Source organism: Beta vulgaris, chromosome 5, assembly GCF_026745355.1.
Source record: "Beta vulgaris subsp. vulgaris cultivar EL10 chromosome 5, EL10.2, whole genome shotgun sequence".
Classification (NCBI taxonomy): domain Eukaryota; kingdom Viridiplantae; phylum Streptophyta; class Magnoliopsida; order Caryophyllales; family Amaranthaceae; genus Beta; species Beta vulgaris.
In genome coordinates this window covers 66,344,922-66,485,077 of record NC_079206.1, presented here as the reverse complement: position 1 = coordinate 66,485,077, position 140,156 = coordinate 66,344,922, and the positions used below count along the sequence as shown (strand labels likewise).

Here is a 140,156-nt window from a genome sequence, read left to right as displayed (position 1 = left end):
ATGTGTGGGATTCAGTCAAATAATTTCAAAGTGGAGACTGGAGATTATAACCCATTGACGACTGTACCAAATAAAAAAGAAATCTTCATGGAGAAAAAGAAGAAATATATCAAAATTTCGAAATCACGGGGAAAGAAGAAGTAATAATAATTACTCGAGTTGCTGACACTCAAACTTAAAACGTACAACTGGAAACAACAACTGAAAGAAGAAAGCCAACAAATAAACAAATATACAACACAGATCATAAAACTTACAAGCTCTTCATGTGCAACGCTTGGCTCTAACTTTGACATGATAACATGAGACTTGAACCAACCAAACACAGCAAAATCGCCTTCCTTCCTAGTCTCTATCTTCTTCGAAACAGTATCTATCTAAAAAAACTATCCGATGAGCAAACATTACAAGATCACAATATTTTAAGCACACTAATAGGATTAACATATAGTGCCTAAAGAAAGGAAAATTTCAGTAGAAACTTTTACAATATAGATAAAAAAAAAGGTCTCTACTTTCTTGCTTTCTAAATGACAACATCAATGACAAATCACAAAAATTAGAAGCACTTTATTGCAGAAGTAGATAATATAACCTGATGTATATAGTCTTCAAGAAACATCACTGCATGATCATCTTGCCCTGTAGTTAATTTGAAAACCCGCAAGACTTTATCCCTCTTCAACACCTTCAAAAAAGAGTAATTAAAACATCAATAGAAAAAGATAACTTGCTTTTAAACAATGACTTCATTTTAACTAGCACACATATTGACAAGAAAGACCAAATGCAACTCGATGTAAATGTGGTCCTACATCCAGCTCCAGACAAAACAAATCGTGTAGGAAGTACGTAAAACCACTAGTGTATCAAGATAGCAGTCAGATAATTATGGAACACTGTCCTCGCATTTTTTTTATATAGTAAAGGTGTATTATTATTAATAAGGCGCCAAATGGCACTTACAGTGACACTCTCCCCTTATACACATCAAGTTTAGATTACCATAAATTTTCAAATCCTAATCTAACAATGGCACACACCTTTTTAAAACTGTCCAAATTTTAAAAAATACTCCCTCCATTTTTTTCAGTTATTCCGCTTGTTCCATCTTGACTTTCGCCCTATTTCCCTTTTACCTTATTTTTTTCCTAATCTACAAAAAATAATGTTATTATATAAGATGTTTTGAATTTGTCTTAAAGTATGGTTTCATAATATCAACTTTTTATAATATTTACTAATTGGTAATTAGATAGTAGATACATAGGTGGTCACGAACTCACAATTGGGCATTGGCAAATGTGAAAGCCATGGTGGAATAGAAAAATAGAGGGAGAATACAAATTCTTATAACAAACCTTCAATCCTGAAAAAAACTCCAACCTCTAAGTTTAAATGACATCCGGCAAGAGATACCATAACATCTGAGACTACCAGCCACCTACCATACAGAAATGAAATGGCACACATGCTGCTTGCATAAATAATATTCCATAATGTAAGTAACAATGTACTGTCACTAAATTTTTACTCCACTTGTCCAATTTAAATTAGTTTGGTTCACAAATCACAAGAAGTCGTATTAGTTTACCCGGCTATAATATACCTCCCATAAGAAATATCAATAATCAGTAGGGGCTAGGTAAACAACTTCCTTCACGTCAGAAGTAGGTTTGTCAACTACATAACTTTCCAACTATTCAAGGAACCTGCTCTCAATCTCAGAGGCAAAGAGAACCAAAGGACCAATGTCAAGCAAAGAGCATATCAGCAGATAGGCCTACTCGAGTTATGTTGCATAAGTTCTTTCTTCACAAGGATGATGGATCAAAGTAATTATGTCGCCTCAGGTAGCAAATCACGGCCATCACCGAAATTCAGATTTACGACGCTGCCGCCAATAACATTGTATCAAATTATGGTATTCCCATTAAACTTCTTGCAACTCTAACAGCTGTCACAACAAACAAGTCCAAAATCCTCAGCACTCCACAAAAACCAGCACATAACAGCTATCTAACAATTAGCCTATATACCTCCATCATCATTTATCATTGTGCTATTTTTAGGTTTCCTTGCTCTGCCAATTAAAAAGGTAGTTCTTACATCCTATCATCCCTCACCATAGCTACTACTGCTATGGTACATGGGCAAGTCATCGCCTTTCATAAAGGCAAGTGATTCTCTTTAATGCTTAGAGTGTCAAACATCGCCCAGGCACTCATAGCAAGTTATCAGCTCAATTCAGGTGGATGGAAAAGCAAAGACTTGATATAGGTGAATGCGAGGAATAAGTGTCCCAAAACGGCCTAGAGCTGTGAATGAGCATAGTTAAGAATAAACAAGAATTAAAACAGAGCTATCTGCACATGCAGCTATATGAAACTTGTCGCCAAAGGAATCCCTTTCTCAGTCTTGCTCAAGGACTATTTCTAAAGATATTACTGATCTCTATATCGAGATTCGAGAATACACACAGTGACCCAAAGAAATTTCCACAACCACCAATATCTTCCTGATAAATTTCCCCACTCCTTCCTTTTATCCCAACAACACAGCTCATGAAGTTCATTTATTTCACATTTTGCTTATAAGCCTGATAATCAAAAAAAATTGAAACTAAAATTTCAAGGGACCCAACTAGCAGTTTCCATGGCTAGAATTAATTATAGAAATAAACAATCCTTTTCAATCAAAGAAAAACATCTTTGACAAAGTAATGCTTAACAAAGCTAACAAACACCCCCAGTCACAACAAATAAACAATTGATAAACAGAAACTAGCCGTCGAGTTTAATTACCACTCCTATGCTTACCATCTGTAAGGATCTATCTTAATTTTTAGTGTAGTGCTTCAGTTAAGAACGTCTTTGACCTGCCAATCCTGTCCACCAAAGTTTTGAAATGCCAGAAGGTCCAGAATGGTAACAGAAACAAGTGCCAAATGATCCTTTCTAAACCAACATTAATTATCTTTAAAAAAAATAAAAATAAAAAGCTCCTTCCTCGCAATAGAATACATGCCAAAACTCCAATGTCAATCTCTCTAGTACCTACATATCAAATCTCTCAATGATTAAACTTTCTTCTCCTACGACTCACGCCAATTAATCAAGATGTAAAAATTTGCAAGGACGTTTTACCTATAATCTAAGAATCTTTAGCATACAGCTTTGTCTGATTCAGTCTTCTGCAGTTTAATTATTGTTCTAAATTCTCTGACATATAGCTATTTCATATCTTTTAAGTGACTATTCAGGAACATACTTTCTAATGGTTTGGCAATTTAGTGATACAGTACCTACAAGCTTTGCAAATCCCTTCTCTACAAGTTTTATACAAGAATGTTAGCGTTGTTCTATATATCTGAACAAGGAAACAAAGTTGCTTTTGAATCTATTAGAAAGGTTGCATAAAGCACCACGTGTTTCAGAATCCATGAGAGACATTGATAATGACAGGTTAAGTAATAAGCTTAATATAATCAATGAGCCAGACCTCTAATTCACGGTCAACCTGAGTTCTATCCTTTATGCTGCTATATAGTTGTGAACGTAAGATGAAGGGTTTGACTGAAACCTGAAATATATGAAAACACAAGGTCAGCCACTAAGGAGAGAAAAGGATGATCTTAGAAATAAGATACTGCGCTAGCCTGAGAAGTATAAACCATTTTACTATGAAATGCATCCACTGTCCAATATTTTTTCCAATTTAAGGGATGAAGCATGCCAAACAGATCTACATATAATCCCCTCGACACAAATTCCATCAAGTCCTCTATAAAGAGATATAATACGCTCCAAGCAAAGATCGAGACGATATTGTAGAAAAGAGCTCATGCAATTTGCTTCCCTGGCTAAAAAATAAATATAAAGACGAAAGAATCACTTGAAAATCTTTCCTCTCAAATTTCAATAATAAACTGAAATTTTGCAACAATCCTACATATTTCACTACAAAAATTTCCAAGCTTTACATTAAAGAATGCAAAATCACTTCAAGATTACATAGTACGCATGCAGGTTCCATATTGTGAACGCCAACTAGAACCATATTATAGTTGATATTGATCCTATTTAGCACAAAAGGCATCAGCATTCTAAGCAATCAAAGAAACCATTCAGAAAGAAAAACTTTTATCATCTCTTAAACACATAATGCATTCAAATAGCAATTAACCTACCAAAACATTCAAATATGAAATATCCACATGAAAATTTTCTACAACTAACACAAACAACAATAGATTAAGCCAATTCAAATAAAAAACCATCAGCAGCATAAAAACAAAATAAGGAAAATCCGACTTGAAGTCATAGAATTAGAAAATTAGATGTCAAACCTTCTCAAGCTTTGGAAATTGAGCACATCATCATCCAAAGAGCAACTAACGTACAGCTAAAAGTAAGACTCTTCTCTAATTAGAAACATATTAGTTGATATTTATCCAATTTATCACAAAAGACATCAGCATTTTAAGCAATGAAACAAATCATTCAGAAAGAGAAACATTTATTATCTCTCAATCACATAACGCATTCAAATAGCAATTAACCTACCAAAACCTTCAAATATGAAATATCCACACAAAAAAACCTCTACAATTAACACAAACAACAATACATTAAGCCAATTCAAATGCAGAAAAATAAAAAATAAAAAAATCAATAAATTAGACGTCAAACCTTCTCAAGCTTTGGAAATTGAGCACGCATCATCCGAAGAGCAACTAACGTATCGCTAAAAGTAAGACTCTTCTCTGCAAAACATTGAAATTCCTCTCAGAAATCATAATTACAGAAAAATTAGGGTTTAAATTAACTCAAATGCAACAAAATCATGAAAAATTGAATTCAAAAAGAAAGATGAATATGAAATTGCGATTACAAAATTCGACAGTAAGTGAAAATAAGTGGAGATTCAGATGAAGTGAAATTGCCTAGAGAGAGAATTTCTTCGTCGTTAAATGAGTCGACATTGTCGATTTGCGAATTGAAATCGGAGTCTGCAACTCGTTTTCGCTTCTTGTCGGCGGAAGAAGAGCGCGAAGAAGATCCTTGTTTATCCGCCATTGTAGGAAGTATTTTGTTTTGCTCGTTCTCTCTTCGCTCGCTTTTCTTTCACCAAGATGTTTATGTTTTTCTTACTTTAAGATTTAAGAAAGGACGTACTTATATTATAGTTGGACTTGTAACCCTTTCTTTTAATTTAAAACTAGATACTAGATAGCGATCCAAACTCAATATTAACGTCCGATTTAGCACTAGTGTTTTAGGTAGCGGCTGAGTACGTAGTGGTTGAACAAATCAAAACGTTACTTAAGAAGATTGTAAGTGTTTGGTAAAGTAGTGGTTGTAGTAGCATATAGCGTTTGTAGAAGATTATGGATAGCGATTGTAGAACATTACTACGAATAACGTCTGAGATTTAGGGCATGTTTGGCAAAACTAGCGGTTAATTGTTGAAGTAGATTTAGTTGTCCGGGGTAGCTACTAGCTATTTACTAGTAGCTATTAGCGATAAGCGATTAAAGTAGTTGTTTAATTAAAAGGGTTTGGCAAAACTAGTTGTTAAAATTAGAAAAAAAAAACATTAAATGACAGTTATTCAAAATCAAATGAACTACAATAATTTTATATGTTCGTTCAATAAATTCAATATTTATTTTTTCAAATATCTTATATTAAAAGAAATATACGACTTTTTATCTAATCAAAGATATGTATAAATTCAAGATAATATTCAACCCTCGTCAAAAAATTTATATTACCTATTTTAACTAAAATGCTGGTGGAATGAGGAGTATAAAAAATTGTAAAATATTAATTATATCATATCTTTAAAATAAGTATTGAAATCACATCCATGCTATTGTAAATAAAAAATAAAAATTACCATAAAATAAAGTAATTAATAAACAGAAAAGAAAAAAAAAAGAAAAAACATTGATTAATAATTCACATTAATAATTCACATTGCAAGATTTGTTTGACGATCGTAGTTTTTATGAAGGAAATTTTTGTTTGATTCAACTTATGTATTTGTTTGATTCGATTGCTTATGTAGATGTCGTATGACTTTTTATTAATGAATTAATTGTACTATTAAAAAAATATATATATATAGGTAGCGATCTAACAATCATAATAATAATAATATTTTATTTTTTTGACGGGGAATAATAATAATAAAAAAAATAATAATAATAAAAAAAAAAAAATAAAAAAAATAATAATAATAATAATAATGAATGGGGATGATGACAAAGGAGTAACGAACTCAACAAGAAACACTCTGAAGTAGACACCTTACTTCTCCACACTCGAGTCTTCCGCTCCATTCTCCTTCTTCCTTTTTCCTTGCTCATTTCTCTATTATTTTTACATCATCATCTCCCTCACATTTTTCTTCTTTTTTTTTCTTCTTTTTACTTTTCACTTTCCTATGTAATCCCAATTTCTTCAAAAAAAAATCAAAGTTCAAATATTTTTTGGGTTCTCAAATCTAAACCAAGGTAATATGATTAATCTTCTTCATTAATAATCTTATTCAATCTCCCAATATCTCATCTTTCATTTTATTTTTTTTCATGACTTTAAAGTTCAAACTCTTGTTTAAGCTACTTATTGTTATGTTCAATTTACAATATAATGAGATTTTTGGGCTAACATTTCTTGAAATGATTATGTAAGAACATGTATGAAAAATTATTCACAAAGTTTATTGTATTTTTTGTTTTATTTTCCATATTCTAAAACCAATAAATTAGAAATATTGTAAATGTTTTTGTTAATTGATTTGTATAATACTAAAAGAGGGTGAATTTATGTTTTATTAGTTGAGGTTATAACGAGGTTTACAGTTTTTGGTGTCATCCTTTTTTCCTTATGTAATAATTTATATGTTCTTTTTCTATTGCAACAATTACCACTTCGGGTGATTTCACATCTATTATTATAACATTTTCAATTTTTGTAAAAAGTAATTGATGATATTGTCCGTATTTTATATTATTAAAATCATTATTAATTATACACTTTGCCTCATAAAATTACTTTTACATCATTAAGGTTTACTTTCTCTCTTTCTCTAATTAATTAGAAGACACCTTTATGCTAAACTATCAACTTTTTTCAATTCATTGAGTACCATGTCCAAACCTATTATTGCAATAGAAAAAGAACCTACTATTGAAATAGAAAAAGAATGGATGTGGTAGAAATAAAATATGATTTTCCCCATCTTTTAATTACGCACATTGTGCATCATGACACGTTTTGTAGACAGTAGACGCAACTTTAGCTACGTTTGTGATTCATATAATAGGATAAACTTTTGTTACCTAGGATTGTATTAAATTTGTCACAATATATATTTGTCATGCAGGAAAAATATATATTGATAATTAAGATAATAAGTGTTCAGTCAAAGTTTTGTAGTGTCAAATATGTTTTCTTTTGGTGTTGATAATCAGATAATGAGAAAGTTCTCAACTTCCATAGCTAAGGTCTTATGGTAATGTAAACTTCTTCTTTTTTCGTGTTAGTAATTGTTTCACTATATATTTTGTTTGTTATTATACTACAACATTTTTAAAGGTTTGGAAGTACAATCACAAATTTTTGAATTTTCATACTAATTTGCATCTTCTTGTTTATTAGTGATCCCTTATAAGATGTCAGTTTTGCATTTGAATGAATTCGATATAGAAAAAAGCTAAATGGAGAACACTAAGTAAATTTACCAAATTATCTGCTTACAAGTTCACTCGTGAAGTATATGATCTCTCCTTCTCTAGTAACTTCAATATTATGTAAATGAGTAAATCCATGTTTGTGGACAGTGGTGACTAGAGTTGGTTGGTCTTGTTGGTAGAATCCTACCTAGTACCTACTACCTACTACCCAGAGACTTTGGGGTCACAAGTTCGACTGGTACCAACTGAAGTTTCTAGGAGAGAGTGATCTCTTATCGTGCCCCGCCCTCAACTCTCAAAGGCATTAGGCATGGCCTCCAAGTTTGGGCTAAGCTAACCTACTCGACGTCCAGTTACATAGGGTCTTTCATCTTACCATTCCCAAAAAAAGGAAAACAAAAAATCATGTCAATTTTGTTGTTACTGTCATTGAACAATTATTCATCTACTTTAGAATTGAAGACTCCAAAGTACATACAACATAGATCCTTACCTATTAAGACTTAGGAGCTTTGGTGTGTTTCTAGACTTCTAATCTTGTAAAAATGTGATAGTTATTATAATTTTGTATTGAAATTTGTGTGTTGAAATTTTTGTATATAGCCCAAGTTGACAAGAAATTTGGCACCGAAATAATGCCTTCAGTGTGCTCTACAAAGTAAGATCAGTTTCTCTATTTGAGGAGTCAAACTTTAGCAAGCTGCAACTAAGAAACAAGAGGTGGAGCTGTCTTGAATCTCTTTAGAAACGATGAGGGGAAGGGTGGAAGGTGGGCAAAAGGGGAGGCTAGTCCCTATCATACTAGTTATAGTCATTGTTGGTCTGATATACCTCTATTCACGAAGTCATGGCAAGTCTGCGGTAGAGTTGGGCAGCAAATCACTAAAAAGGTTGGGAACTTCACTTAGTGGTGAAGAGGAAGCGGATTCTTCTTCGCTTATTGAGGAGGAAGAGAACAGTTTTGTGCTGAAGAGTATTCCTGTGAGTATTGTGTTTATGATCTCTATCATGAGTTATGAAAAAGGCTTTATATTTAACCTTTACGTACCTTCATGTAAAAAAGAATTTGATTCCTCTACTTGATTTTTCTAACTTCCAAAGGTTTGTGATGATCGACATTCCGAGCTTATTCCTTGCCTAGATAGGCATTTTATTTATCAAACAAGGTTGAAGCTCGATTTGACATTGATGGAGCACTATGAACGACATTGCCCTCCTCCTGAAAAACGTTACAATTGCTTAATTCCTCCACCACGAGGCTACAAGGTACTTGTTCCTAGAATAAGGTTTGGTATTGATAACTCTATGTAGTATAATATTTATGTAACTTTGTTTTTGTTGAAAACCACCCAGTAATGCAAAGTCTACCAGACTCCAACTAATACAGATTCGAGTTGGGAGAGGCCCGATAGGCGATAGGGGCAAAGCTCTCCATATAAGTGTTGTTATTCCAAGGGCTGTGACCTGAGATCTCTAGTGAAGCCAGGACAACCCCCCTACTAGCTGATCCAAATACATGTTGGTTCCATGTATACGTTTTGATTAGTCATTTAGTCTGAATGTCATGGATGCAGGTACCTATTAAATGGCCAAGAAGTAGAGATGAAGTATGGAAAGCTAACATCCCTCACACTCATCTTGCAACAGAGAAATCTGACCAGAATTGGATGGTTGTCAGAGGAGAAAAGATTGCATTCCCTGGAGGAGGAACCCACTTCCATTATGGTGCTGATAAGTACATCAGGGCAATGGCTAATGTGAGTATATACATATCCGTTCTCTCCACCTATTCGCATCCTTTGATCTTTTTATATGTTCCATGCATCATATGCAATGAAATTCCACAACTTCATAAATCAACTCGTTCATATTTCTCATTATAGATGCTTGAATTCCCGAATGATATTATAAACAACGAAGGAAAGTTACGGACAGTGTTAGATGTTGGCTGCGGGGTTGCAAGTTTTGGCGGGTACCTACTGAAGTATGATGTCATTACAATGTCATTAGCTCCAAATGATGTGCACGAGAACCAGATTCAATTTGCTTTGGAAAGAGGGCTTCCGGCTTTTCTTGGTGTCTTAGGAACAAAAAGACTTCCTTACCCCAGTAGATCTTTCGAGCTTGCACATTGCTCCCGTTGTAGAATTGACTGGCTTCAGAGAAATGGCATCCTGCTTCTCGAGTTGGATAGGGTGCTTAGACCAGGAGGGTATTTTGCTTACTCATCCCCTGAAGCTTATGCACAAGATGAAGAGGATCTTAGAATATGGAGAGAAATGAGTGCCTTTGTCGAGAAGATGTGCTGGAAAATAGCTGCTAAGAAGAACCAAACTGTTGTTTGGGTAAAGCCTCTAACAAATGATTGCTACATGGAAAGAAATCCTGGTACTCAGCCTCCTCTCTGCAGAACAGACGATGATCCAGACGTCACTTGGGGTGTTCCCATGGAAGCTTGCATTACACTTTACTCTGAACGTAAGTGACTCTTAACTAGATGTTTCTAACTTTTTGGCTGGGTTGCTATGTTGGGTTCAGGTTGGTCAATCTCATTTTCGAGTTCTAAGTACCTTATTGAAATATCTTTAGATGGATTTTCAAGTTAGTATTAATCAGGTTCTGGGTCGAGACAGTTTTTGACAGGTCTATCTTTTAACTCATATATATTGTAATACTCAATGGACAATAATCACTCTACAACACCACATTAGGCTAGTTTGTACATAAAGTGAAATTTTTTTTTCTGATTTTTAGTCTATAATTTGTTGAAATGAAACAATTCTTTCGTTCCTTTAACCCCCTGATTCTCAGAATTTTTGGATTTTCATGTCTGCAACAATAACTTATTACCACGTTTTGCTGCATTAGATGATCATAAAGCAAGTGGAAGTGAATTGGCTGCTTGGCCAAATCGAGTGAATGCTCCATCACCTCGTTTGGCTGACTTGGGATTGTCCCCTGAATTGTTTGAGAAGGACACGGTAATCTGTAATGAAATAAAGTTGATAATTTCTCCTCGATTTTTTGCTTGTGGTTTGAGTTTAATTGTAAACACAGTACCTCTCTGTTAGAGATATGAGACATAGGATTTTAATTAGTGTTATACTCATGTTTCGCCGCAATGATTTGTATATATGCAGGACATCTGGCGTAGAAGAGTTCAAGGTTACTGGAACTTGTTGGGTCCAAAAATCAGGCCTGATACATTGAGAAATGTAATGGACATGAAAGCAAACCTAGGTTCTTTTGCAGCTGCTCTTAAGGATAAACCTTTGTGGGTGATGAATGTAGTCGGCGAAGACGGGCCTAACACCCTAAAGATAGTTTTTGATCGAGGCTTGATAGGTGCATATCACAGTTGGTAAGCTAGACCCTCGTACATTACATTTACCTATTCAGACTAAGCAGCTAATGGCAATTCCTTGTAAACGATGGTCAGATTTCTTAAATGAGTTAAACAAAAAGCACTAGTTACAAGAACTAGGTGAAGACTTAAACAGAGAAATTAGTTACCAAAAATCCAAAGTGGCGCAGTTACAAAAACCAAACTCAAAATTTCAAAACAGAACAAAGTTAACTGGTGTGACCAAAAACTGTTTGGTGACAGAAGACCAGCTAGCAAAACATACTATGTGTAATTTCAGCCAGATATATAAACGACAAAAATAAAATACTATTGGGTGCTCCTAGATCAAGAAAATATTGACTCATATCGATGACATTAAACATTATTAGTAATTTTTGTTTAGCTTGAATATGTTCCTCATTTCTGGTTTACTATAACTTGAACAGGTGTGAATCTTTCTCAACTTATCCTCGAACTTATGATCTACTACACGCTTGGACCGTCATTTCCGATGTTGAAAAGAAAGGTTGTAGTATTGAGGATCTACTAATTGAGATGGACCGTATCGTCAGGCCCCAAGGTTTTATCATTGTCCGAGATAAGAGGTCCTTGGTCGAGTACATCATGAAGCATCTACCAGCATTGCACTGGGAGTCTGTTGGAACAGGTGGTTCTGTCCCAGACTCGGATGAAGAAGAGGCCATGACAGTCCTGGTTATCCAAAAAAAGCTTTGGCATACGACTGAGAGTGTTGGAGATTCAGATTAAATCCCACTGGTTAGATTGATCTCTTGAGTCAACTGAGATGTCAAGATATAACAGGAGCATATATTGTTCAGTTTTCCCAATTTGTTCAAAGTATGATTCATGTTGAACGATAAATATTAGTATTCTTTTGCCATATTTCTCCTATTGAAATCAGTAGGAAATAGGAATGGTAGAGTTGTTATTTTCTTCTTACTGAAAAACCATGAGCAGTAGAGAAACAATAGATTCATGATCCACACAAATGCACGATATGTCTACTAATAACAGCATCATAAAGCAGATTTAAACCCAATATTAGTAGTTTGAGGTTTCAGTAATGCAGGTTTTCTCACATGATTTAATCATGTACTCGTCCAAATATACTAGTTATTTATATACGTCCAAAGTCGAGACGGATATGCTCTCCTTGCTTCTAAGCATTCGTGACTGACGAAGTGCTTCTGCTGCCCTCTGTGCGACTCAGGAAGCTTCTTCCTCGAGTCTCAATTTTTCTTCATCCTTGGCATTCATGATTGCATCATGGTCTACAACATTCTGCAAGAGGAACAAATGAAGTTAGGAAGAGGATGCTATTATGAAACATATGGAAGCCAAACAGAAGCAGCGAGAGAGGCAACTGGCAAGGCACTGACAGAAACAGAAGATTTAAAATCATCATAATGCTCATTCCAAAAACAAAAAGAAGTTACCATCATAATACAGTTGTGAGTCACAGGTCAAATCAAGGTCAACTTTTTCGAAGATATGAGTATTACTCCCTTCGTCCGAAAAAAGTTGAAACACTGTATTTTTTCATAGTAACTAAGTATTATACATTAAATCAATTTAATTTTTCTGAAAACTCGAATAAGTTTTGTGAAATCAGATTGTTGCTGATTAATTTTAATGAACGACTGAACTCGAAAATAGATTGGGTCATAGAAGTAGACAGATTATGCCATAAAAATATGTTTTTATTTTTCTGTCATGTTGTAGACCCTTAAAGGTCGTTAATGCATATAAATTTCAATATGTCTTTAGTTTTTAGTCTTATACTCCCACTTGTATTTTCGTTTAATATACAATTTTGATATTTGTATATTGTAGAACTGCATAATGAATCGGAGTAATAAAATGATAAATTTAATTTTACCCCTATTGTTTTTTGTTCTGAATAAGTTTAGATTAGTTCATAATATTTTATTAAAAATAGTGCAAAACAAATCAATAAAAAAGAACAGACCTGAATAAGTTTAGATAATATTCAGTTAGATTTTTCAAATAGAGAGAAAGAGAAAGAGAGAAGAGAGTGAGAAAAAAAAATGGAGAAATGTCCCGCTAATGTTGCTCTGCATAAATTTCTCTCTCACTCTCTCTCTTTCTCTTTCTAACCTAATTTCTCATTAGTACTACTCCGGCGCTTGCTGCGGCGTCTCCTCCGGCGCTTGCTGCGGCGTCTCCTCCGGCGCTTGCTGCGGCGTCTCCTCCGATGTCTCCTCCGGCGTTTACTAGGTATTTTTTCTCTTTCTCTCTTTTATCTAAACCTTACCCTAACTTCTCTCTTCTATCTATTGTTCAGCCATGCTATAGTAGTGGTTGATACTCCTCCGCCGCCGCCTTCACCTCCTGCGTCTTCGGTGAGCAGATGGAACTATACCTTTCCACTCTCAGCCGGCGCTAAAGCAGAAATTTCATATCATTTACACCTATACTGTGAAGATCCGTACATGTGGGATAAGGAGTTGTGGGATTTATACTATACTTTGTTCTGAATAAGTTTAGATTAGTTCATAATATTTTATTAAAAATAGTGCAAAGCAAATTAATAAAAAAGAACAGACCCTTAATCCGTAATTTTTTTTAATAAAATTTTGATATTATCTAATATAAATTTTATTATTTTTTATCACTTTATTTCGGTCCAGGTTAAATTTTTCCGCCTTTGGTCCTTCTATAACGATGGTTGTAACTTTATTTATTAATAATTTAATTGTGCATATTTTCAATTTTTTTTTTTTGGTTTTTTGATTGACATATTAAATGATCAAGTACTTACATTCTTATTTTAACGTCTCTTTAAAAAAAATTGGACCAAAAAATTGTTTATTTTTCGGTATAGACCGAAAAATAAAACATTAAAAAAAACTTGAACTTAATCAGGGCCCTAATATGTAGGCTCGCCCTTGAGCCTCCAAAATCTCAGAAACGGGGATGGATTCATTGAATGATTAAACGGGGCTGGATTCATTGAATGATGAAGACAAAAGGGTGACAGAATAAAGAAATTGCATCTTATATACTTCATGGTGCACATAAGTTCTTGCATTTCTCATATAAGCTATAGTTATATCTCGTTCTTCCATAGTGATCAGATGCTCAAAACAGGACAAGAAATAGGGAGAGCATTTTATGAAGAGATCATATTGTGTCGGACTCGTCCGACACAATATTCTCGTCGGACGACTTCACTTGAGTTTCAGGTAGTCTTCATTTTTTTTCAGGTAGTCTTCATTTTTTTTCAGTTAGTCCATTATTTCTTTCAGTTGGCCCATTATTTCTTTCAGTTGGACTTTGTTTTGTTTCAGTTGGTCCATTCTTTCTTTCAGTTGGACTTTGTTTTGTTTCAGTTGGTCCATTCTTTGTTTCAGTTGGTCCATTATTTGTTTCAGTTGGTATACATATTACGAAACAAAGTCCAACTGAAACAAAACAAAGTCCAACTGAAACAAAAACAATAACCAACTGAAAGAAAAGAACTAACGGAAAAAATAAAAAAATCAACTGAAAGCTATTTAGAACTTACACGACTTTCTTATTTTTCCGGCGCCGGAATCCGGCGACAATTCCTCCTCTTGAGATAGTCTCTTGTAGAAATTGTCTTCTTCTAGCCGCCTTAGGAGAGAAAGATACCGCTTATTTCTGGGTTCTCAAAACTCTAAATAGCTTTCAAGAAAAGCTTGTGTTCTGTGGTACAAAGGTGGGGAAATCCTTTTTCTGTGGCGAATTTACATGTTCCTTTCTTGCTACTTTTTCATGGCATGACTTGAGGTGAGTGGAAAAGCGTAGACTTGTGGACTGTGGTGTTACGATGTCAATGTCTCATTACAGTATAAAATATTAAAGATGTCTTTCCAGTAAACCAAAGGAAAAATTTAGGATTGAAGAAGATGAAAAAGTGGGGATTTTTGGGTTTTAAATTTGTTTCAACAAATACAGAGTACGGGGATTAACCCGTCTGACAATATGTATTGGGCCAGACGGTCTGACCCAATACTTTCACTTTTATGAAATAATGCAGTTAAATCAAATGCAGGATAGAACTAATTTCTTCATCAACAACCAAACGCACTCCAAGCCTCCCCTTCCTTAATTTTTAATATTTTATCCTTTAACATTCCACACCACTTCACATTTCATATTTTCTAATATATTTTAATCAAATGCCTATAGATACCGGAACGCGAGGGAATCAATTCAAGATTCAGTTAGATTTTTCAAATAGAGAGAGAAAGAGAAAGAGTGAAGAGAGTGAGAAAAAAAATGGAGAAATCTCCCGCTAATGTTGCTCTGCATAAATTTCTCTCTCACTCTCTCTCTCTTTCTCTTTCTAACCTAATTTCTCATTAGTACTAATCCGACGCTTGCTGCGGCGTCTCCTCCGGCGCTTGCTGCGGCGTCTCTTCCGACGTCTACTCCGGTGTCTCCTCCGGCGTTTACTAGGTATTTTTCTCTTTCTCTCCTTTATCTAAACCTAACCCTAACTTCTCTCTTCTATCTATTGTTCAGCCATACTATAGTAGTGGTTGATACTCCTCCGCCGCCGCCTTCACCTCCTACGAGCAGATGGAACTATACCTTTCCACTCTCAGCCGGCGCTAAAGCAGAAATTTCATATTATTTCCACCTATACTGTGAAGATCCGTACATGTGGGATAAGAAGTTGTGGGATTTATACTATACTTATGTTTATCCTGAGAATGCTGAGGAGGATGCTGAGAGGTAGAGGATGCTGAAGAGGATGATGAGGAGGTGGAGAATGATGATGCTTGATGTATAGCCCTAGTTATAGGTTACGGAGGAAGGTGATGCTTTATAACACTTATACGTTACTCACGTACGTAAGTCTAAATAAAATGGAAATTTTTCAATGTTATTTCTCATCAGTTTAGTTTGTCTTCATAATAATACATATGTTGAAAATAATGTTGCTTACATATGATTTCAAATTTTATCTTCTGCAAATCAATAAAAAAAAAAGTAGTGAATTATATCAGTTGCTTTTTTTTTCCCCTTTTTTCCAATTGAGTTAAAATAAAAGTTCATCTTAGAAAATCTCCCTAAAGTCAGATTGGTTGAAAATTGCAACTATAAGCCGTTTATTCGAAAGTTGAAAAAATTGGTGAATTTCCCAAACGGTCTCCGACAATTGTATTTTCAAAATTTTGTCATGTAGAAAGCTTTTACTTTATGTATTCGATCTATTCAAATTGCTGATAGTCACATTATTTCAACCTCTTAGTATTCAAATTTTAATGTTTCGAGACAAACATTACTGTTAATTGTTAATTGTAACTAATGTGACCTTCAATTGATTATCATACATCTCTAATTTTGTCCTTTGACGTAGAGATCATCATAATTTTGCCAGATTGATCAACGGTGATATATCGTGGGCAGTGAGTATTTTAGTTTAAATATAGTGTAGAGATCATCATAATTTTGCCTATGATTGAGAATATACTTAAGACTGTGATTTATATGTGATCCACACAAATGCACAATCTGCCTACTAATCATTTTGTTGGCATGGTAACATCATCATTCAGCAGATTTGAACCCAATATTAGTAGTGTAATGTTAGGTTTTCTCACATTTGCTAATCAATGTACTCACTCATCCAAATATGCTAGTCATATACTATTTTAAGATATGCAGACGAATTAGTGAAGGTTTGTGATTTAGTTTTTCCAACAACCCTTACTAAATTTGAGCAAAGAAATAGTCCAACTATAAATCCTTAAATAGTAAGAGGTTGAAATAATGTGACTATCAGCAATTTGAATAAATCGAATACATAAAGTAAAAGCTTTCCAGATGACAAAATTTTGATACACGAGTAATTAAGTTCCTATCAAATCCATAATCACTGAAATCATGCTAATTTATACTACCGCTCAGTAAAGCAGAAAAGAGTTGAACCACAAAATCAATAGAAAATAAAACTCGCAATATTAGAAAAAACTCACTGTCAACAATACATCCTTAAAAAGTCTACATCTTAATGCACATCTGCAATTTAACACCACAAACGAGAAAAAAGCTAGAGCAAATTCCATTTCTATATTACACCAAATCAACTAGCACTACCTAATGCTCCCCGACACTAGTAAGTTTGGCACATACGGGGCAAGTTTTCCATTCTCAGTACTTCTGGGGTGGTTGTTGGGTGGGCAGCAGTCCGAATCGCTTCTTCAACAGGAATCTCTGCCTCGAATATTTGTCGTCAGGGGAGAAACGAGCTGCAGAGTCAGTAACCACAATAGTCAGAGACGCACCAAGAAATGTAGAAGATAGTCCTAGCTAAAGCATCCGGACAACTACAGATACTTCCTCTGTTTCTACATACTTACAAATAAATTACCCTCTTGGCATCTTCCACGTTCTAATCATGACTAATTTAGTAGGCTTTCTTTGTCTTCCTTAATTTAATTGTTGTTCTATTTGATTGAATCTATTTAGAGACAGGGGAAGTATAATGTAGTTTCACAAACATCAACTAAAAAAAAAAATCATAATCCACATTTTCACATTGATAAAGAGTTTATCTTTATGCTGTGTTGGTTGGCAGGAAAAACACTATAACCGAAAAATTAGTTTTTACCAATTCGGATTAAAAATATTTCACATGTCTCCCACATTTTCCTACATATTGTTCCTTAACTTCCTCTTTTTCTCCCACTTTCATTCCCTCCCTCCTTTTCCTTTCCTCTCCAAAACTTCCATCAAGGAACCAAGCAAAGGAAAAATGAAGATCAAAACCTAATTTTCATTAAAATATACTACCGATCTATACTAATATATTAAAAGGCGTGCGTAAACGAGGAACGGTGCCACGTGGCGCTCTCCCTAGGGAGTTTAAGTTCATGTAATCCATGTACAATAAAAAAAATTAGAAATTACATAGTATAAGCTTTGATCCCATGACCTCAAGTTCATGTACTAAAGTTTTAACCACTAGACCAAGTTTTATTTAGTGTTATCACTTATCATATCAAAGTACAATATTAAAAAATGAAAATTTTTCTTACCCGGGGCATAGCCCGGGCCTAATAACTAGTTGAAAACAAAAATCCGAGCTCAAAACTTTGAATCAAACACAACCTGGATTCTACGAGTTTTAGACCTACATACTACTGGACCAGCTGCTAAAACCAGTCATGTTAACATGTCGATCAATACGCAGTGAAATAATTACAACAGATTGAGCACCATAGAATCAAAACAACTATAATAAACATTGGATTCGATCACAGTTGAAAAAACCAACCAAATAATTAAGCAAAACAATCATATTACTCATCAAACTATACAAAATCTAGGATGTGGGAACTGGGAACACCAGTTTCAACAAAAAAATGATCAACTTCAAGTTTATGGTTCATCAATTAGGTCTTCTGAGAGTTGCCACCACAAATTTCTTCTAAAACATTGTTCATGTAATAAAGAACATATGTGGTCTTTCTACAAAGCAGCAATTTTACCTGGATGAGCTGATTGTGTTGCTTTGCCAAGAGGGGATTCCTTCTGCATTCATACATGAAGTAAAACAAAAGCTTCAATTAAAGATGCCCAAAACAAAAACAAAAACAAAACTTATACAAAAATAATCAGAAACATCAATATCATAAAACTCAATACAGAAAAAGGATGCCTGGTATGACCAAAGTAGCCCATTTTTATATTAGATCAAATTTCACATATAATCAGGCAAATTCACTTATTAGAGTATCAATATTAATTTCACAACCAACCCACAAAATTATATGCAAATTCACAGCCACTAAAATCTTCAAATTATAATAAATTAACTCAAAAACCCACATCATCTTTTTTTTTTTTTTTTGGGGGAAAAACACATCTTTTTTTTATCATACAAATTCGTGCACCCACAAAAAAAACAACACAATAAACAAAAAAAATCAAGTCATTAAAAAAATTGAGCAACAAAAAGAGAGAAAGGAGGTACCTTGGTAGTGTAGACTTTGTCACCATTGTCATTGATGTAAAATTGCAGATACATTTTTTTTTCTCTTTTTTACAACTATTTTCAACAAAAAAAATCCCACAAAAATATCAGTAATTAAGCATGTAAAAAACTTGAATATTAATCGTATGAAGTAGAAGAAATCAGCTACAAAAATAATTACAAGAAAAAAATTAAGGGCATAGAAGAAAGAACTCACCAAAAAAGTGTATGTCGAGTTTTGTTTTTCTGCAGTTCTACACAACAAAAACGAAGCCCTAAAAATGGTTGGTAAAGTTGGTATTTATATGAGTAGTGAAGATTTGTTTTCTACGCGGGCCTTTTCTTTACTTGGGCTCTTAATGATTCATGTGTAGCTCTAATTTGTGAATATTTGTTTCAATTCTTTTCCCAATTTTTGGGGGAGTATTGGATAAATTAATTTTTTTTAAGGTATGTCATTTGGTAATTCGAGTCTACTAGATTTCGACTAATTCGAATTTGAGTTGTTGTTGGATTTTGTATTTGTATTGTAGGATTTGAATTAGATACTTATGACTAAGTTAGAACAACTCCTTACCAACTGATTCAAGCACTTGTAGTTTAGAGGAATTTTATTCATGTAGTTTGAATTTCTCAATCTTAATACTGAACCTTTTTTTTTAAATTTTTTTTGAAGAGCTTCATATTGAACGATAAAGGACTTATTTTATAGTATTTGTGAAGTTAGGTTATTAATAATTGACCCATACAATTGTCGGAGAGAGTTTGGGCATTTCGCCGACTTTTTCAGCTTTCGAACAAATAGCTTATAGTTGCATTTTCCTATCAATGTTACTTACGGGATATTTTGTAAGATGAATTTTTATTTTCACTCAATGGAAAAGAGGGGAAAAAAGCAACTGATATAATTCACAACTTTTTTTTATTGATTTGCAAAAGATAAAATATGAAATCATATGCAGGCAATATTATTTTCAACATATGTATTATGAATGTTATAAGAAATTAACAGTGTGAAGTAATTGTCATTTTTCCCCCTAACACTAAAACATAAGAGTAGTTACAATCCTTTTGGTAAAAGTCATATACTTCCTCTGTTTTTTAACACCCGCGACATTAAGATGTGCACAAGAACCATAGAGAGGAGAGGGTTAGAGAGAGAGATATATATAAATAAATAAAAACCTGGATTAGAAGAGAAAAAGAGAGAATGTATTATCAAAAATATCAATGTTGCAAGTATTAAAAAACAAACCCCCTCCGAGAGAAAAAGATATAGGCAAGCATCTCACAAAAATCTTGCCAATATGCACTTCATGTCTCATCTTATCATAAAAAATTTAGTTTAATGACACAACACAACCTCCTGACTTCACTTTGCAAGCAAGATCATGCCTTTTTAGATGTCTCTTTAGTCTCTAGAGACATTTTGCAAGCAAGATCATGCCTTTTTGCTTCAAAATTAAGCTTACAGTTCCCCTTACACCCAATATGAAATAACAAGACATAATACTGAAATTTTCTTTTGAGATTTATCAGGAAATATTCTTATATACAATCTTATTTACAATGGATACATCCCTAAAACTTTGACTCAAAGAATACGCTCCTAGTCTATTCTAAACTTCCCTGCTTATAGCCAAAATCGTAAACGCAACAGGGTAGTTCTCTATTGATAGCTCGAACCAAAAAAATATTTTGAAGCTCAAAACTTGTGTCAATTGGAAAAAGATCAACAGCTGATGCAGCTCAAGAACGTGATGTCTGATATTCTGGCTTTAGAACCCAGACCGAACCATTTGGATGTTTCTCTAATAAAGCAATTTCTTTCAAAAGATTTTTGAACAAAGGCAAGTCTTTCGAAGGAATTCTATCTTTAAAATGCTCCACTATAATGGTAGAACTGGTGCTCCCACCTCTATTTTGAATAAATGTGCAGATATTCCTGATAATAACTTCAGGCTGCGCGCCACTGAGATTCCGAGATGGCCGAGAAGGCCCAGCATCATTGGAACTTGTCCTGTTAGAAGAGCTCGAAGACAAACCAAACTGATGTTCAAGCCCATCACCGACGGCGCTAGCCTGGTTCCCTCGAATTTTGGCCAGCAACTCAGCCGAAGATAATGCCTTCCCAGAAGCAGCTCCTGCTGAAAATCCATTTATACCATTTCTCGGTACCTCGTCTTCTGATCGGGACTTGGTTACCAACTGAGAGTTCACTGATGAGCCAAATTTTCGGGGAACAGATGAAGGTGCACCGGCAGCCCCCGACTTTCCTGTCCAAGTCGGGACGGATATGCTCTCTTTGCTTCTAAGCATTCGTGACTGACGAAGTGCTTCTGCCGCCCTCTGTGCGACTCGGGAAGCTTCCTCCTCAAGTCTCAGTTTTTCTTCATCATGGGCATTCATGATTGCATCATGGTCTACCGCACTCTGCAAGAGGAACAAATGAAGGAAGCGTATGCTATTATGAAACATATGAAAACAAACAGAAGCAGGGAGAGAGGCAACTGGCTAGGCACTGGCAGAAAAAGATGATCTAATATCATCATAATGCTCATTCCAAAAAAAAAAAAAAAAGTTTAACATCATAATAAAGTTGTGAGACACAGGCCAAATCAAGGTCAACTTTTTTGAAGATATGAGTACTACTCCCTTCGTCCGAAAAAAGATGAAACATTACCCCCATCAAGATTAAGCATACGACATGAGTTTAAAAAAGAACACTTATATTGAGAAATCTAGTTATAAACCATTAGTCTTATTACCATATAAGGAAAGGTGACAAATTTCCCAGGTACCCTATATATTTGTAAACATTAAATATTGAATGGAGAGGTAAAATTTGAAGAGATACACTTCACAGATTTGGACAAGAAACTTTAGTATAGCATCACGAAGCAGCAAAACACAGATTGATGGAAAAGACTTAGGAATGCTTCAATATTTCATAACATGTGTATCCCCAAAATTATAATATACTCTCTAATGCACAAATTTCGCAAGGCAATAAACACAGAATAAACAGGCTGTAACAGGTTTTTTAAAATCTTACATGTATTCCTTGTGCCTCGAAAAGGTTCTTCAAAAAGTTTGTTTCTTCATCCGCTTTTCCACCATCTTCATCACCTTCTTTCTCTTCGTTTCCAGAATTATCTTGTGGCAAACCACTTTCTCCATCCAATACTCTACCATTTGCATATCCAGCTCCTTCTCTAGAGCTATTACTTTTCCGCTCATCATCTTTTTCAGTGCCAATCAAATTCACTTGCTCTGACAACTGACCGAATATATTTGAAGTCTCAGTTGACCCAGCATGTTCTTCATCGGTTAGAGTGAAAAGATCCTTTAAATCTCTAGCTTTAAAGAACCTTCGCTGCTGCGGGTTCTTCAATATCTTATTAGTCAAAAAATGTTTGTAGATCTGCCTATGATAAACTTTCTCTTCTATAGTTCCACGTGTGATTAATCTGAAAACAGTTACATCCCGTGTCTGACCAATACGCCAAGCACGTTCCCTGGCCTGTTAACATAGTCAGATATCATGGTCAACGGTGTTGAAAACAAACGACTTCCAAAATGAATAAGCATAAGAAGTACTTAATACAATGACAAGAGCGAGAAAAATACAACAGTTTATTGGAAAATATATGAGAAAGATCCTTTAACTGGCAAGTGCAAAGAACACCTATATAATAAATTGTACTAACCTGCATATCTGTTGATGGGTTCCAATCTGGGTCAAATATTATCACCCTGTTTGCCCCAGTTAGATTTGTCCCTAAACCGCCAACTTTGGTTGTTAGTATGAAGATAAATACATCAGTTGAATTATTAAATTCATCTATCAAGGCCATCCTCTGTTTAACTGCTGTAAGACCATCCATTCTCCTGTAGCTATACTTGTTAGCAATCAGAAAATTTTCAAGGATATCAAGCATCTGCTGAGTTTGTGAGAAAAGAAGAACACGATGACCCTGCTCTTTCCATGTCTTGAGTATTTGAATAACCACTTTCATTTTCCCACTGCGTTCAGGATTACCATAGTCTGGATTATATTGAGAGTGCTCTCTCTCAAGGAGATCAGGATGGTTACATATCTTACGCATCACATCAATACCATACAGAGAATTTCTACTCCCATCAAAAATCTGCTCCACCTCAGAGCTAGCAAGGAAAGCTCTATAGATTGATCGTTGCTCAGGAGTTAGACTACAGAACAGGACATGCTCAGTCTTCTTCGGAAGCTGCGCATTCACATCAGCTTTCATACGACGCAGCAGGTAAGGCATAATTAGATCACGCAAGACAACGGCACACCTGATCCATGAGAAAACCAGGACTTATAATGTTATACATACAGCCAAAGGACAATTGATCATTAAAATTCTTTCATTTCTCAACTCTGAACATCAACTCTTTAAAAACCTAACCCATTTGATACATCGTAATTTGATAGTTCATATATTCCTACAATAGATAGTACCATGAGTAAAAGGTGAGACGCGAGGATATTAATGAGTGCTCCATTAAATTAAGTCAACTAGAGACAAAAACAATTGCAGTGCTTCAAATTTCAAAGAAATAAGTCACATAAACAGGCAACCAAACATACCTGTAAGCTGTGGAGACTTGCAATGGAGAAGCATTAGCATAACCCCCAACCTGTATGGGCACAGCAAACTCTGCCTCAAATACTGGCAGGACACCTAATTTTCCAGGGAAGACAAAATCAAACAAAGACCACAATTCAGACAACCTGTTCTGAATTGGTGCACCGGTCATTATGATACGGTGAACTGTCTGCAGCTGCTTGCACACAATAGTAACTTCTGCATTTGGGTTTCTGATACGGTGACCTTCATCAAGAACAGCATAACCCCATTCAATGTCCAGTAGCTTCTCCCCAAGAATACGAAGTTGTTCATACGTTGTGATAAGCAATCCAGACTCCAATCTCAACACCCGTTTTATCATGGAATCCCACTTCTTTGCGCTTCTTGAAGGAAGAACACTTTCCCGATCACTTTCAAATGACCCTTCACTTTCAGAATCACTCTCACCAGGTCCTGATTGCTTCTTTTTCCGCACACTGTCAACACCAGAATCATGAAGTATCTCAACATGAAAGCCAGGGTACCATTTGTGGGCTTCCCTCTTCCATTGCCTAAGCAGTGTGACAGGGCAGACAATAATGCTTGGTTTGTACATATTACTAAAATGCAATGATCCAAGAAATGCAAGGACCTGAATGGTCTTACCAAGACCCATCTCATCCCCAATGATCCCTCCAGCTCTTTGGCAATGCAGCTCCCACATCCATTGAACCCCGACTTTCTGATAATCAAAAAGGTTGTTAAATATGGTTTTAGGGATCTTTAATCCACCTTCAAGTGTTACAGAAAGAAGCTCTTCACCCTCGACATCCTGGGTTTCTGTCACTAAGTCATCGTGTAAATCTGCATTTAATGAAAAGAAATTATTTCGCAAAAGTTCTCAAAGCTTAAGAGCTACAAAATATCCTAACCAAGAAATCAAACCCGCATTGTTGGGTACAGAGTTAAAGAATGATCATTACATGTAAAGTTAAGAAATCAGTAATGTGTTTCCTCAGGGGAAAAAAAAAAAGGTCAGTAATGGATGAAGAGCAAAAGAGGTAACAAGAACATAGGTTGTGTGATAAAAGAAAATATCTAAAATTCGAAACAGTGAAGTATAGAGTGAAAACACAGATGAGTTCATGCTTTCAATCCAATCTCACGACAGCGTGCTTTGAATGTGAAGTAACTGAGCATAAATTTTGTTAACTATTGCTTTCCGATGAGTCGATATTAGTCTATTATTTAGATGATTAAGTCTCATTAAAATTAGTTTAGAGTATTTTTGGCTAATTTTGCATTCATTTGATTCTATTTATTTCCAAGTCACTTCAAGAGTTGTTTTCTTGTTTTTTAATGGTTTTTCAGGATAATGCGATATCCTCAATTTCTTGTGGGCTTTTGGAATCTTGATTTATTGGCTGGAGCAATGAAACACGACTGTGCTTCATGTAACAAGGTCGTATCAGAAAACGACACAAACGAGTTGACCTATAATCACATAAAATGCTGAAAAACTATGCTTCTGCCTTGAATAAAATAGGAAACACCGACGTGTTAACCTGCGACATAAAAAAAAAAACTCGCTGAAACTGAACTCTACGCCTCCTGGAACACGGCATGACACCAAATGACATGGTCGTATTGTTCTGACTTCTTTATTCCAGTAGCTACTGATTTGTGTCAACAGAAGTAACACCGGGAGGGGGGGGGGGATTAGAGCCACCACGAGGCCACCCAAGGTGGCTAGTTCAGTTCCAAAGATCAAAATGAAAAACTTGAAATTTAGATGTCATAGTAGCAAAGCTACCTGCAAAGACTAAAAGTGGGCAACAAAATCAAGATTAGATCGATGGAGGGACTGAATAACATACCTAATAGTTGAATCGAGTAGAAAATATCTGATGTTTGGTATAGCTTGTCTCTGGGGATTACCGGTTGTATAGTTATTAGGTTAGTTAGGATTTATTTTTGTTAGGTGCACAACACGCCTATCACTTTCTCTTTCAAAGTTTCAACAAAGGATTCTTTGTTTCTTGCCTAAAAAGAAGCACACAGAGGAGCCACATGCTCACAAGATGAGATAATTGCAATTATATGTCAAAATCATGCATGTATGTTCCATGAGACTCCAGCAAAGAAAATATTATGGAACATTTCAAGCTGCCAAAGGCTCAAAACACAAACTCAATGGTCTCTATATGCTAATTAAAATAAAGCAGAAATATTGCCAGTTTCACCGCGGAAATGTTGAAATTCTAGGATGAAAAAAAGACATTTGAAAAGAGGCTTGACAAAAGAGAAATACTCCAACAGAACCTGGAATTACAAAGAAAAATGAACAATATAAACCAGCGAAAGCACGAGAACTTAAAATCACAACAATTTAAAATGTCTAAAAAAAGAGATTTAGTCCAAAAACAAAGCAAAACTAAATAATACTTACATACCAGATTCCTCTGCAGCAATCTCCTCCTTAGCAATGCGTTTCCGCCATCTTCTACCAGGCAACGGCCTCCTCTTTTTCCTATTTGTGTCATTACTCTTCTCTCCATCACTGTCTAAACTTTTAGGAATCTTAAAGGGCCTTTTTAATCTGTTAAAAGTGTGAGATGGTGCATCAAGTCTTGGCAGATCTTTTGGTTCAAGCAGCCTAGTTGTTGGACGAGCTTGTGAAGCCTCTGAGAGCGACCGAGCCATTCTGGCAACACTTTCAGAAGCACGATCAACTATGACATTTTCATTTTCCTGCAGGCCTGATGGCTCTGGTTTCTGTATGCGGCGTTCAAAGCCTTTCAGTTTATGAAAAGGTGTCAAGATTCCTTTACGTACGAGTTCGTCCCTTTCCTGAGACGTAAGGGTATTTAGCAACCAGTAAACCATAGCTTTGCAAAAGTTAAAAGGTGAGTCACTAAGAACTAATTAAAACTAACATGAGACAATAGAGTGAGATCAACAGACGCAACTTCCAATACCCACACCCAGCCCAAAAGAACAATCATGTATGTTCTATTTCAATTTTTCAACTCACCGTTTCAACGAATCCTCCGGAAGCAGCATTTAGCACAGCATCGAATTCGTCATCCTCCTGGTATGAGACTGTCTTCTTCTGTTTTTTGGACTCTTTTTTCACATCCTTTACCTCTTTCAACTTCCGCTTTGATTTAACCTCTTCCCTTACCATATACTTCAACAACCTGTCCTCAAGCTCATCAGCTTTGCCGTCGTTACATATGTTGGAAAGCTCTTTACGGAATTCAGCCCTCGTCTTTTTCAGGCTTCTTAGTCGATCAGCAGCCAAAGCATGCTGAAGGGTAGAATCATTAGGCATAGCCTCCTCAATTCCCTGATCATCCTCATCCTTCCCACCATAGCTCTCATTGTCAAGCTCTTCCCTCGTTATCCCACTTTTTGATTGCTCAACAGCAGAGGTCACAGCATCTATCTCAACGTCTATGGCCTTTAACTTCTTCAACAATTCCACTTGGCTAGAAGACAGATGTTGGGTTTCCGTGACATCAGTACAAACTTCTTCTTCCGTTGTTCCCCTCCCAGCATGAGAACTGCTTTCAGCATTATTTCTAGCCTGCACATTAACATAAGAAAACCAAAGCTTTCCCCAAAATTAGCTGTTATAACAAATAACACATGTCTTCACTCCCACACTTCATCAATCCATGAGAATAGATCCCTAAATTCAAGGAAAAACTCCCAGAACATCACATACAATCTTAAGTATCTTCTCAATCATACACAAACTTATGATGATCTCTACACTACATTTAAACTTAAAATACTAACGCTACCCACGATATATCACCCTTGATCAATCATAGGCAAAATTATGATGATCTCTTCCGTCAAAAGACAAATTACAGCTGTATGATAATCAATTAAAGGTCACATTAATTACAATTAACATTTACCAGCAACATTTGCCTCAAAACATTAATTTTGTTTCAGTAATCGTCTTCTCCAAACCGTTGATTTCTTAGTGCAAAATTTCAATTAAACATTCACTAAACCTCACATCGTAGCATCAAAACACAGCTCCAATGAAGTAATTAAACCAAATTCAACATGAAAAAATGAGATTAATTAATAAAATGAGTAGCAAAATTCAGAAATCGTTACCTTCTCTAAGATATCTCTTTCGATGTCCTCAGGATTAGCAGAGGTGACCCCTAAACTGTTGAGAAAAAACGCGTCTTCTTCTTCCTCCATGATATTCAATTTAATTATAAAAATTCCAGTTTGAAATTCAAACAAATTTCAAGCCAATTTGGGGAAAAATTGAATCGACAAAAGTTATCGGGAGAGATGAACCCTAATTTTCTCTCTCTAACCGTGCGCGGGAGTATTTGAGGGTGCAACTAATTTTACCACTCCAAGAGTTGTAAAATTCGTTAACCAACTTCCCTAAAGTATTGTACTTCATTGCTAATTTCCCTAACGAGTAAGGAATAAGGATGTGTATCGTTTGGTTACCGCCCATCTTTTATGTACTAGTTTTATATGCACGGGCGAAGATATGTAGAAAATTAATTTTTTTTTAGGGGATGTAGAAAATTAAATTAATTGTAAATTATATCTAATAAATTAGGAATATTTGAATTGTTGATGGTTTTCCTTTTAGTCTTTTTTATTTTTTAAATTAATTGGGTAATTTTTTTTAATTTTTAATTTTTTAATTAAAGTAAGTAGTTAGAATAAAGATATAATGAGGGTAAAATGGAGTTTCTAATATTTTGGTGTCCTACCCCTCTTCCCATATAGAATAGAGATATAGGGAGTAAACATGTATTTATAGTTCGCTAAAGTTGATCCGAGCATAATGACACGAATCGGATACGATAAATCGAGTTAGTTTTGAGGTTTTATGACTTGCTTATCTAAGCAAGTTGGCATGAGTTTAAGATAATAAGGGACAGTCTAGTGGTTAGAGATTCCCTCTTAGTTTTAAAAGGTTTTGGGATCGATTCTCGCCTATTGGAGTTAGAGGAGGGAGATGAAACGAAGGTTTTTATTTAGAGGTAAATGAAAAGTTTGTCAATGTTTGTTAAGCGATAGGAATAAATTGGAGGAATATGTTACCAATTACCATAATGTAAAGGAAACAATTATCAACTTTATGTAACCAGATAATAGATATCGAACTTCAATTGAATTTTGTATAACCGTTGCCTTTTGCAAAAACAAAACACACGTAATGACGCTAAATTATAATAACCTAATAGGTATTGGACAACTTCTCCAATACCTAAACTTATAAATAGTAATATCAAACTATTAAAACATCTTAATAATCTATCACTAGAAAAAAATTTGAATTTTCATTTCAAAAACTACTAAATGTAACCTTAGTGTTATCTTTTAGTATTAAACTCACTTCAAAAGTTTTTTTATTTTGTTGCAAACTTGATTCCAAAACTAATATGTATAATTATTAATGTTAACATATGATTTTGTCATAATCTCAACCCAATTAATACCACTTTGGAAATTAATGATTCCTTACCTTGAATATTATCAATTTCAAAACACTATTTATTCCATATGTCCATCTACTTATCAAATAATGTACATCCAATAATTGTGTATGACTCAAAAAATATAGGAGTATGAAAATTCAAGTACTTGAAGGCTATATTAAAAATTATGTAATGTCTCCTAAAAAAACCGTAAAACATATATTTTAGGAAAAATTGATAAGAATAATCCCACCTTTACCCGGTCTTCCACCACTGGTACCACCTTCAATTAATCCAGCAATAATCCCACCTTTTACCCCTATATTCTCTCATTGGTACAGGTGACCTGTGACTTGTTTGACCGGCATAAATTACTGTTGACTTTTTTTTTTAAAAAAAAATCAAGTTAAAAAAAAGCCCTCCCCCCTCCTTAAACTAACCCCTGCTCCCCACACCCTTCCCCTGCTGTCACCTACATCATGTTCTATCAGCACCACCACCCTCTGCTTGTCCTCCAAAAATCGGTTTAGTACCCAAATTGAATTCATTCCACCCAAAAATCCATTCCGGACCACCCAGATCTGTTCGTTTTCAATTAATTTCCGAAATGTTGGTGGTTTGTTACGATGGATATGATGGTTATGAGTTTTCGAACGGTGGGTTTCGAAAGGAGATATTGATGGGGGTCGTTGGTTGTCGAATGGTGGGTTTTCAAAGGAGATAATGATAGTGGGTGTTGGTTGTTGCAATAGAGATGGTGGTTGTGGGTTGTTTCAATGGAGAATGGTGGTGGTTACGAAGGTGGAAGTGGTGGTGATTTTGGTGGTGTTGTGTGCTGGGGTTTGCATACGTTGGTTGCGGTGCTTGTGGGTTCGGGTTGGGCGATGGTGGTGACGGCGGTTGGTGGTGGCAGTAATTAGTGGTGTTGCTTTAATTAGGAACCATGAAGGGGGTAATGGTGGGGGTGACAACAGGGGGTGGGCGTGGGGATGGGGTGGGGGAGGGATGGTTTTAGGGGAGAAGGTGATGTTTTCGGGGGTGGGGGAGGGGTGTCAGAGGTGTGGCAGCGGTGGGGAAGGGGAGGTGGCAGCAGTGGGGGAAGGGGAGGTGGCAGCAATGGGGGAAGGGGAGGTGGCAGTAGTGGGGGAAGGGGAGGGGGATTTTATTTTTAAAGTAATTTTTTAATATATAAATTTGAATTAAGATTTTAATTAAAAATTTAAGGTTAAATTATATTTAATTAGTTGTTAATAACGTAATTAGGGAAGATTACCTATAATTGTAGGTCACCAACAGATGATGGCCCAATGAGAGAATATGGGGGTAAAAGGTGGGATTATTGCTGGATTAATTGTAGGTGGTACCAGTGATGGAAGACCGGGCAAAGGTGGGATTATTCTTATCAATTTTTCCTATATTTTAACTAGTCAAATTAGGTTCTAATCAAATTAGGTAAGCGAAAAAACGCACTATTTATAGAATTTCTGGAAAAAAAAATTGGTGGTTCATTTAACTCATGTCGCGTAATTTTGAACTGAAGTGGCTATAAGGTACAGTTTCTTACCAATGCAATGCAAATTTTCTTTATTTATCAAATTAAAATTGAGTCCTACATCTTTAAGCATATTAATTTTTTAGCATTGCACCATGTTAATAGAACACATACAATGATGAACTTCCAAAGAAACCCAAGAATAGCACTATTGATTCCTAGTGTATTCTGCAAAACTTAGACAAATAAGTTTCATGAAAGATAACTTCATATTAGTTAGAAAGATAGGTTTTGATAAGTTCATGTTAGTTCCATTTGAGCAAATAAAAGGGAAAGTAAACGCACCATAAAAGGAAACTTGAAAACACAACCAATATTCCTACAACTAGCTAATATTTTAACTGGTGCCATTAGACATACAAAATAGCCATGTGGAAAGAGTGCTTCACATGTATCAGTGCCATATAATAGCCATTGAGATGAACGAGGATCACTGTTGTTTATAAACATATATATTGATGTATTATTGCAAAGAACTTGGTAAAAATTCAATAACTCAAGAAACAACCTCCCGGTTGTAAGTCTCTCCCTCTCGCGCGCGCGCACATGTGTCGGCGCGCTGCTCTCTCGTCTTGTAAACAACAATCTAATAGTACAAATGTAGGACACTAATGGGGTACAATCAAAATGCAGCCCATCCTGCAGCACTGCTGTTGGTTGTCCCAGATCCGGCTTTAGAAGGGAGATTTCTCTGCAGATTGCATCATGTAAAAGGGAGAATAAGCACAATGAAGCAGCAACATGTTCTTTCCAATACGGTAAACAAGTATGATTCGGTCATACAAGGTAAGAAAAGATATGGGAACCGAAAAAGATCAGCATACTTTCTCATAAGATGTAACTATCAAGGGTTAAAATTATATAGAACAAAAAGTTTTCATGCAACCTTAGGAAACACATCCATGGAGTCAAAAGATGGCCTAACCTAAGAAAAGAATGACTACCAGTAAGGAGGGGATTTGCCCCTCTTTTGCACCAAAAAAAAAAAACACTCTTAACACCAAATTTTCTACAATGGCAACCTGGCAATAAGATCAAGGTCCTCTTTTGGTGTACAAAATCGAAAGAAATTGATGTTTCATTGTTTGCATTAAAACCTTCAGCAATAACAAATTGCGTTCAAGGAAAAATTTCCATTTAGTACCATTACATGTGACATAATAGTTAATACTATAGAAAAGACCATGTGTTATCAATACTTCCAAAAATGTACCATGAATTTCGGAAATTAGGTTCACTTAGATACCATCAACATCTGAAGGAGCTATCAACAAAAATAACCTAAAGTATCAAGATATCTTATCAACTAAGCAAAGCTTGGTCTAGTTGTGAGCTTGCATCTCACAACCGATTTAATCAAATGCCCCTAGAGGCACCTCTCCTTACCAAATAGCAACCCACCCACCCCCACCCAACCGGAAAAAAAATGTCTTATTAACTCTTATCTATGTCATTGTAACTCAGTGAAAATTTTCCTCTTATTAGCAATACTAAATGTGAGTTTCTCCGTCACCCAAATAAGAAAAAGTAGAATAACATCAAACAGAGAGGTAGTACTAACAAAACAAGGTAACTATATCTAAAATATGGCATATATCATGGTACCTAAATGAAAAAATTTCCTTCTACAATAGTGTCGAATGTGTGCTACCACCACAAAAGGAATTAATCAGTAGGTAGATGCTTTCAGCAGAGGACAATATCAAGCAGAGAGGTATTATATCTGGTTTTAGTATGAAAGTAAAACACTACAACATGTACTTTAAACAAGTTTTTGTGAAGCAAGTGTAATTATTTAAAAGGCAAAGTCCAATACACTTTGGCTCAACATGAGAGATATACCTCAAGTTGTGAAAAGTCAGACAAAGGATCGACAGCATGTCTTGCACTTTCCTTTGAGCCTTTAAGAGTGGTAATCGTCCTAGTAGCAGCAGGATCATTTGGTGGCGGTGGGAGTGGTGAACGAATCTTCCCAGACCCACTTGGAGGTGGAGCAAGGCTCAAGGGTTTTGGACTGCCAGCGCCTGAAAGCCCTGCAGGCTTCCCAGAAGAGAGCATACCTGTCCCACTTGCTATTTTGTGCTTCACATTTATCCGGATGGTTTCACCTTCCTGCAATAATGTTCACTCAGGACAAAAAAAGACTTTGGGGCTTTGTTGCAAAGCAAACTTATTTTTAAGTTACTGTTACATAGCAAACACCCACCAGCATCATTAACTGCGAATTTCAAACTTATTACTAATCATTGTGCCAGACACCCAGGTTCCTAGGTACAAGTTGTCTTTGTAAACTAATAGGTTTTAAAGGACCAGCTTGCCAAACTAAGAAAGCAAAGCATAATGGTCGAAAGATGTATGCAAGATTGCACCAAATATTGCTGTTTAACAGAGGTAACAGAGTCTTTGAATGAAGAAGAGGAAAGAAGTTTGAAGTTCTACAGACTTTGATTTATAATTATAACCTCCTTAAATTGTAGTAAAACTACATATAACCTGATCTGGTTCCACTGACCATTATGTCATGCCACTTTGTTGATTTAGTGATGAGGTTCTCAAGCTAGAAGCTACTATTCACTCTCATATAGTAAGTAATCAATTCACAAGTCATCTATTTGGATGCACAATCAGTTAAGTAACAACGCATAGTTACATGCATGCATACACAACATGACCAGCAAGTGAGAAGCGGACTGACAAACACATCCTGAGCTAATTTATCATTTCATCCCTGAGACAAGCGCAAGTTTCAATACATAATCCTCCAGCAAATCACCAGATAACCACCCTTCATATAGTTCAGTTTTATCAGAGAATATCCACTCTACACACTATTAAGACTAAACTTTATCCTAGCTAATTAGTAAACCACCGAACATGAAAATGAGGCCACCAAGTTAGTGAGCTATCCAATTAGCCCTAATCTTAGCTTCAATGATGAATATTCCTCTTGCCTCAAACTATTCCTATGCTTTACAAATTGCAAACCAAGAATTGCTAGCCTAGCACAATCTACCACATTCAGATCATTGTTAAAATACCGCCTAAGAGCAGCAGGAAGAGATCTCTAACAGCCTACATTCACTGAATCACAATTGTAATTAACCTGCTCGGCTACTGCCTAAAATTCACAGGAGTTTCATCTCAAAATGCCAATTGCACAATACATATATATATGACTAAGCATACTTCAGATTCGACTTTAATAAAATAAAACAATAAAACGTTTCTCAGGCCTTTCTTTTATATCTCTATTTTTACATTAAACATTGTCCTTTTTACATAATCAGAAGTCGAGCTTTAATATTGCTTCCCATCTCCGTGTCCCCAATACTCAATATTTATAATTGCATCTTAAGACTCCATAAAACTTCATCAGAATTCAGATCTCCAATAGAGTCAAGTCTCAACTAAAAAGTTGTCCTAACGCCTACCACTAGTAGCCTTACTTGAGACTTTCCTTCACAAAGTACCAATTTACCTTATACATCCAAATCTGCTAGTTGCTAACTGAATGTCATACATAAACGACCAGACCTCCCCTCCTTTCCCAAACCAGTTGAGCCATGAGCATCCTCAGGCAATCAGACCTCACTCTCACTTTCCGAATTTCCAAGTGTGTATCAACACATCATACATTATCCATTAGAAGCCAATCAAAAACCTAATAGATCAAGTCACTTTCCGAATTTCCAAGCGTGCATCAGACTATCAGTACATCATACATTTTCCATTAGAAGCCAATCAAAAACCTAACAGATCAAAGTCACTTTCCGAATTTCCAAGTGTGTATCAGTTAATTCCATTAGAAGCCAATCAAAAACCTAATAGATCAAAGTCACTTTCCGAATCTCCAAGCTATCTACACATCATACGTTTTCCATTAGAAGCCAATCAAAAACCTAATAGATCAAAATGAAGATCAGATCTTTGCTCGAGTGCACTCGTAAGCAGCTCAATTTACTATCACCTCATGATTTCTACTTCAAAGATACTTCTTCACGTTATGATTTTATTAAAAAGAATGTGATCAAGCTAACATCATAGCTTCCAGTAGATTCATTTCCCTAAACAATGCTCAAAAGCTTGCCACATAAACGAATTACAGATTTACGGAATCAAGACAAACAAAGCCAATCAAAAACCTAATAGATCAAAGTGAAGGTCAGATCTTTCCTCGATTGCACTCGTAAACAACAGAATTTACTATCACCTCATGATTTCTACTTCAAAAATACTCCTTCACGTTATGATTCTATTAAAAAGAATGTGATCAAGCTAACATCATAGCATCCAGTAGATTCATCTCCCTAAACAATGCTCAAAAGCTTGCCACACAAACGAATTACAGATTTGCAGAGCACAAACAATAACGTATCAATAAATACTAAGCTCAAACTTTTGCAAAATGAAATAATGATATAAAATACCTTTAATCTATGATTAACAGCAGGATGAATATCAATAGAATTCTCATCACCTTCACTAGCAGAAGCAGCAACCTCCTTCTCACTCTCTCTCTTAACATGCTTCTCATGATCAGACAACGCAACATTGAAATCAAAAGCTTCATTTCTCTCGGCAAACCCTAACCCTATGAAAGCATGTTTACCTGTTCCATCTTCGATCTTAAGCAAGAAATAACGACTAGAATCGAGCGCAGGTTCAACAGATTGATCGCGAAGTCCAGGATAAACGAAACAAGCAGCGAAAAGATCGCCAGAAATGGGATCTTCGAGGCGAATTTCAGCGCGAGATTTGCAGGAAACGACGCGAAGACGACCAGACCAGATCCTATCGGATTGAAGCCATTCACCGCATTTGAAACCTCCGGAGGTTGAGCGAGGGGGGATCTTGTAGACGGCGACTTCGCGGACAACGAGGAGAGTGTGTTCGAAGGAGTCGTCGTCGAAATCGTCGAAAGATGAGGAAGTGGAGGAAGAAGAAGGAGAAGACGCCATTGATGAGTGAGGTGAGAGAATAATGGAGGTTTTTTGAGTTTTCAGTGTGTAAGTCTGTAAGAAAATGGTGGAGGGAGAGTGGTGTGTGGGAAGAGAGAGAGATGAAATGGAGGTTGGTGTGAGTGTGGAGAAAACGTGGGTTGTAAGCGAGTTATTGTTGTTTGTTGTTATTAAAATTTGGTCAAAATGTCAGGTGATGGATTGGATTTCGCATCTAAATTAGGGAGTACTCCACACTACCAATCTACTACTAGTAGGAGTGGGAGGAACTCACAAGTCTCACAGCTGATCGTGGTCGCAAAATTACTTAAAATCGTTCTGCGTTTATTTTTAATAGACAATTTTACTCTTTTCTCTTTCGCACCACCCATCACCTACTATCACCTGCCATCACCTACCTCTCCCGTCACCACCCGCCACCTCCTCCACCACCCACCTTGTAAAAAATCAAAAAAAATTTAGGGACCATGGGGGCTAACATTCCACCCATGGTCCGCCAAAAAAAAATTGGTTTTATGCCCGATTGCCACCACGACAGAGTACCGGCGCAGGTTGAGTTCCGGCAACATCCATCAAGCTTGCAGGGTCCATCTCTGGGCGTTAGCATCAAGCGAGAGGAGAGAAATAGGGGGTTGGGTTTGTGGGGGACTGTTCGTGTGGCTTGCAGGGGGTGGGGGATGCTAGTGGGTTTGGGGTGGCTGTGTTAGATACATGGTGGTGGCAGGAGGTGGATGGTGGTGGAGTGAGGAGAGAGAAATAGTGTGTTGGAGTTATAAATGTAATTTCAACGTTTTTTAGAGGATTTCAAAGTAATTTTGAGACGATGAATAAAAGTTCAACGCGCGAATCATGCCCATCCGATTAGAGAATTGGGTGAGTTTGCATAGTTGTGTTCAAAAAAATTGAAAACTTATACGGGACAAAGCCATCCATTACTATTAATGGACGGTAGCAACAATAAAATATACCTAGACAAGTCAGACTTGTTCGTTAAATTTTTAGAGCATGTCTATTGAATAATGATCCAAAATTTTGGATCATCAATAATTTCATACTACTCTCTCTTCCTTCTCATTCATTGATCTACTATCACTTTTTATGACTTCTTCAGTGCTAATGGATGATCTACCACCACCCATCAGGGCTCGATGTAGCTTTAGGGCCTTATACAAAAACAATATAACGTAAAACATAAAGTCTAAGTGACAAAATAACTAAAGTACTTCCTTGTTTCTTTTTAAGTGCAATACTGTGACATTTTCTACTATTTGCATACTACACTTTGACTGTTTTCATTTACTAATATAAAATCTATATCTATACTAATATATTACAAGGTGTTCCTCAACAAATAATTGTGCCATATGGCGCTATCGCTTAAGGTATTGACTTAATATACTCCACATACAATTAAAAAAAATAAAAAATGCATGATATGAGATTTGATCGCATGACCTCAAGCTTGCATACTAAAATTTTTAACCACTAATCAAGTAATGTTTGTTGTTATTATTTCAAATTGAAATACTGTTAAATGAAAATTATGATTACCCGGAGCAAAGCATGTACCTACAAACTAGTGATGCTTAGAATATTGGAAATTTTGTTAATAATTACTCCCTCTATTTTATTTATCCTTCTCATTTTCATGTGTGCGTCTCCCAATGTACATCTCATAACTTAAATATCATTCACTATATATCAGTAAAAATTATAACGATTGAATATTAATAAAATACTAACTGAGACAAAATAAACAAGACCCCATGACTATATTTTTTCTTATAAATTGAAAAAATTTGGAGAGATTATCTCTAAGTATGAATAATGTCAAGATTCCAAGTAAGAAAAAAAAAAAGGAGTACCACACTTTGAGCACTTTTTTGAAACAAATACCTACTTCTGAAGTTTTATATAAATTCCAACTTTCTGCCATTTCTTTTGGAATCATTACCTAAATTTCGAAAAACCGTTAGTTTTGCTCCGTTAGTGGCATATGAAATTACCTTTTTACCTTCCACCACCATCACCATCAAGACATCACGAAACTGACTATTCTTGCGATCCCTTCTTTCTCCTAACCATCATTACGAGATGGTGATGGTTTCGTAGGTGGTTAATATTGTGGTGTGGGTCATTTTTTGGCTGATGGAGGTGGTGATGGTTTCGTAGTTGGTTAGGGAGGTGGGGTGGGATGGATTTTGAGTGTGTGGAGGTGGTGGTGACTTTGTTGTTGCTTGTGGTTGTGGGTGGTTGATTTTTGGGTGGGTGGGGATGGTGGTGGCGGCAACGGTGGCAAGCATGATTGTTGCATGTGCTAGGGATGGTGGTGGTGGATCTTAATTTCAGGTGCCACCAACCGAGCAAAACTATGTTTTTTTTGCAAGATTCCGTTAAGTCGTAGTTCCAAATAATTTGGTCAACCTTGGTATTTATATATAATTTCAGATAACTTAGATATTTATTTAAAAAAAGTGCCCAAAAATAGATTTATTGACAAATTTTCGTAAAATATTATTGAATTTGTTTTAATAAATATTTTCATAAAATTGGCTTTATGTAATATTTACTAATTCATAAGTTAATATATCAAAAGTTAATAAAGTTATGAATTGACAAACATAAAAGTTAATTTGTTGAACCATATTTAATTAGAAAACAAATAAAGTGTATGACAACGAAAAACATATCATTTAAATTTTCGTTAAAACTAGTTTTGCGTCTTGTACAATCATGTTGTTGATCATGTCAAATGAATTAAAAAAAAAAGAGAAGAATATAAATGGACACATTAAAAAATGACTTTTAGATAATAAAAAATTGGAGGGTGGATTAGTTATCCACTTTTACCAATGGCATACACCTTTTCTTTTAATTACTAAATTTACATTTTTTTATTATTATTCTCACTTAGAATCTTGACACTATACATATTTAGAGAGAATCTTTTTTTCCAATGTATAAGAAAAAAATATAGTCATGTTGGATCTTGTTTGATTCGTCTCAATTTGTACATTATTAATATTCAATCGTTATAATTTTTACCAATATATAATGAAAGATATTTAAGTTCAAAGATGTGTATTGGGAGATCTGCACAAGAAAGTGAGAACGATAAAAAAAACAGAGGGAGTATCTCATTATTTTCTCCAATAGTTCCACTCATATATTATCGTCCATTTCAAAATCAAGGTTGACCTAATTAGTTGAATATGTTCCTTCTGGCCTTGTGATAAGGGTTAATTTGATTATTCCCCTTCTTCCAGAATCTTCATCTAACCAAAAAAAAAAAAGTTTATTATTACTAATAATAATTTTGCTGTAATACAAACATGAAAGAGAGTAAACTTAAAAGAGCGAAGTTGGAATGAAGAATCGAACTCATAACATCTACTTGACTTGAATTCTAAAAGAATTAACTTTAACTTAAATTTTATAAAACTAAAGTAAAAAGACCTGAAAAGTTTGTATAGACTCTACTCTCATAGTATTTTGATCTAACTTTTACAAGTCAGTATCAGATAAAAATAGGCCTGACATTGGGTCAGGTTCGCGTTTGGATCAATAATAAATGAGTCAAAAAACCTCAACCTAAACGTAAACCATTTAATAAACATATTGACAAATTCAACCCTGACCGGACATATTTAATAACCGATTTATCCGTATAACCACTTAATCATAATTATTATTATATTAAAAAATAAGTATTTTCTTAAAAAGCTAAATGATTAAGTTCATTATTCAAAGTATGCATGTTCAGAGTTTTATAGAATAATTATGACCTACGTTCACGAGATTTTACTTTTTCTAACCAAATTTCAGATTTTTCAATATATTTTTTAATTTTTTTTTTCTATATGTTAAGTTAATAAGGTCAAAACATGTTTTTTGGTCGAAAATGTCAACATGAACTTAACCAATTTAATTAATTGGGTTAATCGTATTAATCCATTTACTTAAATGGGTTAAGAATCCCAACCCTAACGATTTATTTTGAGTTAAATCCGAAGTCGAATTGGGTCAACTTTCGCCAACCATAATTAAAAGTCTTGTCAAGTAACCAAGTACTACGACACGTTTCGGGCCTTTTATATTAAAAATCTTTACCCATCCTAGGAGAGAAAGGCTTGGTAACCAACTGTTTGAGTCCGAAAAAGACTCAAACACCAGAAAAAAAAAACACAATGGTACCATTATAATCTGACATTGGTATCAAATTGTTATCAGGACTGGTACCAAGGTATCAATATTTTCGGAGAATGGTACCAATATAACCTAGCATTGGTACCAAGCAAATGTTAGCCACATGCGCGTGAAATCTTCCAATGCATAAAATGACCAAATTACCCCGTTTTAGTCCCTAAGAGACTCTAACGGTTGGAAACTTGGAACTTGGAAGCCAACACAAGCTCCATCCTAGGATGTACACATAAAATCAAACCACTTAAACATCGGTATTATCGAAGCTCCATGGGGTTTCTTCTTCGATATCATCGATTTCATAAACAACAAACAACCACCAAATCACTAACTACACAAAAAACACCCACTTCCCTATTTCTTTCCTTTTTCCCTTCTCTCTAAATTCAATTACTTTGATTTAATTTACAAGAATTAGAGAAGAATCCCAACCCAAAAATGGCGATCTCATTGCCAAATTCTTCATCTTCTGCTGTTTCTGAAACACCCACCTGCAGTTTTCTCCCTATTCAACAAAACCATCATCATTCCATTTCTAAAATCTCCTTCTCTTATACTCCCAAGCTCAAATTTGGCCTCTTTTCCCAGGTTTATTCATTTCTATCTCTTCTTTTTATTAATCAATTAATGAATTATAGAAATTTTCAAGCTTTAAAGTGATAGTATCTGTTAATTAAGCTCAATTTTTAGTTTCTGGGTAGCATTATTGGCATTGTTTTAATTTTTTGAGCTTTAATTTTTGTGGGTTTTATTTGGTTTATGTGCTTTAAGTTTTCTTTTTACTGCTCTAATTTGTTGCCAATTTGCTGTTTGGATGAATTGTAATATAAAAAGTGAGAAAGTAAAGAATGATGCTTTTCAATGAAAGCAAAGTTATGAATTTGTTAGTTACTAGTTGAAGTTTTAATCATAATGCTAGTATGCTACTATGTGTTTAATTCATTGTAATTAAGGATTGTAAATTTGTTTATATTGATTGAAGAGGTGTCATGTGCTCTTTTAGGCAACCTAATGCTGAATAAAGGATATCTAGGTGGTTGTATTACATATATATAGCCTTACATGCACGCAATGCGTGTGATAGCGTGTGATAGCATGTGAAGTAGAAAATGAAATTAATTGGGTAGAAAAACTGTCTTTACATCTTGTTTTCTCAAAAAACTGATGTTTGGTTTAAATGTCCTACTTTCCCCTTTTTTCATTCAAAATGAAATAGTTAGTTATCTCCCTATTTTTTTTTTCTTTCATTCCTTTTTCTATTTTTTGGTGTCCTCCATGTGTTGTTTTATATAATAGAGATGATTATGGAGATCTTGAGCTTCAGAATGATTCTGGACCAACATATTTTATTCTAGAACCATGTATGACCAATAGTCTTTCCTTGGTCATGTTTAAAAATTTCAATGATGAACATTTGATATCTGGTTTTGAGTTGCGTGGTGAGCGGCCTTATTTAGTAGTGTGGTTGATGATAATGGTGTAAAAAAAATAAAAATCCACTAAATCGGCATGCTTACTTGATTTTTTTGCTACATCTTCACCTATTGAAGACAATGTTAAAGCGGAGATAGAAGGGCACAAGCATATGCTTTTATATATTGTAGTCGATATCGCCTTATAACTAAACTAAGGTGTCTTATTCTTGATAGTCGGGAATTATGTGCACTGAAACGAGTCATACCTAGGAGAGGATGGCGAACATAGAGAGATAAACAGTTTGAAAGATTGGAATTGGTAAAAGACTATAAGAGTGTTTTCTTTTTTACTACTTTGCTGTTGCTTGTTGTTAGTGGATCCTTATTGTTATACTATTGGACTAATTGGTTTTCTATTGTGAATTATGTAGACTACTTCAAGCCGCATTGTCGCCGTGAAGGCTCAACTAAACAAGGTGAGTCTCCTTTTTGTCAGATTGGGTTTATGATCTCTTATATAGGTGAGAAGCTCATATATAACCAATTTCTTTTGGCCTTCAAGGTTGCCTTAGATAATTCTAATAATGCTCCACCTACTCCACAAGCAAAACCTGCACCACCGGCTGAAGAAACGACAAACAATGAGGTGTCAGGAGGATCTTCCCCTACAGTGTCGGCTTCAGAAGAATCAATCTCTGAATTTGTGAGCCAAGTTGCCAGTCTTGTCAAGTATATACACTTCTTACCTTCTTTCTCACTTACACTAGTGATAGAGATATGAGAAGACATTAGAAAGGTTAGGGAAACAAGGGAATATGATGAAATAGTTGGGAAAGATGGATGAACAAGAAGAAAAGAAAGTAAACATCGAGATAATAAAATATTCAAAGTGTAACATTATTTTTTTAGGAGAAAACGAAGCAGAAAATATTGAGATACAGAAACTGTTTTTGTGATATTATTATTGTCATGAAGAGAGGATAAGGGATTTGAATATCAGGAGGAAGAATAAGAATTAGAAGGAAGGAAATCAGTTTTCTCTATTTTCAATATTATCAACTAGATTTCTGAAGTTATGTTAACAATCTATGTTTCGTGCTCCAGGCTTGTGGATTCAAGAGACATTGTAGAATTGAAATTAAAACAACTTGACTGTGAGATATTGATTCGCAAGAAAGAAGCTGTTCAACAAACACATATTCCCAATCCTGCACATGTAATTACAATGCAATCACCTCCTACAGTAGCACCTTCCCAAGCTCCTCAGTCTTCACCACCTACTTCTGCTCCGCCATTACCGGCCCTGGCGCCTGTTGCCAAGCCAGCTAAGCCATCACTTCCACCTTTCAACAGCCCTATGTCAGGCACATTCTATCGCAGTCCGGCTCCTGGTGAGCCACCATTTGTTAAGGTGGGTGTATACCTCATTCTTTTGGGTGTTTATTTCTATGATTTATATATCCCTTTGCCTTCTATAAAGTTAAGGTTTAATTTGTACTTTCCTTAGGTTGGAGATAAAGTTCAGAAAGGCCAAGTCATATGCATTATTGAGGCCATGAAGTTGATGAATGAAATTGAGGTATGCCATAGCTTCTTCAAACATGATAAAGTTGGGATTTTGAGCATTGTGATTATTATAATCGATATAATACTTGAAAGAACTAAATGATTTGGACTCATGTCTCCTTCCCAATATTGCACAAATATATCCTTACCGATCAATAGATATATCCTCGAAAATTTCCGAAGATATGTTGTTATAACCTATTGCATTTCCTTATACATATGTCAATGCTTCTATATAGGCTGATCAATCTGGAACCGTAATCGATATTCTTGCTCAAGATGGGAAACCCATCAGCATCGAATCGGTAAGCTTACTCGTCAAGTGAAGTAGATTGTTGCCATTCTTTGCTCACTTTATCTTGTTTTGACTTCATTGGTGCATCTTTTGCAGCCTCTACTTGTAATCCAGCCTTAAACAGACAGTGGTTGCTGAAGCTGCATCAATTGACATTATAATGACAGTTGAACATCAACTATGTTAAGATGTATTAGTATTGTTTGATGGTTATAGTCTTTTACTAATCTTTTATTCTATTTGCTAGGAAGTGGGAGTAAGGTTGTGAAGCCTTGCAAGTATTTCTTCTATGTATTTTATGATATTATCTGTTGTGAAATAATGTTCCTGATGCTATTTTTTTCTTTTAGGTAATTTTTCCTTTTTTTACATCTAAGTTCTGGAAGTTGTGATTTAAGATGTTGTGGTGAAATATTTTCGCATTGGTTTAGCTATTTATCGTACATTTCACAATATATACACCATCTTTTTTTTTTTGGATGTTTCACAATACATGCATCATTTTCTCTTTTGGATGTTTCAGAGTACATCTCTTCCTTTAGGGTTTAAAATGCAGTCAAAACAATCTCTCGTCTCATCCTTGATATGTGTGTCATAGAAACGGTGCATGTGTTGTGAAACAGATGTCGTATGAAATAACACATTAGGGATATATCTTCATCCTCAATGTCTTTTTGTTCTCGGCGCGCCCACAATCAAAGCTCAACTTTGCAGCAAAACTAACACCTGGTCTTAATTGTGATTCGCCTATAAATCAATGTCGAATGCTTATGAAAACATCGGATTAGGTGGTTGCTTCTGTGCATGGTTGTCGAGAAGTTAATAATGTAAAAAACTGTCTCTCTAACATGAGAGTGAAGCATGCTAACAAAATCAGACCATTTTACAAGGTGTGGCTCCGAAAGATTCGAAAGATTTTAGAATAGGCCATTAATGGCGTGCTTTTGGAAAGAATTTCCTTGTCCGTCTTTTCCATTGTCATACTCTTTTCAGGGGGAGAATCATATGGGAGCCTAATGGTTGGAGCTCCCACCTCCCAACCTCATAGTCGGGAGTTCGACTCTCATCAACCTCATATTTGCCTATTTGGGGTGTTTGTGTGGATATTTGCTTCTAATTTTAGTTTGAAACTTAGGGATACCCCGTACATTTTGAAAACTTAGGGTGTATAAAGTGAATTTTCTGAAAATTCGGAAGTATTTGGTGAAAAAATCTTAAACTTTACTAATATCAAGTTTCAACACCATACTCCAATACCGGCCATTCTTATAATGCATAAAGCACAATATTTCATATGCTATTAGAATTATGTCAAAATTGAGACATCCCAGCGTAAAAGCACTATGACAATCAAAAATATAATATATAGTTAAAGTGATTAACTTATTATCAAGTTAAGGGGCCAACACTCTAAAGATATATTATGTTTTTCTATGGAACACCTCTCGCATATATTATCGAATTACAATTTTTCCAAAAAGATTGTCTGTTGATTTGTTGTAGTCGCAAGGATTTTTCTTAATTGAAAAATTAACCACAACTGTGATCCCACATTAGTATTATTTTTTCAATGTATCAATTTTTCAGTAATCCAATAGATCTACGACCTTAAATTTATTTACAGATAAAAGACTAAGAAAAGTCTATGACTCTCTCTGTCTCAAAATATAGTTTTCATCCATTTCGGGTGTCCCAAAATATAGTTCTCATTTTCATATTTAGTTCTACATTTTTGCGTAATTTGTCTGGACAAACCGTGTCCCATCATTTATTTGCTTATTGATTTTTTTTTTTGTTTATTCAACCAAAATGTTATAATTAATAGTTTTCCACCAATTATTCTCTTTTCTCTCTCCTAAAAGCATATTTTCCCATTCAATATTTATTTAAATAAATACAAAATTTTATTATATCTCTTAGATTTTTTATTTTGGATCCATATTAAATACGAAGGCGATACAAAATACATATCTCTATTATATAAGCCAAGGGAGGAGGTGTAACGTCCTCTTTTGAAGTGACTAAAATACCCTTAATGATTTAATTAATGGAATGAAAAAAATTACAAAAGCAAATCATTTAAAAATTCTCATTCCAACTTGCCATTTAAAAGAAGTTTGAAATGGTATATGCATCAAATACTTCAATCAAAAATTAAATGGTCAAAATATTTATACCTTATAAAAAAAGATGGCATACATAACGTGCACATGAAAAGTCTGAACATTCACTACCTTTGATACTCTTTAATTCAGTTAAACCAACTCATTATTTTTGTTCTTTCTGTTCAATATTCATTCACAAAAAATTAATGTTAACAATCACTCACAACCTTTTTTATTTTTTTACATTAGCGAATTAATATATCTAAATTCATCTAAGTGTTGAATCTTTCACATTTAAGTTTAATCATAAATAAAGTACGAATGGAGTATCTAATAGAATAAGAAATTTTGAAATTAACGCACGCATCGCGTACATATGAAGGCTAGTGGGAACTATATTATGGGACAGAGGAAGTATGTGCAGTGTTACCAATGTTTTTACTTTGAGTTAAGTGAGCTCTTCGGCCCTTTGGCTCTTTTATTTCTCTTCCCTTTTCTCAACTCTCAAGGTCAGTTTACTCTTATTTATCCTTTTTTTTTTTTTTTTTTATTGATGTTCATCTTCAAATTCTTCGATTATTTCAATTATTTTCTTCAGAATTGTCCTTTGGCTCGATAATTCTGTTTGATAATTCCACAATTACGCGGTTGTTAATTAATTAGGGTGATGTTTGGGTTAAATTTTGAGAAATTTAGGGCTAATTTTTTTAACAAATCGATTGAGTTTTGATAATTAGGGTTTTCATTTCATTATAAATGCAGCCGCACAATTATTAGTTGCTTAAACTCAATCTGATTCAACTAGTTGATTATTGTGGAAGCAGATTTATCAGATAATTGGAGAAACTTTGATGTTTACATTTACGTACTTTGAGTTTGGTACAATAATTTTGTCAATATGTCGAAGATGATTTATTAATTTGTTAATTACTTGGATTTTTGTAGGTAAATGCACCCTAATTAGGTTATTATTCGTCAATTTGTTACTTTCAGTTCCATTATAGGGTGTGATTTTGATTTGTTGTTGGTCCGAGTTGTAACAGAAGTTTTGGTTCTTTAGTGAAGGGTGGAAAGATAGGTGTAATTTGTGTGTGGCAAGATGCTTCAAATCCGTCTTAATAAAGGCGCGTCTTTAGACGGAGGCAATGGAGCAACGTCGTTGCCAGGGGAGACTGTCACTGTGGCATGCCCTGATCATCTTGTTCTTGCTGACCTTCCAGTTGCCAAGGGTCTTGGTTCGGCAACTGCTGCTTCGTTTGTGAAGATTGTTGGTCGTAGATCCCGAAGACAGCTTGCTGAGCGAGTCCATTTTTGTGTCCGTTGTGATTTCCCTATTGCAATTTATGGCCGCCTGGTATGCTCTTAGTAAATGCAACTTTTGCTCATGCTGTAATGTGTTATAAGATTGTATAAAATATATTGATCTAGTGTCATCGAAATGTGCATAAACTTGGACAATAAGCATATTTTTGTCCATATAAACGAGACAAAAGATATTAATGGGTAGAACAAGGCTATTCTGTCCTACAAAGATATAGGAATAATTAAGGAATAGCTCATTTCCCTACTTGCAGTTTGGTAGCATGAAGATTCATTATTGTTGAAACCAAATATTGGTTGCTTGTCATTTTCTTCTTTAATTCCATTTTAACTAAGCAGCTGCGAATTTTATGGTTTCTCGTTTCTTTTCTCTTGTTGGAGCAAACCAGGTCTTTCTTGTCAAATGTACTCGAATCTTAAGTGTTTATTGTGGTATATCGTTATGTCAAATGTTAATTGTATCAGATTTAGCTAAATTCCCTAGGCATCAACCAATGGCCTTTTATCTATGTAGGATGTGTAGGTATAGTGAAGTCTTTGTATGAATAGCTTTATAAAAGTCAATTTGGCTCTTTCTCCCTCATCTAAAAACTAGTTTAGGTGTAAGAATTGTATAGTTGGATCTCTTTTCGACTGAGGTTAGCCATAGGAAATGTTTATCTTTGAGGTATATTTATAAAGATGAGTACTTAGCTAAGGATGCCTTTTCATGTCACTATCTTTGCTAGAGGACTGATTTGTTGAGATCGTATCGTCTGAAATCCACATAAAGGCCGTAGTTAAAGCCAGTAATCCTGTTCCTATTTGTCTAGTGATACATGTGCTCACGTTCGGTTCTCTTGGAGACATTCAGGGCTATGTGGGTTGCTGATGAATAACGATGTTGTCTTAAGTGGTTGAATTGGAAACCAAACTATCTTAGGTTATTGCTAGAATTTTTTTGGGAGGGGAGGGTTTGGCTTTATAAACAGATATGAAATTCCTTAAGCATCAAACTTTTATATCATAAAACTAGGTGATAAGTTATATCAGAGCTCCTATGGCAATTGAGTGATATTATAGAAAGTTATTAGCAAGCTCTGTAGTCAATATATGCTTTTCTCAGCATCCTTGATACATGATAGAGATATAGGTTAGACTTTGTGGTTGGAGGATGAAAATTTTAGATGATTTAGGTCAAGTGTAATGTGAATTAGCCAGCTGGTTCACTTAAAGACTTTTTGGCAATTATTGCATCATGAAGGACAATGCCTACTCACCGTTCTAGTATGTGTCCTGCATTCATTTGTTTAATAATTGGATATTGTGTGATTTTTGCAGAGTCCGTGTGAGCATGCTTTCTGTCTTGATTGCGCTAGGAGTGATTCAATCTGTTATCTGTAAGTGCTTAAAGCATTTGAAATGATAGTTGGGTTAGTACTTTAGATATATGACAAACTCTTTAAATGTTCAGGTGTTTAATGATATGAATATATGATGCCTCATTATGATAACTTATGAAACCAATTCTGTTTGTTCCTCTATCCCCCCCCCCCCCCCCTTACCTAAAAGATTATTGGGAAATTCTTTATGATACACCTGTAATTTTTTGATGCTTTTATTTGGTAGACTAAGAAATGTTTAGATCCATACGGTACCCTTTGATTTGAATGCATATTACACTCTAATGTTCTGTTTAAATTATTTTATTTTCTTAGCCGATGACATGTTGTAATTATAAAAATACACTTATTATAAAAGAAAATAAACTCATGCCTGTCCCTTCTCCCATCAATTCCCCTTCTGCCATGGCCATTAGTCACCATCACATTCCATTTTTTCCTCAGTGTAACTATTTCCTGAATGTTTTTGGTTTCTCTCTTTTCACTTAGTTTATTGTGTGCTCTTTATCTGATGTATTTTGTTGAGGTGGTATAATGGTGATGGGATAAGTATTAGTGGATGAGGATTTTTTTGGAGTTACTGCTGAATTGGAATGATGGAGGCAAGCATTAGAATATCGAGGGTTTAGGCTGAATGAGAACAAGATGGAGTACGTGAAATGTATATTAGTGATGGGAGGGAGACAATTGGGGATGCAGTAAGTGGTAACGCTGGATGGAAAGGAGTTGCACATCAGAGAGTGTTTTATGTACTTTGGGTCAATCTTACACCGATGAAGTTGTTAATTAAGACATGATTCTGGATTTGGCTTACATAGAGAGGGGAAATTTGGATTTTGCGCCATCATAGTGTACCTCTGAGGTTGAAAGGAAAATATTAATAGGATAACTGATAACTGTTAGACCAACTTTGTTACATGTGTCTAAATGTTGGGTTTTTATGAAAAATTATATTAAGAAGCAGGGATACGCAAGTTGCGACTGATGCGTGGGGATATATCAACACAATAAGAGAGAGAATTCCGGGTGAGAATATTCGAATGAGAGTTGGAATTGTACACATTGAGGGTAAGATAAGGGAAAATTGGTTAAAGTTAATTGGGAATGTGAGACATTGTCTAAAAATGCAGCGGCTAGGGTAGTGGAAGGCTGAGATTAAGGAGATTGCAGGAGATATCAAGGTTGACCAAATAGGACTTGGATGGAGGGCGCTAGGAACGATGTCGTTTGTAGCCTTGTAGGAAGCGAGGAGCATGTAGCACACTAGCACTTGTGATAGGAAAGAATGGAGGCAAAAGAACCATGTAAACAACTGGAGATCAAAATCTTGACTCATGTGGTGGACCCTTTTTAATGGGATTAAGGCTTTGATATTGTTGTAGTTGCTGTTATGGTTATTGCTGTTGCAGTATTTTACTCTTACGAGAAATCTATCAAGTGGACTTGAAGAACTTATATATTGTATCCATGAGTTGTTCAAGGTGTGATACTTACCTGCAATATTTGCTCTTCAAGGCAACTCATCTCTGTTTTCTTTAAAAAAAAACTTTGACCCTTTTTGAACTACGAGAAGATGAGAGGGGGGGGGGGGCATGCTGAATGGAGAGCAGTAAAAACTCAACAAAGTAGGGCTGAATTTTTTACTTAAACGACAAAATTTTATATGGCAGGAAATGAAGTTGCAAAACCCTTGAAAACCTAATGAGCAGTATTATCTACCTAATGAAATAAACTGTAAAAGCTATGTATGCAAATTCTTCATTTCTTTTCAAGTGCCTGATTAAATTCTCGACGGCCAAATCTTCATTTGGCAGCAAAATTAGGGAATTTTTTTTATATAGGCTGAGTCTAACACCTAGAAACTAGTTATGTGTCGGGCACTAGAAGTCTAACACTTAACTCTTGAATTTTTTTACTATGTTTTTTTTCCCTATTAATAGAATTGGACTATGCATTATAAAGAATTATGTATAAGCTACTGGGTACCCAGTTAATTGGTTTTATTTCAACAACTGCTTTCAAGCCAAATTTCATTAGTTCAACATGTCATACTAGATTTCATCACATCACATATAATTGTTTAGAATTCTTTATCCATGTATGTGATTTATCAATGATACTGTCGTATACTTAAACTTGAGTGCTATTTTGTGTTAACACAAGTTCACCAGGTCCTTAGAACCTAAGATATCAGTCATTGTTCTGCACTATACTAAATAGTATTTTATCTTTTTGTCGTATTTCTTACTCACCCTTTTCAAATATAGTTCGAGTGCTGTCATTTGGCACGTCAGTTTGTCTTCCTGCATATTTTTCCTTTTCTTTATTTTTAGTTTTGGTGTTTTCAATTTTCTGAGTGGACGGACTCATCAGAGAAAGTATAAATTGGAACACTTTTTTTGTGTCAGATGTGATGATCGGATCCAGAAGATACAAACTATCAAAATGATGGAGGGAATCTTCGTTTGTGCTGCTCCCCACTGCCTCAAGTCGTTTTTGAAAAAGTCTGAATTTGAGTCTCACATACATGAAAGCCATGCTGACTTACTTCAGCCAAATATGAAGAAGGAGGATATGAATGAATCGGAGGGATCAGGACTAAAGCAATCTTCAAATTTAGATACAACTCTTCGAGGTCCATCAAGGTCAGGTTTCTCTCCTAGCTCAAATCATCAGGTTAATGAACGTGAAGATAAAACTCGACGTCAGCAATCTAGAGACCAACCTCCACTCCGACCGCTTATGCAACCAAAACCACCCTCGTTTTATGGACAATCCCACCCTTCTGATGGGCAACCCGACAACCGGCAAATGAGCCTTGATGGGTCAGGTCAAAGTCGGATGCAGCAGCAAAATGTTGATGCACAGAGCGGATCGCAGCAGGACTTTAGCCAGTTTTCAGACAAACAGCAGCAAGGAATTCTGCCTGATCCACATCGAGATTACCCACCAATGTACCCGCAGCAGCCACCTAATTTTTCGATGCCTGCTAATGCAAACCCGATGATGATGGGCCCGCCTCCATTTGGCTTTCCTCCATTCCCATCTGACGGAGCTCCACCCTTTTACGGTGCACCAATTCCCTATGAGATAGCACGATCAGACTCCACCGGAGAAGGTGGATCCGAGCAAGGGTCAGTATTGGGTTTTACACCGGGACCTGGTGGGCCTGTTAGTTTCTCAGAAGGTTATCCTCGTCCTTGGAATGGAGGATCCTCAAATGTTCCTTTTGAAGCTGTCCAGGGTGGCCAAGGCATGATGGCAGCACAACAAGGCATGCCGCCGCCGCCACCTCCACCAGGGCCACCTCCTCCTCATTTGATGCAGCATAAACATGGGTACTTTTCAGGTGATGTGAGTAATGATGGTAAGAACTATGGATGGCAATCAGAGCGGCGCGATGGTTTTGGAAGTAGCCAGGACTAGTGCAACTTTCTCTGGTTATAATGTTTTGTGTTATATCTTTTTCACATTTTCTCAAATGTCATACAACCATATCGGACAAGTTTCCAAGTAGTAATAGTTGATCCTTTAATTTGGTTCATTTTCTGTTGAATACTTTGGCCTTGATATTGCGCTGTTTTCTTATCCACATTGATGATAGATTTACAATGATGCAAGTCTAACCTTTACTCTGGATAAAATATATTAGGCTAACTGAGATTTTCGTAGAAGCAATTCATCTTAAAAAATATAAAGTCTGTACAGTTCTTAGGTTGCTAATATAATAAACAAGAGAAAATTACCCCAATTAAGCAACAATTAATTAGCTTGAAATTATTACCACCCCAAGAAAAAGCTCGATATTCAGTTCTTGGGGAAATATAATTTATAAAACAGTTGTTGTACTCGGACCTCATTTTGTCTTTATGAGGACATGAACGAACTACATTAGAGACTCGATTGTTCGGAATCATAATTATTCACTACTGGCAAAATCTATTATATGTTCGCACTTTTTTTTTTTTTAAGATGGTAAGATGAAAGACTTTACTGTCAGACATCTTGGACTTTGGAAGGAGGGGGAATGGTAAAGGAAATCTCACTCTAAAGAGCTTCTAGTGAGACCAAATATTTACCACTAGGTCAAGCCTTGCATAAACATTTAACATTATACATTTGCACTTGGATATATATATAGCTAAAAGAAAGGTAAATCTTTGCAGTGCGGATGATATGTATTCTACGCGTTTTCACGTACACTAACAAAGACACCCATTATTGCATGACAAATTTAATTAAGAAAATACTCTACTCCTATTATTTAATAAATGTCAACTAGTTAAACTTGATTAAATCTCTGAGATTGTCTACTATTAGACTATTAGTGAGTAATAATCAATATTCAACTGATTGACACCAGTAACAAGGGACAGCAGATAATCTAAGGATTTGCAGAGGTATTGAGCAAGTTGCATGTTTCTCTATAGATGACAAATCATTTCCATTTGGTATATTTTACTATCATTATATTAAACATCATGATTAATTAATCAGCCAGATTATGAATCTTATCAGGATTTGATATTATATGGGCATATTATTTTCTGGGATTTCAAAATTAAAAAAAAAAAACCTGGCATTCTAAGATGTAAATGGTTCACATGGGTTGATATATGATAAAACATGTACTATCTGACTATTTGTAGCCAAAATTGAGTCAACCCACATGTATAAAACGAGTGATGCTAGGCAACATAACCATTGTGGTCTGGCAACTGTTTGTAATATTAGGAACATATCCTCATTCATTGCAGTTTTAAGCACATGAAGCAATCAAATGTCAATTCAATAAGAGAAGGAAAGAGGGACTTGTAAAGAGGTAGGAAAATGTGTTATGTCTAATAGTTTTTCTAAGGGTCTGTTCTCTTCGGTATAAAACAACTAAAATGAACTGAAATGAATAGTGATATTTTTTTTGATAATTATGAAATGAATAGTGATATGTGAGAGTAAAAATATTGTCCAGAGCTGAACTGAAAATAAGTTGGGGAGAACAGACCCTAAGTTTGGTCATTGAGTTTTTTTTTTTTTTACTTTAATCACATTAAAAAAATCGACTTTTTTCAGATAACTACCTTATTAACACTTTCTTATAAATAACCACACGATTGTTTTATTTTAAATTACCATCATTTGACCTACTTTGTTGAATACATCGTCAATTTTCACATGGAATATTCTGTTTTTTTCTCGTAGAACTTATCAATCTAATAGAATCTGAATGTGACAAAGTTTTATTTTTTTCTCATATAAAGTGGTTTTTTTAAAAAAAAAAACGGTTATAAGAAGAAAAAAAAACGACTTCTGATAGTTTAAGAAAATTAACCCTTTAAATAAAAACTGTCACATTTCAATTCTATCAAATTGATTATCTTTATATAATATCAGACATTTTATCAAATTTCTCATTTGAACATGCATATTCCGGCGTTATATTACTTATATAGTACTATTATGCTAGTTATTTTAGATTTAGTAAATTCTAATTGAACATTTTCAGGAAGTACCATCCTAGGACCTAGTTGAATGCCGTTATTAGTTTTTTTTTTTTAATGAAACACAACATCGTTACTGTGGAGATATAAACCATTATAAAGTAGAACATAATAGAAGTGATTGTCTGATTAAAATATTAGTATTACTTAAGATTGAGCACAAATCAAATGTACAGTAAGTAACTTATCGAGCGAAAGATTAATAGTATGAAGACAAAACTACTAATATATTAGATTAATAAATAATGTGATATTTAAGAATATTTTATGGTCTCTATTCTTTGAAATTGTAAAACGAGCAAAAGTTTCTGGTAGAAGTAATGTCATAAATTTAAGTTGTTTTAATTAATTAAATTTTTTAAAAGATGGTGGCTAAACAATATGTTTCATAGTTTTTTGTACCTTTACTTTTCTGATTTTCTAGGGGATGAACTTTTGATTTTAGAATACATCATGGTTTCTTTTCGACAGAGAGATTGAAAAGGAGAATTTTTTTTATCGATTCAGTGGATCAACAACTCACTACAAATAGAAATAAACAAATAGAGTAGTTTTTTAATTTTATTTCTATTACAGGTAGATATAACATTTCCCTTGAAAAGGATATACTGACTTTCAAGATTAAGAGAAGGAAAAATCTTTAAGTAGTTGTCTGATCTCCTCATAAATGATACTACATAAATGGGCATCATGGGCCAGAACTCATTCACTAGACATTACTCATTACCATTCATGCTTACATACTGTTGTACTGAGAAAGGCTTGGTAACCAACGGTTTGAGTCCAAAAAAGACTCAAACACCCAAAATAAAACACAATGGTACCATTATAACCTGACATTGGTATCAAAATGTTATCAGGACTGGTACCAAGGTATCAATATTTTCGGAGAATGGTACCTTTATAACCTAGCATTGGTACCAAGCAAATGTCAGCCACACGCGCGTGAAATCTTCGAACACATAAAATGACCAAATTACCCCCGTTTGAGTCCCCTAAGAGACTCAAACGGTTGGTTACCAAGACAAGCTCCTGTTGTACTATTGAGAAGAGTGGTGCAAACATTTTTTTTCATTCTATTTTTGCCCTTGAACTAGTCAATATCATTACAAACATTATTCACACATTTTTCAGCAAAAATATTGACATAAAAGGTTTCAAACTCTTAATAAATATGATCGTGAACTAATCTAATTTTTTAACCTGGTACTCAAGATCAGATGCAACATTCGTAAAATTATTGTTTTATGGGGTAATAGAACCTTGTCAAAATGAAACTATTGAAGTGAATAAATTTTGGGAATTCAAATTACTTGAAACAATTTGATGATTTTACATTGTATGTATTTCACATAAACTATATATACAACAATTGTAACAAAAATTGATTCACTTTAGTCTATTCTCTCTATTCCTTGAATATTTTGCTTGTTATTGTAACCCACCAAATCAAGGAATTGAAGGATGTGATATAGGTGGTGAAAATTGAGATTACAAAAGAAAAACCAAAAGAAAAACCGAAATACTTCTTAGGTTGGATATAGATTATTATATTGTTTTAATCATATGAATTTACTAATTTATTTATACCCACACTTACCATTCTATTAATAGCTTCTGTATAAAAAAGTTTTTTTTTTTACGCAAACAAAAAAGTAACCATTAGAAAATAATATTTATTCAATGTTAGATATTTTTATGATGACTCATCAAATATCAGGTATACCACCTGACTATCTGATGAATTCTAAATTCATTACCCAAAGTTCCAAAGGCACAAAAGGACAACATTACAATTACTCCAAGAAGACAAATGAGCAAATGTCCAAACTTTTATCCACCAGGTTAGATATTTTTATGATGACTCATTAAATATCAGGTATACCACCTGACTATCTGATGAATTCTAAATTCATTACCCAAAATTCCAAAGGCACAAAAGGACAACATTACAATTACTCCAAGAAGACAAATGAGCAAATGTCCAAACTTGCAAAAGCATCAACCGAGAGCCGAAGAGAATAAAACCATAGAAAAAAACAAAAAAAATCACATTAAACTTTATACATTTCTATTGAAAGCCTCAAATATAACCATTGGTCCAATTAATTTTTTTACTCCCTTCTCTTTTCTCTTTTCTCTTTGTTCTTTTTTCTTTGAGTAAAGAAAGTAATTAATAACACTCTACTTAAAAGTGAAAAAAAAAAAACTAGTCCCTAGCTAATAAAGTACTACTAAGATCTTGCTAAACTAAATTAAAGCAAGTTGAGAAAGAAATAAAGAATAAAGTAATGATAGATTCTTAGCATTTGGCTTGGATTCATTCACCAAGTTGAGGAGTATGTATGTGATATTGTTAAAAGCCAAGCCAAACATGCCCTTAGATGATTAACTCACTTACCTTCTTAGAAGGTTCCCACAAATCATTTTCTAAGTGGGATTCCCAAATCTTCGAATCTCCCACATATGGTGCATTGTCCTAATAAATAGTCGACCAAATTTATAAATCAATCAATTTTTCTTCATAATAATTTTCCACATTGGCCAAGGTAACATGTGTCCACAAGATTTAAAAGACAAAGGAGACTTTTTTTGTTTCATTATTTGATAATTTCATAAAGATAACTTAAAATATAGATTTTAATTGTTTAGTTCTATAATAATTTCGTAACTTTTAGGATTGCATAAACTACATTTAATATTATTTATTAGTTATTTTCTGGACAGATGACAATATCGAGGATCCTTAAATGTATCATTATGACATTAATAAATGTCCTTATATTTACTATTATGACATTAATAAGGTTCTATATGGATGACATCAATATTAAACCTTGGAAAAATAACTCGATCGAGGGTATTTACATGTATTATTTTGACATTAATACGGTTTTATTTGAATAATGTCAGTGTTCAAGGAACAAATAAGTGTTTATGTAAATTTTGTAATGTAAAAAAGAATAATATTATATAGCTCAATGGATATAAGTCTTCTACTTCATCCATGTGGTTTTAGGTTCAAGCCTAGTATATTACATTAGCAAAAAAAAAATCTAATGACATATAGGCGCAAAACTCTAATTGCAAACTTAGGTATATGCTTGCCCAACGACACTTGCGTGTAATTTCTGATAACGAAAAATTAATTCTAATGTTCCAACCTTTGGCAGACTCGCATAATTTAATTCCTCCTATAATAAATCCTAACTACATTTCAGTTCAAAAATAATATAAATGTGAGAGTTTTCTTCTTAAAATTATTAAAGTGGCTGATAGTTTAACAATTTATTTACCAATCTAGCAAACTAGAGACGCTACACATCATAATTTGACATATAACACTTTTTCAAGCCGGCAAAAAACGTCTTGAGTGGATCGAGTTCACAATAATTTATTATGCACTTAAACCGACTTTATCACACAAAGACTGACTATATTAGAAAAAAGACCGACTACATCATACGAAAACTATCTAAATCATACAAATTAACTATATCAAATGAAAACTGATTATATGATCTAATTTTCAATACATAATAATTGATTCTGAATCCCATCCATTCAAAAAAATTTCTCAATAAATAATTTTAAGAATACATTCTAAATTATTGAAATTATTATAAGAGTTGGGATTATAATTTAGCACATGATACATTATTATTTTCTAATAAATGCATTCCCATACATTATTATTATTATGTGTATAATAATATTATTGTAACTATATTTATAACCCAAGATTTTCCCCCCAAAAAATACCAGAATAAATACTCACTTGAAAGTAATAAAAAGAGAGAGAAAGATCATGCGCGCAACGAGGCCTCTGAAACTCTCGTGGTCGTCTTCTCCGATTTCTTCGCTCTTCTGAAATCCCTCTTTTTATTATTCTTCTTCTTCTTTTATTTTCTCTCTCTTCATCTCAATTTTTTTTTTTCAATTTTCTTTTAAATTTTGATTTTTTCCTGCATTTCATTTTTCTTGAGGTTTTCGCGGGCCGACGATCTCTGCTATTACTCTTCGGTCTGCGAAATTTCATACGGTTATGTCTAATTTCCCCAATTTAATTCCATCTTTTTTTTTCATTTTTCAATTTTCTAGGGTTTTGATTGTGAAATCGACGTTTAATTTTAATGTTTCGTCGATATGAATGATTGATTTAATGATTGATTGATGATCAATTTGATTTTGATTACATTGTGTGTTTATTGAATTTATTTCAATTTTTCGGGTGCTAGATCACTTTTATTCTCCCTAGGTTGAGGTATATTGTTTCGTGTTTTTATGATCATAATGTTAGTGATATAGTGAAACTTGATCATTTTAGTTTTTACAATTAATTTGATAAATTTTGACCCCTTAGCATATTACAATGAGGAGGTGAAATTTGTATTTTAGAGGGATTAAATGTAAGTTTTGATTGTGAATGGGAAACATTAGTATGAGAAAGTGAATTCTTGTAACTCTATTTGATGTTTGATTTTTAGAATATATATATGTAGTTCATTGTTTGAATTTTGGTTTTATGCAATCGAAATTGGCGAATATTAACTGTTTATGTAATGCTGTTGCAGGGAGGTTGAAAGTGAGATATTGCCTTTTTTTTTTAGCAAGAAAGAAGATTGGATTGAGTCACTTCACCAGTTGCAGATGAGGTAGTTTATTGGTGGGTTGTCGAAAATCTTTTTCATAGAGTGAGGGGTATGGATTCGGCTAAGAGTTGGTTCCATAAGTTTCAGCCACGCGATAAGTTGAGGTCTGCATCTAGAAAGAAGGATTCTGGAATGGGGGGAAAGGAGGGCTCTGCGCCAACATCGGATGACGAAACGCCGTCGAATGTCACGCAGCAGAGGGTTGCAGCAGCGAAGCAATACATTGAGAAGCATTACAAGGAGCAAATGAAGAATTTGCAAGAGAGGAAGGAGCGGTATACTTTTGAACTTTGATAATATGTGATATATATATATGTTGATTTATTACTTGGAAATCAAACATTTAAATTTGAAAGAAATGTTATGCTTTTGAACTTTGATAATATGTGATATATTTGTTGATTTATTACTTGGAAATCAAACATTTAAATTTGAGAGAAATGTTGACTTTAGTGAGTGATCAAAATCTTGAGTTTGTTCAAGCAATATAGTTCATTGCCTTTTACTTAAGCTACTACATACAACAGTGAGACATTCATTTCACAGAGAGAACAACAATATCTTCCAGAAATCTTATGTGACTCATGTAAATGCGTCACTCAGCCTATCCGATCCTACTGGGGTTAAGGCTTTGGCATTGTTGTTTTTGCTTCTAGTTTGCCAAAATTGATGAATGGCGTGACGTTAGAAATTAATGTTTGAAGTTTTCCTTTTATAAACAACCTTCATATATTGCTTTGTTAATTTAATTATGTGAAATGTAATCTAAAGTCACTTGACTTATACCAGTTCCTACTTGTGAACAGTCGTAGCGTATTAGAAAGGAAGTTGGCTGATGCTGATGTGTCTGAGGAAGATCAGAACAACCTATTAAAATTTTTGGAGAAGAAAGAGACTGAGTACATGCGCCTTCAAAGGCATAAAATGGGTGCTGATGATTTTGAGCTATTGACAATGATTGGAAAGGGTGCATTTGGTGAGGTACGTAATTCTAAACCTGTTTGATAAACATGGTTGCTCTGCTCCTGCATTGTTTGATGGCCTTGTTGGGCACAAGTATTAGTTGTATGTATGGTATAAAAGCTCATGTTTTGTTGGCATCTCAGTCCCTTGGCATGGACCTTCATGTTATGTCTGCAGATCGCAGTAGAAAACTTTTCAGTCATTGCAACAAGTTTCTTGGCAACTCAGTATTAACTTCTTTAGAGTAAGTGCTCTTATTTTCCACCAAATAGGAACATCCTTTGCAACACCACTAAGATGATAGATATCCTGCTGTGCAAAGTTCCCTCTTCCTATGCAAACCTGTTGCAGATGGGGATCTGCTCACTCCTATGCTTTCACTCTATGAAGGGTAGTTTAATTTCTGTTCTAAATAGACCGTCTGGATTGGAGTTGGAGCTATGTAAAGCTGGTAACATTTCTGTAGAAGAGGATTATATTCGTTTGAGGAATAGAGATATGTTTAAGTAGGTCCTACAGACAAGGGTCTTACGGAAAAACCCTGGAAGTTGGTTGTGGTTGTGGTTGTGGTGTTTTCTGCTAGAGGTTGGTTATCTTTTGCACAAAGTAATTCCGAATAGATATGGCCTTCATCTAAAAGAATGGGATGCGCTAACCGGGTTGCAGGTTCCATAAACTAACCATTGGAAGTTTGTTTTTCAAACTTTTTCTCTCTCTTTTCTTCCGCCTGTCAAATACAAGGTGGGCAATGGTGAGCACATTGTTTTTGGGAGGTTTATTGGGTTGGGGACAATCTTCCAGTAACTAAACCCCCTCTCTTTATACATTGGTTGCTCATCTTACATATATCTATTTCTTTTGGGTGAAGAATGGTGATAGCTTTCCTGGAATTTTTGTTTTAGGAGGGATCCTCATTATTGGGAGTCAGGGGAGCTTACTAACTTATTTGCAGTCCTTCATTCTGTCGTTTTGTCAGATTCCCAGGGTAGGTTGTGGCTGGCAGATTCTTTGGGATGCTCTTTTTTTTCCTTCCCCCCTGATGTTCATTTACTAATTATCTTCTGAAATCGCCAATATTTCACTCTTTCCTTGTTAATAATTTTATCTCGAAGGCTGAGGTTTAAAAGCAGGTGAAAGTTTCTTGTTTAGGTTGCCAATTCAAGAAAGCTCAATACTTCTGAAAAATTACAGGTCTGGAAACCATACAAGGCTCCTGTATGTACTATGTCTTACTAGTAAGGAGACAGGGAATCATCTGCTTTTGCATTGTCTTGTGCCCTTGTTACTTTGGAAGAGTTTATTTGGTATTGTTGGGATTGATTGTATTGCCTCTTCTAGGCTTTTGGATCATCTTCAGATTCATCACATGAAGTTCAGTTGGTGAAAGGGCCATAAGATTTGTGGCAGGATATTTTATTTGGTCATCTTGTTTGGAGTTTTTATTCCATACTTTACTGGACTGAGTGGTCATATAGCTTCTTTTTAGGCTTGCGCTCAAAGGGCGTTCCGAAATGTGCTCCTTTCTGATGTAGTGGGAGATTGGAGTCCTTTTATATTTTGCCTTGTCTATTGATGGACTTCTGGGCCATTCCTTATAGTTGTTCTTTTGCTGGTTACTGATGATAAAGCTTTTGGTTTTGTTATTTTATTACAACTCTTTTATGTTATATTGAAGAACTCTCTTGTGTGATTGTTTTTTTTGGGCATTTCTGCGATACTTATATCTATTATTGCATGAATCTTGTGTTAGCAGAGGCCCTTGTAACTGTTTATTGATCAAAATTTTATGTGACAGGTTAGAGTTTGTAGGGAAAAGACAACAGGTAGTGTATATGCTATGAAGAAGCTCAAAAAGTCAGAGATGCTTCGACGAGGGCAGGTACACCCATCTCTACTTGTATTCTCTCTACCAATACCAATTTCTCTTAGTTTACTTGTGTAGAATTTTTGCAGCTTCATGGGCAAGGCTATGTATGTGGCAGTTTGAGTATTGTAAGACATAGGATTACATTGATGGTTTTCTTGGGGAAAGGGAGGAGCTGGTTCATGAATGTATATTTCCATTTATTTCCATTCCAAATATAATAGTAGAGAACAGATCTAGTCCATCTAGATGGTTTTCTATGCTTCTGAAAAACCATTAAGGGAAGAGATCTTGGCATGATTGCCTTACCGTCGCCGAAATACATTCTGAGGGATACTATTAGACAGATCTATTATGAGCAAAATTCAAGCCATCATGGTACATCTAAAGAAATGTTGGAGGCACCCCTAATTATCCATCTTTAAAAGCGAGATATATATTTTTCTTATTAATGTCATAAACTAATCTATTAGCCAGGAAAATTTCATGCATGTCTTGTATTTCCATTGTTTTCACTGCCAATTCTCTTTTAATTGTAGGTTGAGCATGTAAAAGCTGAAAGGAATCTTCTTGCAGAAGTTGACAGCAATTGCATTGTGAAGCTTTATTGTTCATTTCAAGATGAGGAATATTTGTATCTGATCATGGAGTATCTTCCTGGTGGGGATATGATGACTTTACTCATGAGGAAGGATACATTGACAGAGGATGAGGCAAGATTTTACATTGCAGAGACTGTTTTGGCTGTTGAATCTATCCATAAACATAACTACATTCATAGGTTTGTGACTAACATATGTAATGTGGAGTTATTTGATTAGTGTAATGATCTGAAGTGGCTCATAACTGATTGACCTTCATGTTTATTTTGCAGAGACATTAAACCTGATAACTTGCTGCTTGATAGATTTGGGCACTTAAGACTGTCGGACTTTGGACTTTGTAAACCATTAGACTGTAGTACCCTTGAAGAAAAAGATTTTGAAGTTCAGAGTGGAAATGGAGGTTCACCAACTGATGATGGTTCTACAAAACCAAGGCGTACGCAGCAAGAGCAACTTCAAAACTGGCAGAAGAATCGACGAATGCTTGTATGTTCATTATGTTCTTTTTGGAAGTTTTTTTTTTTTTTTTGACAAGTTGTTCGAAGGTTGCTTATTATTTGTTTGAAGTGTTACTCATAAATGCTTTATCTATCTGTTGCCCGGGAGTCATGCATGAAACTTTTCATTAGTTCACTGTTAAATAATGTGCAATATGTTATGATTCTTTTTGCTGGCTAGGGCACAATCTTATAATGCAGGTGTATTGGTGACATGCAGGCTTATTCTACTGTTGGTACACCAGATTATATTGCGCCAGAAGTTTTATTGAAGAAGGGTTACGGAATGGAATGTGATTGGTGAGTGATTTAAGTAGCTCTCCTGTTGGCAAGTTTAGTGTGGTAACTGATTTGAATTCTAGGCTCCTAACCTATCTTGCTTCATCAAAAACTTGCGGGTGCTGAATAAAGTGTACAAATTGAATCTGGATTATAATCTATGTTGATAGGATATAAGTATACCTCCTTTTTCAGCTAGTTGGCTACTGGTTTGTTAATTGACATTATTATCTCCTTCATTTGACTGACTTTTTTTTTCTGCTTTCTGTTGAGCAGATAAGTTACTAATACTGTGTAAGATTTCTAGAAATGCCAAATTTTAAACTATAAAAATTCTAATAAGTTGTGTCAATAACTTTTCCATCAAAAAACAAAAACATCATATGCTAATTTGGCTGAAGAATGAAGGCTTTTTGTTTGAAAATAATTGGTAATATCCTGGAAACATGCAGCTGAAGCCTGAAAGGGATTACGATATGTGGGAGGCTGAGAGCTCACTAAATGATTGTAGTGTTGTTTCGCTTTTGTTTTTCCATAAACCTATTTGCACTTAAATCATCTTTCCGAACTCTCTTGTCATTAAATCTTTAACTAATTTTCTGCCCTATTCCTCAAGCTACTTTCTAACAAAGTCCTGCTATCTCCCATGCTACCCTTCCGTTTGACACTTTAACTGGTTTATGACAAAAAGTGCACCCTATGTCTGATAAGAAGTCATCCCAGTTTCACCATAAGCCCATTTACATAAGATCTACTGTACTAAAAGGATCTATCTTTAAATGCTTGTAAGACTCTGTTGGGCCTCTTGAATTCCTATGTAGCTATGTATATCTAGTCATTTGTTTATATGGGATTGACTTAATGATCTTGGTTCCTACTGGCTTGTCTATTACTTGGCAATGTATATTTTTATGGTACCATAAGGAGTTCAGTGGAAGAAAGGGGCTGAATTTAACCCCTCCATGATTTAAGGGGGGGGGGGGAGACAAAAAGAAGAAATTCATGAAGTTCAGGCATAATATTTATTAAAAACTCTTACGATGGCTGAACTTCCCTACTCTCCTTCTAAGACCATCAAACATATAGCATTACCGAGGCAAAAGAAAAGATTCTGTGCTTATGGAATGTCATGCAAAAACTTCTGGCATCATTGCTCATTTTAAGGATATTTTCCTACTTATGGTCACATGCCCTTGTTTCTGGCAACTTATACTACAATTTGTTTTTTAACTTACTGTTGATTGTGTGATGTACCGTTATGGTTACAGGTGGTCACTCGGGGCAATAATGTTTGAAATGCTTGTAGGATATCCACCTTTTTACTCAGATGACCCCATGACAACATGTAGGAAGGTAAATACTGAATACACTCATTTATCTACTTTTTAATTTTAAGCTATCTTAAGTCCAAGTCCCAGTTGCATAATATGCATCGGTTTTCTTTTTTATATTTTGTTGTTGTTGGTGTGCATACATTGCAGCATTAGGTGTGTGATATACTAGCTGGAAGGTAAAGCTTGTTCTTTTTTCCCCTTAGCTTTCCTGATAGGTTTTGCTGTAAACTTGTATATAAATTAGATTGTACATGCCAGAAGTTGATCAATGGTTTAAGAAGTTTTCCCTGCTTCCAAATTTTGCAGATAGTGAATTGGAGAACTCATCTAAAGTTTCCTGAGGAAGCAAAGATATCTCCAGAAGCAAAAGATCTCATTAGTAAACTGTTGTGCAACGTTAATCAGAGACTTGGGTCAAATGGTGCAGATGAAATAAAGGTGTTGTATGGTCTGTCCTGTTCTTAGTTCTTTTGGAACTTAAAAATTTGCCAAAGAATAAGGAGCTAACAATTTTCTTATATATCTAAATATATCATAATTTCAGGTTCATCCATGGTTTGGTGATATTGATTGGCAGAGGATATACCAAATGGAAGCTGCTTTTATCCCTGAGGTTAACGATGAGTTAGACACACAGAATTTTGAGAAGTTTGATGAGGTACTCTCACCTCTATGTCGTGTTGCTGATAATCTGCATCTTTTTCATTATTGTTAGACTTACAGTATTTGATACATATGCAGGCTGACTTTCAATCTCAATCATCATCAAAGACAGGTCCATGGAGAAAGGTATTGTAAAATGGGTTATACTTAAAGTCATCATTTTTGTTTTGGTGCTTTAGATCTCATATTAGCCTCCAGGGATTCAAATCCATTCTTAAAACCATGGACAAACAGATAATTTTTGTTTTTGGTTTGGTCTATATCATAAGTCTATATGCAGTCTAAAAATTACATTCTTGCTCTGTTTGCCTCAGTTATGACATAATATAAGCATATAATTAGCTCGACTACTTTGGGTTTGTACAGTTATCTAAACAAGGTCGAATAAAATATATCGTCTGCTACTCTGCTGTATCCTCCCTCACATAGTTATCGTAATAAGTGACTATCTTTCTTCAATTTATCCGTTTTTCAAATTTTATGCATTTCTTCCTTTTGCTGTCTTTAAGAAATTGTGGTGTTTGTTTCCTTTTTTTTAACCCCTTTTCCTGTTTCGCTGTCTAATTTTTCTCTCCTTCTGGATATGTCTTCGTACAGATGCTTTCATCCAAGGACCTGAATTTTGTGGGCTACACTTACAAGAACTTTGAAATTGTGAATGATTATCAAGTGCCAGGCATTGGTATTACTGCTTTTGCTCCTCTCCTGCTTTGCGCTTTAGCATTTGTCTGTGTTTTGCATTTTGATTTTGTTTGAGCGACTGACTGAGATTGTATAAATCTGACTCTCCTGAGAAAGGAATGTAAAGAATTTGAGGTGCCTCAACACTTACTTGTATGCAATGTTGTACTTTTTCCGTGTCCTAGAATAAACATTTGTGGCCCTCAATCATTGTCCTAGTGTGCTTTTCGCACAATATTCTAATGCATTATCTAAAATTTTCATTTTAAAAATGACTCATGATATTGGTATAATGGTGACTACTTGCAGCTGAATTGAAGAAGAAAGACAGCAAGTCTAAGAGGCCGTCAATTAAGTCACTCTTCGGTAAGCTTGTACAACTGGAACTCTATATTGAGTTCATATCTCATTGATAACATTGACATCTTGCATAATCGAGTTATCGGGTCTTGGCTGAGATCCTTGATGTCGTGAAATTCCATTTATGATTTATAGTATTGCTGGCTTACCCTGCCCTGCCTGATTAGAAGAGCATGTAGACCTAGTTTCTCTATACCGTCCTTTTTCTATTAATGTCCTTTCCCTCCAGTTTTTCTCACATTACACAGAGTGGTGAAATAGCTGCTTTTGGATAAACCTGTCACTTCTTCACTTATCTTATCAAATAACAGCAAAAAGACAGTCTCACATTACTTCTTCAACACCAGAATGACTTGTTACTTTTGTTGGGTATACCTAAGACTTGTATGAGACATTCAAGGGAAAAAGTTACATTTATTTTATATATTCTTTTTCTAATTGAAAGTTACAGTTGCGTAGTCCAATATGATTTGGTCACTTTTCTGGAGTTCTTGTTCATTTGAGACAGTTACATGAAGGTCTATCTGCCTCTCAATCTTTTTGGTGGATCTCATTGACCCCCTTGAGTAATTAATCCAGCTCTTTATTTTCTCATGTTCTTCTGTCGTTTCAGAGGACGACTCATCAGATTCATCAGAAGCAGCAACCAGTGGTGATCAATCTGTTCAAGGAAGTTTCTTGAATCTCTTGCCTCCTCAATTAGAAGTTTCTCAGACTCAAACTGATTCTCCACCATCAAAATACTCATAAATACTTCTTCAAACATTAGGTGGCCAAGGAAATCCTGACCAATGATAGGTCTGGTCAGTTTATGATATTCCTTGTTGCATTAAAGCATATGGAATACAGTAAAAGGTGTAGGAAAAATTGTTTTATAAACTAATTTTCGACCTCGTTCGACTGATTCCATTTCCATTACTGTAAAATTTCCCCCAAAGTAACCAAACCAAAGTGTAAAGTGAATACTATTTGTTGATGGCTGATGCCCACCATTCTTTTTGTTTCAATCCTTTTACTGTCAAAGCTGCAAAAATGTATCTTGTACAAATGTATTAGTGTTATGCACTTGGGTTTACCTTGGTTAATGAAATATTATATTTCTTTTAAATTTTCTGATTCATATCTCCTTTTCTGAGATAGTTTATGTGACAGATGAAGTTGTGACAAAGTTCTGGTTTCTTGTTACCACATTAACATTGTTTTATAGGCATGTATGCTGAGCACACAAGATTAAAGCTGCAAAAATGTATCTTGTACTGTACATGTATAATGATATGTTATTTCCAGATGGGAAAAGTATGTGAAAGATGGGTATGAATGTGGTGACAAGCGAAAGGCCTAGTGGGACTTGAAAATGGGTTAAAAGTAACTAAGGGCCTGTTCTCTTCGGCATAAAACAGTTGAACTGAAATGACTAGTGATATGTGAGAGTAAAAGTATTGTCCAGAACTGAACTGAATTAAAAATAAGCTGGGAGATCAGTCCCCAAATCTCCATTTGTTAAGTACCCTTGTAGAATTTGGGAGATATAAAACTTACTACTAATCAAGCTTCACATGGTTAAATCGTAAAACTTGTTTTTCTATTACTCAAACATTATGAAAAGCTACATCTACTCCCAAATTCAATATGTTATATTTCAACCTTGAACATTATCTCAAATTAATTTACTGAATATCACTATTTACATTACTATAGTTCTCAATCAACTAATCTCAAATATATTCCTGAGAATATTTTGCGAAAAAGTTCCAAAATCATGTTATTTTTAAAAAATATGATTAAAATTGAAAAAAAGAGTTTAAAAACAACATGAAAGCGACATCTACCACAAACAAGCCAATATTTATAATTTATATTTCAATCCTTGACTGTTATCTTAAATTAATACTAGTCTTACATGCACGTAATGCGTGCGATAACGTGTGATAACAAATGAAGTAGAAAATAAAATTAATTGGGTAGAATAATTGTCTTTACATTTTGTTTTGTCAAAAAACTGATATTTTAAATGTCCTAATTTCCCCCCTTTTTTCATTCAAATGAAACAGTTAATTATCTTCTTTTCTTTTCTTTTTCCTTTTTCTATTTTTTGGTGTCCTCCATGCGTTGCCTTATAGAATAGAGCTACTGAATATCACTATTCATATATATTGTAGTTTTGAATCACTTAGATCTCTAATATATTCCTAACAATATGTTGTCAAAAATGTCCAAAATCATCAGTTAACTTTTAAAAAAATGTCATTAAAATTGAAAAAGAAGTGTACAAATTTAAAACATATTGTGTATCTGAATTATTTTTCATAAAAAAAGTAGGATGTTATTGACTTGCTATTTGTAGAATTCTTCAAAGACTGCTGAGAGACTAGTACAACCATATTGTTGAAAAGTTGCGGCCTCCTCGTATTAATAATGTCCAAAAAATGTTATTAATCTCGTATGATAATAATTAATAATGATGTGATATCCCAAATTACAAGTTGTCTCACCACAAAGCAAAAGATTAATTGACCAAGTAGCTATTGTATATTTGTATTTGATCTTTGCAATTAACAAGTTTCGACCTTAACCCCCTCTCTTTCTTTAAAATACTTTGTATTTTATACTGTTTTCGTGGTTCATATGGATAAAAAAAACAAGTTTCAATCCTAATCATAAAATCTTAGAATAGGATCTTTTGATTTCTATTATTTTGTCGGATTAACATCAACTTGTACACACTTGATCACTATTCAATATAATGGTTTTATGAGTGATTACTAATCTTATCATTCCTTGGTTGTTTACACTATTCACAAATTTCACTTTGATCATCATTTGTGATTTATACGCAGATGAACATATAGTTATGCGGGATCTTGTTAGATTCATCATAATATGTATTTTTTTAATATGTACTTTTTATAATTTTTACAAATACAAATCTAAAAATATATGTTTTCAAAGTTTTACATTGACATATGTAAAAAGTATAAGTGTGTAGATTAAAATGAAACGGATGAAATATATCTTAAAACGTGAGGGGATACACTTACACATACATCATGAAGAAAAGTAGAAAATCTGCCATACGAAATTTTGTAAGGTGGTGTTTGAGGGAATTACTACGACCCATCAATTATGTTGGAATAGGTCTAATTTTGGACCACCCACTCCCATCCTTTTAGTAGATTCATCTTGATACCTATTTTTATTGATATTCTTTGCTAAATTCTAAAGAAATGTAGTTATAATGATGTGACTCACAACTCACAAGTAGGTATAAAAGGTTATAAAATCCATTAATCGATTTGATGGTCTTCTTCCCCACACACAATATACTGTAAAAAAGAGTAGACAAAAAATTATATATATATATATATATATATATATATATATATATATATATATATATATATATCCCATATAATAATGATTAGATATTTATAGTAGTGAATTTTTATAGTCAAGCATTTCTATTTTTGATCATAAAAAAATAAATTTTAATTTTTTTAATGAATTACTCCCTCCGTCTCATAATATAATGTTTGTTTCTTTGTTACACGGTCTTCAAGACAGACTTTTGACCTTTGATATCTTCAATTCCTTATTAATAAAAAAATATAAAAAATTGATATTATGAAACTACATATTGAGGCGAATCTAACAAGATTCCACCTAAGTATGTTTTCTTGTATATATTAATGAGAATATTATTTGGTCAAAATTTTAAAAATTTGACTCACCTAAAATGAAACAAGCACTATATTATGAAAAGCGGGAGTAGTAGATAACAATGATGTAACTCATAAAGAAGATAAGAGAAAGATTGTACCAATCACATACTTCATTTTTTATTTAGGGGAATCACATACTTCATATACTTTGCCATAAATTTCAACTATATATAAATACAAATGTTATTGTATAAAATTACTACTAAATCTATTCAATATACCTTTTACTATTATATGATATTAATGATCAAACTTATTTGTCGTAATTATAAGATTAAAGTGAATTTGTTTTTATTGATTATAATGGATGTTGATAAAATTCAAAAGTTTAAAAAATTTCGAGTCGGTTAATAATTAAAAGCATCAAAATATAATACTTCGTAATTAGGAGGAAAATTTCATCCAATATTAGTGAAGTTTAACCAATGCATATACTTATCTTAGATGCTCGAGCTACCTCCTAACTGTTTTTTTTTTTTTTTTTTTGCTTTTAAGATACCTACTCTCAATTCTTGTAAAAAAAAAAGTTACTTACAAATATGGTTTCAATTTCCTAATTATAACCAAGCTATTAAATTTAGCAAACTTTGCCAAACACAAAGTAATACTTTTCTTTTCAACTTCTCATTAGTTGGTACAAACTTATCATTCTTAACTAAATTTGCCAAACATACTCCAAATTTTAATTGGTAGTGGTGAGATGGGGATAAGTGTGAATTTTAAATTGCATCCATCCCATTCCCATCGACCTTATTTTTTTATAGACATGCTCTAATCATATTTAATATCATATAGACAATATAAGTACAAATTAGAATACTACCCTAAATAAAAACACGCAACAATTCGATAACGAGTTGAATAATATCTTAATAATTAACTTTTTATTAAAAAAAAGACTTGTTATTTATCGACCTATTAAGACATACAATATTTTCGCTCCCACTTTCTACACATTTCCCTCCTTACTTAGTACTTAGTAGTCGGAGAACGAAACGAGCACAAGATGGACAACTACAATTCCGATCTTATTTTCTAACAAGATACACAAAACGTAAAAAAAAAGTCTTTTCTAGATGTTTTTGGGTTTTCCAATGAAATTATAAGAAACAAACTTACAGGCCTAATAACACATCCTCCTTCTCTTGCCAACATGACAACTTATATCCTTTCACTTTAGTCCGGCATCAGTAACACACTTTTTGCAAGTGCAAGTAAGGAAGTGAATATGGTATTTGTGGAAGAGGTGCGGTGATTTTGTTGTGATCAGTAGAGGAGAAAGATTTGCTGAACATGCATATATATAGAAACGTGCATATAAAATTAGGGTGGTAAAAGCAATACTTAGGTCACTTATTCAACTTATTTTATTTTATCGGATCTTATTTTATTCGATTTAATCTTATCTTATCTGATATTATCTAATCTTATCTTACCTTATATTTTACCGTTTCTAAATAAGTGCAACATTTGCATAGTGTTTACTACTCTTTAGAGTTTAAACTTTAAAAGAGTTTAAACTTTAATTAGTTTTGGTGATTTACATTTTAGGAAAAACATAGTTATGTGGAATATTGTTAGATTCGTCCGAATATGAATTTTTTTAATATCAACTTTTTATAATTTTTCTTTATTGATAATTGACGATATTAATGGTTAAAATAATGTATTGACAAACGTGAAAACAAGAAGTGTTACACTTATTTAGAAATGGAGGGAGTATGATTTTAGATAAGTTAAAATAAGTTGAACAGGATCGGACGTAATCACTTATAAAAAAAATCCCTTATACAAAAAAAGAAATGAATAGAAAGAATTTTTGATAGAAAAAGAACTTTTTGATAGAAAAAAGCTTTGTGATAGAGAAATTTTTTTAGAAAAACATACATCCTTTTCATCCTTTTTTGCTGTAGTACTGGTCATAATTTCGGTTAATTTTCTACCCCCATTCTCTTTCTGTCTCCCTCTGTCTTTTTCTGCTCTCTGTCTCTCTCTTTCTCTCTCCTCCTCCTCTTCTTCTTCTTCCTCTCTTTCTCTCTCTATCCCTATCTCTCTAAAACACACAAAAATGTGGTAATTTTATTTTCCAATGATTATTATCGTTATAGATGGTCTTTTCATGTACTGCATGAACAACGTATAATCAATTCCCTTTTTCCTGATTAGGGTTCCAGTTTTTTTCCCAATTTTATTTTATTTTTCTCTTCTTTTAAAGGTGGAAGATTTAGGGTTTTTCCCAATCTTGATGTGCACCCAACTTTGATTTGAGCGAGCCCAGAAGATTTTTTTTTTTGATAATTGATTTTATGTAAATGGGTAGTTAGTTAGTTTATTGTACAGCAAAGTTCTGCAAATTGGATTAATTTTTTTTTTATTTTGGGGGAAATTTTCTTCGTACATTGAGCTTATTTTCTGATCAATTCTGGGATTTAAGAGCTAAAGATTTTGACTTTTGGTTGAGTTGGGGGTAAATCTGAAACCCCATCAGATTATTTTTTGTTGGTTTTTGGGGGTGCAGTAGATTGGAAAAAAAAAAGGGGTAAAAGATGGATCAGGTAATTGGTGGGAAGTTCAAGATGGGGAGAAAAATTGGGAGTGGATCATTTGGAGAGCTGTATTTAGGTAAATTTTTGGATTGATTTTTTAAGTTTGTTTCAGAAATATGGTGGTTGACCAAATTTTGATGAGTTTGTTTGTTTGATTGATTGATCCAGGGGTCAATATTCAAACTGGTGAGGAAGTGGCTGTTAAAATGGTATGATCTTTTTCTGGGATTGTTTTTTCTATCTGAAAGTTGAAATAGAGTAGTTGACTTGTATATCTAAAAATCATTGCTTGTTTATTTAGTGCTTGATAAATGTGTGTTTAGATTGGAGGATGTTGAAAAAGAATGTTTTTTTTTTTGGTAGTTTTGTTTAAAATTGACTGTATGTTTCTTTTACATGTTGTCCTGGCTTCATTTTATCTAGATGGAGATGTATCACATATGACTTATGCTATTGTCTGCATTACTAGTTCATGCATATCATGGCAAAGGAGCCTCATTTGAACTCAAAGTTGTTATAGGGAATGTAGTGCACGTCTGCGTGTGTGTGTGTATATATATTCATTTTGTTGGATCTTTCATTGTACCTTTTTTTGTATTTGTGACAAAAGAATGAAACTTGCTTGTTTGATTGCTTGCTTGCTGTGTTGTTCTTTGGCAGCTGGCATTGGTTGTATGTGGCCAAAATGATTAGTGAAGTTGTATATTTCTCTTATCCCATGAAATAATTGTTATTGACGTTGTTATTGCAGGAATCTGTGAAGACCAAACATCCCCAATTACACTATGAATCAAAGTTGTATATGCTGCTTCAAGGAGGAAGTAAGCTCTTTATACTCCAATTTGGATTTCAGTAGCTTTGTTTTCCTTTTTGAGTATGTATGATTATCCACCGTTAATCAGTGATGTAGGAAGTCCAAAGTTCAACTGTTTGCATTCAGCTAGTTTTCTTTGTTCCGGGAAGATTCTCTTTCTTTATGGTTTATATGTGGTCTTTGTTGGAAATAGGAATTATCTTTCTCAAAGTTAAACACAGTTATACACTGAGGAAAAGCAAGGTTATATGCCTTCTGAAATTGGATGATTTAGTGGCTTAGTTGATGAACCTAATAGGTCCTTTAATTTTCTACCCTACTCCAGTAATGTTTACCTTCTATATTCTGTGTAATGCATCATACATCTGCTTATCTTCCAAGGTCAATTTGCTGTGACAGGCTATGTTTGACATTTGCCATTCAATGCTTAGGGTGAAGGATATGAAGTCAATGCAATATCATATGTTTCGTGCCTCGAACTTTCTAGCCTTTCCCCACTGACAAATAACTTCCTTTTTATGGTTCCTGGCCTTTTTGTATTCTAAAACAACTATTATAGAGTGATGTACCCTACACTTTCTAACATGACTAGATAATATGTGGAAAACACTAAACACAGTAACATGTTTGTCACCATACAAGAGAGTGTAAAAGCATTTTGGTAATCCCTTATGTGGCCGCACTTTGCTTCCTCTCTCTTGTTTGGTTACAAACATTTTTCAGCGTTTAACCATGCTCATAAAATATATATATTCTCAGATGCCCCTGAGGCATCAAGGCCTCCAAGTGAACCTCTGTTTCGCGGTATAAGGTTGCCACAGTTCTTTATTTCCTAAACTTGTGCATAGGGATGCTGAATCAATTGTACTGCCTGCAAGAAATTTAAGCCTGGACTTTCAAGACAACTCTTGTCTGAACATTTTTTTTGTTGTTGAAGCTGGAGTTCCCCATCTTAAATGGTTTGGAGTTGAAGGTGAACATAATGTCATGGTAATTGATCTTCTGGGACCGAGTTTGGAAGACCTATTCAACTACTGCAGCCGGAAGTTGTCACTGAAGACAGTGCTAATGCTTGCTGACCAATTAGTAAGTATCTTCAAATTCTTGTTGTACATCCTGTTCTGGAGCTTGTAATGATGTTTTAATCTTTTCTTTGTTTTCAGATCAACAGAGTTGAGTACATGCACTCAAGAGGCTTCCTTCACCGTGACATAAAACCTGATAATTTTTTAATGGGACTTGGTCGCAAAGCAAATCAGGTAGTTTTTAGTTTAATATTTTGATGCTAATTTGTCTTGTATTGTGGTGTGGTCAGATAAAAACGAAATAAGTTTTTTTACCCTTAGATTGTTAACTTGTCTTGTATGGAAAGATCAAATTTGGAGAAGACTTTAGGAGGGCAAATGGAAGTGCTCAAAGTAGACTGGCATCGAAGTGATTATTGCATCTGAATAATTGGAGGATGCAAGTTTGGCTTTGAAGTTACATGCTAGGGTTATTAATAGCGCTTATTATATTAATTTGATATTGTAACATGGGAGATTATTAGCCCCTTAAAAGTGAGAAAAGGAGTAAATTACAGTGTCAGGTTATGAATTGAGTAGATAATCCTTCTTTTGTGCAAATATATGATGCTCCGGGGTACTAATTTTGGAGGAAAGGGAAATTGATTGTGCAGCAATTAACACGCTTCTCATCTCAAGATAATGCATGACTAATGAGATTCTAAACAGCTTTTTCCGTGACATGAGCCGAAAGATAATTCGTGATATAATATTTTGGAGAAAAAGAACATTTGCTAAGAGAACTTGCAGATCTATTGAGTAGGCTTTCTGTTGTTTGAACTGAGAGCTAAGAGACTGTCAACTTCTTTGAAAAGTTTACATGTCTTTTTACAAGAACAGGGAGCTAACATGCTGCCATGTCTATCCTGATGTAGGTGTACATTATTGATTATGGGTTAGCTAAGAAGTACAGGGACCTGCAAACTCATAAGCACATACCTTACAGGTAATCAATGGAATGGTCTATCCTCTTTTATTGTACATATGTCCTTCGTCTTTGAATTTTGTTTATCTAGTTGCCTTCTTGGTCCCATCCATTTAAATCAACGTCTTTTGAGGGCTTTGTGTGTTTACCTCCCTCCCCTTTAGGTTGTTCTTTGTCTTCGCTTTCATAGCTAAATAATATCCTATGCTGTTTCAGGGAGAACAAAAGCCTGACTGGTACAGCACGCTATGCAAGTGTCAATACTCATCTTGGAATTGGTTAGTAGCTGGTGTATAAATTTTGTGCCACCGAGTCATGGGCCACTTTGTCAGCTTGCACGGAATCTGACTTCATCTGATTGTTTTGCAGAACAAAGTAGAAGGGATGATCTTGAATCTCTTGGTTATGTTCTTATGTATTTCCTTAGAGGAAGGTACTGCTTTTTTTATTTTTATATTTTGCCTCTTTGTTTGTCATCTAGGGACCTTTTGTTCGCTATCTTTATTTGTTTATAAGATGTTTATCTGTGGTTTTATCTATGTCAGCCTTCCTTGGCAAGGGCTAAAAGCAAATACCAAAAAGCAGAAATATGATAAAATCAGTGAAAAGAAGATGATGACTCCCATTGAGGTACTATGGCATTTCTCGACCTTATATTTGATGTTTAATATATAATTGGTATCTTGAAGCCGTGATCCTCAAAAATACCATGCCTATACCTTCAAGCGTTCTCTTACCTGATGCCTATTGGGTGTGACATCTGTTGTGGTGGTTTTCACCTTTCTTCAATTTATTTATCAATTGCTTGTTACTTCAAAAAAAAATTATATATTTCCATTAACTTCTTACTTTGCATGCTACTTTTTGAAAACTGGAAAGATTACCACATCTAACTAGGATATGTGTTCAACAGGTTCTTTGCAAATCATATCCGTCAGAGTTTGTATCATATTTCCACTACTGCAGATCATTACGCTTTGAAGATAAGCCCGATTATGCGTATCTGAAAAGACTTTTCAGGGACCTATTTATTCGAGAAGGTAATTGTCGTGAAAAATTCTCATCTTTATCATTTGAGAGTTTTTTTTTTCAGATTTGATGTTGTACATTGATCTATAGTGTTTAAGCTCTCTCTGCTATATAGTCTGTGATTCTCTTGAGAAATTGATTTACTAGCAACACATTAGCATGAATGAAATTTTAATTATGACCTTTGCATAGGTTATCAGTTCGACTATGTATTTGACTGGACAATAATGAAGTATCCCCAAGTTGGTGGTAGCTCTAGAACACGGGTTAGTTTTTCTTTGTTTTTGTGGAATAATTAGTTACTACCTTTTTTTGTAGCCTAACTTATTGTGTTTTCCAGTATCCTGGTCCGAAGCCAGCTGTAAATGGAGGACCATCTGCGGAAAGACCAGAAAGACCAGAGAGACCCTCAGGTTTGTGTGCTCTCCTGTCCTTTTCTTGTGCAGTCAACATTATTTTAATTCAAGCATAGAGTTAACTGTTGATGGACCAGATGTAAGAATCAGATTTTTTTTCTTGGTCCTCTGGTATCTTCTTCAGTATGATCCTCGGCCAAATCCATATTACAAAGTCGTCTTGATTTGAGTATCTTCTGTAATAATATATATGTAGACCCAGCTACTCCCTTGATGGCTGATTCTCACTTCATATTATGTCTTTCAGTAGGGCGTGAGCTTCGGGATAGACTTACCGGTGCAGTAGAGGCTATTTCCCGGCGAAATGCTTTAGGCTCTGGTGATCAGTCCAAGCAAAGGACCTCACAAGATGTAACTACATCCCGAGACATGGTAAATTTTTTAGTAGTTCTTTCTATCTGTGATCGGTGGTCTATATTTTTTCAGTGCAATTGCTGGCAAACTGTTTTTTTTATAAAAAGAACTAATTAATATCTCTTATAAAGACAAGTAGATAGAGTACATCAGGATACCTTCCTCTCAAGTGTCGAGGGGAATACCTAATGAGTCCAATCACAGGATCGAGATGCGAATCGGGCTATTTCTATTATTAATTAACACGAGGGATGAAACTAGATATCCTGGATTAACAATCCAATCTGCTGCACGATTGCCTTGTGTTAGTTAGATGTGCTGGACCTTCGAATCTTCAAATTTCACAAGGACCTTTCAATATTTAAACTCCATGATCCTCTATTAACACTGCTGTACTTCTTTGATCATAGTAATGTAGTATTGTAGCTGGTTCCTTTATCCAAAAATTCCTTGATTATCACATGGGCATGGGCCTGGGCCTTTCATCATTCATGTCTTATTCCATTCCGAATGTTATCTGTGCTGCTTTACAGGTTCCACTTGCTGTAGTTATTGAGAATAAGTTTTGAAGATTGCTTAATTTCAGTGCACAAACATGTACCTTCATGCTGCATAATCATAGTTTACATTTCACTTTCGAGTAATTCCAAATAGGATTATCTAAGTAACTTCTGCTTTGCAAATTCTAGCAAAGAGACTCCGAGAAGGCAAACCTCTCCCGAGTTAGCAGCACTTCTAGAAGAGCTGCAGCTGTCTCAAGCAACAGGCCAACCTCCTCTGGTGACCTTGGGGAGAGCCGTGCAGCTCGACTTGCCTCTAATGGGGTTCACCGCCACGCCTCAAATGTACAGAGGCTTCACCAGGGAACAGAAACCCGGGCAGCTTCACGAACACGTGCTTCTGCTTCACGAGGGATCCGTGATGACCATATCCGTAGCTTCGAATTGCTGTCTCTCAGAAAATAGGTGGGAGTAATTTGTTCAGTAAGTCAAATCTTGCAAAGCCAAAATGGGTAATTGCATATTGTTGATTTTGATCTGGTGCTATACTTATATATTACTACCATTTTTAATCATCATGGACTGGTATTCTATCTACCCCCAATTTCTTATATCCTGATTTAAGAATTTTTTGACCAAATTAATGTGTTATCCATTTTTCCGTGGCTACATTCAAGATACAGAGAAGTGTATTTACAAAATTGATCGGCTATGTATAATTTTATGCTTTTTGCTATGTTCGAAAAGGGTGTAAAGATGTGGTTCGCATCTCGAGTAGCTTCAAACTCGAGTTTTAACTAGTTCTGAGTAATATCATTGTGGATTCTTCCTCTTATTCAAGATTTCATCATACAATCGTCCTCCAAAATTACATACATTTCTGTTCGGGCCAACAAGGAGTAGGAAAGTAGGATTTCCAAGTCTGAAGGGACTAAACTACGTTATACCTTCGTCTTATGTTATCTTAACGAACTTTTTTAATCACGGCGATTAAGGAAAATACTTTTCTTGCTCCTTATTGCGTGATGTATTGTTATTTGATCTTTATGTTTACTGGTCACATTTAAATTCCAATACATTTAAAGATAGATATTTCTGAAAGGCTTGTGAAGTAGTAGTATCTTGATATGTAATATTTAGAGAGACATATACCAAATTTTCAGAGGGATGGCTACCATTTTGAAGAGGATATGTAATCATAAATTCCAGTGTAAGGTTGCCCATTTTTATGGAGGGATAGTAACCCATACTTGAGGACAGTTCTTCAATGTTGTAAGGTACCGTAATATGTGGACTAGGGAGTTGGGACCATACAATACTCTTTCATGCAGTAGGAGCGTCGAGCTATCACCTAAGAGGTACATGAAGCCAATTACTCAGTCTGGCTTGAAATGTTGCTGGGAAGCAGTTTGTAAGCTATTATTGAAATGTGTTAATTTAGTGGATATCAACTATTCTGGTACACGGGACGTGCGGTGATCTCTTGCCACCCTATTGGTGGCAAAAATGCACGACGCAAATGGATGCTTGCCCAGGCACGAGCAAGGTCATCCGATAACGACATAGTGAGGGAGACTTTGCTTCCTTGAGCGATGGCTTGAAAAGAAGAAGAGTCGGACACGATCATTGGTTAAGCTTTGCTCTGTCTTGAGTCCTTTCCTCTCTCCAAAGGGTTGATCAATATTCTTAGGTGGTCATTTTCGATGGGAAATCAAAGTGGTTCTAGGAACTTTATAATAATGAAAATGTTATGATTATCATATACATTTAATATGACCATCTAAGAAGTTCTAATGAAGAATGTTTTAGTTTACCTTTACAAAAAGAATTGAAATAACTTGTAGGACTAATAACTTTCAATAAGTTAAGATTATTCTAATAAGCTGTCAAATGCTAAGTATCAATATATTTAAATAAGTTTAATTAGTTTCCAAAAAGTTCAACAAAGTCTAGGTGAAAAGAACGTAATCTGGTGTCATGAAAAATTGCTATTAATAAATACAATAGTTGATATATTGAAAAGTAATAAGTAAGTTCATCATAGTTATTTATTATTATGTGAATTTACAATTTGTACGATCATGTTAATAGTAGATTTTTACCAAAAATAAAATTAAATAGAAGCATATGAGGGGAAGACTAGAAGATGCAAACATCCTTATACAAAAAACAAAATTGTCAGAAGAAAACAAAGTGAGTAAATAAAGTGTTTTTACTGGATACTAATTATGAATCTCTTAAATATCTACGAAAACGAAAAAGAATTCATCTGGTATTAGAATTTGTCTTATTAAGAATTGATAACTTCGTGCTTCCGACAATTTGTTTAGATGGAGAACATGTTCACCAAAGACAACGAGAAAACTCGATTGTGATTAAATACTTCAATCAAAACTAACTTTAATCTGTTATATAATATAAATATTCAAAAGAAAATTTTACCTATTATAATTCTTCATCATAACTCGAAGAAAATATAATTGATATAGAGGTGATTGTATGGGCTAGGTTGGGCCGGGTTTTGCCCAAAAATAGTGACCCATTTCAGTCCCAAACTTCAGCAGCGTTCACTATTTTGAGCCGGATCAACATTTCTAAATTTAGGTTGCCCGTAGCCTTTTTTTTGCGCTAATCACGAGTAGAAAAATTTTGCCCAAAACTCGTTACTTTTGGGCCGGACTAGACTAAGGGGGAAAAGTTCGGTGTACGATTTAGATTAGGGCCTAATCCAATCCGATCTGAACAAAATATTGATTTTAATTTTTCAATTCGAATCCAAACCAATTAGAGTTTGAATTTGATCCAATCCAATTCGAATTTTCATAATATAGGTTGGATCCGATCCAAAATTTCATTTTTTTAAAACTCTAGTTTCTCGATAAAATAAATCAAGCATAACGACAACCTTAGTAGATTTAGGAAATGAGGAATTAAGTGTTGTTGGGGTTTTAGGGAAAGAGTTGAAGTGCTACGTCTACTAGGCTATACACTATGTTTTTTTTAAAAAAAAAAATCAGTTAAGCACTTAAGCCCAATCAAGATATATAATATAAAACATATTACTATTTGGTTATATTGAATTTTTGGATCCAATTACCCTAAATCCAATTCGATCTGAAACTCCAAATTTTCAAAATATCTCAATTCAAATCCAGTCCTTAATTCATTTTGGATTGGATTGAATTTTATCCGAATAACTTTTGCCGATAGACCGAACCCAAGTTAACAACCACTAAATTTTCATTACTTCAATAAAATCAACCACAATTTGACATGAGAAAAAGATTTTTATTTTCAAGTATAATTGTCCTTATTTCGGTAATCTAATGAAGGAAATACATCCACGCAATCCAATATAATTTTACAAAAGATATCAAGCTCAACAAATAACAAATTCATTTCTCCTCTATTTTTAGTTTTTTTTGTTGGTGCGAAAAATCATTATTCTTCTCACACCAACTTACTCTACTCAAAAAAAAAAAAAAAAAAAAAAAAAAACTCTTTAGTCTTCGACGTCTTCTTCTCTCTCACCGTTACTCAACCATTATCTCACTTTCTCTCTCCTCTGGTAATTTCACTTTCTCTCTCCTCTTCTTGAAATTGATTTTTTAGGTTTCGGAAATTTTGCAGTAATTCAGTTGAATTTGTGTTTTCTGCGATGAATTTTGCAGGTTATAATAATAATAAGGAGGAAGATTTTGATGAGATAGTGTTGAGTTCATGAGTTGAGACTTTGATTTTTCATTTTTTTTTGTGAGATATTGAAGGTATAACAATGGCGGCTTCAGCTTCTGTTGTTTCTGGTGGTGTTTCGAAACTTCAAATTTGTAATAAGTTGAATAATTTTGGGGAAGAACGTAGTTCGGAAAATGTTGCAATTTCTAGGTCGTTTTCTTCTTCTAACCCTAAGTTTCCGCGATTGAGTCTTCGTCGACCTCCTCTGTGCTCTTCCAAGTGCAGGTACACTTCTTTTTTTAAATAGTAGTAATACATGGTTTTATTACTCGCGTAATTTCATATTGTTATATTGTGGCATTAAATTTCAATGTAATTACTTGTTAGTTTTAGATATTAATGCAATATGAGTAATTAATAACTCCTGTATAAGTGTGCAAATTTCATTTTATGTATGTTTTTTTCTCTTTTCTTGATTCTTTTTGTTATTTGTTTGCGGAACTCTCATACTTTGGAATTGATTACGTTTACTATTTTGGGATATCTAAGAAATACTTTCTCCGTTTCAAAATTGTTGCACCGTTCCCGCTTTCTTGAACGTTAATATCTCTAGTTGCGTATAAGTAAAAATGATAAAAAGTTCATATTTGAAATCCTTGTATTGAGATAACTTTAACAAGATCCCACTTGACTAGGTTTTTTCTTATATAATGGTTAGAAAAAGCTTGTCAAAGTTGTTTCATGAATAGTATCCAGATGTTAAATGGTGCAACTATTTTGAATCGGAGGAAGTAAGTGTCATCTAAGAAGGAGATTGATATATGTACTGACTGGGTAAGCAACCAAGTAGATATAGACGATTAAAAAATTATTAACTATGCTGAGTTGGAATCCACTAATTATTAGTGTATAGGTGGATTGTCTAGTGGGTAGACAAAGTTTTTTCCATCTAAGAAGTAGAAATGGTTTATGATTGGAGTTCTTGGAAGGTGCACTATGTGCGGAGAGTGTGGGAATTGCCCAACATAGTGTTAATGGTTATTGGTATGTTAGTAAAATAGTATCATTTCCTTAATTAAAAGAGGTTGTGATGGAGGGAGTATCAGGTTCGATTGGTTAGACTTGAAACATTTTCAATGGGAAACACAATTGTATTGTTTGGTTATGTTTATTACATGAATGCTTAGATTGGAAAAAGTAGAATATAAATGGAAGGGAAAGGATGGACAAGAGGAGGGAAATAGAAGGTACGGAATAGGGAGGAACATGTTGCATTTCTTACCTAAGAAGGAAAATGTTGTCCATTTTTGGAAGTGTTTTCCTCCCTTTACAAACCAAACGAAGGAAAATGAAAAAAAAAACCCGCCAACCAAACACTCCTTATTATGGAATCAAGGAAGTCCTTTGTGGGAGCTTTCAGATAGGACATGGGTCTCAAGTCGAGGAGGCTTAAGTAGCCATCAGTAAATCTATGGAGGGGAACTTTTTGTTTAGTAGAATGGTAACTAATTAAAGTAGTAACGTCTAAAGACTTATTTGATTGGTGTAATACAAGGTGACAGATGGAATCTAGTTCATTGTAGAAGGCACACTAGTCTTTTATATGTATTGAACCATGACACAACAAAGGGAAAGTATCTGGAAATGAGGACTATGTTAGTCTAAGGATGGTACTCAACAGTCAAAGATGCTTTATATTAGTCTATGGATGTTACTCTATGGAAGCCATTAATTCGAGGTAGCAAAAGCTCTTTCTTGGGCAATATCAAGGTCTATATTTTATTTTAGCAGCGTCAAAGTGATTTTGAGTCATTTGGTAAGAGTGTAAGGCATGTCCTTCACCTAGGAGATCAATCAACCAAGCGTTGAACTAGATGTTTATTTCTGCTTCCTTGTTACATCCGTCATCTTCGTAGTCCATATTGCAATGGAAAATTTTCTAGGAAACATCATATGTCGCAGTATTATATTTAGTTTTGGAGAGAGGTAAACTTATGTTACTAGTAATATTAATTATAGTAAGTGAGATCAAGTGTTCCTCTCACTGTGGGTAGGGGGAGCGGGATTGTGGTGAGTCACTATGGGATGAAAGGATCCAAATGAAGAGGTTAAAAGGACGCAACTTGTTTTTTTTTTTTATAATTGGGGTGGCAACACTATTTTAATATAAGAGACAATATGAGCTAGGCAGAAAAGGGGTGGAAGTCGTGTGTTTTACTTTATAGATCTAGATAGCACTATAAATTTGAAAATATTTTTTTCCTTTTACCATAAATTAACTTATAGGAACTTATAAAGCTTGAAGGGGCTTTGTCCTTATTATTAGATCAATTCGTACTCTCTTAGAGGAGCATGCTACATGTTATTGTCTTTATGAGGTGTCAAAACTATTCGTCTATTCCTTTAAAAAATCTGAACAAGTGAATTTATTGTTGGTGTCTTCTATTAATTTGCTTCGGCCTTCCCTTCAATCTTCTAAAGGACATACTTCAATTTTATCTATCTATTTATTTGTACTGTTGGAGGTCTTTGTTCTGCGTGAACCTGGCTAATTCTGACTTCATGTCCTCTTCCCCTTTTATGATATTTTTCAAGTTGGATATGTGTACCCTATTACTAGACATCATTCTCAGAGACTCTTGTCTGGCTATGGATATTTCAGTTTTGAAATCTTGTAAGTTGGTCAGAAAAGCTTGATACTACCTTGTCAGTGTCTCTGTAAGTAAAAGCTTGTATATGTTCTGCCATTGTAAATCTTTTGTGCTTTTGTGAGTATACAAAATATACTTCTCTTTGTAAAATTGCTCTGATGATGAACCATTGTTTTCCTTGCTGATTCTTCAGTACTTTCTTTTAACATTTATATTCTTTTTTGGGGGCTGGGGGGTAGGGGTGGGGAAAGGGGTCTATTCACGTGCTCTATTACATGTATTTATACAGCCTTCTGAGTTACTGCTGAAGAGTGAAGATAGGGCACTGTGATTTGGGATCTTTCATTCTCTCTGCGTACGTATCTAACATCTATAACCTATCAGCACATAGGATCTCTTCCATGGGTAATGTTCCTATGCATGTTTAAATGTCGCGCTAAGGCATTAATTGTTAAGTGGTGATCGGATATTCAGAAACTGGAAGGATACTATGTGCTTATTGGTAGTTAGAGCTGGATTGGGGATAAGGTGGTCCAATGGTGACTCTTCGGTTTCCTCCATATGTGACACATGATCTACAGTTTGATAGGCAACCGGAGCTCCAGAGTCCAGAGTCCTCAAATTAGAAATACTTTTGAACCTGCTAACTAGTTACGTGTGAAGTGGTTCACAAGTCTGACAACAAAAGGTTCTTGTTGCTGGCTTGTGTTTGTGATCCAGGATATAGTCATCCCTAGGTAGTTTATTGTGAATCTGAGGCTTAAGACATCAATATTTGTATTAGAAACCACTTTAGGAACAGATTGAAGCGAACATGATTTCTTGCTTTGAAATAGGTAGGTGAATAGTTTATGTGAATGTCAAACAATGCCCTCGCTTCATCTCTCTTTCGGGGTGGAGGGGGTCAAATGCCTGATATAATTTGCTTTTAGTTTTTGTGTGTTAACTGAATTATTTCATTGTTGAATATCATTAATCCTGCTTTATATAAATGCTCTTAGAGTTGTAGTCAACGTGCAGGTTACTCCTATCTGGTTTCTTTTTCCAATATAATACTTATTTTTCTTTTCGATCATATGGTTGTAAGGTTGTCAAATGATGGTCGAACAATCGTAACTAGATCACTTAAGATGAGGAATAATCTCTGGAGGCAGAAGGGGTTTATTCTTACAGAGCAGATGCCGTTGGCAACTTTAACCAGAGATAGAATGTACTTGTGCTGCAACCACACTCGTCGCAAAAGTGGTTCATTTGCTAGGAGTTTTAGTTCAAGATTTTCATCAGACATATCAACATTTCCATTGTCGAAGAACGTGCTTGACACTGTATGTGTAAGTAAGCGCCTTTAAAGAACTAATTAATTGTTAGTGAAACTTATCATCTTAGGCTTCCTAAATGTTTGAATATAGTTATGTATTGCATATTTGTGGTGGAATCTAATCATGCATCCATAAGTATTTAACTATTTGATGCTGCACCTACTTTTTACGAGTTGGTGAATTTTTTTCCTGCCTGAATTCATTGAGGGGATATCAAAATGTCAATCAAATGTGGTTTCTGCATGAGTAGTAACATATCAATAGATACTATTTTGCAAATGCTGGCAGCTGGGACTATATCTTGGAATTTGGTTGCCATCCAATGCTCACTGAAATCCAAACATTTTTCAGAATATATATATATATATATATATATATATATATATATATATATATACGATAATTGAAATAGAAAATCTCCAGCAAACGATGCTTATAGCTATCAGGGACTCATCGTTCCTACAATTGAAATATTGCATGGCTTTGAGGTCTGAGCCTTCGAATGACAAACATAGTTTGAACACACTGCATGCCATTCAGGCTGTAAATCAAATCCAAATTGCTTAGGCTTGGGAAGTAGATGTTTGACTGATTAAGCAGCTTAAGAATATGTTTGTGACATTAGTTTCATGTAACTTTAGGCTGATGTCATCATACATGATTTTTTTTTTGCCCCAGTAATCGTTATTTAATATAAATGATTTGCAACGAGATACTCCTTGTTTTCTGGGAAATGATAAAATCACATCTTTTCTGGTACTGTGTTACGGCTTTCAGTTTTCTTGTGCTTATCTTGAGATGGCTTCTGAGCACATTGATTATTTGTGTGTTTTTAGATGAAGCAACATCATGTTCGATGCTCGGCTGTTGGTCCAGATGAACCACATGCAGTTAGCGCAAGTTGTCCGGAGGAAATATCAGAGAAGCCGGGATTGGACTTTCTGGATCTCGAATTAAGAAGAGAAGAAGTAGAAGAATTTTTGAATACCGAACTTCTATCTCACCCCAAGTTATACCGAGGTCAATTGAAAAATGGGCTACGCTACATCATTTTGCCCAATAAAGTTCCACCAAACAGGTACCTGTCACCTATGTCCTATATCATAGGATTTCTTTTCCCCATGTCTTGTTAATCCTTTGATTTTTTGAAGTTACTATATCACTTTGATTAAGAACCTAAGGATACAATCATGACTATCATTAAACTCATGCTACCTAAGTTGTTCTTCAATCGGTCTGAGATTTTAGATGTTATGGGCGAGTGCTCTAATCTAACCCTTTAACTGATCAGAGTGGGGATCTGGGGGAGGTTGCTTGGCTTCTAGGGCCTTCATTTTCATCCCTCCCACATAGTAGGGAGACAGCATCTTACAGCCTGATTTGAGGATGGTGAGGACATCTTGACTGTACGCCATCATGTTCACCATCTAGCACCCCTATGTTTTTTTCTTTGTTTTTCCCCTGCTCAATTATACTCGTAGGCTGTACAACAAATAGGCAGCTTACTATTTATTTTTGTGAAATGGTCTCTTGTCTTTCCTACTACTTTCTTGGCAGACAAGTTGTTCCTATTGAGTGACTAAGGAAGGTGTTATCATTCTGTGGCTAGAAACAGAATTGAAATGGTCTGTAGATGGAGGTGTCTGATTACAACTCACCTAGTTTACTCTTGATTGTCTTTTTCTGTCGCTTATATATGGTGTTCTTAGTGTGACTTGGGTGTGATGGTTTCCAATATCATGTTTCACCCCTTAGACACGCTCAATAATGTTCACATTAGATTCATGACAATTTTGCTCGTATGAAACTTATTGACCTGTAGTTCTACTTCTCCATTCTTCTTTGGTCTTTCTTATTGCTACTATAAGCATGTAGTTCTAACATTTTCTTCTTAATTCTAGGTTCGAAGCACATATGGAAGTTCATGTTGGGTCTATTGATGAGGAGGATGATGAGCAGGGGATTGCACATATGATAGAACATGTTGCATTTCTTGGTAGTAAGAAGCGTGAGAAATTGCTTGGCACAGGAGCAAGGTCTAATGCTTACACAGACTTCCACCACACGGTCTTTCATATTCACTCTCCAACTCATGCAAAGGTTCGTTGCTTTTATCCGTCAGACATTGCCATTTGACTGGGGCATAGTTATTATATGATGGATTTTCAGTTGTTAATCAGGTTTAAATTAAAAATAAAGGAGTTTGCTGCCTCCCTCTTAGCTCCCTTGGCTCTTTTTTTAGGGGTAGACAATAAACTAATTACGGCAGGCACATGATGTAGAAAATCATAAATGGGAAGCATCTTTTTTTGTATTGTATGGATTCTTTCTTTCATCTAAAACTATTATGTCAAAATTTCTATGAGAATGCATGAGACTTCAGACCTCAATAAAAATATTGAAAATCTAATTTCACTTGGAGAACGGCTAAGTTCACTTCCTATACCATACTTCAATTTGATACTTACTATTTTCAAAAATGTGATGCCATCATTTTTTTGTACTGAAATTTATTGATTTCCATATGGAGTTTTCTTATTCTTCTCCTTGTACTAGCTTTGAGCTCCTACTTTTGTTTTGTTTTAAAAATTAATGCATGAAGAGTTGCTTGCTGATACTATAAGGTAGTGCTGATTTGCTAATTGCTAATGAGTTCTGCTGTAGTTATCGCAAACTTTCGAGGGTGTGTGGCAGGAGAAGATACATATGTTTGTACTATAAGTGGAAGCAGCTTGAAGCCTGGGGGGACAAAGAACATATTAGAGAATGATTAGCATATTTGGGGGAAATTTAGCATTAGATTAGTGACTTTGCTGATGTAAGTGATTAGTTCAGAGCATATTTAATTAGAATGCCATATCCACAGGGAAATTGGGTTTGAATTCCCAAATTTCTTACATACTTATCAAACTGCTAAGCTCCCAAACACATATGCTATATGCTAATTGCTATTTGCCAATAAGGCCTTGGTAACATATATATGCAATTATATATACTGATATACACACTAACTGCATATTTGTGGTTGTTGTTAGGACTCTGATGGTGACTTGCTGCCTTCCGTACTTGATGCTTTAAATGAGGTAATAATCGAAATTGTGGCACAATATGCCAAAATTTAACCGTATATCTTTTCCACCTTGTAAGCAACTTCATATAGTCTTTGATAGATTAAGTAAAGATACTTCTTATGTCTTTTCATGCAGATAGCTTTCCACCCGAAATTTCTTGCGTCTAGGGTTGAAAAGGAAAGGCGGGCAATATTGTCTGAACTTCAGATGATGAATACTATAGAATATCGTGTTGATTGCCAGGTGTGTTCAGGTGGCTCTGGTTTTTGGATACTTTGTGTTTGCTTGTACTGTTTTTTTTGTTTGTTTACAACATTACTGACTCCTCAGTGTAATTCATTTCTTTTTATTTAGCTGCTTCAACATTTGCATTCAGAGAACAAATTGAGTGGAAGATTTCCTATAGGATTAGAGGAGCAGATCAAGAAGTGGGATGTTGATATAATAAAAAAATTCCACGACCGCTGGTACTTTCCTGCAAACGCAACTCTGTACATTGTCGGGGATATAGATAACATCTCGAAGACTGTTTACCAAATTGAGGTAAGAGGTGAATGCCTGAGTTGCTTGTGTTTTTGTTGGTGCCTTCTCTAATTATGGGTTTCATGTTACTCTTTGTGATTAAAATGTAGGCTGTATTTAGCCAGACTGGATCTGAGAATGAGACAGTGGCTTCCCCACCTCCAACACCTAATGCGTTTGGTGCGATGGCTAGTTTCCTAGTGCCTAAACTCTCTGCTGGCCTTGGAGGAACTTCTCAAGATAAGGCATCAAGTTCTGACCAGTCAAAAGTTACTAAAAAGGAAAGACATGCAATACGTCCTCCTGTCCGGCACAATTGGTCTCTACCTGGAAGTGGTCGTGTATCTGACCCTCCCCAGATATTTCAGCATGAGTTGCTTCAGAATTTTTCATTTAATATGTTCTGCAAGGTAAGGAAAGCATATTGTCTGCTACTTAATATTTTAAGAGTTGTGTGAAGCTTGTTTATTTCTTACTGGTTAACGTATTTGTCTGTGAGTTTTTGGCTTTTGGTGTTTGCTCTGTTCCTGTTGTATCAGTGTTCGAACTCTATTGTTGAGCAATCAGATAACTTAAACCCTTGTGCATAAATTGAACTGCTCCACCTGTTTTATTCCCAAATGAATAATGCTTGTATGTCTAAAAGATAGACCCAGTACCTCTCTCCATGAACCACTGGAGTCTCTTGGCATAAAGGTTGTAGTTTAATCATGCGTTCATGTCTTCCCCATAAGATATCTGGAGAGTGGAGATTGGGAGGGAAATTGGATAGGCTAGAATAAATTAGAAATTTTATCTTCACCATTTTGAAGTTGGCGAATCCATTTTTGTTAAGAAATTGGTCAAAGTGGTGTTTGCTTCATTAAAGGAGGGTGGAGTAGCTGCATTTTATTTTAAATATCAGTGGACCATTTGCTGTTGGCATATAATTTTTCATTTTTCTCAATCTTCACTTGTAGGATAGATTTTGAAAGAAAAAGTCATTGTTAGCTTTTAGTTCGTATTCCTGGTCATCCTACTTCTCCTTACACTTTCACATTCTGTTGTGTCGTTGCAGGTTCCGGTGAATAAAGTCCAGACATATGCTGATTTACGGAATGTACTAATGAAGAGAATTGTTCTTTCTGCCCTGCATTTCAGGATTAACACCCGATACAAGGTGCATTGATCTAGATATAGTTTGCTGTTTCATTTCACGCGCATGAATTTGATTTCTATGATCTCCTTTGAAATGTTGTCATTGTATATATGCTTCTAAAATAATTATACAAGTGTTGTCTGTATAGCAAGGTATATCTGAGTTCTTTATGTTATTTATCTGTGCATTTGCAGTGCTCTTAGACTTTGGCATAGTACATTGTATTGAACAACAGTAAGAGCAATGCTTCTTTGATTATTTACGCTCTAAAGCTTTTGAAATTGTTTAGCCTCAAGAAAGGAGTTGAATTGTCTTTTGTGTAATGAAGAATGTATTCTTTACTTGAAACTGAAATCAAGCTCTTCTTGCTTCATATTAATTGTTTCATATTTGGGCTTTTTGTCTCTCTCTCTTTTTTTTTTCTTCCTTTTCTTCTCTTTTATTGTTTGTTTGTCTGACAGTGTCTAACCAATGTCCTTCAAATTGTATCTATTTTTGGCTAATGTTGTGCATTAGTATAGCATTAGGAAAAAGTTGCTTCGAATTCGTTCTTTGTGCCCCCCATATCTCAGCTACATTGTTGAAAATATGCAGAGTTCAAATCCCCCTTTCACCGCAATTGAGTTGGACCACAGTGATTCTGGAAGAGAAGGTTGCACAGTAACCACTCTTACAGTTACAGCAGAACCTAAAAATTGGCAAAATGCAATCAAAGTTGCAGTTCAGGAGGTTTGTGTTCTATTATTTAAGATTAGCCATGGAACTGTGTTTATATTTCTTTGCTGCAAGGAATATTATTCAGTAATATTTGCTCTGATTGCAGGTCCGTAGGCTGAAGGAATTCGGTGTGACAAAAGGTGAATTAGCTCGATATAGGGATGCTTTGCTGAAAGATAGCGAGCATTTGGCCGCGATGATCGATAATGTGCCATCTGTGGACAATCTGGATTTCATTATGGAAAGTGATGCATTAGGACACAAAGTAATGGACCAGTTACAAGGTCATGAGAGTTTGGTTGCTGTTGCTGGAACAGTTACCCTTGAAGAGGTACTTTATGTCTTATCTGTCCTAAATTGAGGGTCTATGTTCGATCTTCATACATATAAAGAAAGAAAGTAATTTTTCTTTTTGTTAATGTAGTGGGCTTGGGCCGGGGCCCTACTGCCAGGTGATCCCCAGCCCAGTGGAAGCCCAATTTGTGAGAAAGGGGGAGGGAGGTAAACTCCTCACAAATGCAGAGGTGGGATTTAAACTTTGGACCTCCAAGTTACCTAGTGGAATTCCTAAATCCTACCACTAAACCAAGTAAGACAAAAGTAATATAAATGGGAAGATGTGTTAATTGCGTGGGAAATTTTATAAGTGGGTCCAAAAGACAATTTTCAGACCAAGAAAAGGCATTATTGTACTTCCAATTTCAGGGGCAGTATCGAGTATCATATATAACTAATCTGTTTCTGATCTGCTGTCCTTGATTTGCTTTATTCGTTCATTTCCATGCACTTATCTACATTGATGTATGAGGTGTACAGATGACATGAATTGAAGTATGTAAACTTTAAATTGACAAGAGGATTGCTAGAGACCTTACAGAATCATGGGTGGGAGTGGGACATAATATGGTGTGGGAGCTTGAGGATTGAACAGCTAATGGATTATTGGCTTACTGGCTTACAGTTTCTGGGGTAATTAGAACCTATAAGTCTTAGGTGTTGGAGAATTCTGCACAACATAGCATACATAAAACTTTTGGGTAACACCCTGATTTTTTTGACACCCCTTTTTGGGTTGTACCAAATATTATTTACGCGTCCATTTTGGGTTAAAGATAACAATCTGAAGACATTTGTTACTCTTCAGTCTTCACCATAACCACATCAATTTTCTCTTTCCAATGCAGTACGCTTTCTTATTCTTTTTTCTCTGTTCAGTTCTAATTAATTAATCTTCAAGTCAAGCTCACACGTGAAGAAAATTTAGGGATGGAAAGTCAGGATTTTATCACTGGTGGGGCAATTAATATTGGTGTAGTAGATGGCTAAATGAGAATTAAGTGAACCCCCTCATCTTCATCATGTCATAATTTTTGGGGGAGGTCTGATAGGGGTGAAAGTCGGTTTTCAGTCAATATTGAATTTGATCTTGGCTATACATCATTAGTTCTTTGCCATAGTATTGGAGTGCTTTCTATTCTTACTGCATGTTTGAGAGTATCCTGGTTCATTAATGCATGTGGGTTGTTTGGTTATTCTGCAAGCATGTTGTGATGCAGCATCTAGGAGAGGTTATGAGATCCCACTATGGTTGTATCTTACCCATAATTGAGGGTTGGATGGAGAAGGAATCCAGAATAATATTTTGTGCTGGCTGCTTGTTAATATTGTTGCTTTACTTATCAAGGAAATGGTGTAGCTACACGACACTGACGCTTTTGTCCTGTCCTTCAAACTTGCATATCCATATTTTGTAGTAATTGTTAAAACTATCTAAGACTAATTCTTGCTATTGCTCACAGGTCAATTCCATTGGTGCTGAAGTGCTGGAATTTATTGCTGATTTTGGGAAACCAACTGCCCCTGCTCCTGCGGCAATTGTTGCTTGCGTTCCTAAAAAAGTGCATATTGATGGAATTGGTGAAACTGATTTCAAGATATCACCCAGTGAGGTATCTGAAGCTATAATATCAGGATTGAAGGAACCTATTGAGGCTGAACTAGAGGTGCAATTCTTTGAAAGATATTGTCATACCTCTTGAAATTCACTATGTCTTATTTGTAAATTCATTTCTTTTATTTGCTTCTGTTTTTTTCCCCAGCTTGAGGTGCCAAAAGATCTCATAACTTCGTCTCAGCTACAAGAACTAAGATTGGTACGCAACCCATCATTTGCACCACTGGGCGCAGAACTAGATGGTACTAAGCTTTATGATAAAGAGACGGGGATCACTCAGCGTCGTCTTTCAAATGGTATTCCAGTAAATTACAAGGTATAACTTTGCCAGGTTCATTTTAGCATGATCTTTCCATAAACAGAAACTGTATTTTGTGTGTGTGTGTGTGGATGCGTGACTATATATATAAAATCTTTCCTAAGTACTATAAGGCTACAAGCATCTTGATTAAGTGTATCAGATCATGCATTTTGGCTCTGTTACTATTATTCTAGGTAATTTGGATGCGTACACAAAGTATCGGCTTACATTTGTGTACTTGTTTGAGTTTGTTCTGAAAATCAGGCTTCTTTTTGTGGCAATATTCTTCCATAACATATTGTATGAAGTATGAACTTTGCATAACATATTGTATGAACTATGTAGTGTACTGTGTTTCAAAATGCTTGACGTCTCAAAGAATGAGCGCATTCATGAGTAGCAAAGCTTCTGGTGGCCAAGCGTCATTCTCACACTGAATTACATTATATTAGGCTTTTGTGCACCTGCTTGAACTTTTGGAAGGTGAAATACAGAAAAGAAAGAAATTGAGAGTAGAGAACAGAGAAAAGACTAATAGTTGCAAGTCATAATTTGAATCTGTTTGGTGAAATTGGATTGTCTATGTTGTAAATGCTTTGTTGTCTCCGTCTTTTGATAGTTCCTTCCAGCACCTGCTTTGTTTTCTGTTCGATTATAGCTGTCTGCATTAGTTGCTGCAGTTTTTTCTTCTCACTTTCATGTGCTTGACTGTAATTTCATGATAGATCTCAAGACATGAAAGCCAGAGTGGTGTCATGCGGCTCATAGTTGGTGGTGGACGAGCCATGGAACGTTCAGATGAAAAGGGGTCTGTTGTTGTTGGAGTTCGGACTCTCAGTGAGGGTGGTCGTGTTGGTAACTTTTCTCGAGAGCAGGTAAAGTTCATCTTGCATCTGTGATTCAAATAAATGCTTCAAGGACATTGATTTTTCTGAGTGCCACTTAGATGTGTTTTGGTCTTTTTAAGTTGCTTATACTTTGCAAGTAATTGTGCTAGCAAATGCTGCTCTTGATGTCTTTAGAGGACTGAGTAAATCCAATTAAGTAGTATTTCTTTTTGTAGTAAGCCAGAAAAAATTACTAACTAGCAAATGCTGCTCTTGATGTCTTTAGAATTTTATTGATTACTATGTTTCATGCCCCAATCTGTCTACATGTTCGTTAGTATAATTTCGGTCGATTTCTATTCATAGTTAGTAATTGTTACTCAAATGTTGATCTTGCTATTGGCAGGTAGAGCTTTTCTGTGTAAATCATCTGATTAATTGCTCGTTGGAATCCACTGAGGAGTTTATATGCATGGAATTCCGTTTTACGCTGAGAGACAACGGAATGCGTGCTGCCTTCCAGTTACTACACATGGTTCTTGAGGTACTTATAATAGTCCGTGACAACTACCATGCATCCAGTCTAATTTCCTTGTTCTATGAATTTATGTAGTTTACTACCTGGACTTAGAGCTTGCTTATCTGTGCTGGGAGCATTGAACTTGTTTGCTTTGAATATCGATGATCTACTCTAGATTGGTTAGGGCAATGCCATATTCATCTAAACCTGTTCAGACATTGTTGTTGGCTGGATTCATACCAGTGGTGTCGTTTTGAAGATGTCTGAAAATTTATATGCTTACTACTTCAGTCTTACGTCCACGACTGAGTATTTCCACGCCGAGTCGTCTGGTCGTAAGAAAGTAAGATGACAAAATATCAATCAGTTCTATAATTGTGATCAGCGATTGTAGCATTTGATTAACATATATAATCAAGGATATCTCTTTCTTCATTATACTGAACAGAAGTCTATAACTCAAGGTCTTCCAGTTAGGTTTATGCACTGTTGATTATGCTCTTAAGTAACCTGCGTTTGTAAATTTCAACTATATAACTAGACTTCCTTAATTAGGATTCGTACACCGCTGTATTATCGCCATACTCTGTGGTCTTCAGTTGTCAGCATTTAACACCAGAAAAGTTAGGTTCATTTTCCAATGGGCAATACTTGGATTAAAAATCCTGCTAACAGATACTCATCAATCGTTATGCTGCTATATTGCTTTTAAATTCTCAAATGCCTATGACTTGGGATGAACAATATTTTTTCTTTGCTGACATGCAGCATAGTGTCTGGCTGGATGATGCGTTTGATAGAGCAAAGCAATTATACTTGTCATATTATCGGTCAATTCCCAAAAGCTTAGAGCGTTCGACAGCACATAAGCTTATGCTAGCAATGTTGAGTGGAGATGAACGTTTTGTCGAGCCTACACCAGAATCACTGCAGAAGTTAACATTACAGTCAGTAAAGGAGGCTGTAATGAATCAGTTTGTGGGTGATAATATGGAGGTATTTACTCCCTTGGCATCAAATTTGAATACGTACTATCTGAAAAGTCCTTAAGTTGTTTCCTTCTATCTCAAATAATCAGGTCAGTGTTGTTGGAGACTTCTCAGAAGAAGAGATAGAGTCTTGTATTCTTGATTACCTTGGTACGGTTACAGCAACTCGGGATTTTGAAAAGAAGATCTGTGACGCTGTCTTCTTTCGCCCACCATCAGATATGCAATTTCAGCAGGTAAGATGAAAACGTGAGAGTTCTGATAATCTTATACCAAAGTTCATTAAAAAATGCTTATATTTTCTCACATTACCTTGCTATAAAGTTTGGCAATAGTCGTCTGCGTGCATTGATGATACTTTCGTTTTGTCACTTAACTGTATTCTATCCTATTTGCAGGTTTTCATAAAAGACACTGATGAAAGAGCTTGTGCTTATATTGCTGGCCCTGCACCAAACCGATGGGGCATCACAGTTGATGATGTCGATCTTTTTGAATCCCTTCACAATGGTATGACTCATTTTATCTGTTGGTCTACATTTGTTTGCTGTGTTGCTGTCATTTTACTTGGTTGAATCTATGATAGCAAGAATTCTGTTCAAAGATATTTCATGGATGCTCTAATTGGTGCTCCTATATAATAGTTTACTATCAGTTTAGGCTAAAATACTGCCGAACCAGTATCCCTCATTGTTTAACCTTTCATATCTTGTCAACAAGGATACTACTGACCAACGTACGACCATCAAGTGTATATCCTGTTGTGACAGTTCAAGTGTGAAATTGGTGTTACATTAGCTGATAAGCATCAACTTCCAATTTTCCTGATACCTCTATTGGAGCTTCTGCCTTGGCAGGGAGTGGGGGGGCTCCAATGTTGCAGCCTTAGTGCCTTACCCTTGTGTCAACACTGAACAGATAGGTTGTTCTCAACTGTCCCAATATCTTATATGAAACTACTGTTTATACTTCACAGTTATAAAGAAATGCAGGTAGTTCAATGAGCCTTATTAATTTAGTCCATTATATCCCAGAAGTCAAATAATATTATATGTTTGACTACACTGAAAATGTGCATACTGTAGATGGAACTATGGAAGTATTTGCTGTCAACTTTTATAGTTGTAATATAGATGATTTAGCTATCCTCTGAGGTAGTGTACTTTCTTATATGCTGCAAAGGCACTTGAACTTATCAATTAGTGCATTTTCTATTGGGTTTACCTTCTAGTACTAAGAGCCATGAGTTGACTTGTCAGTGAATCTTATTTGAAGATTCATGTGCATTTTACTTTCAGTATATAATTCTTTTTGTACCCTACTGTGTACGTGGTGGACCGTTGGCTAGTATTTAGGTTTTCTTAATATATTTCTTTGTTACTTATCCGCAAAAAGGGTGTTTATCTTATACCCCCTTATGACTTTCTTGTATAGGTGAGCTATCAAACTCCGAGAACTCCAATGATGTAAAGAAGCTACAGAGCAAAATTCGAGGCCATCCGCTGTTCTTTGGCATCACGATGGGGCTGTTGGCAGAGATTATAAATTCCAGGTAACTTTCTGGACAAGATCGTCAAATCTTTGTTGAGAAAATTGTGCTCATCTTTCTAGATACACGCTTGAAATCAATTGTTGCAGACATGTCAACATGCTCTGGCAGCCGGCTTCATTGTTGTTTGTCATTGCCTTGTCTCATATACTTTCTCCTGAATGATTTATTTTTTGAAAGTGGGGCTTATTGATGAATGATGATGTTTCTCTGGCTAAATGGCACTTATTTGTTTTCTCCAAGGCCACTAAAATAATATGATTCTGATAAACCTAGTGGGAGTTGGATTCTTTCTTATATGTACAACAGTCAATCTGACCCCTGTTCTCCCTGCTGTAGTAATCATTTTCCTTTTACAGAATATTAGAATTTAGAAGTCTCAGGTGAAAGATCAAAGACTTGCTGCCTTATTGTCCCTGTGGTCCCCTAATGAAATCCAGCCTGACTACAGTGTCTCTTGTACCAGAACATGTTCTATAAAGTGGATCAGCCCTCATGTTGTTTTGCTGATGCTATAACTCTTAGATGATCACATCTTATTCTGAGGACCTGTAGGAAATATTAGCTACTATATTAGCTGGTGGCTTGAATTGTAAATTTTTTTCTTTTTGAGTTAAGATGGTTCGAGTAGTTATTGGTCATTATGTACTTCTTTGTTGCTGTCAAGTGTTTCTTGTTAGCTAGATGTTAGTAGTTCAAACTTAAAAGGGATACTCTTTGCTACAACAAGTGTTTCGATTAGCTGATGTATGTGACTATTATGTATATTGATATACGTGGAAATAAGCTTAATATCATAAGTCTAAACAGATGATTTACTATGACTTTATGACAGGAACTTTTTAAAGATAGGGTCGCAATTACTTACACTTGGATATTTCTCTTCTTTGTTAAAACAAGTATCTTTTGAGGTCATGCACAGAGGTTAAACAATTGTTAGTTGCATTTGTATCTATTAGTGATACTCCTTCGTTGTCATCTAATTGAAGTACTTTTGAGTTTTGACTTTCACGCTCTCCAACACACTACTTCTACCATAGATATCTTTATTTTTCTATGAGTAGAATACAAAAAGTTGATATTATGAAATTATACATTGAAGTAGATGCGATATTTGCATACTAACATTTAAAAGTACATGTTAATAAGAAGTACAATTAAGGGTAGTATACTAGTATCTTAATAGTTTAAAAAGTAGAAATGTTGAAACTTGCAATGAAAAAGAAGTGGAGGAACTATGATATGTGTTTCTAAAATTGATAAGTAACATTGAGCTGACACTCAATATGGCACAGAAGGTTGGAGCATGTCAGTACATAACGTCCATAGGAACATAGGAGGATATCCTCTAGGGCAATGGTTCTTCCAACATTGTTCCATACTGAACATAGTTTTCATCCCAGGACTCTAGCTAATATATTCAATAGACTTGCTCAGTAACGTAGCATCCTCTGAAGAATAATCAAAATCTGTAAAAATGATTGAGGCTCTAGAATGGAAAAAGTAAGTTGCTGGGAATCCAAAACTACCCTATTGAAATTGTGATTTTGCAGAGCTTTACCTTCGAAAGAACAAATCAACCTAGACAGAATATATTCTTTATAATGCTTCCTCTGTTTTTTTTTAGATGCCTTTGTGGTGAGTGGATTAAAATAATCAAATGTTGCATTTAAAAAAAATAGTGATAGTATTAATTAATCTCAGTTTCTTATATAGGAGCAAAAGTCATATTTGCTATCAAATGTTTTGGGGGTTAAAAGATCAACTCCTTAAACAAAAAGAACTCTGTCAATGGATTTAATTGCTAAAGAAGAAACGATGTGTGCTTGAACCCCCAGGTTAGCTAGTTCAATCGTGATCTAAACTACTAAGGAAGGTGATGTATCAGAAAGAGCCACTTAGCTTTTTCACCCCTATCAAATGTATTTACTGCAAGCATAATCATGTTATGCTGGTTCCAATGCTTATCATGTTCCATTGTTGGTGGAAACTTAATTACCTTTTGTGGAAGACGGTTGATGTTTTGTGATTTTGGATTATTTGTGGTATGGATATGTTGGTCTTCAGACGCTTTATACCTTAAATTAATGTACACCATGCGAGGACAAGGCACACTTTCTGGTTCCTTGTTTTCCATTTCTTATTCTTTTCGTGATTTAGGGAGAAACCTTTATGTAGTTTCGGTGTCTATCTTTGATTTGTGTCACCAACTTTTTGTTTGTTTGGTCACCTTTACAGGCTTTTCACGACAGTCAGGGATTCTCTGGGTTTGACATATGATGTGTCTTTCGAATTAAACTTATTTGATAGGCTAAATTTTGGGTGGTATGTGATCTCTGTGACATCAACTCCTGGAAAGGTATGGACTCAGCACAATGCACCCCTTCCATGTTATGGATTTTTTGTTTTGAACTTCTACTAATATAAAATATTTCCAGGTACATAAAGCTGTTGATGCTTGCAAAAATGTGCTCAGGGGGTTGCATAGCAACAGCATTTCTCCGAGGGAGCTAGACAGGGTTAGTACTCTATAGACGTAACAAAGTGATCTTCTGTAAGCTTTAATCCATGGTCTAAACCTTCTTTTCTACAGAAATTGGTTTTTTGAGGGTCGGACAGGGGGTTGTATTATACAGTTAGATTGGAAGAACTTTAGGGAAGGATTGATCACAAAGGCATGTTGATTATTATCAGATGTTTGAGCCATGTCTCAGTATTGTTGTTTTGACTTATAGAACATTTGGCTAGGAAATCTATTTTTCGTTACTTCTACATCATATGATAAATTGGTATAATTTTTCGTTTTGTTCCTACATAATTCCCTTTACGGCTAGCTTTTTCTTTATTGCCATGATACCACTCTTATCTGCTGTTTTCACCATCTCTACCACTTCCATCAATGACTATTGACTTGACTAATGATTTTCTGAAGCGAGTATGTACTTACGTATGATCAAGCATTCAAGATGAACAGCATAGGTACTAAAATAGCTAATCAATAATCAAATACATGCAATTATAGAGCATATATGGTTGACCCTCTCTCGCTCTCACTCCTTTTTGTCACTCATGTGCATTCTGAGAATAGTAAGGGTCTGAGAGAATGTCTTCTTTAATCCCATTGTTCCCTTTCATCTGGCCATCTGGTTGTGGTTTCTGCTTGTCCTGGGTCACATCTGCTGTTCTGGCATGTCTTTTGTTTGCCTTCTTTTGGTATTTGACTTCTGTTGTTGGTCTTGTTATCAATGGCGACTAAAACCCATTTAATGAAATTAATCTATAGGCAAAGAGAACCTTGTTGATGAAACATGAAGCTGAGATCAAGTCAAATGCGTACTGGCTTGGGTTGTTGGCTCATTTGCAAGCACTTTCTGTTCCAAGGAAGGTAAAATTGCCTTTATATACCATTCCGCATCCTCTGCTTCTTCCTTCTCTTATGCAATTTGTTTCGTGTCCTTATGTCTCTTAAAGATCTAATATAACTTGAGCTCTGCTCTTTTCCTCCCATTTGATATACCTTCAGGACTTATCATCCATTAAACACCTAACCTTCCTCTATGAAGCTGCCACTATAGAAGATGTATATGTTGCCTACGAGCAATTGAAGGTGGATGAGAATTCCTTGTATTCATGTATTGGTATTGCTGGAGCACATGCTGGAGAAGAAATTTCAGGTGATAAGATCTGGTTGCTTTCATTTTAGTTATACAAAAAGTTCTCTCTTGGAGGGTGGAAAGGGGGGATTGGGTTTCCATTAGTTAGGAATATGTATTTCTATCCTTGGATGAAAATTGTTGACATCCACGACATTGCAGGGTGTCGTTGCAAACGTAAAACTGAGTAGTTTCATCAATATTCTTTAATGCATATTCTCTTAGCTTGTGATTGGTTTTGTATAGCTGTTGTGGTAACTCTAAGACTATTATTTGATCTATAGATGCAGCTTCTTTGGTTGTTGAAGAACCTTTTGGAGGGCATCAAGGAGGTTTGCCTGTGGGACGTGGGCTATCAACGATGACACGACCAACTACGTGAAATCAGTCGCTTAAGTAGTTGATTTGAGATTCATTGGTCTCTTGGCCTTATTTAGGTATAACTACTTTTCTGGCATTCTTCTTATCCATGATACAACTGGTTGAAATACTTTTTATGATCTTCCCTCATATACCTAGTCTTCTGGTCTCAATCTATTGTTAGTATGGTAGTAGTCTAAACTCTATATCTAGTTCATATATTCAGAAAACCTATCTCCTTGAGTCCTTCTGGTGATTTTGCTTACTGTTCCATCGATGATTAGTTGGACATTGTGGACTTTCTACTTGGTGCCTGTATCAACTTGTGGCTGTCTAATATGTGGGCCATTCAAAACGGCCTCTAATTTGTGTTTCCATCTTGAGTCCTTGTCCCTGCGGAAAATGCATGAAATTGTATATAGATGCTCGCAGTGAGCTGTAGATTATGTCAGTCTAAAACATACTTGGTTGATATGGTGTTTCTTATGGCTGAATCGACATGCTTGATGTGCTGGGAATGGGAAGTGTGAGGACGATGAGGCCAAGATAAGATTTTATTAATTTTGCTTTAACCAATTTAACCATATGAAGTATGTTTTTGGAGAATTTAACAAGTTGGAAAGAAGAGTAGGGGAAAAACTGGGATTTCTTCTTTGACCCTATATTAACTTGCCACAAGGTTACAGTATTATACTAGTATGCTCATGATGGCCAAACTAGTAGAAGTTACTAGTGGAAAAACCTATACTTGTAACACGCGAAACCAAGCCTTTGTGATGGTTTAACCCGTTGCACATGGAGGTGTTACGAATATGAACTTTTCCTTAATGTTATCAGGCCTGCGTGTTACGAAATGGTAGACTGTTGTTTATCTGTCACATGATAAGTTGATAACTTGCTCAGCTTAATATCTCTTGTTATGTATGTCAGGTACAAGGTGTTCTATAGAAGTGGAAATTTGTGCAACTGCTGAATTATCGGTTGCTATATATCAAATGATAAATGCTCACTCAAAGTTGATTTGAATGGAAATTATTTGAAGGACAGAACTGCTTGATGCCAAAGGAAGTGCATTCGAACAAAAAAAAAAATGTTTCGAATGTGGCTTGGTTTAATAATCTTCCTCAAACTCTACATATAATGTATAATCTTTACAGGAATTTGAAGGAGGTTTAGTGTTCACATTGTAGGCTTTATATTGGGTTATTATAGTGTTGTATTTCCTTTAAAACATAAAGATATTGGGTTACTGTAGTTAGAGGTACAATCAATCTCTTGTAATTTTGTATTCATTACAGCATTATACTCAATCCTGATTATTTTTTTGTTGTAATCTTCAGGATTGGGTGAAAGAATAATCATGTGATAACATGTAATAATTTTTTTCCCAATGTATATTAAACTTCATTCTTTTTTGATTATATCATTATTCTTTCTCAATCTTTATCTTTTATGAAACATAGAGAAACGAAGAATTTGAATGTTAAAGTAGCTTCTTTTGCTTCTGCAAGGTAGGGAGCAGATATATACATCTAATAAATTCGACCTACAGATTTATTGTTGCTTCTTTGAATCTTATAATTTTATAATTTCGTTTGAAGATGAAAGGATTTGGAAGCAGAAGTTTGGAGTTAAAGGAGAGAAGTTTATGGCGTTTCAAATGATAATAAAGTTGGTGTGTGCCATAACATATTTGCATTAACGTTCGTAATGAACAAGAAATAATAGGTGTATGATAGAGAAAATTTAAAAGGTCCAATGAAACTATGTAAAATAAAAAAATTATAAATAGTATGATGTAGAATTTAAAAGAATACAAATATTGTACATAAAAACACTATTTCTTCTTATGTAGATTGGATGTCATACTTAGATAGTATAATAAACTTAAACTAGTTATCGTTGTCTTAATTATGGTTATTTTAATTATCGAGCACAATTTTTTTTTTACTAATAGATGTGATTATAAATAGGAATAAATAAAGTTTAACGAAACATAACATAAGTCAATTTTCTTATTTCCATAATCTAAGCTTTGCACTTCCTCCACCTTTTTCCCTCTCCTTTGACTCTTACAAAAATCGACATCCCTATTCTCTCTCCTTTGACTTCTTTCTTTCATACCCCTCAATAAAATTCAAAACCATCATCAATCAAATCCCTAATTTCTAAACCTAAAACCTCCACACACAAAAAAAAAAACCCTAATTTCAATGGACAAATCAAAGCTAGCTTCCATTGGAGAACGCTTGAAAGCAGGTGGAACACAAATGGGAAGAACAATTTCCCTAAAAGTGAAGGAAATGAAGGACCTTCTTCAAACTCCAACTCCAGAATCACGAATTGTCGATCAAGCTACTTCTGCGACACTCGAATCCCCTGATTGGGGCCTCAATTTACGAATTTGCTCTTTAATTAACGCCGAAGAATTGAGTGGCGCCGAAATTGTTAAGGCGATTAAGAAGAAGATCAATAATGGCGGAAATGGCGATGCGAAAGCGCTGAAATTGGCGCTTGAGCTTCTTGAAGTTTGTGCGATGAATTGTGAGAAGGTTTTCTCGGAAATTGCGTCGGAAAAAGTTGTTGAAGATATGGTGGTTAAGTTGATTGAAAATCCTGAGGCTGATCGAGAGTGTCAAGTTCGAGCTATGGAGCTTATTAGGGCTTGGGCTGAGACTGAGGAGTTGAGTTATTTGCCAGTTTTTCGACAAACTTATGAGGTATTGGAACCAATTATGAGCAAAATTTTGATTTATGATGAATTTGTTGGCAACATTTGGGAGAAATTGCTTAAATGGTTGTCTTGATGATGTTCACATATTGAACTTGAAGTTCGGTGTACTGGTGTTGTTGTTGTTGTTGTTGTTGTTGTTGTTGTTGTTGTTCTTTTTAACTTCTGAAGGGTTTTCATGAAAACTTTATAATGGATATTGTGATAGGCGTTTTATGCTTTCGAAAGATTGATTTCTCGGTTTTCTTTCGTAAGTTGTAGTTGGATTGTCAATTCTTCATAGATGATTGATATTCACTATGTTGAATAATATTACTGTTAATTTGAGGATGTAGCATGTTGAACGACCCTTTAGAATGGTTGGACTATTTGAATAACTCTCTGCATTATCCAATCTGGGTAAGATCATGTTTAAAGTTCAATAGTCGATAGTGCTTGTTATGGAAAGGACTCTTCGCGTTCCTTTTTCCTTTTCAGGAGGCCTTTTTGAACTGCTGCAAGTGTGTTGATGTCTATTTTTTGTTGTCTACTTGCCTTATATGATCAGTGTTAGGGTTGGCATTGCGTGTTTGAACCAGAGAGAAGAGATTACGGGTAAATCCAGTATATAATAATAGTAATACAACATACTCATTATATAGTTGTTGCGTGTAAATATTTTGTCATATGTTTCGATTATCAACATTTAGAAAAGAAATGCTTGCATCATGAAGTTCTATTAGGTGTAGGTGAGAATTATTTCTGAAATCTAAAACAGTGCGACGATTGTTTCAGGATGGAGCGTTTTTGAGATTTTTATTTAGTTATTGTTGTAAAGTTAGTGGCTGAGCAATGAAGTAAAAAGAATGTATGCCTTATTGGAAACTTCCTCCGTGTTTGTCACCTGAAAATGTGTCATATGACAATATGACAGATCTTCTATTATACACAATCATCAAAGTATTTAAGAAACATAATAACATTGGTTTAGTGGTGACTAGCTCTGTGGCAGGGGAGAATATTAATTTCTACTGTGTTATAAAACAAATAAGTTCTTGCTGTGTAAGAGGATATTATATATTTAATCATTTTATGAAAGTTCATGTTGGTCTTTGATGCTACTATCTTGCTAATATCTCTGGTGTGGGTGCCACTGCTGCCTCATCAAACAGAACTTGAAACGGAGGAGCATGTCTTCCCAGGTAGAAGACGAAGAATATCCACCCCCACAGTATTCTTTGGAGTCATACATTGGTGAGCATGCAGTCTCACCACCGGAAAGCTATCCCATTCCCGGCTCAGAGTCAAATGGTGTGTCTGAAGTGATGCTTCCTTACAACTATGCCAGCCTTAGTGCAGAACAAAAGAAGGAGTTCATAGAAATTACCAAAAATAGCCTTGAAGTACTCTCCAGTTTGTTGAGCTCTGAAGCAGAGCCCAAAATCATCGAGGTAATATCTCTTTCTAGGTTCAAGGTCTTCTATTTTAAGACTCAGTTCGAGGGGTAATTGTTAACTTCTGTGTATCTTTACTATTCTTGGATCAAAGTATATACAACCCATATACTGGTAGTGTCATGTTTTGTCACGGATCTGAAGTATATATAAATAGCTTGCTGCAGTTCAGTTGCCTTTTATAACTGGCTGCGTCTTCAGCTCATGCTGGTGTTAAAGTATTTTATTGACATGCACAGCATCACAACCAAAACTGAGTGGAAAATGGAATGTTCTTATTATCTTAAATTCCATGAAATAGAGGCTAGAGCCCCTTGTCTTTCACCCGTGATTTTATTAATATGTCTACTGATTATACCTCTCTAGTACTAGTAGTCATTACTCAACAGGGTGTGGGGATTAGAAAAGGGGAGAATATTTAGCATGTGAAACAGTGAAAGGGCAACAGAGGTGATGATTGTCATGAGTCTACCTACGTTTTTCAGCTTTGTCTATTTCCGAAAAATTTAGTGATCGTAAATGAAGATCCAATATTCCAATCCCTTTTTATTTCGCTTATAATCTTTTTGGAAGGAGAGGGTGGGATTGGGGGTTGGGGGGGGGGGGTGTGAAGGTTGCAGCAGCAGCTTATTAATTGAAATCCATATTACTCAAGACTCTGCTACTAGTGCTGGACGCAGTTACATATGACCAGGTGTTAGACTTGCAACTTCTATTAAAGTTCTGTGTGGAATTGGTCCTTAATGAAGTGTAGAAAGATTAATAATAATGAAGAAAGAAAAAACCCAACTTTACTCTTTGACTTTTGTCTTTAAAGATTAAAAGAAAAAACCCAACTTCATTCTTTCACTAACTGCATTTAGGTACCCTATGGACTACAAAAATAAGTTTAGTATCCAGCTCCTAATAAACCTAAAAGTTGAAGAACCCGATTTCTATTTTAACTCGCTTCTGAGTATATCGATCGGTTGATTAGAAGTGCCGCTTCTCTGTGCTACTGCAGGATGATCTGACAATTAGCATGTTGGACAAGTGCAAGGAGTCACAACCTGTTCTTCAGAGGATAGTTCAAAGCACAAATGATGACGAAAGCTTGCTCTTTGAGGCTCTGAATCTTAATGATGAACTCCAGCAAGTCATTTCAAAGTTTGAAGAAATGCAACTTTCCAGAAAATCTGGCACACAACCACCCGAAGAGCCAAGGGACCTTCATTCTGCTGATGATCAGTCCGCTTTGTTGGTAGAAGCCCAAGACGCGAACACATCAACAGAACCCCTTAAAATAGAAAACCCCAAATCTGCTGCTGCCGCCGATCTCCTCACTGGAGGCCCATTGGAAGAATCCCGAAACGTGAACAAATCAACAGAATCCCCTAAAGTAGAGAACGCCATATCTGCTGCTGTATCGGAATCCCCTAAAGTAGAGAACGCCAAATCTGCTGCTGCTACCAATCTCTGCAAGGAGGGTGTTGAATCTAGCAATGAGAAGTAGGCTCAATGAGAAGCGGGTCACACTTTTTTTTTCCTGCTTTTCATCCGGCGGGAGGTGATGTATGTATGCTGATGACCGTGTCTTCCACATGGTTGTATTTGTTTCAAGGTTTCAGTTGTGTATTTATGTTTCTGTATGATCATAGAAATTCTTTGCCATCCCAGAGTTTTTGATGCTGTAGGCTTTTGTAAATAAATTATCCTGGCTGCCTTGTTATGTTTCTCGGACCGTTTATTCGAGTAATAATAGCAATTACAGAAATTGTGATGTCTTGGCTTTTTTGTTCTTGGATTTCGTTTGTCCTTACAAGGAATTCTCATGGCCATGTTCAGCATAGAAACTGCTTCTTGACCAGGTACTAAACTACTGATAGTAAGATGGGTAGTGAGGAAGTATTCCCAATCCTTGAGAGAGATCTAAAGTGTCTACTCAAGGATCTAAAGTGTATTTCTCTCATCATTTGAAATATGTTGGAAATTACTTTATACTACTTCTGTATATTTTTAGTTGCACCATTTACTTTTGCGACACTATTCATCAATCAATTTTGTTAAACTATCTCACATCATTATATAAGAAAAAACAAATGGTGCAATTAAAAAAATACAGAACTAGTAATAGTCTTGGGAAATGGCCTATAGTAGTAGTTAGCTCTTGGAGTTGTGAATTTGAGTTGTAAAATTGTCAGTATTTATGAGATTAGGGAAATTTCTTATTATCCTATTCGTCATTCTTTACGATTTTCTTAAGAATAAATTGTACAAGGAAACAGCTAGAGGTCTCTTATCTCAAGAATAGACCAATAGACAAGCACTAAACCACAAGGAAATTGATGTGAAAGGAAAATTAAATCTAGCTAATTCCAAAACTCATCTCCTTTTTCATGTTACTTTGTTAATGTTTAAATTTCGTTTTGACATCTTGTCGTGGATTTAAGTACAAACAATAAATAAAAGACATGCAATGAACATTTGAAACTTGAATAGTCCAAAGTCATTTATTATTTTCCTATATTGTTTGATTCATTGTTCAATTTTACTAGGTTTTGCCAAAGATTGATGTTATAAATGAATCTTTGTTCTCAATTCTAACTTCAAATCTCACCAAACTACCACTATAGACAACAAAATTGTTGCATATACGAAATATGAATCATAAAATACTTTTTCCCGGTTCTTTCCTTCCTTATTCCAAAGCTCATTGACTTTCCTTTTTATTTTTTTATGTTATAAATGAATCTTTGTTCTCAATTGCCAAAGAGTATATGGTAGGATTTTTTATCTATTCGTTCAATAATATAGCTACAATTGAATGACTAGAGAAAGTGATCTCATCCAACTGTTTCTATTACAAACAGCGAGAGAAATTAGATGAGGGAAAAAGGGGTCTCAATACCATAAATAGAAAAAATTAAAGTGAATAAGATAAAAGAAGCGGTAAGATTTATGCCAAGTGATCAATTAGTACTTTGGTAAAATTATAGTTCATCATCTTTTACACATCATCGAAGTCCATACATTCTCTCTATTGTTCACAAGAATTCCATAGATACGACTATACAAGTCTACAACTCATATATAGTATTATTACCACCAAATATTGTTTTGAACCAAAAATGTTCATAATAATTCTGATTTAGGCATTTTCCTGTAGTTTATGAGTTTTGTCCATTTTAGAACGGTTCCATACAATTTTTTGTTCAAACCCATAAAAAGAAGTGCATCTAGTCAATAAAATAGTATAATGGAATCAAAATATCACGATAAGAATATTTTTTTAAAAAAAAAATTGGTAAGAATTTCTCTTGGTTGCTCTCGCACAGGGCCCCCACCCAAGACCCCCACCAATTGCATTTATCCCAATATCCCTAATCTAATGTCCCTAAAAGTGCAAATTAATAGGTGCACACGTCTATATGGTGAGGATGGTATGCACGATGAACATCAAACACTAGATTATGAACCTAAGACCAATATCAATGAACATATAGTAACAGAAATGTACATATATATTCATTTGATTTGTTAGTCATGTAAATGTGCTCATTTGACTTGTTATTTATATATATTTAGCTTGTTAGCCATGTACATGTACGTACCTTCCCCATCATATAGACGTGTGCACCGGATCGAAAAGTCTAAAACCATTTCTCAAAAGTCAAAATCCTACATTCTCTTGCACGATACTCCCACTCTCACAATAGGGTTTTTATCTACCCAGTATTCTCACTATTCAGCTGCATTTCGTCTCTCTCTATCTCTCCATTGCCGCCTCCATTATCGTTTCTTTGAGTGAATTTTGAGCAAAAAATGTTGGACATAAACTTATTCAGGAAAGATAAAGGAGGAGATCCTGACAGAATCCGCGAATCTCAGCGCCTTCGTTTCGCCGATGTTGCGATTGTTGATGAGATTATCGAACTCTATGATGAATGGCGCAAACGTACGTACTATCTCTATTCTCTTAATCTTCTTTCAGTTTATCGAAATTGATTTTTTTTTTCATTTTGTAGATAATATTCTGTTAAATTTCTGCTGATTAAGCTGATTTTTGTTATGTGATGAGTTTTATTGAAATTGCTTTCCTCATTGTTGTTTTTAGGGCTTTTGATATGGTTGTTAACTTTATTGATAATTTCTATGAAATTTCCAATGATGAAGTTGTTCACTAATGAAGAAGAAATTTGTTATGAGTTGAATTTTGTGGACATGATTTTGCTTGTAATAATTAAAAAAAAGAGAGGTTTAAGGTAGTTATATGTAGGTTTTTAAAATGTGATGGAATTTTTTTGACAATGTATAGGTTGATTAATCTTTTGGATGGTTCGAATAATTTATCATTCTTGATTAATGATGGATTTTTAGGTCAACATGAGTATGACAACTTGCGCAAGGACTTCAATAAGATCAACAAAGAGGTTGCGCGTTTGAAAATAGTGAGTTTCTCAGTGTAATAAACTCATCGTGCGTTCATGTTTTTATAAGATGATTTTTTGTCAATTGATTTCTTATCAAGTGATTTCTGTAAAGGCTAAAGAGGATGCATCTGAAATGATAAGAAGTACAGAAGAGAACAAGAAATCAACTGCAGAAAAAGATGTTGAAGTTCAGGAAGCTAAGGCTAAATGGCTTGCCAAATTGGAATTGGTTGGGAATCTAATTCATGATTCAGTTCCTGTCAGCAATGATGAGGTATGCTGTATATGGATCTTTATGATAACCTCCAATATTTTCTCCATTTCTTGGCAATCAAATATCTTTATCATAAATTATTCGAAATTATCCAGTTAGACACCGTTTGGTTGGACGAAAAATGTTTTTGATTGGAAATGATTTTCTATTGAAACCCTTTTCAAATGGAAAATTCAATGTACTTTTGTTTGGTTCCTTACCTGAAAAGTCCGGGAGAAAAAAAAAAGAATAAAAGTGCAGGAATGGAGGGAGGAAGGAAAGAAGAAAATGAAAAATAGGGAGAAAACGTTGCATCTCATTTGCACAACTACTTTTCACCCTTTAGTCCTTTACTAAAATACTAACCCAAAAAAAGAAAATGGAAAAACCGCTTTTCCTCAAAAATGTTTTCCACCTTACCAAACACTCTCTTAGAACTAATAGTTTGTTTCAATAGTGAAATTCGGAGGGGAGAGGAGATAAAGAAAAGGGGGTGGATTCATTTTCCCTTGTTTGGATACATGAGGCCTGAAGTGAGGGAAGTAAAGATAACTAGGAAAGATTTCTCCCCCTCTCATAATAAACCAAATCTTTCCAACATATATGGAAGGAAAATGCAAGCTCAATCATCTGGCTCTTTCTTACATTTTTCTTCAATGATTCCTGTCCGAACAAAGTGTAACACTTAATTTGGATAGCATTTGTGGAGGAAAATGGAGGGCAGTAAATAGATAGAAGAAAAGAGAGGGGAGGGGAGGGGAAAAGTGACCTTCCTATATCCTTCCGAACATTTTCCAACTGTAGTGGAATTTGATTTTTCAAAGGGGGAAGGAACATGGATCCGATAAATCACCTTTCCGATCCCTCTCTTTATGTCATATCTAAACAAGGGGAAATGAATCTCTTACTTTCCATGTCTTTCATTTTCTTCCAAATCTTCCTATCAAAACGTTAGTGTAATTCTTAGTCATTTGATTTGTTGTCCAATATGTTTGTGTGATGACGTAGGCGAACAATGCTGTGATTCGAACATGGGGTGAAAAACGAGTGGAGCCGAAGTTGAAAAATCATGTGGAGCTTGTTGAGCTTCTTGGGTTAGTAGATATGAAGAAAGGTAAGATTTTCTTGCATATAAAAGTTGTGTGTATTATCCTGGTCTCTTGTTTGTTGTTAGTTACTGATAGGGTGCTTGTTACTTTTTCACATATATCCATATTTGTGTGCAAATTCGGTGGCATTATCTCTCTGTCTTTGAGTGCTTATATATTCTTGGTTGAGCAAATGTCATCATGGAGCTGTATGCAAAGTTATTTCCTTTAACCCCCTAATACACGTAGGAAAAATCATTGGTTGTTTGTTGTTATTCTACTGTGGCTGCTTGTCCGATGACTGCGAATATGATTTCTTTTATTTCTTGTTGGGATTCCCAATATGCTTTGTCGTTTGTAATTTGTACTAGGGAGCATTTATTTATAATACATTTGACCCCATGTTTTAACAATATTTAAGCCTTATAAGGCGAGTTACGGATATCCATTTGGAGAGTTCATTAAGAACATCTCCTTCAACTCATATGTCAGTAATTTTGGCAAATTAATTTGTTCAGTCTATATCACCCTCATAGCATGTTGCTTTTAGACAAAATTGAATTAATGACATTTCATTTTTCTATCTGGTTGTGCTAAATTCAACATGTACAGGCTCCTATGTTGCTGGTGGAAGAGGTTTTTACTTGAAAGGCGATGGTGTGCTTCTGAATCAAGCTTTGATAAATTTCGGTCTTGCATTTCTATCATCAAAGGGATATACACCATTAATGACCCCATTCTTTATGCGAAAAGAGATAATGGCAAAATGTGCACAATTAGCCCAGTTTGATGAAGAACTTTACAAGGTGACTTTTCCATTGTGCTGATAATTGTTTTACATATATGAATAATGAAGTTTGCACATCTCTCTCTCTTTGTTGTCCTGATTGTTGATCTACTGGCTATATCATTGTTGAGAAGAGGACATATTTGACTTTGAGAAGAATTTCAACAATTAGTCATTGTAGTTTCATGACATCTATGTTTCTTTGATCATATTCCTTTAATTGCTGATTAGTTGCTATCAATTTGGTCTCTGATGAGCACCGAAACATTCTTACTTCGTTGTCTCAATATCTAAATCAAAATTAGTTGAAGGTTTGCTGTTGAGAGTTGACTCTCTGAATGTTCAAATAGGTAACAGGTGAGGGTGATGACAAATATCTGATTGCCACTGCTGAGCAGCCACTATGTGCGCTCCACATGGGTGATTGGATTCATCCTTCGCAACTCCCAATAAGGTACAATCAGTATTCCTTTGAAGGATTGGAAATATTATCTCGTGTGCTTATGTGTGTTATACTTTGCTAGATATGCTGGATACTCATCGTGCTTCCGGAAAGAGGCAGGGTCTCATGGAAGAGATACTCTTGGAATTTTCCGTGTTCATCAGTTTGAGAAAATTGAACAATTTTGCATCACTAGCCCAAATGACAATGAATCATGGGAGATGCTCGAGCAGATGATAAAGAACTCAGAAGAATTTTATCAGCAGGTATATTGATTTTCTCCCTGTACTACTACATTTGTTTTAGTTGCAACGTTTCGACTTCATGCTTGCCAAAACACAAAATTGACCATTAATATCTTCAATTATTTAGTAGTAAAGTTTATGTAATTTATTTCTTGTCAATTTCCACCATTTAGAAAATATATTTCATCCTTCACACACACTTTTCTTTATGGTAAAATTTTCTCATCGACTTTCTCAAATGCCTACTGCAGCTGGGTCTTCCCTACCAGATTGTGTCCATTGTTTCTGGTGCCTTGAACGATGCAGCTGCAAAGAAGTATGATTTGGAAGCTTGGTTTCCTGCATCTAGCGCATATAGAGAACTGGTGTCATGTTCGAATTGTACAGATTACCAGTCAAGAAAATTAGAAATTCGATATGGCCAAAAAACGGTACGTACTTATCCTCTAAATATTAGCAGGTCATTTGTGTGCCTATATCAATGTATCTCGTGACTTCTATTGTGGTTAGGTCATAACTGTCATTCTAGATGATGGAGTAGATCTTACAACTGAAACCTAACATCTTGTGTTTCGTTGCAGAACAATGAACAAACGAAACAATACGTTCATCTGTTGAATTCTACCCTGACAGCAACTGAAAGAACCTTGTGCTGTATTCTGGAGAACTATCAGAAAGAAGATGGAGTTGAAGTACCAGAAGTTTTAAGACCGTTCTTGGGCGGAAAGACCTTCTTGCCTTTCGTGAACAAACCTGTCACAGAAGCAAAGGGAAAGAAGTCTAAAGCTTAAGCCTTAATGTATGTCTACAAATCATAGATTTTAAATTAGAAACTTTTGAAAATCAAGGTCGAGATTTTTGCATTGTTTTAACTTTTTGAGAAATATGGATTATTAGTGGTATCATTTACAAGATTGAGAGGATGTGCACATTTATTTTGTGTAACATTGCTTAGCTTACTATGACAATGAGTCAATGATTATCAATTGTGGTTGGTTTAAGGTTTGTGCATTTGCCTCGTCTTTGCCATTTATTCGAGTAACATTGGAGCTTTTTATAATATCGGTCTACATTTTTTTTTTCTCATTTTCCCTGTTTATGTTCTTCTGCGTGGTTTTGACTTTAGGCTTGTTCTTCCGGCTTATTTTCAGTTCAATTCAGGACAATACTTTTACTTTCACATATCACTATTTATTTCAGTTTAGTTCAGCTGTTTTATGTCGAAGAGAACAGACTCCTAGTTAGGAAGTTATATCTAAACATCAAATTACTTTACCATTACAAGTTTTCCATATTTGTTTACCTTGTTTTTTGAGGGGAAAGTGAAAACTAGATTAGTCATTTAAGGACAACGTGTCTGAAAGTACACGAAGAGACTTCTCTTCCGGACAATGATGCTCTCACACTTATCAACCTGGTTATCACGTTTGACATGTAATTTGCTAGATTATCCTAAAAAATAAATTTCATGAGTAACAATATTGATACGAGTAATAAAAAAAAAATTATATTGTTTTGTTTAAATGAGAATAAAGTTTACTATACATTCATCTATTAGAAAAAAAAGTATGGTTTCCATGAATATTGTTGTTAAAAAAAGAACATTTATGTCGTTCAATACAATATTACGATGACATTACCAGTTTCACATGGTCAACTGTAAATGGTCGTGATTGATATCTACTAGGAGAAAACAAAATATACTTCAGCTCCTTTCAAAATTTCATATTTTATTATAGAACTGCTATTGTTATTAGTGGTCTTAGTAATTAAATTGCTAGTGGTACTAACTACTAAAGGTTCTATTGACAAATGCTCTCATGATATTAGCTTATTATGTTGTAAACAAAAAAGCTCGTGTACAGCAAATTTCTAGTCTTATCATCTTATGTAGATGATAGTGTAATAGCAAGATATCAAATCAATACAAAATCGCTAGTGTCATTAGTAGATTTTCCATCAAAGATCTCCTATGTCCTATCCTTAACCTGTAAATCTCACCTTATGTAATTAACATTTCCAAAAATCAAATTAGTAATAATAATATGAATAAAAAAACTAATATGAACCCGGTGCACACTAACCAATCCATTCACGTGAGTTTAGGATAGTGTATGTTAAAATGATATAATATATGTTAAAATGATATAATGTATGTTAAAATGATATAGTGTATGTTAAAATTAGGGTTGGCAATGATGCGAGTCGATCTCGAGTTTGACTAAACTCGACTCGAACTCGAAAACTCATACTCAAACTCGACTCGACTCGAAAACTCGCGAGTTTCAAATTGTGAAGCTCAAGCTCGAACTCGAAACCTAAACTCGAACTCGAACTCGTTTCAAGCTCAAACTCGAACTCGTTTCAAGCTCGAACTTGAACATGTTTCAAGCTTTTTGGTCATTTGATATAGTTCTATTTTTTATGGAAGAAATTCTTTACTTTGCTTTTGGTCATTCTATACACTTTTTTTTCATTTTTTTAAAAAAGAAAAGTACAAGTAGTTTTATAGAAAAAATACAAAGTTAAAATTTCTTAAAAAATTAAAAGTATATATATATATAAATTTATCGAGTATCTCACGAGTTTCTCGAGTCGAGTATTGAGTTGCTTGACTCGACTCGTTAACCTGCCGAGTCGAGTTTGAGCTCGAGTCGAGCTCACTCGAGTCGAGCTTTGACCGAGCCGAGTTCGAGTAGCTCGCGAGCTGTCTCAACTCATTGCCAGCCCTAGTTAAAATGATATAGTGTACCTATGTATAATATAGTATATCTATTTTTGATATAGTGTATCTATTTTTGATATAGTGTATGTTTCCGTAATGCGTTTAAGTAAATATTTTCCTATAGGATATAGTGTACCTAGTTATGATATAGTGTTCCTATAGGATATAGTGTATCTAGTTATGATATAGTGTACCTCTGTATGATATAGTGTACGTAGTTATGATATTGTGCGTGTATCTATTTTTGATATAGTGTACCTATGTATCATATAGTGTATCTATTTTTGATATAGTGTATAAGTGAGTACTTAAGCGGTCATGTGCCTGGGCATGGTCCACACTATTTTTAGTGTGAACCGGGTCCATACAAGACGGATTGTAATATGAATACCAAAGAAATTAGGAAAATTGGACAGGAACAATCTCAATTTCCACTTTTGTCCGATCTGCTAAAACTAATCCCACCTTTGGATTATTCTGAAATAATCCTACCTTTGCTTACTAACTAAATCAATTTTTTAGTCCTAAGAACATGTAACTTGGTAAACCGGTAAATTTCCCCCTAAATCCCCCTCTCTCATCCTTTTCTCTCTCTCTCCTCTCACCAGTCATCACCACCATCTCACCATCTCCTTTCCGCTTCACCTCCGCTAGTCCGCCACCATCTCCTCTTCACTTTACCATCGCCACCATTTCCTCTCCTCATTACTCCACCATCGCCACCATCTCCTCTCCACCGTACCATCCACCCATCTCTTCTCCTCCATCTCCACCCACTTCCATAACCCATCTTAAGCCCAACTCATATCCACCACCACCGCAAAATCACGGATTTCATCAATGTCGTCTTTAAAAGGAGTATCAACCATGATAAAACAAGGTTTATTGCAGACCCATCAACCACAGTTTTGGTGGTTCAACTGGCCGCCTGGTGGTAGTGGTGGTTTGGAAGGTTCGACTGGAAAGGAGAAGCTAATCAATTAAGAGAGTTAGAGGGTTGGGGGAGGGGGTTCACCGGTGGGCAAGGGTGGGGGAAGGTGTTCTCCGGTGGGCAGGGGTGGGGGGAGGGGCTAGGGTTGGCTTCAGTTGGTTGGGGAAGGGAGAGGAGAGAGAATGATTTTTTTTTTTTAATAAACTTTGACATGTTTTAATCGGATAAACTAGTTATTAGGCCCGGGCTACGCCCCGAGTAAGAAAAATTTTATTTATTAATATTGTACTTTGATATGATAGCACTAAATACAATTTGGTCATGAACACGTGGCACCGTTCCTGATTTACGCACGCCTTTTAATATATTAGTATAGATATCAAAGCTAATTTGTTGTTATTGGTCATTACGTTCTTAGGACAAGAACATCAATTTATTAAGCAAAGATAAAATTACTATGGAATAATTCGAAAATGGAATTATCTTTGACAGATCGAGTAAAAGTGAAATTATTTGTGTCCAATTTCCAATGTAAATAAAGACTATCGTGCATTTCATACTTGTTTGAGTACCAAATTATAACGTGTACAGATCTCATCCAACGTGAAGAGTGAAAAAGTGAACACTCTCTTTCTCTCTCTCCTTCCTTCCCCCGCCATTTTCCCCCAATTCTCTCCTTCCCCCCAAAAACCCTAATTTCAAAATCAAACCGCCATTATCACTCCCCTCTCTTTCTCTCTCCTTCAAACTCTCCGCAATTCCGAAACTCTAGAAATCATGCCGGCATTAACATCGCCGGGAAAAATCCACCGATTAGAGCTAGAAAACTTCAAATCTTACAAAGGACACCAAGTTATCGGACCTTTCTACGATTTCACCGCCATTATTGGCCCTAATGGAGCTGGAAAATCTAATCTTATGGACGCAATCAGCTTCGTTCTTGGAGTTCGTTCTGGCCAACTTCGTGGTGCGCAACTCAAGGACCTGATTTACGCTTACGATGATCGCGAGCGCGAACAACGAGGTCGTCGCGCTTTTGTTAAGCTCGTGTATTCTCTCTCATCTGGCTCTGAAATTCACTTCACTCGTACGATTACGAGTTCTGGTGGTAGTGAGTATCGGATTGATAGTAGGGTTGTTACTTGGGATCAGTATAATGAGAGGTTGAGAGAACTTGGTATACTTGTTAAAGCGCGGAATTTCCTTGTTTTCCAGGTATTTTTTGTATGATTTGTATCTTATGAGGTTTAATTTTGAAAGTAATTTAGTTTTAGCTATTTTTAGGAATGTTAAGAAGTTGAATTTGGTTGGAATTGTAAAAAAAGCTTCTATTATTTGTGTTGGCAGTTTATGATAACCTAATTTAATTTTGGCTTTATTTTAGGAATGTTGAGAAGTTGAATTTGGTGGAATTGCGAAAAAGCTTTATATTATTTGTGTTAGACAGTTGATGATAACCTAAGATGTTGTAGTGATATTGTGTGAGGCTATGATATTTTGAATTTGTGTTTATTGCTGCTTTGATGTTTAGGTTTGAAAGGAATTGGCTAAAACTATTATGTGTTGGATTGGGGGAAGTGTTTTTTTTTTTAGTTTCAATGTGCCCTCATCGACTTTGTTCGTTGTTTGCTATCGCACTTCCTTGGGTTTTGGCCTTAAGTGTATTAAATTTTAGTGCTTGTTTGTTTAAACTAGGAATAGTAAAAGGAAGGAATCATATAGAGGAGGAGAATGGTAACATAAACTTTTACCTGTATTGGGTGTATGGTTCAAGGCATAGAATGAAAAGGCAATGGTAGCCATTATCACTAAGAAATGAATTTGTTACTTGAGGGAGAAGAGAAGGTAATGAAGTAGGGGATTCTATTACCACCTAATAATGGCAATGGATTAAGGAAGGGTTGAAGTTGAACCAAACAAGAAGAAATAATAGATAGTTGATTCCCTTTTTTGGATCCCAGAAATGTTGAACTTGCTTGGAGTTTTTACTAAAAGATGGAGCCATGTGGGAAGCGGAAATTTACTCAATATGGTTTTTTGATGATTAGGTATCCATGGGAAGTATAGAATTTTGAGCTTATTTTTCAGGAAACGGCTCTAGTTGTTCTATCTCAACTAAAGTAAAAGAGTAAGGGCCTAAGGCTCGTATAGTTGCTGGAAACTCATGCTGCTATTTACAAGTTCACTATAATTGGGGTTTGAACATGTTAATAGGACGTGATAGACTTTTTATCGAGTGATACTTGTTGCAATAAGAGGGAATTGTATTGTGTGTGTTGGGGGGGGGGGTTTGAGGCCTTGGGAGGAGAGAAAAAAAAGAAGGGAAGACATATTTCATCATTGCTTGCTGAATATAAGATTTTGGCTCTAAAGAAGTCTGTGAAGGGAGTTTTATTGTGAGGAAATGTCCTTGTAGAATGACTCCTTTTTTTGTGTTTATCGGATGATTACATGTTCTTCACACTTTTGTTGCACATATGCTTAGGCGTTCACAACTTGACATTACTCGTTGAGCATTCAAGGATTATAATAACTACGCATATGCAAGGATGGTAAAAGTGTTGTATTTGCCTAGTTGATATGTACTAGATTGATATATGAAGCGTCCACTTATACCATCTAGATCAAATGTTCATGGGAGGATGGCCTAACCTCTGATGCTGTTATGCTATTTGGCAAGAAGAGGGGAATTAGAGAATATATGCTAGACATTTCATTATCTTTGCATTACAACTGAAACTTTTTAATATTTAGTATCTACTCTTTTTTGTAAGCCAATTGCCCTTTCTAAATATTTTTTTGTATCTCCTCTATTTGAGTTTGTTTCAACTCGATGACTTAATTTTTGATTCTTTCTCGTCGACAGGGAGCCCCACCGAAATCTTTTGGTGGTTATTTTAAGTTTTTGGTAAAAAGTTAATGACTGCTCTGATATTGTTCGGCCTATTTAGACTATTTATTTGTTAAAAAAAAGATACAGTAAAGGTTATTATCCATCTAGACTTGAAGGGAATGTGAATGAAAATCCTGAAGTTTGGTTACAAACTTACAATTGACTGATAGGAATAGAAATTAGACTATGTATTTGTGATTCTTGTTTCATAATAATTAGGTGCTAAAATGTTGGTAATACAGGGAGATGTGGAGTCGATTGCATCTAAGAATCCCAAAGAATTGACAGCACTTCTCGAGCAGATATCTGGTTCTGAGGAGCACAAGAAGGACTATGAGGATCTTGAAGAACAGAAAGCCAGGGCAGAGGAAAAATCAGCTCTTGTTTATCAACGAAAAAAAACAATAGTTGGGGAGAGGAAGCAGAAGAAGGAGCAAAAGGAAGAAGCAGAAAGACACCTTCGCTTGCAAGAAAAATTGGTTCTTCCTCCTCCTTGATATAATAGTCATTTTTTTTTTCAGGATATGTAAAAAATAGTCATTTTTTTTTTCAGGATATGTAAAAAATAGTCATTTTTTTTTATAAAAGTATTCCTGCATCTGTATATAGTAGGCCATATTTCTAATAAGGGTTTTCGAAAAATAATAAGCCACTTTCTGTATTAAAGTCTGAAATTTCCCATAGGCCCTAGATGATACTTTTAAGTTAAAGTTTAGAGGATAGACTACCTTGTGGAATGATGGAGGTGTAAAATACATTACTAAAGAACAATCACCATTGATGATAAAACATTTAGAGTATAAAATACTAAAGAACAAAAGTTCCTTATAAACTATCAACTTATTTTTTTTAAAAGATCCCTTATGTGGCCTATTTTATGAACAATGGTAGTAATTGTGCTAGAATTGTTGAGCACAATTTAGTTTGTTCAATGGGTAAAAGAGTAGAGATTGGGATGGCACTAACTAATACTACCTTTGTTTTATTTTAATTGTTACACTTTCTTTTTTAGACTTCTATTTAATTGTTACACTTTCACCTTATCTATATATGGTAACATGTCACATCACATTTACTCATTTTTCTACCTCATTTGGCCCACCATCCCTTTTATTGACCCACCACAAACCATCCCATCTACCCCAAGTTTCTTTCTCCTCTAATACTTTAACGTTTGTTTTTACATTTTCCAAAATAAAATCAGCTTTTAGTGCACTTTTGTCATGCTTTTATGTGTCTTGCCTTGGTTACCCCCCCAAAGTGAAGTGTAACAATTAAAAACAAATGGAGATAGTATAAATGATAGTATTGTGAAAACTTCATAGGTTTGAGGAGATTCGCAAATATAAATGTTATTTCCACGTGGTAGGATCTAGAAGTAGTATTTAATTGGATTATATATAGTTTTGGAGTAGAAATGTAAATAGAGATTGTATTTTTCTAGGAGTCTGATGTCTGGGGACATGGTCCAAGTTTCGACTCCGGTTCCTGGCCCTAAGTTTAAATTCTTCAACTCCTTACCTCATTATCTTGAAGGAGGAATATGAAATCTATATCTCCCCAAAATCTTGTGAATGAACTTTTGACTCCAGATTCCTGAATTGTAATTTCCCGGAAACTGTGTGTCTATTTCTTCAGTTAGCTTTATTGCAGGGTTTCTTTGTCAAAGAAACTTATATAAGTTGCTTGTATCCTCATACTGGTTTGCCTTCCTATTGCAGAAATCTTTGAAGAAGGAACACTTCCTCTGGCAGATATACAACATAGAAAAGGATATAGACAAAATAAATGAGGAAGTTGAAGCTGAGAAGGAAAGTCGGCAAAAACTTGTTGAAGAACAAAATGATTATGAGCATGAAAAACGTGAAAAGGAGAAAGAGCTGGCTAAATACCAGAAAGAGATTAATAAACTCGAAAGGAAGATTACGGAGAAAAATAGCAAACTTGACAAGAATGTTAGTTTCTTGGTCTCTAAAGCCTCCATCCACTGACTCATCGCTTTGATTACAGAAGCTAAGTGTTTGTTGTTTATTTATTTGACAGCATGAACTCTTGAAGTTCAAGGCGGAAATGACCCGCATAAATTCAAAATTGAAGAGTACTCAGAAAGAGCTTGACAAAAAGAGAGAAGAAAAGAAAAAGAATGCTGGAAAAATAGAAAAGCTTAAGAAGGATTTGCTGGTTGTAACTGAAAAACTAAAAGACATGGAGGAAAATGAACCTGATGTTGGGGGGAAAATTCAATTGACAGAAAATGAGCTGCAAGAATACTACCGTGTGTAAGCTTCTTACCATGTTGATCTTCTAATTAGTACTCCTCTATTACTTCATACTCAAGTTAAGACTGCAATTATTTTGAGGCCATGGTTGGGTCAAGTTCAAAGGATATTCATTGATTCGTAAGTGGTGATTACGAATGCGGAGATATATTCTTTCCAATGAATATCTCAACAACTTTAGGTCAGATGGATCGAGAAAGAAAAATATAGATGACTGATATATGGGCACGTGGCTCAATCCTTGTTAAGAGAAAGAATGGGAGTTTCAGTGGTAGAATTGGAGGTCCCAAAACTTCTGGCGAAAAGAAGTTAGATTATCCAGTGTGTTTTATTTGATTTCAGCACAAAGGTGTTGGGATATATATGCTTAAGTGGAGCTTCATTTTCTCCTGCCCTTGTGTGTGTTTGGTGGGGAATGATGGTGGTGGCTAGTAAATATGATATAGTATTGGAGATGATGAACTTGTAGTTACCTGCATCTTGCTTAACAGGATAGCTGTTGTTGTTTGGCTATCTATTGTTGGCTGTCTATTGCTTCTGTGATATATGTAGCCTTTCTTCTTGTGATGCCCAGGACAACCACTGACTGTTAGATTATCTATTTGGGGAATGTATATTCTGTCTATGATGTTAGAGGTGTTTTTATTGCTCGAGATGTTTAAAAATGACGCTAGCTTGGGAAATACATCTCTCTATCTCCCCAATTACTCTAAAAAATGGTTGAAATATCTGTCGCTTTCAAGATTTGCGAAGTTTTCATATCTGATTGTCAGAGCTATTATGACTTAATGTTTAATGAGCTGATGATGTTGCAGTAAGGAGGAAGCAGGGAGGAAAACTGTGAAGTTGAGAGATGAAAAGGAGGTTCTGGATAGGCAACAGAGGACGGATGTTGAGGCTCAAAAGAATTTGGACGAGAATCTTCAGCAGTTGAAAAGCAGATACGAAGAACTAAACTCGCAGGAGGAGGAAATGAAGGGAAGACTGAAAAGAGATCAAGCCGCATCAAAGAATCATGAGAAAGAGATGAAAAGCCTGAAAAAGGATATTGAGCAGATGCGTGACAAAAGCCGAGACACAAAGTATCATATCTTGACATCATACCTTTTTTTTATTACATATATTGCTGTACTTTCATCCAGATTTCACTCTCCTAACTGTTGGTGCTTACGGCCATTGCAGTTCGCTTATTCATCTGTCTACATTATGTAGCTGTGGTAGTTATATTTCAGGTTTATTGATCTTTGATGCAGGCTCAACTATGAGAATTTGAAGAAAAGATTAGGTGAAGTAGAAAATCAGTTACGTGAATTGAAGGCTGACAGACATGAAAATGAGAGGGATGCCAGGCTCTCTCAAACTGTTGATACTCTTAAGCGCCTTTTTTCTGGTGTCCATGGTCGAATGACTGAACTTTGTCGTCCAACGCAAAAGAAATATAACTTGGCTGTAACTGTTGCTATGGGGAAATTTATGGATGCTGTGGTAGTTCAGGATGAAAATACTGGAAAGGAGTGCATAAAGGTATATGTTATGTGAGGCCTTTTCCAAATAAATTGTGTGATAGTCAGATCTTAATTACTGTCTTAAAGCTCCTGGAAAAATTGTTGGTTTATCTTTCTCTTTATCTTAATACCCATTTCCCACCCTTGATAGCACATGATTGTAGTTGCGATTGCTACATTAACCCTTGTGTGCTTATTTGTTTCAAGAGAGGCTCTCAGTACGCTGTTTGTTTGCATGTTCGCATTATACCAACACCTATGGTACCCTGACATGGGTAATGGGAGCTGCACATTATCACGTTACTTATTGACTTTTTTTGGCATATCAGGTCTTTTCTCTTTCATTTTCTTGGGATGTCTTGATCAAGCAAGGGCCCGAATTACCTATTGCTGTCCGCTAATGCTTTCACATGCCCATTAAGGGCTTACTCTGCCTGGCCTAGGCAAGAGTTACTAATAGTTGGAGGTGGGTTTCTATCTGAGTGTTAAGACATGGAAAGTTTTCAAGACTCAAAGTTTGATACCCAGGGACAATATCTTGATAGTTAGACATAGATATGAGGACACGACGTTTATGAAACAATTTCATGACTCCAAAAGACTTTTACTCGTGCCTTTCCTGTTATAATAATATAAATAAATATTTCAATCTTCATATCGACTTATTTACTAGTTCTTGTCAAAACCTCTTATCTCAGCTTGTTTATGAGCATATAACTATCTCTTGTCTGTACCTCCTTTTCTATATTCTTTTCTCTAGTAATAAGCGGTTTAGGGGAAGTGCGGTGTCCAGGTGAAAATAGAAGAGCCTATGAACTTTGTACCCATTCCAAAGCATCCAGAAAATTACATAGTACCTGTGATAAACTGAAGAGTCAAAATGACATTGACCAATGACAACTGGTTGTAAAGTTGGAGTGGGGTTATTTGCAAAGAATGTTATTATCTCTGCCAATGCAGGATGAAGCTATCTCTGGTGAAACAGATAAGTAAATTGTATTTCAAATCTTCACCTTATTGTTGCTTTGCTTCATTCATGAGTCACCACATCTTACATGTTTGGTTGCCATCGAAGAATTAATTTAAGACAATTCAAACTTGAAAGCTCTTTGATGGCCACATTATTCTTTGACATCTGTCTTGTTTGTCTTTATGCCCCATGGTTTACGCTACATTTGATCCTTATCGCATTAGAAATAATGACCTAACATGATGAGAGTTTCATGAGTTTGGAGAGTCAAATTTGCTATTATTGTATGTATATTGCTGGAGAGCTGTCCTGTACACTTGATTTACTGGTGTGTCTGGTTGAACTTGGGCTTTTCCATTTCCTTTTAACAGATAGATTTAATGTCTTTTGTTTATTGTATGGTATTGTTGGTGTCTAAGCTACTTGCTGTTTTTTTGTCTCAGTACTTGAAAGAGCAAAGACTTCCTCCCCAGACTTTCATACCTCTTCAATCAGTCCGTGTGAAGCCAGTTATTGAGAGGTTGCGGACGTTAGGTGGTACTGCAAAGTTGGTCTATGATGTGATACAATATCCTTTATTTTTCTTTTATTTTACTAACATTTTTCTTGTGTGTATCAATTCATTCTACATACTGTTTCTAGTGATTACATAGAGTTCTTGAGAAATTAGGATTTATGGCGGAGAAACAACAAGAGCTATATTTTATCCATAGATGCTGGGTATATCAAATATTTTGTCCTTGAAGTTTGAAGTACTGCTTTGTAAACTGTGGTTGTGCGTCAATTGCAGAAGGTGATGGTAGGTTGGCAGGGTTGTAAAATTTTATCACTTTGGTTTCTGTTAAACACCAGTATGTTTGAGCTCTTTGTTTTGCATCAATGCTCTTTTTTGAGCGTTTATACTATTTAATTTCTATTAGGTGTCTAGAAGAATGGCTAAAACCCATTGTATCGGTTTCCCTTTTTTCCGGTCACTATCTTTGCTGGCATGCCAAATCATTAATGGGTTTCTAATTATCAAAACACTGTTTTATTTCCCTCTATTATGTTTCACAGGATAGTAGTTTTTTTTTCTTTGCTTGTTTTTGTTGTTGATCTGTGTAGATCCAGCGCTGGTTCCATTCTCATTTTCTGAACTAATTGGACTAGATTTTTTAAGGCCTATCATTGGTTCCATTCTCATGTTCCTATTGCTATAGGCGAGGTATCATCTGATTGTTGGGGGTTTCTAATAGGTTAGTCATCCCCCTGGTGCTTGTCTGGCTGTTAAATAATTGTTTTTTCTCATGTTGGGAATTCTTTGATGAATTGTGTCTCTATCCTTAACTATGACAAGTTTGACCCAGCTTTGGATAAGGCCGTTCTTTTTGCTGTTGGGAATACATTAGTCTGTGACAATCTTGATGAAGCCAAGCGTCTAAGCTGGACAGGGGAAAGGTTTAAAGGTATAGGCTTCTTTGCTCTTCCTTCAATTCTTGGTCTCTTTCAGTTCTATATGCTGTATTTTAGAGTATTATGGGGCCTAATCATATGTATTTTTTCAGTTGTAAGTATTGATGGAACTCTCCTGACCAAAGCTGGTACTATGACTGGTGGCACAACTGGTGGAATGGAGGCAAGGTCAAACAAATGGGAAGACAAGAAAATTGAAGGTTTGTGTTCTATGCTTCGTTTTATCTCAGTTTTCTGCTGCTAGATCTAACCTTGACTGCATTCTGTAGAGCTTAAAAAAAAGAAAGAGCAACTTGAATCTTTGCTTGAGGCTACTGAGTCACCTCGGGAGATGCATCTTAAAGAGACAGAGGTCTCTGTCAAAATTAGTGGCTTGGAAAAGAAGATGAAGTATGCTGAAATAGAAGAGGTAATTTTATATTGAACCATTGTGTGGCCTTTTAGTGCCTTGTGTTAGCATCGTCATGATCCACTCGCTTTTTTCTGTTTCTTGAATATTGATGTCTTCATAACTCCTTAAGCATTGTATTTTAGTTTCATCTTTGAAGGCATTATTATGTCTTTTTGCCCACTCTACTTTGCAGTGTGATTACCCCTAATTTTTTTTTGTGCAGAAAAGCATTCGTGATAAGCTTAAGAAATTGGAGAATGAAAAGAGGAACATTGAAGAAGAAATTCGCAGGATTGAGCCTGATCATGCAATGGTATGCAACTTTCTAGACGACGAGTAGATTTAGCATAAACTGAGCTTGTCTTAGATTTCATGTGTCTTATTCTGTTGCAGTTAGATGCCACTATCAAGAAAAGAGACGGTGAAATAAAGAAGTTGGAGAAGAGGATAAATGAAATTGTTGACCGCATCTACAAAGATTTCAGTGAAGCTGTCGGTGTTGACATTCGGGCATATGAGGAAACTCAACTGACGGCTGATGCAGAGACATTCGAGAAAAAGGTTACCTTGCGTAACCAAATATCAAAGCTGAAGTATCAGTAAGTTGCTTTTGTTTTTGACATACCTCTTTGTTTAAATGTCTCTCTCTCATTGTTTATCTATAGCAACTGTGTAAGTAACATAATTGTACATATGGTACTAAAAGCTTTGAAGACAGGAAAATGAGCGACATAAAAATTAAGTTGGCCTTAACAATGATAATGGATCCTTCCAGAAGGGTTCTTGTTTTATAATTATTTGGCAACTGTGTAATCAACATGCCTTGACGAGAACTGACCTGGCTATATTCCCCTTATTTTTACCCACCCTACCCATGATAAGAAAGAGGAACTCATATGTACAGATTCTGGCTCACTTGACTAATTTCTTCATAATGGTTGGTGTTTTTATTGCAGTATCCTGGTTCCCTGCATCTTTTCTTGATTTAATCTCTCTCCTCACTTGGGAATTCAGCATCAACTAGCTGTTTTTATTTTTTATACTTCCTCTGTTTTGTTATAGTTGCAACATAGGGGGAGGCATATCAATTAAGGTAAGGAGATAGATAGATATCCAAAATTGCAACTAAATTGGGATACCCAAAAGTAGGAAATATTGCAATTAAAAGAGAGATGAGGAAGTATATTTTTTGGGAGAGGGGGGGGGGGGGGGGAGGCGTGTTAGTTTAGGATAAATTAAACTGCAGAAACTAGAATTTTCTCTATAGTCAGGGAAGCTGATACAAACACAAGAACCTGGTCACCCATATATAATAATTGGATCTAGTCCATCTTTATCTATGCAGAAATGGTGACATCTTTAAAAGTTTGTTAACAGATTCAATACTTTATGTGAAACCTAGTCAATATACATTAAGTATGGGATTATTGGATCTAATCCCTGTGTATTAGTGCAGAATGGTGGACACTTGAAAAGTTTTACATTTAAGTTTACTTCGGGCTACTAAAATTTTGCTGGCTTATGAAAATGTGCTATGCTCAGTTATGATAACTGTTTGAAAGGCTGAGACTAAAATGCCCGTTTTATTGTAGCCTTTGTTAACTACAATTGCAAATGTGAATTTTCTATCTTCACCGTACTGTGGAGCTCTGAATTTTCTTATAACATATCTTTGCATGTTGCAAAATGATGGAATCTAAAAACATGTGATACTTTCAGAAAGACCTGTCCTGGAAGTGAATAATTAAGTGGAGTTCAAGCATATTAATGCAAATACTTAACTCTCTGTCATGTGATATTTTTTTCGCTGCCACGACTATCAGTTTAACTATGGTTACTGCATAATTGTAGTTTGGATTTCCCCAAATTTTATTACGTCGGGACTATATTTTTGGTGAACTTATTATTTACTATTTTATTTTGCAGGATGGAATATGAACAAAACCAGGATTTGGATTCACAAATTTTGCAGATTCAGTCATCTCTTAGTGCATTACAAGATGATCTCAAAAAACTGCAGGAGAAGGAGGTTGAAGCTAAGTTAGAAATGGAGAGTATCACCACTGAGATCAATCAAATGAAGGATGAATTACAAGGTATTCATTGCCTTCCTCCCTGGTTCTCACTTTAACAGATTTGATTGAATTAATATAATTTAAGGCCTAGTCTTTATTTTAGAATGATGAATTTTTGGTCGGAAGCTTCAAATTCCCCTTTTGCCACAAAAAAGGGAAAAATGGTCCGATCAATCTGCTATGTTTCCCTCTTGTTGTGTAACATGATGAGTCTTCCCTCCGCTTATGATATTTATTATGTCTACTCACAGTGACATTTATTTGAATATATTCTTCTGTGAATTTGAGCTCTTTTGAATATCCTCTCTGTTGCTAGATTGGAAGTCCAAGCTGGAAGAATGTGAACGTGGCAAGCAGGAAATTGTGAAGAAAATCTCCAGTGGTATGACGAATTTAGATAAACGGAACCGCCAAATTAACGTTAAGGTCAGTTATGACTTTCCTCAAGCTATTTATTCTATCTATGATTCTTGAACATAATTTGATTTTTTTTTCCTTTTCTTTTCGGTTGCAACATAATTGGATCCTGACAACTGTGAAATGCCTTCATTCTTTACCAGAAAACGCAAATTGATACTCTCTCATCAAGGAAGCAAGACATTATCGAGAAGTGTGATATGGAGCAAATAAGTCTGCCAACGATCTCAGACCCGATGGATTCTGATTCCAACCAAGGCCCAGTTTACGACTTCAGTCAGCTGGACAGATCACTGCAAAAGGATATGAGGCCATCTGAACGGGAAAAGCAGGAGGCTGACTTCAAACACAAGATGGATGCACTTATATCTGATATTGATAGAACAGCCCCTAACCTCAAGGCTCTTGACCAGTATGAGGCTCTAAAACAAAAGGAAGACCTGGTAAGTAAGGAGTTTGATGCTGCTAGAAAAGAGGAGAAAGAAATAGCCGACAGATTCAACGCAGTTAGAGACCAAAGGTACCTATTATTTTCCTATATGATTCTAGATGACACTGATATATGTTCATCTGTGTAACGTAGTGGAGAATGTCATATCTCCATTATATTGGGGTCTTTGGGCGACTGCTAATCCTCTCTGTAACTCTTTACGTACCTGCACCTCGTTCTTGTGTCATCAATTAGCAAATCAGTTTGTCTGACAATAGCTTGATTTCTGCTTCAGAACAATATGACCTAATCATTATAATTCTTCTTTTGCAGACACAAGAAGTTTATGGATGCTTTTAACCATATCTCAAATAACATTGACAAGATATACAAACAACTAACGAGGAGCCAGACACATCCACTCGGCGGGACAGCATATCTGAATCTGGAAAATGAGGATGACCCATTTTTGTATGGTATCAAGTACACAGCAATGCCCCCAACCAAACGATTTCGTGATATGGATCAACTTTCTGGTGGTGAAAAGACCGTTGCTGCTCTGGCGTTGCTCTTTTCTATACACAGGTGTGATGCACGAGTCATTGAACTCTTTTATACTACATATGTATTATCGTTTTTTATATTCTTTTTTATCTATTTTGGAGATCAAGATGGGAACCGAGAAGATGGTTCAGATGTTGCTTTATAAGCTTTCCGAGTTGTGCAGAGGGTTTTGATGTCTGCGGGTTGGCAGAATAGGATTGAATTCTTCATGCTGCACATTTATTTTACCTGACCATTTTTTTTGTTGCAGTTGTGAATTGTTGTAGTGCATTTTCAGCCATCAAAATGTTTTCAAACGTCTTCCCTAAGTCTTCTCTTCTTTTTGCCTTGGACGATGTCTGGCTAGAAATTTTGGTTGGGTTGGATACCCGGTTATCTAACCCTTGAATCTTGCATAATACCTAATCAACCTGTCATTACTTTCTGATTACTGATCAATACAATCTATATTTGCAGCTTCAAGCCATCGCCATTCTTCATTTTGGATGAAGTTGATGCTGCTTTAGATAATTTAAACGTTGCCAAAGTAGCTGGATTCATCCGGTCAAAATCCTGTGGAGGTGCGCGACTTGATCAGGATGCTGATGGAGGCTGTGGTTTCCAAAGTATTGTGATCTCACTCAAAGATAGCTTTTATGACAAGGCTGAAGCTTTAGTTGGGGTTTACAGGGATTCCGAGCGAAGGTGAGACTCTTCACTCTTTCCGCTACTTTTTTAAAATTCTCTTCATAATTTGATAGGTGCAGTATTTGTTTGAGTTCCCTTGTTGCATACATTGTGTTATCTGAGTCTCCTGAATACTGGAATTTCTCGACAATGGCTAATCTGTGTGCTGTCTGCAGCTGCTCGAGCACGTTGACGTTTGACCTAACAAAGTATCGAGAATCATGAAAATTCAAGAAGCCTTGTACATAGCTTTCCTAATACATACTGTTTGTCTCTGCTTAAGGTTGGTGTATATAACATTAGACTATTAGAGCATTATTCATCTAATAGCTGTCCTTCCGTTTTAGGTTTCTCAACTGGTTTGTTATCTTGGCAACCAGAAGTTGTATGTAGTTACACATACTAGAAATTCTTTTATTATCTTTTTTTTGGTCAAAATTTGGACGAGGTTGAAGCCTTTATATATCCTCTGCTCTCTAAGTCTTTGCATGACTATGGTCCTGTCATTAGTCTGTTCTCGAATTTAGGACCTGCGCTGTAGTATCTACCCTGCTTACTTGAGTACTTCCTTTATACTTTCTCCTTTTCAAAATAGTTGCACCATTATGTTGAAACGTTCTTTTGAACGTTAATATCTCCAATTGCACAATAACCAGAATTGATGAATGATATATGATCACATTGTACAATAACATCTAAAAGTGTTTGTGAAGTAAAATGACTATTCCATATTAGAAGATGCTCAAATCTTAAAATGTAATTTGTCACGCTACCTTATCCCACTTATCGGATTTACATAATTCTACATTATCTTACAATCACATTCTCTCCTACATAAATAAACAAAAGAGACCCACTATCAAATTGTCTTCATTACCTTGGTATTTATTGTTACAGTGATTTTAAAGAGATTTAGGAAATAAAGGGTGTGGATTCATGATGGAAGAAAAACTAATTCTTTATGTTTAAGAATAATTAACTTATCATTAATATAACTTACAACTGCTTAAAACCTTTTCCATGTCATGATCAAATAAATACAAATTAGGATTGCCTAAAAACAACATTATCCTATTCCTATGACAATCTTACTATCCAAATCTTACTATCCCGATAAGTTTGGAGTAACATTTAGTAAATATGACAAGCATGTTCATGTAACGTAGTTTTTTTTAGCAGCCTTGGTTAATCTATTAGCATATTTTACACCTTTGTAAAAGAAGTATTAGCCTCTAATTTGCTTTTCCTAAAATAGCTTTAACTTTTTTGTTTTTTTTGTATTCCTTAATTTTCTTTTTATTTGAGGATAATTTTTTTACAAAAAATAAATTATGTGAGGATAAAACTTTGAATATCTTCAACTTAACAATGACCTAAACATAGCTAGAAGAATAATGTAAGAAGTTAAAAACAACTTCTAGAAAACATTATTTCAATGATCACCGTATCATCCCATGACATTCCGAGCTCGAAAAACCGGCAAACAGAATCTCAGGGGACGGGGATCGACGCCGGAGCACAACCATACAATGTAGGGTTGTACTATGATGATGACTTTCATGCAGAGGTAATAAGTGACAATGAAGGTTCAAGTTTTAGTGAACCAGAATCAGATTTTGAGGACATTATTTCAGAAGGTGAAGGAAGTAGTCATAACAAATATGATTATAATTCTACTCCAACAAAAGAGAAGACACCAAGTAGAAGAAGAAGGAAGATTTTTAGAAAAAGATGGAAAAGAGTGAAAGCCAAGAAATCATTAATTGAATTAAAATCAAGATTAGAGGATGCCCTAAATGGTAATTTTCTCCTACATGAAGAAAAAAAAGGGGTGTCCCAAAATTTTAGGGATATTACCCTTTGGGGGGTACCTTTATTGCCAAGTAAAGGTCATGAAGGGACAGATATAATCTTGTTAAAGTTCCTAAAAGCCCAAAGTTATAAGGTTAATGAGGCCTTGGAAAACCTTAGACAAACCTTAATTTGGAGGGTAGAACAAGGAATTGATGATATTGCTAATGAAAATTTAGGGGATAATAAGGAACTTAGTAAATTGGTTTTTATAGAAAGTGTTGATAATCAAGGGCATCCTTTGTGTTTTAATTCATATGGTGGTTTTAGAGATAAGGAATTGTATGCTAAAACATTTGGGACAGAACAAAAAAGGAAGGAATTTCTTAGGTGGAGAATTCAATTTATGGAGAAAAGTATAAAAACATTGAGTTTTAAGGTTAATGGGGTGGATTCTTTTCTTTTAATTAGTGATATGAAGAATGCCCCAGGTCCTGGAAATAGTATGAAGGAGCTTGGCCCTATTAGCAAAGATGCTGTTTCACTTTTTCAGCATTATTATCCTGAGTTGATCTATAAGCATGTAAGTTGTCGTGTTTTTTCTAATGTAGAAAACGAATAATATATATAATTACGAACAATATATATATATACACACGTGTAGGGTTAAGACAATCTAATTATAATATTTTAATGGGAGTTCGCTTTTGTTTAGTATTCTTAGAGCTATATATATTATTTTGAGTAGTTATTTGTAATTGTTTGGACAAATCGAATATATTAATATGAAGAGAGACATTATCTTATACCCAAATAAAACATGAACTAGACATCAATTTCATAATGTTAGAGAGATCTTTTTTCACAATTATATATGTACACTTACCATATTTTTAGAAAAACTTAAAAAGGGAGTTAGTTGGCTTTTTTTAAGAGTTATTATATGCTAAGAAGTTTTGTGAACTGTTCTTCTCCTTTAACTCCAAAATTTGAAGTTGTCATTCTAGATTTTGATTTCTTTTGTTTGGTTTGACAGATTATAATAAATGCTCCCTTTTGGTACTACTTGTATCATGGTGTTGTCACACAATATTGTACCCATGGAACCAGAAAAAAGTTTGTATTTGCAAGGCCTCACAAAGTCACTGAAACATTGCTTAAGTAAGATATCTATAATATTCTATAACTTGCTATTATTAGTATATGATACTAACATTCAGAACATGAAATAACATAAAATGGTGTTAACCTAGTTTTCACAAACAATGATTTCCTGTAGAAAGCAACCTTATGGCACAACACAGACAGCATTAAAATTTAGTTTAATTTTAGTTTTATTCTCTTAAGTAAAATCCTCAAATCCAATAGTTGTATCACTATATATATCTTTATAAATGCACAGGTATATACCTCCACAAAACATTCCCCTGCAATATGGTGGACTAAGGCGAGAAAAAGATGAAGAATTCACTTCTGAGGACCCTATTTTAGAATTTAGTCTTCGACCTGGTGCTGTATCAGCTTTTCGACTTCCAATATCTGAGGTATCAATTATTAATATTAACATAGTAGTAGCTTTTGTTCCCATGCAACTTCTATATATGCATCCCTAAGAGCTATATAAAAGATTATAAATGAAAATATATCATATTTTAAAATTAGAAAAGCCCCCCTATTTTAGTGGGCTCGAGATTTATTAGTTGTGTTATGTTTAAACCTTTAAAGAATATGTAATTTTATAATAGAACAAGAACATGTGCTTGTTTATTTGAAGCAAGAATAAATAGCCGTTTCTTACATGTAAGAGGGGGATAAATAAGAGAAGGAAGGAAGGAATATTATCATGCAACTATTTGGAACCATATCATAGGACGTCCAATCAACTATTTGAAAACACCTTATAGGATTTCCCATTATAATTATGAAATACAATGATAGAGCAAAACAACACATTATGTATCAATCATCGAACATAACTAGAAATCTAGAATATAATTAACCTCGAAATATCTCCTAAGGCTCTCATTTATGGCACGAGTGGAGCCCGAACCATACGGCTCGTTTATCGTTTAGCTCGGCTCGACTCGTGAGCTCAGTGAGCTCGATAACTGAAGCTTGGCTCGAGCTCGTGAAATTTTTCTCAAGGTTCGAGGTCCGCTCGAGCTCATGCTCAATTTGAGACAATTAAGAATAAACCAACACAACATTAAACCTAACAGAAAATTCATATTAAAGATCTTGTAGAAAAACTAAATTCAAAAAGTACTACGAATAAACGTATTTTATTTCATTTTACATGCTAACCAAAAGAATTACTAACAAATATATAAAAATAATTAACAAACTAGATAGTTCAATGTAAAATATTGTATAAAAGGACACGTGTAATAACTTTTTAAAGAGTTTTAGCATATAATAACTTTTAAAGAGTTTTAGCATATAATAATTTTTTAAAGGCTTTGTGTTTTATTAATTTTTTTATATAAAATAATAATCGAGTCCGTTCACGAGCTTTTCTAACCGAGCCCGAATCCGAGCTGAGCTACCACCAACTGACTATTGATCGAGTTTTAACCGAGCCGAGCTCGAAATATTCGCGAACAGGGCGAGCTCATTATCACCCCTACCTAGGGACATGAGAGGTCACTGGAAAGGACTCACATGATTTGGAACGAATATATGAATGCTTTCATGTTCATTTCGGTGCAATTTAGGATTGCACGAGAAATGAATAAATGGGGTAATTAGAGGTTTTTTGAGGCAACAAAATGGTACCGAGGATCCGGTCTACGTTAAAAGTCATGTGGGCACCCCTAGGAAGGTTTCGGGAGAAAACTATGACCGGGCTCAGAGGATTCCAAAATGCCCCCAAAAAAGCCAATATTGAAGGTTATAATACACGCTTTCGAACTTTCCCGGAGCTTGGGCTCTGAACGCCTTGTTATGTCTCCTAGGGACATGGGAGGTCATTGGTAAGGACCACATGGCTTGTAACGAATATATTAGTGCTTTCACGTTCATTTCGGTGCCATTTTCGATTGCACGAGAAATGAATAAATGAGCTGTTTAGAGGTTTCTTGAGGCATCGCAAATGGTACCAAGAACCCACGCTATGTTACAAGTCATGTCGGCACCCCTAGGGGTATCTGAATACAAAAATGTGACTGGGTCCGAAAAAATCCAAAAACACCCCTAAAACAGCCAAAATTGAAGGTTATAATACACGCTTTTAGACTTTTTCAGGGTATGGGCTCCAAACGATATAGGATACCTCATAGGGACATGGGAGATCATTAGAAATGACTCAAATGGCTTGGAACGAATAGATGGATGCTTTTAGGTTCATTTCGGGAAAATTTTGGGTTGTACAAGAAAGGAATAGTTGGGGGTATTTAGAGGCTTTTTTAGACAATACAATCAGATGGTACCAAGCAAAATAGACTACGTTACAAGTCACGTCGGCACCCCTAGGAAAATTTCGGAAGAAAAATATGACCGGGTCCGGAGGAGTCCAAAAGTTTTCCCAAAACAGCAAAAATTGAAGGTTATAATTATACATGTTTTTGTACTTTCACGTGGCTCGGGCCCTGGATGCCATGGGACGCCTCCTAGAGACATAGGAGGTCATTAGAAAGGACTCTCATGACTTGAAAAGAATATATGAAAACATTCACGTTCATTTAGGGATAATTTTGGGTTGTACGAGAACTGAATTAATGGGGGTGTTTAGAGGCTTTTTCAGGCAAAACAAATGGTACCAAGCAACCATGTTATGTTACAAGTCATGTCGTCTCTCCAAAGAAGGTTTTGGGAGAAAAATATAACCGATCCCGAAAGAGTCCAAAAATGCCCACAAAACATCCAAAATTGAAGGTTATAATATACGCTTTTGGATCAGACTTTCTAGGGGCCCGGGATCCGGACGCTATGGGATGCCTTCTAGAGACGTGAGAGGTCATTACAAAGGGCTGTCATGTCTTGGAAAGAATATCTGATTGCTTTCACGTTCATTTCTGGGTAATTTTGGGTTGTAAGAGAAATGAATAATGGGGTGTTTATAGGCTTTTTTAGGTTACACAAATAGTACCAGACACCCGAGCTATGTTACAAGTCATGTCGGCACCCCTAGAAAGGTTTACGGAGAAAAATATGACAGGGCTCGGAGGATTTTCAAAATGCCCCCAAAAAAGCCAAAATTGAAGGTTATAATACACGCTTTCGGACTTTTTCGGAGATCGGGCTCCGGAAGCCATGGTATGTCTACTAGGGACATGGGAGGTCATTGGTAAGGACTCACATGGCTTGTAACGAATATATGAATGCTTTCATGTTCATTTCGTTGCAATTTTGTATTGCACGAGAAATGAATGAATAGGATGTTTAGAGGCTTTATGAGGCAACAAAAAAGATACTAAGCACCCGCACTATGTTACATGTCATGTCGACACACCTAGGAAGGTTTCAGGAGAAAAAAATGACCGGGCCCCAAGTAGTCCAAAACTGAAGGTTATAATACACGCTTTCAGACATTTTTGGGGCTCAGACTCCGGACGCCATGGGATGCCTTATAGAGTTATAGGGATATGGGAGGTCATTAGGAATGACCCACATGATTTGGAACAAATACATGAATGTTTTCAGGTTCATTTCGGAGAAATATTGGGTTGCGCGAGAAATGAATAAATGGGATATTTAGAGGCTTTTTGAGGCAACACAATTGGTACTAAGAAACTAGGCTACGTTACAAGTCATGTCGGCACCCGTGAAAGGTTTCAGGACGCCGTGGGATGCCTCCTAGGAAAATGGGAAGTCATTAAAATGGACTCTCATGGCTTGGAACGAATATATGAAGGCGTTAACTTTCATTTTAGGGTAATTTTAGGTTGCACGAGAAATGAATTAATGGGGTGTTTAGAGGCTTTTTCAGACAACTCAAAAGATACGAAGCAATCAGAATACACTACAAGTTATGTCGGCCGCCCTAGGGAGGTGTGGGAAGAAAATTATGTCAGGACCCGGAGGAGTCCAAAAATGCTCACGCATAAAACTACCAAAATTGAAGGTTATAATACACGCTTTCAGACTTTACTGAGGTCCAGGCTCCGGATGTCGTGGGATGTTTCTAAGGGACATGGGACCTCATTAGAAAGGACTCCCATGGATTGGAACGAACATATGAATGCTTTTGCGTTCATTTCAGGGTAATTTTGAGTTGCACGAGAAATGAATAAATGCAGTATTTATGAGGCAAGCCAAATAACCTGGGCTACGTTACAAGTCATGTCGGTACCTTTAGGGAGGTTTCTGGAAAAAATATGATCGGGTCCGGAGGATTCCAAAATGCCCCCCAAAACAGCCAAATTGAAGGTCCGAATACATGCTTTCGAACTTTCCCGTGGGCCGAACGACCCTTTCTTTTGTTTTTTAGCCTAAAACTATCAAAACTAAAAAAAAACAACATAAAACACGGGCCAGACCCATAGGAGGCACGAGGTTGACCGCAGGTCCGCGGACAATATCTGGAAATTTCAGGCACGGCAAGGCCCGTCACTCACGGACGCGGGCCCAGCTCGGCCCGTCATTTTCCCAAGCCCGCGGGTCGAGCCCGTGAACAATCCCGACCCATACCTAGGTCTATTCTTGAGTGGTTAGGTGCCTCCCCTCCTTTATAGTTTGCTTTTATTGCTTGGCCTTTCCCTCCAAAATATTACTTGGACCCCTCTGACATTGGCCATTGTACTCCTTCTAATAGCTTAGCCATTTAAAATATAATTATGTATGAATGTATCGATCATTGAACATCGCTATAATCTAATTTTATAGTGGTCTGACATCACCAAGTGTGCCTAGGATGATTTCAAACGAAATCTTAGGACAACAGGTCGCATCCCATGAGGTTTGCTGATTGGGTCCCAATTAAGAAAGTCTGAAAAACATGTATTATAACCTTTAAATTTGGCTAAACTGAAACACCCAATGATTTAGATCAAGGGCCCTTCATGAGGGTCTTTGTATATCTTGAGATGACCCTTGTGTGACAGAAATCTTTCACGTTATTAACTTAAAATGATTCTGACAGCTTATTTTGTATATATTCATTTCAACCACAAAATAATTTCGAAGGCCACCGTATACACATTTTTATAATTAGACATGTATATGCTTTCACATGAACTCCTATGACCTTGGAATAAATCCTATGAGGTATGTTAGGAGTAGCAAGCATGTTAATTCATGGGTTTTTCTTAAAAATATGTTAGGTGATTATTTTCTTTCGATGACTAATTTAATCCATTTAGTGATTAGGTCTACTTTTATATTAAAATTAGAATTTTTTTTAATAATTTTTGTTGATTATATGGTGTGTCTTTGATGTTTTAGGTAAATGTGACAGTAGTGTGGGAAGTAATGGTTGTAGGATGGGATGTGACTTACAAGGACGAATTCATCCCCGAAGATGAAGGCTCATACAAGATATTGCTTCATAAGGAGGAGAAAGTTGGATTTTGTGTAAGAAATTCATTTTACATAAACGAACCAGGGAAAATAATGATTTATATCAAGAATGCTACCTACGCCAAAAAAAGAGTTTTTATTAGGCTTAAAAGCAAAGTCACTTTACCTGTATATATGTACAAATGAATATAATTATTCAGTAAAACTTTACATAGATGTACATATCCATACATGGGTTGTCCAAAATTCTTTTCTTAGATTTCTAAACTTTGTTGAGACTTGTATATGACATCTTAACACATCTAATCTTTTAACTTTTGATGGAAATATATGTAGCTAATTCTTGTGTACTATTCAGAGTTTTATTTAGATTCTATTATTAGTGAACTTTGAATAATGAATTGAGTTAGATTTTGTTTACTTTACTTGATTTTCATTTAATTGAAAATTATTTTAACTGATTAAACTAAATTTTTGTAACTAAATAAAACTAAAAATATACTGATCACATATCATTTTGTTAATGAGATATTGAGATAACTAATATATATTTTAGAGAACGTATTGTGTCGGACTCGTCCGACACAACACTCTCATCGGACGAGCAACGCAACAACGCGCGCGACTTATTAAAGACCGAAAATAAAAAAAAAATAAAAAAAACAAAAAAAACACTTTCATCCCCTTCATCCGCTTCATCCGCCATTGTTCAAGAACAAAAACATATCCAACACTTCCACTTTCTCACTACAAATCTAGTTCCACTACTGAAATCTAGTTCGTTACAAATTGAACAAGAATGTCAGCCGAAGATTCGAATTCACAAATCGCAAGTTCGTTACAAATTGATCTGAGCAATGAGAATACTCACAGAGATCTCACATTACAAATCGAACTAAACAATGAAAACCGTAACACAGATATCACATCAGAAAAAAAAAGAAAGAAATTACATGAAGAATCAGCTGGAATACAAGACAAAGTAACAGGTATATGTCTAAATTTAATTTTCAATTGCATTTACTCATTTTCAGTTATAATTTTGATTGTATCAGTTAGTATGCATAAAATTACCTTTTACATTGCAACAAAAGTCTATTTTTCACTCATTAACTTTTTTTTCAGTTAGACTTAATTAGTTTTCAGTTAGACTTATAAAGTGATCAGTTAGAGTACTTTAGTTTTCAGTTAATATAGTTTTCAGTTACACTTAATTAATTTTCAGTTGGACTTATTACCTCTTCAGTTAAACTTATTTACGCTTCAGTTAGACTTATTTACTCTTCTGTTAGACTTATTTACTCTTCAGTTAGACTGATTCAGATAGACTTATTAAGTGTTCAGTTAGAGTAATTTAGTTTTCAGTTAGACTTATTTACTCTTCAGTTAGACTGATTCAGTTAGACTTATTAAGTGTTCAGTTAGAGTAATTTAGTTTTCAGTTAGACTTATTAACTCTTCAGTTAGACTTATTTACACTTCAGTTACACTTATTTTCTTTTCAGTTAGACTGATTCATAGACTGATTCATTTAGACTAATTTAGTTTTCAGTTAGACTTATTTAGTTTTCAGTTAGACTTTTTAATCTTCAGTTAGACTTATTTAGTTTTCAGTTAGACTTATTTGCTCTTCAGTTAGACATATTCAGTTAGACTAATTTAGTTTTCAGTTAGACTTATTTAGTTTTCAGTTAGACTTATTAACTCTTCAGTTACACTTATTTTCTTTTCAGTTAGACTGATTCATAGACTGATTCATTTAGACTAATTTAGTTTTCAGTTAGACTTATTTATTTTTCAGTTAGACTTTTTAACTCTTCAGTTAGACTTATTTAGTTTTCAGTTAGACTTATTTGCTCTTCAGTTAGACATATTCAGTTAGACTAATTTGGTTTTCAGTTAGACTCATTCAGTTTTCAGTTAGACTTATTTAGTTTTAAGTTAGACTTATTTTCTTTTCAGTTGGTCCTTAATTTATTTCATTTAGTATAATTATTCTTTCATTTGATACTATTACAATCATTCTCAGCTACACTTGTTTAGTTTTCAGTTAGTGCTTTTGTTCTTTAATTTAGTGTCCTAATTTTTTGACAATGAACTCAACAGCTGAACATGAATATCTCAAGTACATCAATGACGAAAATATCAGTAGCAGTTTAATAGGGAGACATGTTACAGATCACAAAGATGGCTACAACTTGTATCAAGCACACTCAAGAGCATTAGGATTTAGTATTAGGAAACAAACTCTAAGGAGGAGGAGAATTGATAATTCAATATACGAATTCTACTTGGTTTGCTCAAAGGAAGGAGGCTCAAAATCAACAAACAAAATAACAGAACCAAAAGAAAAAGACACACAACAAGAAAAACCTGTTCAGATACCAGATGTTGAGCAGCCAACCAACAAAAGAAAGGAAAGAGTAGTCAATGAAACAAGAACAGCATGCAAAGCCATGGTCAGATTTAAGCAAGAAAAACCTGGTGAAGACTTTGTTGTAGTAGCTCATGAGTTGCAGCACAACCATGAGTTGGTAATACAACAAGAAATACATCATCTGAAATCAGAAAGGAAGATAACTGAACAAAAAGGACAACTAATACAAACAATGGTTGAATCTGGCATAAAGCCAATGCATGCATACAACTTTTTGTGTCATGAGGCTGGATCAGAAGAAGTAGTGGGCCACACAAAAAGGGACCATCTAAACTATATCACACAGTACAGAACAAGATTGGTTGAAGGAAAGGATATGCAGAGTGTGTTGGACTTACTTCAGCAAAGAGCGGATGATGATCCTGCATTCTTCTACAGGCTGAAATTTGGGGAACATAACAACATCGTCAGCTACTTTTGGCGAGATTCAATGATGTTGGAGGACTTCAAAGCATATGGAGATGTTATGATATTTGACACAACATATAGGACAAACAAATATGGACTGATATGTGCACCATTTGTTGGCATAAATTGCCATTGGAAAACAACAATGTTTGCATGTGCTTTCATAACTAATGAAAAGGAAGAGAGCTTTGAATGGCTACTAGAAACATTCAAGAGAGCAATGTGCCAACAAGAGCCAAAGACAATTTTCACTGATCAAGATAAGGCAATGGGCAATGCAATTGAAAAGGTATTTTTCAGTTAGAATTATTTAGTTTTCAGTTAGAATTATTTAGTCTTCAGTTTGAGTTAATTATTTATAATTCAGTTAGACCTATTTAGTTTTCATTTAGACTCATTAATTTTTAGATAGCCTTATTTACTTTTTAGTTACACTAATTTACTTCTCAGTTAGACTCATTGA

The 140,156-nt window shown here is 35.2% G+C and overlaps 14 protein-coding genes across 27 annotated transcripts in view; 10 read left to right on the top strand and 4 right to left on the bottom strand.

Annotated features, from left to right (window-relative positions):
* Window positions 1-5,167, bottom strand: part of LOC104894724 (uncharacterized) — a 14,903-nt gene extending 9,736 nt beyond the window's left edge. For 6 of the 10 annotated variants that reach the window (XM_048637617.2, XM_048637614.1, XM_048637618.2 and 3 more), the window contains exons 1-5: window positions 4,946-5,167; window positions 4,692-4,765; window positions 3,502-3,582; window positions 596-688; window positions 258-377 (exon numbers count right to left, since the gene is read on the bottom strand). In XM_048637617.2, coding sequence (XP_048493574.1) covers window positions 258-377; window positions 596-688; window positions 3,502-3,582; window positions 4,692-4,765; window positions 4,946-5,078 — 501 coding nt within the window. In that variant the 5' untranslated portion in view covers window positions 5,079-5,167. The remainder of the gene's footprint in view (window positions 1-257; window positions 378-595; window positions 689-3,501; window positions 3,583-4,691; window positions 4,766-4,945) is intronic. The other 4 variants (XM_048637620.2, XM_048637621.1, XM_048637619.2 and 1 more) reach the window with 3 other exon arrangements.
* Window positions 5,168-8,452: 3,285 nt separating this feature from the next.
* On the top strand, window positions 8,453-11,816 carry LOC104894723 (probable methyltransferase PMT3). The gene is made up of 7 exons (XM_048637669.1): window positions 8,453-8,683; window positions 8,804-8,968; window positions 9,277-9,459; window positions 9,586-10,180; window positions 10,571-10,683; window positions 10,843-11,063; window positions 11,495-11,816. The coding sequence occupies exons 1-7, from the start codon at window positions 8,453-8,455 to the stop codon at window positions 11,814-11,816; spliced, it is 1,830 nt and encodes a 609-aa protein (XP_048493626.1).
* Window positions 11,817-17,001: 5,185 nt separating this feature from the next.
* Window positions 17,002-19,366, bottom strand: LOC104894722 (H/ACA ribonucleoprotein complex subunit 3-like protein). The gene is made up of 4 exons (XM_048637664.2): window positions 19,259-19,366; window positions 19,042-19,116; window positions 18,557-18,599; window positions 17,002-17,314 (listed from the first exon to the last, which is right to left on the bottom strand). The coding sequence occupies exons 2-4, from the start codon at window positions 19,093-19,095 to the stop codon at window positions 17,217-17,219; spliced, it is 195 nt and encodes a 64-aa protein (XP_048493621.1). The 5' UTR covers window positions 19,096-19,116; window positions 19,259-19,366; the 3' UTR covers window positions 17,002-17,216.
* A 1,116-nt stretch (window positions 19,367-20,482) lies between these two features.
* LOC104894721 (protein CHROMATIN REMODELING 8) lies at window positions 20,483-28,104 on the bottom strand. The gene is made up of 7 exons (XM_010681018.4): window positions 27,774-28,104; window positions 26,671-27,225; window positions 26,090-26,486; window positions 23,657-24,500; window positions 22,752-23,361; window positions 22,097-22,564; window positions 20,483-21,474 (listed from the first exon to the last, which is right to left on the bottom strand). Exons 1-7 carry the CDS (start codon window positions 27,861-27,863, stop codon window positions 20,791-20,793), a joined length of 3,648 nt encoding a protein of 1,215 aa, XP_010679320.2. The 5' UTR covers window positions 27,864-28,104; the 3' UTR covers window positions 20,483-20,790.
* A 2,992-nt stretch (window positions 28,105-31,096) lies between these two features.
* Window positions 31,097-35,821, bottom strand: LOC104894720 (hypothetical protein). Its single transcript, XM_010681017.4, has 3 exons — window positions 35,090-35,821; window positions 32,505-32,774; window positions 31,097-31,353 (listed from the first exon to the last, which is right to left on the bottom strand). Exons 1-3 carry the CDS (start codon window positions 35,618-35,620, stop codon window positions 31,285-31,287), a joined length of 870 nt encoding a protein of 289 aa, XP_010679319.2. The 5' UTR covers window positions 35,621-35,821; the 3' UTR covers window positions 31,097-31,284.
* A 4,213-nt stretch (window positions 35,822-40,034) lies between these two features.
* LOC104894718 (biotin carboxyl carrier protein of acetyl-CoA carboxylase, chloroplastic) lies at window positions 40,035-43,468 on the top strand. Its single transcript, XM_010681016.4, has 7 exons — window positions 40,035-40,411; window positions 41,670-41,714; window positions 41,801-41,967; window positions 42,343-42,649; window positions 42,746-42,817; window positions 43,044-43,109; window positions 43,196-43,468. Exons 1-7 carry the CDS (start codon window positions 40,262-40,264, stop codon window positions 43,217-43,219), a joined length of 831 nt encoding a protein of 276 aa, XP_010679318.2. The 5' UTR covers window positions 40,035-40,261; the 3' UTR covers window positions 43,220-43,468.
* Window positions 43,469-45,594: 2,126 nt separating this feature from the next.
* LOC104894717 (E3 ubiquitin-protein ligase HAKAI homolog) lies at window positions 45,595-51,498 on the top strand. Of its 2 annotated transcripts, none has more exons than XM_010681015.4 (4): window positions 45,595-45,713; window positions 46,265-46,558; window positions 47,845-47,903; window positions 50,315-51,498. In XM_010681015.4, exons 2-4 carry the CDS (start codon window positions 46,304-46,306, stop codon window positions 51,330-51,332), a joined length of 1,332 nt encoding a protein of 443 aa, XP_010679317.2. In that variant the 5' UTR covers window positions 45,595-45,713; window positions 46,265-46,303; the 3' UTR covers window positions 51,333-51,498. The 2 variants fall into 2 exon arrangements, with proteins under 2 accessions (XP_010679317.2, XP_057251297.1); XM_057395314.1 differs by having other exon boundaries at window positions 45,695-45,713; window positions 46,248-46,558.
* Window positions 51,499-57,173: 5,675 nt separating this feature from the next.
* Window positions 57,174-66,410, top strand: LOC104894716 (uncharacterized). Of its 3 annotated transcripts, none has more exons than XM_010681012.3 (15): window positions 57,174-57,446; window positions 57,979-58,059; window positions 58,144-58,331; window positions 58,863-59,037; window positions 60,815-60,898; window positions 61,423-61,664; window positions 61,758-61,974; window positions 62,206-62,285; window positions 63,533-63,617; window positions 63,905-64,036; window positions 64,143-64,256; window positions 64,340-64,387; window positions 64,859-64,943; window positions 65,252-65,308; window positions 65,916-66,410. In XM_010681012.3, exons 3-15 carry the CDS (start codon window positions 58,189-58,191, stop codon window positions 66,050-66,052), a joined length of 1,599 nt encoding a protein of 532 aa, XP_010679314.1. In that variant the 5' UTR covers window positions 57,174-57,446; window positions 57,979-58,059; window positions 58,144-58,188; the 3' UTR covers window positions 66,053-66,410. The 3 variants fall into 3 exon arrangements, with proteins under 3 accessions (XP_010679314.1, XP_010679315.1, XP_010679312.1); XM_010681013.3 differs by having other exon boundaries at window positions 57,979-58,070; XM_010681010.3 differs by having other exon boundaries at window positions 57,979-58,331.
* Window positions 66,411-70,951: 4,541 nt separating this feature from the next.
* On the top strand, window positions 70,952-77,415 carry LOC104894715 (casein kinase 1-like protein 10). The gene is made up of 14 exons (XM_010681009.4): window positions 70,952-71,643; window positions 71,736-71,776; window positions 72,319-72,388; window positions 73,319-73,467; window positions 73,545-73,640; window positions 74,321-74,391; window positions 74,587-74,648; window positions 74,740-74,803; window positions 74,916-75,000; window positions 75,284-75,410; window positions 75,592-75,665; window positions 75,740-75,812; window positions 76,063-76,187; window positions 76,859-77,415. The coding sequence occupies exons 1-14, from the start codon at window positions 71,568-71,570 to the stop codon at window positions 77,132-77,134; spliced, it is 1,389 nt and encodes a 462-aa protein (XP_010679311.1). The 5' UTR covers window positions 70,952-71,567; the 3' UTR covers window positions 77,135-77,415.
* Window positions 77,416-80,055: 2,640 nt separating this feature from the next.
* Window positions 80,056-101,336, top strand: LOC104894714 (stromal processing peptidase, chloroplastic). Of its 2 annotated transcripts, none has more exons than XM_010681006.4 (26): window positions 80,056-80,237; window positions 80,341-80,629; window positions 84,083-84,326; window positions 85,151-85,392; window positions 86,216-86,414; window positions 87,350-87,397; window positions 87,521-87,628; window positions 87,740-87,928; window positions 88,018-88,317; window positions 88,965-89,066; window positions 89,640-89,774; window positions 89,869-90,093; window positions 91,562-91,765; window positions 91,862-92,032; window positions 92,743-92,892; window positions 93,251-93,388; window positions 94,133-94,360; window positions 94,443-94,589; window positions 94,752-94,863; window positions 95,788-95,905; window positions 98,141-98,261; window positions 98,341-98,421; window positions 99,186-99,287; window positions 99,426-99,576; window positions 99,846-99,992; window positions 100,846-101,336. In XM_010681006.4, exons 2-25 carry the CDS (start codon window positions 80,445-80,447, stop codon window positions 99,935-99,937), a joined length of 3,792 nt encoding a protein of 1,263 aa, XP_010679308.2. In that variant the 5' UTR covers window positions 80,056-80,237; window positions 80,341-80,444; the 3' UTR covers window positions 99,938-99,992; window positions 100,846-101,336. The 2 variants fall into 2 exon arrangements, with proteins under 2 accessions (XP_010679308.2, XP_010679307.2); XM_010681005.4 differs by having other exon boundaries at window positions 80,069-80,237; window positions 99,840-99,992.
* A 614-nt stretch (window positions 101,337-101,950) lies between these two features.
* LOC104894713 (TOM1-like protein 2) lies at window positions 101,951-105,843 on the top strand. The gene is made up of 3 exons (XM_010681004.4): window positions 101,951-102,635; window positions 103,798-104,076; window positions 105,083-105,843. Exons 1-3 carry the CDS (start codon window positions 102,129-102,131, stop codon window positions 105,569-105,571), a joined length of 1,275 nt encoding a protein of 424 aa, XP_010679306.2. The 5' UTR covers window positions 101,951-102,128; the 3' UTR covers window positions 105,572-105,843.
* A 1,867-nt stretch (window positions 105,844-107,710) lies between these two features.
* Window positions 107,711-112,389, top strand: LOC104894711 (serine--tRNA ligase). Its single transcript, XM_010681003.4, has 9 exons — window positions 107,711-108,013; window positions 108,436-108,506; window positions 108,601-108,762; window positions 109,750-109,855; window positions 110,442-110,635; window positions 110,967-111,070; window positions 111,141-111,324; window positions 111,555-111,734; window positions 111,885-112,389. Exons 1-9 carry the CDS (start codon window positions 107,881-107,883, stop codon window positions 112,092-112,094), a joined length of 1,344 nt encoding a protein of 447 aa, XP_010679305.2. The 5' UTR covers window positions 107,711-107,880; the 3' UTR covers window positions 112,095-112,389.
* Window positions 112,390-115,547: 3,158 nt separating this feature from the next.
* LOC104894710 (structural maintenance of chromosomes protein 1) lies at window positions 115,548-129,094 on the top strand. The gene is made up of 18 exons (XM_010681002.4): window positions 115,548-116,174; window positions 118,095-118,331; window positions 119,574-119,807; window positions 119,896-120,131; window positions 120,947-121,213; window positions 121,385-121,655; window positions 123,050-123,174; window positions 123,942-124,051; window positions 124,151-124,258; window positions 124,328-124,467; window positions 124,673-124,762; window positions 124,843-125,048; window positions 126,376-126,545; window positions 126,841-126,950; window positions 127,085-127,461; window positions 127,705-127,956; window positions 128,392-128,619; window positions 128,778-129,094. Exons 1-18 carry the CDS (start codon window positions 115,737-115,739, stop codon window positions 128,824-128,826), a joined length of 3,648 nt encoding a protein of 1,215 aa, XP_010679304.1. The 5' UTR covers window positions 115,548-115,736; the 3' UTR covers window positions 128,827-129,094.
* A 442-nt stretch (window positions 129,095-129,536) lies between these two features.
* Window positions 129,537-137,307, top strand: LOC104894709 (patellin-4). Its single transcript, XM_010681001.4, has 4 exons — window positions 129,537-130,975; window positions 131,429-131,553; window positions 131,795-131,936; window positions 136,774-137,307. The coding sequence occupies exons 1-4, from the start codon at window positions 130,037-130,039 to the stop codon at window positions 137,032-137,034; spliced, it is 1,467 nt and encodes a 488-aa protein (XP_010679303.3). The 5' UTR covers window positions 129,537-130,036; the 3' UTR covers window positions 137,035-137,307.
* The last annotated feature ends 2,849 nt before the right edge of the window (window positions 137,308-140,156 follow it).

Excerpts from the sequence above, each read along its gene's own strand:
- LOC104894723 (XM_048637669.1), top strand. The coding sequence starts at position 8,453 with ATGAGGGGAAGGGTGGAAGGTGGGCAAAAGGGGAGGCTAGTCCCTATC. Across the intron at positions 8,969-9,276 it reads CTCCACCACGAGGCTACAAG|GTACCTATTAAATGGCCAAG; the intron begins GTACTTGTTCCT and ends TCATGGATGCAG. Across the intron at positions 11,064-11,494 it reads ATAGGTGCATATCACAGTTG|GTGTGAATCTTTCTCAACTT; the intron begins GTAAGCTAGACC and ends TAACTTGAACAG.
- LOC104894722 (XM_048637664.2), bottom strand. The coding sequence starts at position 19,095 with ATGTATCTGCAATTTTACATCAATGACAATGGTGACAAAGTCTACACT. Across the intron at positions 18,600-19,041 it reads ACAAAGTCTACACTACCAAG|AAGGAATCCCCTCTTGGCAA; the intron begins GTACCTCCTTTC and ends GTATGAATGCAG. Across the intron at positions 17,315-18,556 it reads AACACAATCAGCTCATCCAG|CTCGTTTCTCCCCTGACGAC; the intron begins GTAAAATTGCTG and ends CTGACTCTGCAG.
- LOC104894721 (XM_010681018.4), bottom strand. The coding sequence starts at position 27,863 with ATGGAGGAAGAAGAAGACGCGTTTTTTCTCAACAGTTTAGGGGTCACC. Across the intron at positions 23,362-23,656 it reads CAAGTCTCCACAGCTTACAG|GTGTGCCGTTGTCTTGCGTG; the intron begins GTATGTTTGGTT and ends CTCATGGATCAG. Across the intron at positions 21,475-22,096 it reads TCGAGGCACAAGGAATACAT|AGTGCGGTAGACCATGATGC; the intron begins GTAAGATTTTAA and ends TTCCTCTTGCAG.
- LOC104894720 (XM_010681017.4), bottom strand. The coding sequence starts at position 35,620 with ATGGCGTCTTCTCCTTCTTCTTCCTCCACTTCCTCATCTTTCGACGAT. Across the intron at positions 32,775-35,089 it reads CTGTTAATCATAGATTAAAG|GAAGGTGAAACCATCCGGAT; the intron begins GTATTTTATATC and ends ACATTATTGCAG. Across the intron at positions 31,354-32,504 it reads CTGACTTTTCACAACTTGAG|AGAAATCTCCCTTCTAAAGC; the intron begins GTATATCTCTCA and ends TGCAATCTGCAG.
- LOC104894718 (XM_010681016.4), top strand. The coding sequence starts at position 40,262 with ATGGCGATCTCATTGCCAAATTCTTCATCTTCTGCTGTTTCTGAAACA. Across the intron at positions 40,412-41,669 it reads AATTTGGCCTCTTTTCCCAG|ACTACTTCAAGCCGCATTGT; the intron begins GTTTATTCATTT and ends TGAATTATGTAG. Across the intron at positions 41,968-42,342 it reads CAAGTTGCCAGTCTTGTCAA|GCTTGTGGATTCAAGAGACA; the intron begins GTATATACACTT and ends TTCGTGCTCCAG.
- LOC104894717 (XM_010681015.4), top strand. The coding sequence starts at position 46,304 with ATGCTTCAAATCCGTCTTAATAAAGGCGCGTCTTTAGACGGAGGCAAT. Across the intron at positions 46,559-47,844 it reads TTGCAATTTATGGCCGCCTG|AGTCCGTGTGAGCATGCTTT; the intron begins GTATGCTCTTAG and ends TGATTTTTGCAG. Across the intron at positions 47,904-50,314 it reads AGTGATTCAATCTGTTATCT|ATGTGATGATCGGATCCAGA; the intron begins GTAAGTGCTTAA and ends TTTTTGTGTCAG.
- LOC104894716 (XM_010681010.3), top strand. The coding sequence starts at position 58,108 with ATGGATTCGGCTAAGAGTTGGTTCCATAAGTTTCAGCCACGCGATAAG. Across the intron at positions 59,038-60,814 it reads GAAAGGGTGCATTTGGTGAG|GTTAGAGTTTGTAGGGAAAA; the intron begins GTACGTAATTCT and ends TTTATGTGACAG. Across the intron at positions 60,899-61,422 it reads AGATGCTTCGACGAGGGCAG|GTTGAGCATGTAAAAGCTGA; the intron begins GTACACCCATCT and ends TTTTAATTGTAG.
- LOC104894715 (XM_010681009.4), top strand. The coding sequence starts at position 71,568 with ATGGATCAGGTAATTGGTGGGAAGTTCAAGATGGGGAGAAAAATTGGG. Across the intron at positions 71,644-71,735 it reads ATTTGGAGAGCTGTATTTAG|GGGTCAATATTCAAACTGGT; the intron begins GTAAATTTTTGG and ends TGATTGATCCAG. Across the intron at positions 73,641-74,320 it reads TTGGTCGCAAAGCAAATCAG|GTGTACATTATTGATTATGG; the intron begins GTAGTTTTTAGT and ends ATCCTGATGTAG.
- LOC104894714 (XM_010681005.4), top strand. The coding sequence starts at position 80,445 with ATGGCGGCTTCAGCTTCTGTTGTTTCTGGTGGTGTTTCGAAACTTCAA. Across the intron at positions 84,327-85,150 it reads ACGTGCTTGACACTGTATGT|ATGAAGCAACATCATGTTCG; the intron begins GTAAGTAAGCGC and ends GTGTGTTTTTAG. Across the intron at positions 90,094-91,561 it reads GAACAGTTACCCTTGAAGAG|GTCAATTCCATTGGTGCTGA; the intron begins GTACTTTATGTC and ends TATTGCTCACAG.
- LOC104894713 (XM_010681004.4), top strand. The coding sequence starts at position 102,129 with ATGGACAAATCAAAGCTAGCTTCCATTGGAGAACGCTTGAAAGCAGGT. Across the intron at positions 102,636-103,797 it reads TTTTTCGACAAACTTATGAG|AACTTGAAACGGAGGAGCAT; the intron begins GTATTGGAACCA and ends CTCATCAAACAG. Across the intron at positions 104,077-105,082 it reads CAGAGCCCAAAATCATCGAG|GATGATCTGACAATTAGCAT; the intron begins GTAATATCTCTT and ends GTGCTACTGCAG.
- LOC104894711 (XM_010681003.4), top strand. The coding sequence starts at position 107,881 with ATGTTGGACATAAACTTATTCAGGAAAGATAAAGGAGGAGATCCTGAC. Across the intron at positions 108,507-108,600 it reads AGGTTGCGCGTTTGAAAATA|GCTAAAGAGGATGCATCTGA; the intron begins GTGAGTTTCTCA and ends ATTTCTGTAAAG. Across the intron at positions 108,763-109,749 it reads TTCCTGTCAGCAATGATGAG|GCGAACAATGCTGTGATTCG; the intron begins GTATGCTGTATA and ends GTGATGACGTAG.
- LOC104894710 (XM_010681002.4), top strand. The coding sequence starts at position 115,737 with ATGCCGGCATTAACATCGCCGGGAAAAATCCACCGATTAGAGCTAGAA. Across the intron at positions 118,332-119,573 it reads TTCGCTTGCAAGAAAAATTG|AAATCTTTGAAGAAGGAACA; the intron begins GTTCTTCCTCCT and ends TTCCTATTGCAG. Across the intron at positions 124,052-124,150 it reads GACAGGGGAAAGGTTTAAAG|TTGTAAGTATTGATGGAACT; the intron begins GTATAGGCTTCT and ends GTATTTTTTCAG.
- LOC104894709 (XM_010681001.4), top strand. The coding sequence starts at position 130,037 with ATGATCACCGTATCATCCCATGACATTCCGAGCTCGAAAAACCGGCAA. Across the intron at positions 130,976-131,428 it reads CTGAGTTGATCTATAAGCAT|ATTATAATAAATGCTCCCTT; the intron begins GTAAGTTGTCGT and ends TTGGTTTGACAG. Across the intron at positions 131,937-136,773 it reads TTCGACTTCCAATATCTGAG|GTAAATGTGACAGTAGTGTG; the intron begins GTATCAATTATT and ends TTGATGTTTTAG.